Here is a 144,179-nt window from a genome sequence, read left to right as displayed (position 1 = left end):
CAGTATTTGATTACATACTGTAAACGAATTACTTACTCTATAACAAGTAATACAAGTGACTGTTCTGTGCTCTCTTTATTTTATGTTAGTAGCCTTTATTCAGAGTTAGAGTGACTGGAATAGCTAACTCGTATTACTTTAACTGTTATGTCATTTGCAAGTAGAAACGGTAGTTACAAGTTAATGTACCACAGTCCTGGTTCAGAGTACCTACATTATTTTCAATTCTACCACAGAATTAAGTACTAAAGTATAGAGTAGACAGGGGCTTACTACTTTTGAAGCTAATAATTAGCTCTCGCTTAATAGTGGGAATATTAAAACTGTGTTAAAACTGTTATATTAATTTACAAAAAAAAAAGTTTAGGATAAGTTCTGCTCTTCAAAAATCATCAGCACTATGTAAGCTGAAAATGGCTTTTCAGACATTTTGTGACCATTCGCTTTGTCTATCTCGTAAGAGATTAAAAAGTAAGTACCCATTTTGTAAAAAAAAATTTTATTCGTCAGTCACATTTATGGGAGTTCCTTATTAATATATATTTTTTTATATAGCTGAAGAGTTTGTTTGTTTGTTTGAACGCGCTAATCTCAGGAACTACTGGTTCGAATTGATAATGATGGAATTGAAATTCTAATAGCGACAGGTTGCTAGCCCATAGCCTACAAGAAGAATCCCAAGTTTATTAGCCATTTCCTTAGTCGCCTTATACGACATCATATCAAACAAGTTAATTTAAATTGACGGTTCTCGAGGAAACTTATCTAGAAATTTTAAATCTTTTCTTAATTCTTGTAGTTACCGCGTTTTTCCGCCGTTCGCCTAATTAGCACGACCAAAGGAAATAAATCTTTCTTTATTTTACCAGGTTCATTATTTGTGAAGACCGCGCAAGATTTTAATAGTGTACCGGGGAATTTTCTTGCTTTTAGCTTTGATATAAAAAGAGGGGTGATATAATATTTGATATAAAAATAATGCTAGAAATATTCAACCGTTTGTTGATCAAAACTAAATATATAAACCGATTTGATTATTTAAATATATTATTGATCAATGATTAATAATAACTATAGTTAATAATTGGTACCCTAATTAATTGTTTTTAAGTTTGCAATATCAATATAAAAAGGAACTACTACCGCATGCTGCATATTTTTACATTCATAATAATTAAAATTAATTTTTCGCTAAAAGTTTTTATTTTATGTTTTTGATTTGATTAACTTAAAAAAAATATTAAATAATATATATGTTTATACGTGACACATTACACAGTATGAGTTAGCCTTGAAGTAAGTTTGAGACTTGTATTACAAGATTCTCACCCAACGACATTATATTTTATAATAAATACTTCTATAGATAATCACCCAAGATCCAGGCTAATCAGAGAAAGTTCGTTCGTTTCTCAAAGATTCATACATACCTACATACAAAAACATCTATATCCCTTGCAGGGTAGACATAGCCAAAAGTCTCGAAAAGATCGAAAGGCCATGTTCAGTTGTGATAGAATTGAGATTCAAACAGTGACAGGTTGCTAGCCCATCGCATATATCTTTTTTTTTTACTTTAAACATAATACTGACCGGATTATACTTTTTGATTCAAATACTTAATTTTCGTTAACAATAGGATTTTTTGAATGAAGTAAAACAAGTGAAATGAACTGCACAGAAAAGTTTACCATTCGTAAAAATAGGTGTTAATTACTATGTGACCCCACTGTATTGTAAATGTTTTTTTAAATGTCAACATACCGACACCAACTTAAAACATCCCAGTGGATTGACTAAAAATCCGAATCGTTGGAACATGGAAGCAATATAAATTCAGTTCGAATCCTCGGAGCCGGAGTCTGCAGAGTAAACAACAGGTCATACATAGTAAATTGTCAGAGATATTGGTATCGAACGAGTTGTGTCTCGTATCTTGAGACCTGGCTTTCTTGGTTCATTGATTTTATTTTGGAACTGTAGTATATAGTTCATTCATTCATATGATCACGTCTATGTCCCTTGTCGTGTAGTCAGGGCCAGCAGTCTTGAAAGATAGGCCACGTTAGTTTTACGTATGGCTAAATGATGGAATTGAGATCAGATCAAATAGTGCTATCCCATCATGTTAAAGAGGAATCACAAGTATATAAGTCTTTCCCTTAGTCGCCTTTTACGCGCACATGGGAAAGAGATGGAGTGGTCCTATTCTTTTTTCTATTTGTACTGGGAACTACACGGCAAAATGTACCTATTTTCTACATCAAATAACACAAAATGTCAAACAGATATACTCGTATCTTCTTTATAATACAAACACACATATTGAACGAGACATGTAAGTACATAAACTGAAATTTTTAGTAAAACACCCGACATCTTGTAAATTGGGTGTTTTGTAAACTATCTTCGCATCGCCAGCCATGTCGCATTCAATAAAACGTCTTCGTGTTTTCGCAAAATGTCTACTTTCGAAACATATTGCTGTTTTACGTTCACCAACTTTCTAAAATATGTTTAAAGTATCTCGGAGACAGAATTTTTTGAATTTTTGTTTTATCATCTACACTTTTTTTTATTGGTGCCGTGTGGTTCCCGGCACCAATAAAAAAAAGAATAGGACCACTCCATCTCTTTCCCATGGATGTCGTAAAAGGCGACTAAGGGATAGGCTTACAAACTTGGGATTCTTTTTTAGGCGACAGGCTAGCAACCTGTCTCTATTTGAATCTCAATTCTATCATTAAGCCAAATAGCTGAACGTGGCCTTTCAGACTTTCTAAGACTGTTGGCTCTGTCTACCCCGTAAGGGATATAGACGTGATGATATGTATGTATGTATGTCATCTACACTTAGCTAGCAAAACATATTCAAAACACTAAGATTTAAAGAATAAATGTAAGTGTGCATTGATCTAGAAGTTACCATTTATTAAGTTACAAATGATAATTAGCTTCTACATATATTTAACCAACTTTAAAAAAGTAGGAGGTTCTCAATTCGACCGTATTTTTGTATGTTATTTACCGCAATTCTCCGACATACATGCACTATTTGAGCCTATGTCCACTACCTTAGGCCTCAACTTGCTTACCACCAGGCAGGTCAAATCCACTCATCAACCGCGCTCAAATCTATTATTGAAAAAAAAGTAACACGAAAAGAAAAAAATAGCGGACCAAAGCATACTTTGAACGAAACATGTAGGTACAGAAACTTAAATTTTGTTTTTGTTTTTTTATACACCATGTCGCCTTCAATAAAACGTCATTGTGTTTTCGCAAAATGTCTAGTTTCGAAACAAAGTATATAGAGTAAATATTTTATTAACTGCCACTTCTTCATTAAGATTTTACCGCATAAAATGTTTTACAATCGCTGGATAAGATAATATTTTATAGCATTTTCAAGCGAGCTTTTGTTTAGTGAAGCTGATGAGCTTTCTATGTGAAAATTAAAATTATATTGGACTTTTACTGAAAGAAATATCGTGAGGAAACCTGTACATGCACATTTGGTGAAGGTGAACATAGAGTTAAGTACATTTAGTTCGACTACTAATCATTTACGGCAGAAAAAAACCTCAAAAAATCTGTACTGAAACCATTATCCAATATGTGTTGGATGTCCCTACAAACATTGAGGTCAGACGAGAGTCGCTTTGTGAAAAAACCTGACTTACCTGCTTCAGGATTAGGTACCTACATGTAGGCAGACGTCGTTAGATTGTGCTGTTAGGCAGTATACTTCGAAATTTAGAAGGGTTACATGTACATTTTGTTTTGTTTCTTTGAGAATACATACATATTGATTATATATTTTTAAGTTTCGGAGAAGACGGGGTCTTTACGTCTCAAAAATACTCGGAAGCCACGATCCGCTGCCTTATTGGTGATTGAGACAAGTCTCAGATTTATAGTTTAACGTCAAAGGTTTACCTGCTTCAGGATTGTGGTTTTTCTTATAAAAAGGACAATACTCACCTCACTTGATGCCTCATGGTTCTTGGCACTGAAGTAGAAGAGGAACACTCAATCTTTTACCCAAGAATATGTAAAGGCGAGTAAGGGAATGGCTTATAAACTTGGGATTCTTCTTGTAGGCGATGAGCTAGCAACCTATCACTATTCGAATCTCAATGCATCACTAAGCAGCTAAACGTGGCCTTTTACTGGCTCTGTCTACCCTACAAGGGATACAGACGTTTGAATGTATGTATTAAATATCAAATGCTTTAGTCATTTATTATGTAACAAACGTCTGACTAGGTGAGTTAGCAACGCTGTTCCTATATTAGTAATGTCAAATATCGTTGAAATTTATTTTGGTGAATTGAGTAAATTCAATAACCTTAACTTTCGTATTTCCAATAACACGCAAACGGAGTTGCGGGCAACAGCTAATAATACCTACCTATAACGTAAACCATCTTGGCAACGTAAACAAGCATGTAAATTTATTAATGCAGCATGATGCGCCTTCACTATCGACTTAATGGCAATACACCATCTCTGTATGCATCTAGCAAACATAAATGGCATGTGTCAGACATTAAGGCCAAGCTTGAACATGTCCCCTGGGAACACGTGTCGCTAAGCATAAGGCCTGATCATAGACCGTTAAAATGTCTAGATCACGAATCATTATACTCGCATAGTGTATGGACATTTTCAACTGTAGACTTAATTATATAGACCATTTAAAAGATATGTTTTGCGGTTGGTTTACTCAGTTATTCATTTATATAATCACCTCTATATTCGTTGCGGGGTAGACAGAGTTTACAGTCTTGAAAAGACTGATTGGCCACGTTCAGCTGTTTGGCTTAATGATAGAATTGAGATTCAAATAGTGACTGGTTGCTAGCCCATCGCCTGAAAGAAGAATTCCAAGTATCACAAGTCTATCCCTTAGTCGTCTTTTATGACATGCATGGGAAAGACATGGAGTCTCATTCTTTGTTATATTGGTGCGGGAAACCACACGACACAATTTTTGTTTTGATATTCAAGAGGATTTATTCATGAACGTTTATAGAACATAATGTCTTATTTCGTCTCCCTCTATCTTTAAGGTAATCCAAAGTGTTAAAAAAAGAGAGAGAAGATGGTTGCCTTTTTGCTAGTCTTGTAGTAATAAAATCAAATATGTGGTGTTCATTCTGTTTTTTTTCTTCGCATTGAATGTGAATTAAGGGAGTAGATTCTAGATTGGGCAGATCCAACTCCATCCCACATTTAAATATTTATTTATATGTATACTTTTATATTTCAATTAGAAATCTTTCCAAAATTTAATTCGAAAATAGAACTTCTTCCAAAAATAAAACTAATATTTTGTGTATGCATCATCTATATCAATTTTATATCTATGAACCCGATACCATTTTGATGAATACACGAATTGCGTTGTTTTGCTACAGAGCTGAATGCAGCAGCCAGTCTATTGAGGGGACATGGAAGCAGACTTCATTAGTTTGTGATGTTAGGGAGTATACTTCGAAATTTAGAAGGGTTACATGTACATTTACATGTACGGTTACATTTTGTTTCTTTGAGAATACATCCATATTGATTATATATTTTTAAGTTTCGGAGAAGATGGGGTCTTTACGTCTCAAAAATACTCGGAAGCTCCGATCTGCCTTATTGGTGATTGAGACGAATCTCAGATTTATAGTTTAACGTTAAAGGTTTACATGATTCATCATTACTGCGTAGATTTAATTTTCATAAACAGGTAATCTTTTTGAATTATTCTCTAAGATTAATAAATTTTTAACTATTTTATTAAACAACAGCAGAGCATGGCCTATCAATATTTCCAAGAATGTTGGCTCTGTCTACCTCGCAAGGGATAAAGTCATGATGATATACGTAGAAGTAGATATAGGTTTATTAAATCGTTAAATTTTATCATATATACCTATCAAATTCATTACTGTTGGAATGGTTGGTAAGCTATCATCCAACATCATTTTAGAGTGTGAATTTTTTAATTAACCACTCCATATCTTCCCATGGATGTCGTAAAAGGCGACTCAGGGAAGGCTTATTCATTTGGAATTCTTCTCGTTGGCAATGGGCTATCAACCTGTCATTATTTGAATCTCAATTTCAATCACTAAATAAAATAGCTGAACGTGACCTATCAGTCTTTTCAAAAATGTTGGCTCTGTCTACCCCGCAAGAGATAAAGAAGTGATAATCATGCGTGTTTCCATTTAAAAAATAAGCAAGAGTGAATATAAAAGACACGTAACTCTTCCCATTACAGACACCCGCTACCTTTCAGAGTTAACAAAATAATTAAATCTTGAACCGCCCTAACGGCGTCCTACATAGCTTTCCGATACTCGCGTTGATTAAAGTATAAACCAGGTACCGACATCAATCGCTGAACCCTTTCAGGCTAAATTGAGTGTGACAAATGTAAGGGCTGACTGGTTAATGACTAAAGTTAATTTTGGTGAGCTCGCGATTCCCCTATTGACGCTTCCGGCATATGGCCGGATGGTATCATTATTTTCGGGTTGAAATTTTAATCTTTATTGCACAAATTTTGCCGTGTGGTTCCCGGCATCAATACAAAAAAAAAGAATAAGACCACTCCATCTCTTTCCCATGGATGTCGTAAAATGCGACTAAGGGATAGGCTCACAAACTTGGGATTCCTTTTTAGGCGATGGGTTAGCAACCTGGCACTATTTGAATCTCAATTATATCATTTAGCCAAATAGCTGAGCGTGGCCATTCAGTCTTTTCAAGACTGTTGGCTTTGTCTACCCCGCAAGGGATAGAGTTGTGACCATATGTTATGTATGTATGTATAAATAATAAACTACATGTTCAATGAAAACGAGCCGAACATGAATCAGCATAGCCACAAACCCCAAAACTCATAACGACTATGCAAAGCACTATTAATAAACCCTCGACAGCTGTATAAGATATTCTTTATTAAACGAGAGACGAGCACCTAATTTCCATAGTGTCAACATTGTGAAATGAGGAATCTACAATGTAGGAGAATGTTGCCCTAGGGTGTGTGAAAGGTGCGTTTCCACTATTCCACTGATGCGGAATGATGCAGAGCAAACCAAAAAGCTAAAAAGAATCCACTACAAAATTTTCTCCATAATCGTGTTGTTACAGACTGGAACAAGCTTCCTGCGAGTGTCATAACTGCTCCTTCAGTCAATTGTTTTAAGAATAGGCTAGACAAACTTTAAAAATCTCCAAGCATCAAATTTCACACGCATCAGCTTAATGAGCTGCTAGTGTGTTTAAATTATATAATAATAATAATAAAAAACCAAGTCCAAAGCGGTGGATAACAGTTACAGTTAATTTCTAACTCCGCACCTTATAGTACCGCTAGGCCCTGCTTGCATGCGCCGTGTGGTTCCCGGCACCAATAGAAAAAAGAATAGGACCACTCCATCTCTCTCCCATGGATGTCGTAAAAGGCGACTAAGGGGTAGGCTTATAAACTTGGGATTCTTCTTTTAGGCGATGGACTAGCAACCTGTTACTATTTGAATCTCAATTCTATCTTGAAGCCAAATAGCTGAACGCGGTCTATCAGTCTTTTCAAGACTGTTGGCTCTGTCTACCCCGCAAGGGATATAGACGTGATTATATGTGTGTATGTATGTAAGCCCTGCTTCGGTGTGGTTAAAAGCAGGCCGTCATTCATGCGCTCAAAAACCTCTTTAATTTTATTTGTAAAGTCGCTTGTCACCGCTGCTTTCTTTGAAATGGTAATTAGTTATTGATATTGATCAAATCATACGTCACTAAGCTCCTCTCCGCTCCAGTGGAAACGCAGCCTAAGTAAGTGACATACGGGTGAATATTACGGAGGTCTCCGCTGCGATGGCATTCGGCACGCGAATGGGAGTTGGTGGTGACACAAATTGCATTTTAGATGTTTCAATGTTACATTGAATTTTGTTAGCGCACGGTAAATATTTGACTTGTAAGAACAATGTACGTTACCGAAGTGACAGGGAAATATACGAATGAAAGTGAAATGAATTTGCATAATGGATGGAGCAAATAATTTATGGTTGGCAATAATCTGGATTGGATTTTTGTCCTTGTAACTCAATAGTTACAAGGAGCAACCTGTCTAGTCATTAAGAACGTGGCCACTCATTTGTCAAGATCGTTGGTTCTATCTATCCCGTTAGGAATAAAGACGTGAATATATGTATAAATGCAACGTATAAGAGAACCTCGCACATACATCTGATTTAATTAGGGTCGCGGCACACGGAGCGGGTCGGCGCGATAAAAGCGACCAGCGTCCGTCGAACCGCTGTCATCCCATTGATTTCCTGCAGTGGATAGCAAGGGTTGGCAGGGGTGATGGTTTTACGATACATTATCTATGGTACCCTGAGCTGTTATCCAAAATTTTATACATTTTTAGCAAAAAAATAATAATCGTAATCTATATGTATAACATACATACATAAAATCACGCCTCTTTCCCGGAGGGGTAGGCAGAGACCACCTCTTTCCACTTGCCACGATCTCTGCATACTTCCCTCGCTTCATCCACACTCATAACTCTCTTCATGCAAGCTCGGCGGTTTCGGGTACTTTTGACCTGACCCTTTACCAGGACGTCCTTAATTTGATCAAGATCTATATGTATAAAACTCGGTTATTTTTAGATTTGAATGAAAGAGAATGCACATTCTAAAATTTTAGGTCTAGAAACTTAAAATTTGCCTTATAGGTTCCTTATGTAGTCTAGGAGTGCACTAAGAAGGTTTAGAAAGGGAAAGTTGTGAAATGGTTGTTAAAATAAGTCGAAATTTTCTTTTTTAAACATTTGTTTTATCTTTTAGCTTTTTTATATTGGAGCATTTGTTACTCTTGCTTTTAAGAGATTGTTTCAGACAAAAACTTTCAATACCTTTCTTTACATTCAGGTGATTGAGAATGTATTTACAACGTTAAAGTCCAAAAAAAAAAGTTATCGAACAAAATAAACACAATAATCAGTATTTCATATTACTCTCTACAGTAGCTGGACAAAATAAATTTTGGATTAGAACAAAAATGAATCCACGTGATCCCTGACTTAATACATAAGCTGAAAAGCTGAAGGCTCCAGACAAAATGGCCGCTCGATATCACTAGCGAGCCCTAAACGGGATTTATGTGGCCGAATTAATGGAATTTAACATTAAGCCCTTTGTAAAAAGACGCGGAATTAAACACAGCAATGAAAGAGAATCTGGGCCACAAGGCTGTGAGTACGATTGGTGATGATCAGTGAACTGATGTAACTGTTATATATGTTTTTGATAAAAAATTAAGATGCATTGAAAATTATATAAAACTTTCGACCCCTGATATCGCCGGCGCACATAATCGTTGCGGCAGAACATTTTTCGTGTTGTAATATACTATTTTTGTACCGTGTGGTTCCAGGCACCAATTAAAAAAGGAATAGGACTAGTCCATCTCTTTCCCACGGATGTCGTTAAAGGCGACTAAGGGATTTTAGCTTATAAACTTGGATTTCTTCCCATTATTTTTATATTCATTAGGCGAGGTACGACTTCTAAACTTGCTTTCATAGTCGTTAGTACATGCAAAAAAAAAAAAATTATTATAGTCCCGCAAAGATAGTAAAGGACCAATTAAGCGACAGGATGATAAAGGCTTATAAATGTCGGATTTATCTTTCATTAGCGACCCTAGATACGAGATACTAGGCTTCGCACGGGTGCAAAATTCGGAAAAAATTATACACAAAAACCTTCCTCTTGAATCACTCTACCTGTTACAAAAAACCGCATCAAAATCCGTTGCGTAATTTTAAAGATTTAAGCATACAGACAAACAGACTAAAATAGCGAATTTTTTTTTTTACTATGTAATGATGCGATGGGCGCTAGTAATATGTCACAATTCCATCATTAAGCTTTCCAGCCGAACGTGGCTGACCTGACTAGCCATATGTTAGGTCACGTTTACTTGTCAAAATTAAGGACAACTTTTTAGCTTTTACACGCTTCATCCGCGCGAATTTAGCGCCATCTTAAAAGGATACAGATTTTCCGCAAATCCCACGGGAATTAAAGATTTTACCGGGATAAAAGGACGCTATATCCTTCTCTAGACTCTTATTTATATATACGCAAAAATACAAGCAGATTGGTTCAGTAAATAACGCGTAAAGAGATTACAAATAAACTAACTTTCGCATAGGATTAGTATGGACTATCTTTGATCAGTAAAGAACAAAATCACATTCAGTCAGCTGCATTTGGCAATAGATACACTTCCATCTCATACATTATGAAAGCAACAGCGAACTACACTCAAAGCCAGAATTCAATAATACTTTGCGACTCGACATGTATCAAACATACATACATATAGTAGCGTCTATATCCCTTGCGGTGTAGACAGAGCCAGCAGTCTCTAAAATACTGAAAGGCCGCGTTCAGCTGAAGCAGAAATTCAAATAGCGGCGAGGAAGTTGCTAACTTGGAAACATCTTATAGACGATGGTCTATAAGATGTTTCCAAGTTTATTAGCCTTTCCCTTAGTCGCCTCTTACGACATTCATGAGTAAGATTTGGAGAAGTCCTATTCTTACCGCAAGTTAATAAGCCTTTCGATTGAATGAAACGACTCGACCCTTTTTAGATTTCAGAATTATTTAATACAACAAATATCATGGCAAGGCAAGTGTAGTCTCTGCCTATCACTAAGGGAAATAGGCGTGGTTTTAAATATGTAATAGAAATGCCAAAAACAAAAAGAGTATTGTTGATACTAAAAATCAGAGGAATGAATAATGTCCGTACATAGCACGCAATTTTATGCGTAATTATAATTATGTTACTCGTAATTAAACTTCAAAGGTTACTTTTAAAGTACTTACATTGTTGTTAAACGTTTTTTAGTACATTAAATACGATTGCCGTGTGGTTCCCGGCACCAATACAAAAAAGAATAGAACAACTCCATCTCTTTCCCATGGATATCGTAAAGGCGACTAAGGGATAGGCTTAAAAACTTAGCATTCTTATTTAGGCGATGGGCTAGCAACCGGTCACTATTTGAATCTCAATTCTATCATTAAGCCAAATAGCTGAACGTGGCCATTCGTTCTTTTCAAGACTGTTGGCTCTGTCTACCCTGCAAGTATGTAAATACGATTAATTCATCAATAATAAAAAAAGGAAAAGCTTTTAGCGTAAAGCTTTAATCGTACTGGACAAGCGTGTAATCACAACATAATACGATCGCACATTATCGAAAGAAAATTTCCTTATTTTCTGTGCAAATATTATACAACTGTAAGGGTGAATGTGCGCTCAGACGTGGCCGATTTCCTTTGTTGTTTTACCAAATAAGCGACAATACGCGCAAACAAACCGTGTTTTGATTGCGTGATCGTATTCTCCAAGTATGTTTTTTTGTGATTTTCGGCATCAGTAAGTAACAGAACGTCTAAACTATGACCATTTATGTGCCGTGTGGTTCCCGGCACCAATAGAAAAAAGAATAGGATCACTCCATCTTTCTCCCATGGATGTCCTAAAAGGCGACTGAGGGGTAGGCTCGAAACTTGGGATTCTTTTAGGCAATGGGCGAGCAACCTGCCACTATTTGAATCTCAATTCTATCTTAAAACCAAATAGTTGGCTCCTTCTACCCCGCAAGGGATATAAACGTGATTATATGTAAGTATGTATAATGCCATTTCATTCCACGTCACCAATTTTGTCCACACAAGATAGTCCAATAATTCTGCAACTTTCAATGCCCTGTAGTTTAAATTCATCGGGCCAAAATTTAACTTCCATTTTTGAATTTGCATCGGCCAACGTTGCCAATGTTCCTATGACAAACTGGCCTGGACCAGCGCCAGCGCAATTTTGAACACAATAAAAAAAAAATCTAATTGCACTCCCGTACTGTGATGGCGATTCAGTTACGCAATTTTATGTTGTTGGTCGTAATATAAATGTTGCTGGTTGTAATATTAATGTTGTTGGTTGTAATATTAATGTTGTTGCTAGAATTTTGCTCTGTGTGGTTCCCGGCACCAATACAAAAAAAGAATAGGACCACTCCATCTCTTTCCTATGAATGTCGTAAAAGGCGACTAAGGGATAGGCTTACAAACTTGGGGTATTTTTTTGAGTGTCACTATTTCAATCTCAATTCTATCATTAAGCCAAATAGCTGAACGTGGCCATTCAGTCTTTTCAAGACTATTGGCTCTGTCTTACCCGCAAGGGATATAGATGTGACCATATGTATGTCTATCGTTTCGGGGTATTTATGTTATGTTTTTCAAATTTGTAATGACTATAGTTGTAAGTTTAAATGTTTCGATGATTTGAAGAATCTTTTTATCTTTGTGTAGTCTATTAAAATTATTCACATAACTCACAAAAGAGTCATTGGTGTAGTGGTTTTTTATTAATTAATCCTAGCGATTACTATCCATAACTCCATGTAGGTACTCAGTCCAAAAATCACTTATTCACGTCCTTTACATGTCATAACTCAAAAACAGAGCACAAAAGCGGCAAGTGTTGACTCGTTTCGCAAAAAAGCTGACTATGAGGCGGACTTTTGTTACGGACATCAATCTATCCATTTATCATTGACCCCTCCACGACCTGCCAATAACCCTTCAAGGTCCCATACAGACATATCTCGAGAGGGGTGCGAGGGGTCTACGTAAAATGGTGTAAGTAGACTATGGTCGGCACGTATGCGACAAAAGGAATTGTGATGTAGGTCTAGCCGTTATTAAAGTGAAGATCTCTTGAGCCCTTTTTATTTATGCTCTTTCAAGGTCGAGGCACTATTGAACAAATATTTTTTTACTCGGAATTTAAGTTGAACCAAAATGACGGCACATGTGTAGGTAAGATAGCTGACTTCTTATTATATTACATAACTATGGTATAGCTCATGAATGTTCTGTAATATAATAAGAAGTGCATCACTACATAGTATAAAACAAAGTCGCTATTTTAGTCTGTTTGTCTGTATGCTTAAATCTTTAAAATTACGCAACGGATTTTGATGCGGTAGAGTGATTCAAGAGGAAGGTTTTTATGTATAATTTTTTCCGAATTTTGCACCCGTGCGAAGCCGGGGCGGATCGCTAGTATGTTTATAATTACCAGATATTTATTGATTGATGATGATTGATTGTCTTCCTCCTGGCTTTCTCCTGGTTGCATCCTCAACTCTCTATAGAGGAGCCTGAAGTATGCCTTTGACCATGGACCGTAGATAAAGTGAGTCAGGTTTTTACACGAAGCTACACCTATCTGACCTCCGCAACCTTTGCAGGCAAACCCTTACCCGTATTGGATCCATGGTGACACATCCAGTTGCCTGAATGTGCAGGTTTCCTCACGATGTTTTCACTCACCGTAAGAGCGTCAGTTAGTATTCAAACTAATATACATAACTTCGAAAATAGTCATTGGTACATGGCCGTGGTGGGATTCGAACCGGCGGCGCCTTTATACGCAACCGCGTTTTAACCAGCCCATGCTAGCCCATCATCTACAAGAAAAGTCCTTAGGTTTTCCCTTAGTCTATGACATTCATAAGAAAATTCCTATTCCAAAGTGGCAGGCATCAACCATCATCACATTTCAATCAGGCACACAACAAAAAACGTAATACTGAAAATCAATAAAGAATTTCATACGAAATACTTTTGCCATCATTCAAAATTGCTGTTGAATTCATATATTTGTTTTTTTTTTCATGAGAAACTTATTGCATTTTACCGGGCTGTGAAACGGTTAAAACAAATAGGTTATTACATACTTTTTCTATATGATGGTACAAAAAAAAATAAATATTGTATTTTAATCTGTGGAATTGTTTGTTTATTGATGTTTGTGCTCGGCTGTGAAAGATATAACTGTTGTTATTAAAACTTTTGTGAAATTTATGCCATATGGTTTCAGACACCAATACAAAATAGAATAAGACCACTCCATCTCCTTTCCATGGATGTCGTAAAAAGCAACTAAGGGTTAGGCTAATACACTTGCGATTCTGTTTTTAGGATATGCTAACTACCTCAAGGTAATTAATTGGAGAAAACACCTTTTCAAAGAGAATCCTAGGTTGAGAATGTTAAGAATGACATGTTGTATATACTTGAAAATCAAGGCAGAAGAACGGTAACAAATTGCACTGCAGCATTTTATTCAATAAAAATAGGCATACAGACTCACAGAAAGGGTGGATTATGAAATCAGTTGGCTTGTAACCCAGCAACTAAAATCTCATCTAATTAATTTTCATTCTACCGTCATACAATGTCAATTAAATATTGTTTGATATACAATCAAAAAGAAAGCAGGTTGACTAAGCAAATACAAAGGAAGTTTGAATGGGACTGTCGGTGTGGGAAGGCCTAGACTAGACGAACGTACCTTGATCAAATCGGAGACGTTCTAGAAAAAGGTCTGGTCAAGAGTACCCGAAACCGACGAGCTTGCATGAAGAGAGTTATGAATGCGGATGAAGCGAAAGAGGTATGCAGGGATCGTGGCAGGTGGAAAGATGTGGTCTCTGCCAACCCCTCCGGGAAAGAGGCGTGATTTATGTATGCATGTGTATATCGATACAATGACCTTTATGAAATAGATTACACATAGCTGCATGCTACGTTTGTCATAGACTAACACAATATAGACTAGCCCTCGTCGCCATAGATAGCGAAATAGGTTCTATTAAGTTCCATTGTTGTTCAGATAATGGGAAGATTACGTACCTAAATGCCTGGATTGAGGGCAAGTCTCCGATATATGTTACATACATACATATGATCACGTCTATATCCCTAGCGGGGTAGACAGAGCCGCCAATCTTGAAAAGAGTGATAGGTTACGTTCGGCTGTTTGGCTTAGTGATAGAATTGAGATTCAAATAGTGACAGGTTGCTAGCCCATCGTCTAAAAGAAGAATCCCAAGTTTATAAGCGTATCCCTTAGTCGCCTTTTACGACATCCGTAGGAAAGAGATGTAGTGATCCTATTCTAAAATTTCCGGGAACCACACGGCATAACAAAACAAAACATTGTATAAACAAATTAAATAGTCCTGACTCGACCAATTCCAGTGTTATTTACCACAAAGGCTTTAATAAGCTCTTGGTTGGCATTACATAACAAGATTCCATTATGACCTCACAATAGAAGGTCATAAATCAACAGCCATAGTCAAAGTTGACATCTTTTTTAATAACAATAGCGTGTGATGTCCCCTTTTGTTCGGCTTATCTCGAATGTCATAAAGAGACTGCTTTCTTCACAAGATTCAGGTGGATTACTTATACTTTTAACCGCTTTGCTCATTTGGAGGGTTTTGTGTTTGACTTTGGATGGTGATAAAAAAAGAGATTTTATAAAATTAACAAGGCATGATAAACTGTTAGGCGGCTTACCTATATAACTGTAAGTTCCTAATATTTAACGGCTTCTAAGCTTGAGGATGGCAGATTACAAAATCGTCTGTTGGTCTGACCGTTAATGAGTCCAAATGAAAAGTGTGATACGCTGGGATCTTTTCAGGGGATGTCGTATAAGGCGACTAAAGGATAGGCTAAAATAGAAGTTTCTTCTTGTAGGCGACGGGCTAGCAATCTGTCACTATCCTAATACAACTATTTGAATCCAAATCCCATCATTAAGCCATGCAGTTGCAAGGCTACTAACGTGGCCTATCAGCCTTTTCAAGACTGTTGACTCTGTCTACCCCACAAGTGATATAGACGTAGACAATATGTAGGTTTGTATGTACGTTTTGAAATGAAAGAAGCATTCTTTCATTTACCATTCCAAAAATCTACTTGAGTTCGAATAGAAATAATATTTTTGGGGTTCTATAGGTAAATGGAAAACAAGCACGGAATTCGCATAGCTTAATCCGTATGTATACAAGTTTCAATTAAATACTATGCATAGGTACTAATTCAATTGAAAATTTTAAGGTAATAGTGAAAAAAAAAGAACAATCAAAATTACTATAATTTCCGCAGGCAAAACCGCGAGTTCCAGCTAGTGTTAGCATGAAAGTAAGCACCCGCGAATCTGCCAATTACAAACTTATATTACGTATCATGGTACAAAGAATGTTCGCTCAGTCCGCAGCGGCAAAATGACTTCCATTTTGCGAAAGTTGCCAGTGACCTCCCAGATCCAATTATAAAGTTTAATTACTCATCAGGGCGGTAGTTCGCGCAACAGATGTCGCTAGTCACGTTGAATAGTTGGCTGATGAATGAGGTTTTGCTAAGATTCAATTTGCTGCAAGAGTTTTAAATAATATTTAGTGTATATTTTCTCCGCAGCTGTTCTGGAAGCAAAACGCTTATTTTTAAACTGTAGCCAGTATTGGTTTGAAATCTTTTGTCATTGGCGGGTTTTATTTGTTTTTTAAAAAACCTTGGCGATGGAACCTTACCCGTTGTATGAATTTGCAAGCGATTTTGTGCTAACGATGATCTTGTCTAGCAACCTAACTATTAGTATTTCAAATCTTTTATCACTTACAATGAAGCCTTTGACTTTTAAAAGATACCTTTCAAAACATAAAAACATTGCAATGACCTCATGATCAATACTCCTAAAACTACTCTCGCTGCGTTGACATAAGAGATTTCGTGAATCTCATATATTTCCTTTACAAATCCTACTTGATCTTAACACAAAAACTGAGTAGGGTTTATGTGACAGTTTCGATTACGAACGGGTCTATAGTCAACACTTTCATGTGATAGGAATTCATAATGCTTATCAAAGTCAACATGAGTTTTATAATGAAGTTAATACATGACAATAAAGCTCTTATTTGGTTAAAATGTTGTTAACAAATCTGTTATTATCAAAACAAATTTTGATACAGATTTAAATTAACTTCAAATAAATTAATATATTATTTCGATATGAAACCGTTCAGCTGTTTGGCTAACTGATAGAATTAGGATTCAAATAGTGTCACGTTGCCAGCCCATTGCCTAACAACTTTCACGACTTTAAAACTATTACGACATCCATGGGAAAGAGATGGATTGGTCCTATTCTTTATTTATTTGTTTGTGCCGGGAACCACGCGGCTATCCAAAGATTTCCTTGTTTCTGACTAGCTTTTAAATGTAATTAGACCAAGCACTAGATCTAAGTCCGTCTCAATTCTCGGAAGATTGACACTATTATTAATTACTTGCTCCGCTGGAGCCGACATGCAATATTCTGGATGAAATATTACACTATGTCCAGTTAAGCGAAAGGCCTGTCTTATGCCACGTTTACACGAGATAAGTTTCATCGCTTAGTTTCTGAGTACAGTAAACAGTTTAGAATCAAAATTTTCTAAGTATTATTTTTATTCTACATACATACATACCTACATATACGTCTATATCCCTTGTGGGGTAGACGGAGCAAACAGTCTTGAAAAGACTGATCGGCCACGTTCAGTTATTTGGCTTTGTGATAGAATTGAGATTCAAATAGTGAATAGTGAGTAATTACTATCATTAAAATGTGTATTAAAACACTAACTGCAGTTGGTATAAAAATATATCCCAATTCAAAAAAAAAATCACAAAGATACCAACTAAACCGCAGGAACTAAGTTCATTTAAACTTCCTTAGTAAACCAATTGAGAATTGTAGTTGGAATAAACACTTGTACCTTCACAATGGGATCTGCAAAGTGCATTTTTACAAGGACAGTTCAAGACTGTTACAAATGACTGAAGAATGGAAAACAAGATTGATCGACATTGCAGTTAATGATACTATGCTTGTAAGTTTAAATTGAATACGGTTATCTTTATAGCTTGGAGAATTTATCTTGGGTTCAACTCTTTTTATGGAAGACTATTAACAATTGTTCTTAAGCTTTTTACACCGTGTTTGATAGTTTAGGAAAGCTTTTAACTCATTTCCTATAGATACCTTTAAGAGGCGACTAAAGGAATAGGCTCATTCATCTGATACAGAGGTCCATGTTGCAACACAGGCTTTGTCTACCTCGTTAGGGCTGATGATCGACATATTAAGTGTATTTAAGTATTATTTATTTACTAGTTGTTCGTCGCGAACTAAGAAGACCTCACGAACACTTTAAATTTTTACTAAATTGTGAAAAGAGTCAAAAGCTACTGAACCGATTTTGTTTTTACACGTAACGACTCCCGTCTGACCTCCGCAATCTTTTGCAGGGAAACCTAACTCATATTGGAACATGTTTAAACATTCAGTTACCACAATGTGCAGGTTACCTCACCATGTTCTCCCTCATCCTTAAAGCGTTGGTTATCACTCATACTAATGTACATCCAAAACAGTCATAGGTCCATCGCCGAGATGAGATTCGAACCTACCCCTTATACTTGCGCATACCAGACACCTTAACAATTCGACCGCCGACGCTGTTTGCATATACAAGAGTTTTCGGTATTAACTCACGATCTTAAATCATATGATCCAGCCACCAAAATGATTTGGGTACAGTTAGTGGATCGTTAATACTGAATAAACAACCCTTATGCAGCGCTGCCAGCCAATTACAAAGTTTAATCACACAACCCTTCTCTAAATTCATGCGCATACGTCACGTTTGTGTTGCGATTTAACCTTAATATCGCAGAGAGAGAGTAATTTAGAAAATTTTAATAAAACAGATGAAGTTATGTTAAGTGACTCTTACTTACACTTTATCTATATATATCATTTTCTTCATGACTGACGTGACCCTTATAATACGTACACACATACATATTTAATTAGGTCTATATCCCTTGCGGGATAGACAGTGCCGATAGTCTTCAAAACACTGATAGGCTACGTTCAGCTATTTGGCTCAATGATAGAATTGAGATTTAAATAGTGACAAGTTAGCCCTTAGCCTAAAAGAAGAATCCCAAGTTTATAAGCGTTTCTATTAGTTGCCTTTTAGGAGATCCAAGGGAAAGAGATGGAGTGGTCTTATTCTTTTTTGTATTGGTGCCGGGAACCACACGGTAAGAAAATGGATGTATGTATGAAGAAATATTTTATTGCTTAAAAACAGAAATGTAACATTTTATTGCACACCTAACAATCGCTATAGCCTTTAGGTTTGAGGATTTGCCAACGATTATTGTAGGGCTTTCTAACGACATCATAAATGCTAAACGGCACATAAAAAATATTATCCCGTTTTGTTGTGTCGAATCGATGTGGTTCCCGATTTGAAAAAAAGGTTTGATACGCATATGTATTCTTCTACACATGTGCTTTGGAGCGGTTGTAGTTATAATTAGATTTAAGTTATGTGACGTCAATAAGTAATACCTTGTAACCAATTTTGAAAATAAATCTATTTCATTCTATTCTATTCTATGAAGGGACAGGTTCAAATTCAACCTCGGCCGTGTCTTAATGACTCTTTCTTTTAGTGCCGTGTGGCTCCCGGCACCAATACAAAAAAGAATAGGACCACTCCATCTCTTTCCATGGATGTCGTAAAAGGCGACTAAGGGATAGGCTTAAAAACTTGGGATTCTTTTTTAGGCGATGGGCTAGCAACCTGTCACTAGTTGAATCTCTCTCTTTTTTGTATTGGTGCCGGGAACCACACGGTTATAATATACGCCTTATCAAATTTCGTTTATTGCTCCAGAAAGGGCAATTTTTATCACTAAGCATAGATAAAATTGAACATAGATTCTATTACTTAAATGATTCTTTATTAACCACTCGACCGTCAAGAATGTCTTCAAGGATTTAAAATTAATGGGTTAACACAGTCGGTCCATTTTTTTGGTAATTAAATATTTAATTGCTTTCGGAAACGATTCCAGAAAAGAGAATTCCTTATTTAATATTAATTACTGTAGACAATAGAAAGAAGATGAGATGTTAATACATCTTAATTGAATTAGATTCCCTTTCAGTCTGTTCGTGGGCTTTAATTAAAATTATTGCATTACGTTTCATTTAATTACTTTAGCGTTACTGTTCTAAATATAATTATTTGGTTTGTATAAATCGTACTATATTACGCTAATGTTGTTTTAATGTAACTTATTAAAAGTTAATAGAATGAGTTATTGGTACCTATTACCAGCTGTAATCCTAGAAAATTGTGTTTTTTTTAATCATAACCCTGAAATATACCATTCGTCGTAAGAGGCGACTAAAGGATTGACTTAATTATTGACGTAAATAAATAATTATGCGGAACAATTTGAAGATTTTTTTTTTGTAAACAATTCATACCTAGTACCACTTTACAAGTATCGAAACTACTCCTTTAATATCTAATGACCATAAATATCATCTACTCTTCTTCCACTCCGCTTAAAATTTTAAAAAAAATCTTGCGATGCTTAAATTTCGAAAGTCTTGAAGACTTGGAATGCAATTTCATCCGTACCCGGGTAATTAAGGAGTCAAAACTTAGTTCACAATGGCGATCTCCAAAACTGCTTTGTTGGACGTGGGACGTTTTATGTAAACTTTGGAAAATTTTCTCTGTTGTTTCATTCTGTCATTGTTTACAGGAGGCTAAATACTCTAAAGCAATTTAAATTGAACCAGATTATGCCCGTAACTACGCTCGCGTTGAACAAAAAATAAACGAGAGAAACACATTCTGTTTTTACATACATACATGCATACATATATACACACATACATACACACATACATACCCATATATGCACATATATACACATCTATACATATCCCTTATATACACATATCTATATCCTTTACGGGGTAGACAGACCCAACAGTCTTGAATACAGAAAGGCCAAGTTCAGCTGGAATGGAATTAAGATTCAAAGAGACAGGTAACTAGCCCGTTGCTTGCAGAAGAGTCCCAAGTTTATATACCTAAGTCGCCTTATACGACATCCACGGAAAACATATACAGTGGTTCTATTCTAAAGCGCCGAAAACCACACGGTTGTTTTTGTTTTCAATTTACAATAACAAAATACCGCATTAGTTTCCAACAAAGTTTCCTTACCTCCCATCGCGAATAGAGTTTGTAAACAAACAGAGGTGGCACAAGTAAACACACGAAAATCAGAATGAACTCAGCGGCTTTGTTTAATGTAATTTCTTGAGAACAATCAAACCAATTACAGTTTGCGTTATATGTGTTTGAAGATAAACGAAAAGTGTTGTGCATGCCTTAATCTGTGTATAAAATAAGAGTAAGGTTATCTAGTAATATATATATAAATCATAGTATGATAACAGTGTGTGGCCGTGTGGTTCCCGGTACGAATAGAAAAAAGAATAAGACCCCTCCATCTCTTTCCCGTAAATGTGGTAAAAGTCGACTAAGGGATAGGCTTATAACTTGGGAGAAGACAGAGTTAACAGTCTTGGAAAGACTGGTACGCTTCGTTCAGCTGTTTGGCTTAATTAAAGAATTGAGATTCAAATAGTGACAGGTTGCTAGCCTATCGTCTAAAAAATAATTGCAAGTTTATAAGCCTATCCCTTAGTCGCCTTTTACGACATGTCTGGAAAAGAGGTCCTTTTCTTTTTGTATTGGTACCGGGAACCACACGGCACACGTGTACGATAGTTTGGGCTCCTCCCCTATGTTACTGGTATTAACCCCAGGAAGAAAAAGATGGCACATAGTGTTGTGACTTTCGTGTTTAAAAATAATAGAGACCAAAAACTTAAATAATCACTATTTTGTTTTTAACAAATAGCTGAAGATTCGTTTGATTAACAAAAACTTTATGTTTGTGTATCAGGATTTTTATTCGTTCTAACCAATTTTTTTCTTTATTTTCAGAATCTTAAGAATCAAATCATGACAACGAACGTATGGGTAGAACAGGTGAGTGTCATTTCTATAGTTTTTTGGAGCTATGTTCAGATTAAAAGTGCTTATCAGAATCATTGTTCTACAAATCAACTTGGGTCGAAAATACATTTTTTTTATGTATGTATGTTTGTAACGCGATAACTTTCGAATCGCTGGTCTGATTTTGATGATATTTAATACTTATGTAACTGTCGATGGAATTTTTAAGTTCGTAGGGAATCAAAGCCGGTCAAGTAGTTTTTGAGAAATCCACAATTTCGTAAAAAATAAGAGTATTTACGAGGCTCGTTGCAAACGACTAGATTATTTTTTTTTTGCCACTATACCTAATATTGAGTAGGTACCACTTTGATCTCTAATAGGTCATTATTGACGCTACACTACAGATTTCTGAAATGTATAAGTTTCTTGATAAAGTTTTATAATTATATTATACATACATACAAATCACGCCTTTTTCCCAAAGAGGCAGAGACTACATCTTTCCACTTGCAAAAATCTCTGCATACTTCTATCCCTTCATCCGCATTCATAACTCTCTTCATGCAAACTCGACTCTTGACCTGACCTTTCGCCAGGACATCTTTATCAACGTCCTTGATCAAGGTACGGTCGTCTAAGCCTTCACACTTAATGTTTTCCTTCACTTTATTATGTTACACATTTCCAATTAATTCTCTAGTAGTTTCACCGCGCTAAGCCATGAATCGGTATCAGTAATGGCTACTTCATCAATGATTGATGGGACAATAAGGCTTCTCCAACACGGGGCAATCACTGACATTCTATTAGTCATGGCAGTTACAGGGCCGAAAGAAAGGCCCAGTCTACACGTCAGAGTCCCTTCCGGACACGGCTATTTGTCACAGGTATGGGCTAGTGATGCGGCAATGAGACTATCGATAGTATTTCAAATTGTGGCCCTGAAAAATAGTCTTAATTTCGATAGGTCTTATTGGAAGATTCGATAGCTCTTCCTATTAATACTAATAATTGAAGTATTTATTCAATTCTACCAGTCTTGACTTACGCTTCTGAGACTTACTATGCTTTATTCTTGCGAGCTTGCTTAGACTCGAGGCTGCTCACCCTAATCTTGACACTATTTTGATGATTTTGACACATTTTTCAATTTATTTGTATAATCAATGCTTCCAGTGACGTCTTTATGTATATTTGCTTACTTTAAGCGTAATTTTTTTAGCCTTAAGCTAGGATGATGACTACGGAAACGCTGGCATAATACAGAAAAAAAACCCAGCTTATCCAACGACCATATTTAATTAATAGAATTATCAATGATTATTTATAATTCTATCGATATTGCAATTATTTTCATTAAAATCTATCGATAAACATACTATCGATAGCCCTGCAACACTAATCGGGTATATGGGACGGACCCTGTGCGTCCCAATTCCGCTGTACCGATGTAAGAATAGCCCATGAGAAAACTTTTAATGTTGACGAAAAAAATAGGATGGCGTTTTGCCATTCCTGTCTTGTTATCCTTTGAAAAAGATTTATATATATTACTGAGACAGATATGATAAAAGTACGTAAAAGATACGTTAATACTTCATATATTATTATTTGCACCACGGTTTTTCACAAACCCCGTTAGATATGTATAATATGTTTCAAATATGATTACTTGTTACATTTTTTAACCTCTTGACTAAAAGCGGTAGGTGTTATATGATTTCTCTAAAATGAACCTTTTGTATCATTACCAAACGATTCGACAATTCTCTCGAAATACAGCCGTCCAACATTTTTTTTACACCAAATTAAATCAAAACACGCAAAGCAAACTAAATGGAAAGTTCTTGCTGTCATTAATTTACGAGTAGGAGAGGGCCAAAGAGGAAAATAATAAAATTAATATTAAGCGTGGGCGGAATACTAAGAGCGTGCGAACTCAAAATAGCCAGTTAACAGGAACATAGGAAACTTACGGAAACTCACAATACACACACACACACATTTATTCCTTAACTTCGAGGTAGATAGAGCCAACAGTCTCGCAAAGACTGATAGGCCATGATAAAATTGAGATTAATAGATGGCCTAAAAGGAGAATTCCAATTTTATTTGCTTTCCCCTTTTACAATAGCTGGTACATATTATATTTTTTTTGCTCTATTACCAGGCCAGCGTGGAAGCTGTCGTAATCAAAATTAAATATCTAAGAAATCAGGTGTCATGTAAAAAATGTATGTAAAACAATTACTTACAAAATAAAACATACATAAAAAGATATATTCCCTCCCCTAACAACGAAGGTCGACAAAAACCAGATAAAACTCAACTTTGTCATAGTGAAAGATGAATAAACACTATTTTATTACATATACTTGACTCGAAGAATAATCCGCGAATAAATAAATCTCTTGTCTTCTTCGCGATCATAACATTTTTATTATCAGAAGTTCCTTGAAAGGGAAACTTGGTTCGATAGTGCGAGAAGGACACATATAGCAATTTTGGGAGCGATAAAAAGAGATGACTAAAGATAGTTCGTGAAATGAATATGTTGTTATTGAGTGTTGTATGGTTTGTCGGCAATCATTTTGTTGGTCAGTTGTCAGATGACTTGTTTGCGGATATATTGTTGTTAACTTGAGTAAAACCAATTTCTAACACGAAATATCAAAGTTGACAATTGGAAATTTGCTTAAGTAAATGAGTATTTTTACTTATTGAACCTACAATTATGCCGTGTAATATCTAACTAGGATCTATCTATTTCCCATGGATGTCGTAAAAGGCGACTCAGGGATATATATAAATGTGGGATACTTCTTCTAGGGGATGGTCTAGCACTAGTTGAATTTCAATTCTATCATTAAACGTCTCAAGTTCATGGGCCCATACCTTAGTCGCTTATACGACATCCATGGAAAAGATATAGAATGGTTTAATTCTAAGCGCAGAAAACCACACGGTTGTGTTTGTTTTTAATTTTCGTTTTCAACAGATACTTTGTATATTTGTTTGCCTCCAATTTTACAATGAATTAATTCACTAACAAATTATCATAAATGCCAACGTAAACCTATCACTAATTAACATACATATGGTCACGTCTATATCCCTTGCGGGGTAGATAGAGCCAACAGTCTTGAAAAAACTGAATGGCCACGTTCAGCTATTTGGCTTAATGATAGAACTGAGATTCATATGGTGACAGGTTGCTAGCCCATCGTCTAAAAAAGAATCCCAAGGTTGTAAGCCTATCCCTTAGTCGCCTTTTACGACATCCATGGGAAAGAGATGGAGTGGTCCTATTCTTTTTTGTATTGGTGTCGGGAACCACACGGCACTAATTAACACATCGCTTCAATACTACAACAAGCCGAAAAACAATCGACACCAAATTTTCTGACACGTTCGAAAGAACCGCGTGAAACTTTTAATCCACCTTAATCGACTTTCAATGTTCGAGGCTGAAATATAAAACATGCTCATATAAAGGGATGTTGAAAAACGTGTTAACTCGTGACTTGCGATGATTTATGACCTCTGGCCGGGACAGGCAAAAAGCTTGGGTGTTATGATACAGCCGGAGTAAAGTTTGAGTCACTGATGTTGTAATAAAATATCAGTTTTGGGTCAGTTAATGTCAGGACGTGTACGCTTGTCTTTATCGTAACTTTTGTCTTGGTTTCATGTTATTTATTTCTGATTGGCCTGGGTCTTGGATGTTTATCAATATAAGTATTTATTATAAAATGTAGTATCGTTGAGTTAGTATCTCGTAACACAAGTCTCGAACTTACTTCATGGCTAACTCGATCTGTGTAATATGTTCTGTATGTATTTATTTATATTTCTTGACTGGATAAGAGTTACGAAACAATGATATTTCTATAGTAACAACATATCAATCACTTACATAAGTGAATAATATTTATGTATGTTTATCTAAAAATAAAACATTTGTATAATTCTATACCTATATTTTATTTTTTTCTTATATTGACATCGAATAATTTATATGTTTGCCATTTTCTTAAGGTTGACTGGTAGAGAGTGCTATTAGCATTTCAGTACACCTATTTTACCTTAATGGCTCAATAAAGATTTAAATAAATAAATATACATACATATAATCACGTCTATATCCCTTGCGGAGTAGACAGAGCAAACAGTCTTGAAAAGACTGATAGGACATGTTCAGCTGTTTAAGAAGCGGCTTAATGACAGAATTGCGATTGAAATAATATATATTCATATAATTCTGCCTATCTTCGAGTCGTCCTTAATAATGAAAAACATACAACAAATGTGTGATCAAAATTGAAAAATTAATAACACAGTTATGTTGTTATGCTGTTTACAAAAATGAGTAACGAAATAACTTCGAGACTTAACAACGCACAAATATCAGTAACAAAGAGAAAAACAAACAAACGGTACACGAGACTGTTGCGAACAAAAGTTTAGAAAGAATTTAAACCGAGTTAATGCATTTGTTGCCGTTTTTATGAGACACTAGCTGTGCCCGCGACTTCGTCCGCGTGGAGTACTTATTTTGGACATCATTAAAATTAATAAATAAATATACACGGGACAAATTACACTGATTGAAAACTATTCATCATTGAAGCCCTCAATGATGAATAATTTCCCCGTTTTTTTTTTCACATATTCCATTATTTCTTTGCTTCTTGTAGTTGCAGCGTGATGTTTTATATAGCCTAAAGCCTTCCTCGATAAATGGTCTAGAACGAACCAGTAGTTTTTGAGATTAGTGCGTTCAAACAAACAAACAACACAGCCCTACAGTTAAACTGTCGAGGCTTTGGCTACCCCGTAAATGATAAAGATGTAATTATATGATGATGATGATCGAATTATTTTTATCATTCTCATCAAAATCAGACCTGAATCATAATATATATATCCTAAAAAGCCATTGTATGTGACATTGCATGCTTAAAACTTCACACGGGCACAAAACAAACAATTAATTATTCGCATTCGAAAATCGAATGAAAAAAAAGTAAAAAAAGGGCAATGGCGCGCGCATCGAACCGTTCGAAATTCGAATCACACACTTTTCACGATTGCCGCATAATCGAGAACACTTTGGATAAAACGCTTTGTAATTTTCCAACGAAAAACTGAGCAGTCTACTTACATACATACATACATACAAACAAATACCACGACTTTATCCCTTCATTTGGAGAAAATAGACCCGAAAAGGAAGAAAGGCCACGTTCAGCTAACGGAGTGATGAAATTGAGAGTGCCGTGTGGTTCCCGGCACCAATAGAAAAAAGAATACGACCACTTCATCTCTTTCCCGTGGATTTCGTAAAAGGCGACTAAGGGATAGGCATATAAACTTGTAATTTTTCTTTTCGGCGATGGGCTAGCAACCTGCCAAATAACTGAACGTGGCCTATCAGTCTTTTCAAGACTGTTGGCTCTATCTACCCCGCAAGGGATAAATACGTGATTATATTTGGAATCGTTTGTATGTATGGAATTGAAATTCAAATAATACAGACTGCTAGCCCACTGGTATGTGGTGTAATTGCCAAGTTAAATAAACTCTCTTTTGATTGCTTTTGACAGTTAGCTAGATATTTTTCACTAACTGACCAGCATAGTAGTTTAATGTGCCGATTCTCTTCGTCTCCTTTTAATCCGTGGGAAGAGATGGGTTACTGTTGCAACGTGCCGGGAACCACACTGCAAACAGGAACATACATACATACATACATAAAAGTAGGGTAGGCAGAGACTACCTCTTTCCACTTGCCACGATCTCTGCATTCTTCCTTCGCTTCATCCACATTCATAACTCTCTTCATGCAAACTCGGCGGTTTCGGGAAGTTTTACAAACAGGAACGTTGTGAACAAAATGATTTGTAATTTTCCAACAAAAACACCGCTCAGTTTGATATTAAAATTCAGTGCTACAGAGCGAAGGGTGGGTAGAATCGTCAAGCGCTTCAATTGACCGCGCTCGCTCCCTCGTCTTCGTTTCGTGACAGCCGTCTTTCTTTTTTACTTTTTAACTAAGTAGCTTTTGCGCGGGAGTTCGCTCCCATGGGAATTTCCAGTAAGTGTACATCTTAAAGCCTATGTAACTACTTATGGTCCAGTAGTTTTTTGGGTTTATGCGTTACAAACAAAAATACAAATCTTTTCACAATATTCGTACTCATAGTATAGATCCTAGGGCTATTTAGAACCGTTGTAACCTTAAATTATATTAATGATTTTTTGGATCATACTTACTTGTTTATTATTCATACACATAGATCACGTCTTCATCCATTATGGTGTAGACAGAGCCAGCAGTATTTTTGCTCGTGATTCAACAAAGTTTTGGACAGAGGAGTTACGTGTCTCTTTATCAATACTTACCCTAGGAAAGCGTCATAACTGCGGTAGAATTTGGACAACTTAGAACAGGCGTTTTTTTAGTCATGACATTAACCACTCGACCGCCGGCCATTATCAATGTAATAAACAGTATGTTATTACAAATAAACTGACACAGTGTTAATTCCTACGTATATCCACTATAAAAGTACATCATTCTACGTTAATTACTAACGTAATGATTCATAAAACCAAACCTAATTTCTGAGGCCGTTCTTGTCTTTCCTTCTCGACAGACTTTTGTGTAAGCTAAAATAAGCACTATGCATAGGTAGGTAAGTCTAAATTTTGTCAACTTGGCGGAAAAATATTGTATTGTATGTATGTATGTAACGTAATAACTTTCGAACCGTTAGTCTGATTTTGATGAAAAGGTATAATATTAAAATTGTCAAGTTTTCGTAGGTCGTCGTCATCAAAATCGGTTAAGTTGTTTTTGAGATATTCAAACTTCTTTCAACGTTCCGCATTCACATTCTTCCATAGAAATTGGATTAATATTTGCCGGTGCTAATATTAACAGGTATGACCTTTTATCTTCCTTGATATGTCAAGACAAGTAAGGAACTAATTACATTTCACATCGCATTAATACTTTAAGTAAAATTAATTACTACGTAATGATTCATAAAACCAAACCTAATTTCTCAGGCCGTTCTTGTCTTTCCTTCTTTGCGACAGACTTTTGTGTAAGCTAAAATAAGCACTATGCATAGGTAGATAAGTCTACTAATATGTATGTATGTATTCAGGCGTATATATCGCTACACAGGGTACCACAACTCAATTATTATTTGAGGGGAGGTCCAAAATTACTGCTGCTAAAACTCAATTTAAATTTTCTGTTCCCGGGATAACTTGAAGCTTCTTGCTGATGCCTTTATTGCTGACTTTAATTGAATTGCGTAAATGGAATGTGATCTTAAACAAACATAGGAAGTGTGAGTGTATCTGTATATATACTAAGTGAAGAATCAGTTACTATATATATATTTACTGAAGAACAAGCCGACAAGGCTACGTCACACTTTAGTAAAGAACACATAAGCAGAAGAAAAAGTAGGAATGGTTATGGTTATTCTTCTTTTATTTTACGTGTCAAATTATCTATCATCGTGATTTTTCATTATTGATTTAAGTTTTTTTGAAAAATCATCGGCCGTTTGTTATAAATATATATAACGATACGTATGTTGAGCTGTTAAGAAATATGTATCATTTTCAATAAAAAAAACGTTGCTAAATCAGTTTTTAAAGGTTAGTGTATTGCTGCAGCATATTTGCCAACATGTATTTTTTTTGGTTATTAATGTGTGTGTGATTGGAGCTAAAAATGTAAAAAAAATATATATCTACCTATCTATCAAGTGAATCGGCAAAAATATTGTCGCAGCATAGCAAAATTTAACTTGAACCTTAAATTGAACTTTTACTTTAAATTGAACCTTGAAAATGAAATCTTTAGAACTGATTTTTAAATGACAATAAACCCACAGTACTGACCTCCAAACATAGACTCAGTTTTAGATTTCCAATCGTTGGCCGGAACCCAATAAGGCTCGCAATTTCCCCGGTCCGAGTCAACAGACTCTTCAGTGCCCAAGACACGAGGGTCGGATGCACAGAGCCGGAACGAGGTCTTATGAGCTCTGTGGTCGGATATGAAACGGTTTTATGAAGTAACTGTAAACTATGAACTCCAAATCAAAGGAACTTATTTTTTTTTGTTTAAGTGACATGAAATGAAAGTGAAATGTCATAATATAAACAAAATACACTTCATTAGCAGCCAGTTTTGCTTTTTATTGTAAATAGATAGGATTAAATAGATAGGAAGCCTGTAGAAAATGTAGTTAAAATTTGTGATGTTTTCATTATTAGATTAGAGAGTTATGAATGTGGATGAAGCAAAGGAAATATGCAGAGATCGTGGCAAGTGGAAAGAGGTAGTCTCTGCCTACCCCTCCGGGATAGAGGCGTGATTTAATGTATGTATGTATGTTTTCATTACCACACGATCTTATCTTTGACATTATACTTGTACTTTTTTATGGTACATGCCCATGGATCAAAAGACCTAGGATTACCAAGTTTAATCTCACTAAATAGGGATAAAAAAAATTATACCCATTGCTACAATCAAAGAATAAAATTACAAAACCAACCTATGCCGTGTGGTTCCCGGCACCAATATAAAAAAGAATTCCAACTCATTACCTATGGATAACTTAGAAGCGACTAAGGGATAGGCTTATAAACTTGGGATTCTTATTCTGGTTGATAGACTAGCTACATATCACTATTTGAATATCAATTGTACCATAAAGCCAAACAGCTGAACGTGGCCTATCAGTCTCTTCAAGGCTCTGTCTCCCCCGGAAGGGATATAGACGTGACTATATAAATGAATGAATGAACCAACCTACGCCTTCTTGTTCATCACGCTTTTTATCCGTGCAACATAACATACGGCCTCTGTGGCGCAGCGGCAGTACGCTTGTCTGTGAGACCGGAGGTCCCGGGTTCGAATCCCGGCCAGGGCATGATGAGAAAAGAACTTTTTCTGATTGGCCTGGGTCTTGGATGTTTATCTATATAAGTATTTATTATAAAATATAGTATCGTTGAGTTAGTATCTCGTAACACAAGTTTCGAACTTACTTCGAGGCTAACTCAATCAGTGTAATTTGTCCCGTATATATTTTTATTTATATATTTATACATATAATATAGAGATATTATATATAAATTGATATTGTCCACAGGAATGGAACGACTACAAACTGAAATGGAATCCTGACGACTACGGAGGTGTGGACACCCTGCACGTGCCTTCTGAACACATATGGCTGCCCGACATTGTGCTTTATAATAAGTAAGTCAATTCAACTGTGCCGTGTGGTTCCCGGCACGTAATTACTTTAGTCAACATACATACATATATATATATATATATACTCGTATATATATATAGTGCCGTGTGGTTCCCGGCATCGATACAAAAAGAATAGGACCACTCCATCTCTTTGCCATAGATGTCGTAAAAGGCGACTAAGGGATAGGCTTACAAACTTAGGATTCTTTTTCAGGCGATGGGCTAGCAACCTGTCACTATTTGAATCTCAATTCTATCATTAAGCCAAATAGCTGAACGTGGCCATTCAGTCATTTCAAGACTGTTGTCTCTGTCTACCCCGCAAGGGATATACACGTGACCATATATATGTATGTATAGCCCCGGTAACATTCCAACCTCTGGAGAGAAGTGTGGCTTCGAAGCGGCTTCATCTGATCTCCGCAACCTTTGCCAGGAAACCTAATCTATTCAAAAGTGAATTCCTGAAGAGACCAAACCTTAACCTAAGGCTTGTATTTTTTTTTATATATGTGAGGCAATGTGCAAATAAAACATGTTGATTCACATTGAAAAAGAGTTTTAAAAAGTCCGTCTTTATCCACAAAAACCATTGTTTAATTTACATTTAATAACGATAAAAAAGGTACTTAATATTTCAACAAACCTTGTGATCTGACTCTCTTAATGATAACCACTAAATAGCCACCCGCTTCGTTTTCAAACTAATATTAGGTGGAACTTCTAGACACAAAAAAGAGAAGAAAAACTATATATTTTAGGACAAGTCAGTGGAAGTTAGGCAGTTTGCGTCCGCGGTTCAACTCCGGATAAACTTGTCGACTCGCGATAATGTAGAATAATGGTATTAGTCCGAAATCTTAGGAAATAAGAAGATACCGTCCTGTAAGATGGGAGTTTATAGGTGTTAGTGAAGTTAACTTTTATGGGAAGGAACGGGCGTGAAAGTTTTCTAAATTGATTTGAGAATAAAGTTTAAGGCATTGGGATGAATGAGGTTAAAAATGCTATGGTGTTCATGAAATTTATACTTTAAGTGCTTCAAAGTGTATTGTTGTATTATTGGTTGTGTGTCCTAAGTTTGATCCTATTTTTAGAAACGCAATTATCTCGCTTTCTATTTTTTTTTTCTTTTCTTGCTACGAGGGATACCTCTTGTAGGCGCTGGGCTATCGACCCGGATCTATTTGAATGATATATAATATGACACTAATTTCCATCATGAAGCCATACACCTGAACGTGGACTTTCAGTCTTTTTGAGACTGTCTGTCTATCATACAAGGAATATAGACGTGACTAAATGTATGTTGCTAATTTTTCCAGCTTGGCTAAGAGTAAAGTTTAATGTTGCCTGCGCACCGTTCTCTATGGTACAAAATCAAACTTCTACGCTTTGCTTGCTCTGCATATAATAAAAGTATTTCTAAAGTAGTTTTCAATCCTTGTATAGAAGAAGTCCTTTTTGAGAAGGCTCATTATAGGATCGATAATTAGCTGACTGATAAAAAAAATTAGCTTGAGCTTGGCACAGGAACCTCGTACAGATTTGTAGTTTGATTTTAACATTAATCAAAACTTTTTATATGTTTTATTATTTAAAATTAAAATTTGACTTGGTTGCTGAAAATGAACACAATGACGGAAAATTAAAGTATATTCGTTCATTACAACAAATAACTAACTTCAATACATTATTTTATTTCCTTCGCACCCACGACAAAAACTCATTGTCTACTAAAGAAAGTATGTAGCGTGTGTCGGAAGGAACCATCGATTTATGGTCTTGAACTATTGCCAGAGAAGTAATGGCGGCGTCTAATATAGCCTGCGATTGAATTTGGTTGGAGGAAAGTCACAACTCCATTTTCGACCTTACCACAATAACTTTAGAACGCTTTATGGAAGAAAGTCGGAACTTTAGCGGTTGACTGTACGTCTCGATTCCTGCAACTGCTATTCGCAATAAATCAGAAAGTCTAGAATTTTTATATTTTATATTCCGCATGTTGGTTTGTTTCATATAACTGTGAGTATTTCGCATATAGAAGAGAGAACACATATCTGTGTTGTTTACAATTTATTTATTTACGTACAATCATCCTTGCTCACACACACACACACACACATAATCACGAATCCCTTGCGGGCTACATAAAGCCAGCAGTCTGGAAAGAATGACATGCCACGTTCAGCTGTTAGGCTTATTAATAGATTTGAGATACAAATAGTGACAGGCTGCTAGCCCGTCGCCTAAAAGAAGAATCCCTAGCTTAGTCGCCTTTTTCGACATCCATGGGAAAAAGTGGCCCTTTTCTTTTTTATATCGGTACCGGGAACCACACGGCATCATCCTCCCTATTTAATAATTTCTCGGGAATATGTATAAAAGCCTATTTAATACTTAAACTTTCTAAATTTTTACCTCTATACTCAACTTCTAATTCTCTATATGCAAAATTAGAGAATTAGAATAACGTAATAACAAATTAGGCTACTCTACCATCGAAATGAACTTAGTACCTTGCGAACAAATCTTAGTACCTTGCAAAAAAAATTACTCAACTGATGTTGTTGCCCTACTGAACTAAAAAAAAATTACATTAACAAATCCACTTTAAGGTATATTTAATCACATCAAAATCAAACTAGCGGTTCGAAAGTTATCATGTTACAAACATACACACAAAAAAAATATTTTCGTTACAAGTTGATTTGTTGAGCCACAAGTCACCTTACTTTATAATGTATTATTTAAATTACAGTTAAATGAAAGATACTAAAAACGTAAAAAGAAGATGTCTCAATTCGTTAGCGATTCATAACTCCACCACGAATACTGAAATCAAATGTAAGTAAGTATTCCCAGAAGCAACTACAATACGCGAAAGCTCATTCAGTATTTACTATAGACGCGAGCATAACACGATTATTTTTAAATGTCGCGTGTTCCCAGCGCAACCCATTACAGGTAGCAGTTCACCAAATTTATATGCATTAACACCGAGTGCTGGAGTTTTGTGGAATTTAAATCTTATGTCGTGGGAAGTAAGGTTTGTATTTGAATAGGTGTTATTATCTAGGCGAGATGCAAGCGCCGAGTAGCTCAAGTGGAAGAGGAGATAACTGCTGTCTTTAATCTTAAAGAGCTCACCGCTGTATATACACTTCCGATAAGATTAAAGCTTTTCAAAGTCTTAGAATTTGATACTAATAGGTAAGGATAATCTAACACCGAATGGAAGTTATTAATCCTTCACCAACATTTGATATTTCAATCGGATTTAATGTTAGGTCTTTTGTCAGTAACAAGTCAATAGTTTGGGCTTGAGAATCGATTTAATCATTGTTAGTTGTAAGTACCTTTCTCGTTATAATCTCATTATTCAATCGTGGGCGTAATAAGTAACTCTATTATACTATATAAGAAATTGGTTAACTCTATTTTATATGAATAAACATTTATGATTTTCAGCTATTTGCTTTAATTATAGGGTTTTACATTTTCAGTTCAGATTTGAATCTCAATTCTATCATCGAGCCAAAAAGCTGAACGTGGCCTGTCAGTCTTTGCAATACTGTTGGCTATGTCTTTCCCGCAAGGGATATAGACTGTAGAGGTCTGAGGGTATGCCGGAATAAAAACGTCTATATCCACGCAAATACACTTTAATGGACACACGTACAGTTTATAGAAATAAAGAAGGAGCACAGAGAAAAGAAAGATAGTCCAAGCGAAACACGAGAAGCAGGGATAGAAAGTTCCAAAACACAAAACAAGCGAGTAAGCGATTCACGTAAGACGCGATACAATGGCAAGCGACGTGAGGTCTGCGGTGCATAGGTGAATCATAACTAGTGGAGTCTCGGCCGGCCGGCCGTGTCCGGCGCATCGTAGGTACTCGTAGCTATACAGCTATGATGCGTTATCCTTGCATTAGTTTGCCGCCCGGCTTTGCGTGTCGATTATATTTTGTAAATGTGTAAATATAAATTAATATATAAGTTGTAAATAATATGTAATTAGAAAATATTATTAAATACTATAAATTATATTAATATATAGGTAATTATTATATAAATAATGATAAATAGAAATAGGTTCCCTACATCACTCCCCTCCAGAGACCGTGTCTACGGGCGATAATAATCTGGGAAGTGTACTTTCCTCCCCGAACGCGTTGTTCGTGAGACAGGGGTGGCGGGAATAACGGGAATGTCGGGAATTTCCCGGACTTCAGGATCTGAAGGAGCGGGGGATGGTAAATCTTGGGTTGAGTCGTCGGACAGTATGTAGGCTGGTTTCAGGCGGTCTACGCTTACTGTCGTCTCTTTCCCTTTTAACCTAATCCTAAAAAATTTGGCACTTCTCTTCAGAACTTCGTGTGGCCCTGTATAAGCAGGCTGAAGTGAGCCACGCAACATGTCTTCCCGAAGAAATACATGGCTGCAAGTGGCGAGGTCTTTGAAAACGAAAGTTCTGTGAGATGAGTGGTGCTGAGGGGGAACGGGACGTACATTCTCGGCGAAAGATTTCATGCGAGCTGAGAAGTCGGTGATGTCGGTTGTGTAACCGGGGACGTTGTGACCGAAAAATTCACCAGGGAGGCGAAGTGGTTCGCCATACACCAACTCAGCTGATGAGCTTTGGAGGTCTTCCTTAAAGGCGCTCCTGATGCCAAGGAGAACAAATGGTAGGGTCTCCGTCCAGTTGAGACTTGCGTGACATGTGATGGCTGCCTTCAGCTGCCGGTGGAAGCGTTCAACCAAGCCGTTGCATTGTGGGTGGTATGCCGTGGTCTTCCGATGATCGAAACCAATGGATTTCGACAGCTGCTGGAATAGCGCTGACAGGAACTGTCGTCCGCGGTCGGTAACGATCTCGGTGGGACAGCCGTATCGGGATACCCAACAAGCTACAAAAGCTTTGGCCACTGTTTCGGCGGTGATATCGGTAAGCGGCACAGCTTCAGGCCATCGCGTAAAGCGATCGACGAGTGTGAGACAATACCGATATTCACCGTCAGGGGGTAGTGGGCCGACGAGGTCCAAATGGACATGTTTGAATCGCGCTGAAGGTAAATCATGCGTACCTATAGGTGACGCGACGTGCCTGTTTACCTTCGAGCGCTGGCATGCCAAACATGCCTTTGTCCACTCTCGGCAGTTTTTCCGCATCAGTGGCCAGACAAATCGTTGTGCAACGAGCTTGGCTGTGGCATTAGCACCGGGGTGAGAAAGCGAATGAAGGCAGTCGAAAACTTGTCGACGCAGTGCCTTGGGAACAAAGGGCCTGGGGGCCGGTGTACTGACGTCGCAGTACAGTTCAGTACGACTCCCAGGTACGTTCATTTTCTGGAGGCGTAAAGACGTTATGCCTTGAAGGTGTTCTGATAGCTCGGGGTCTGTGGCTTGGAGTTTGGCCATGACTTCGAGATCTACGGGTATATGCAGTTCACAAATGCGGGAAAGCGTGTCGGCAACGACGTTGTCCTTGCCAGAGATGTGACGCACATCCGTTGTGAACTGCGAAATGAAATCGAGATGTCTATACTGACGTGGCGAACAGTTACTTTTCCGCTCGTGGAAAGCGTAACATAATGGCTTATGATCAGTATAGACTGTGAAGTCAGTGGCCTCCAGCATATGTCGAAAGTATTTGATACTCTCGTATATTGCAAGGAGCTCACGATCATATGGAGAGTATTTGACTTGTGACGGGCTCAACTTGCGTGAGAAAAACGCCAGTGGCTGCCAGTCACCATCCTTTAGCTGCTGCAGGACTCCACCTATCGCGGTATCAGAGGCGTCAGTGACGAGTCCTAGTCTAGCTTGGGTATCAGGATGGGCCAAAAGAGCAGCGTCACAAAGGCTCCTTTTGCACGCTTCAAAGGCATCCAAAGCGGTACCTGTTATGGCAACAGGGTGAGAAGCTTTGATCGACCCAGTGAGTAAGGCATTCAGAGGAGCTTGAATCTGGGCAGCGTTGGGCAAAAATCGCCTGTAAAAATTTATCATGCCCAGGAATCGCCTGAGCTCTCTGGCTGTCCTAGGCACTGGGAAATCAGCTAGGGCCTTCACTTTGCTGTCAAGTGGTTTAGTGCCGCTTTCAGATATGGTGTATCCGAGGAATGTTACTTCAGGTGCACCGAAAATGCACTTATTAGTGTTGATAAGTACACCATAGTCCTTCATTCGGGTGAAGAGTTGGCGTAGGTGACCTTCGTGTTCGGCCTGGGTTTTGCTGAATATGAGGAAATCGTCCAAATAAGGGTAGCAAAAGTCCAGGCCGCGGGTCATTTCATCTACAAACCGTTGAAAAGTTTGCCCGGCATTACGCAACCCGAAGGTCATATAGGGAAACTCGAAGAGTCCGAACGGTGTGGAAATCGCGGTTTTAGAAATATCGGCTTGAGCGACTGGGATAAAATGATAGGCTTTTACTAGGTCGACAACAGAAAAGAACTTACATCCGGCGAGGGAGTGGGAAAAATCATGTATATGACGGATAGGGTATTTGTCCGGTATGGTTCTGGCGTTCAGTAGCCTATAATCGCCACAGGGGCGCCACCCGTTATCCTTTTTAGGAACGAGGTGTAGGGGTGATGCCCATTGGCTATCGGACGGGCGCGCGATACCGTTAGCAACCATAGCATCGAACTCAGTCTTTGCTATTTTCAGTTTGTCTGGTGCTAATCGGCGGGGTGAGCATGAGACTGGGGGTCCAGGAGTGGTTCTTATATGGTGTGTAGTGTTATGCTTGACGATATCCGGAATACCAGCGGGTCGTGTTATTTCCGGAAATTCGGATAAAATGGCATGATACCTACTGTTACCACCAGTTGAGATTTTTACGCTGGACACCAGGGTGCTACGGGTGGCTACTCTAGTAACAGTGCTGACATTGGTTAGGCTATCGATTAACTTTTGGTTCCTGATATCAACGATAAGTTGGTAAAATGATAAAAAATCTACGCCAATGATAGGTTTTGTAACGTCAGCAACCACGAAGCGCCATGGGAAATTCCGGCGTAAACCTAAATTTAAGTTTAGCTGTATATAGCCATAAGTGTCGATAGCCGAACCATTGGCAGCACTCAATTGATAGTCGGACTTAGCACGGGTGCGGTGCTCTCTAAGTGCAAAAATAGGGTACACACATATATCACTACCAGTGTCTATTAAATAGTCTATGTTGCTCGAGCGATCCTTGACGAAAAGGCGACCGGTGTGAATCTGGCAGTCGTCCGTCGCCATCACTGACTGCCGGGCAGGTTTCCCGATTCGAAACGAAAGTCGCACGGTTTCACACAGTATTTCGCGTTAGATCCGTGTTTATGATGATACCAACAGACTGGAAAGCGCCGATAGTTGGATTGGGACCTCTGAGTACGCGATGACGATCCGCTGCGTGACCTGGGTCGATGGCCTCGCTCCCGTTGACGCGGCTGCCGGCTGATTTGCATCTGGAGCGCGCTGACCTGCTTTGACAACTGCGCCACCTGCTGTGTTAGGAGATCGATCGATGATGAAGGTGCTGACGACGACGTGGCGGCTACTTGCTGTGTCGGAGTCGCTATGTCGTGCACACGATCGGCTAGTTCCGCGAGAGCGTCCAGAGAGAGCGAGGGTTGCGAAGCGATGATCGGCTGCAATCCCGTGGGTAACCTGCTAGTCCAGATCGTCTTCAAAAAATCGTCAGGTATGGCTGGTCCAGCGAGATGTTGCAGGTGCCGGAGAAACTGCGACGGCTTGCGTGTGCCAAGCTGCTCGTGCATCAGTAGCTGCTTCACCTTATTTTCGCGCGACACAGACAAACGCTTAATCAGCTCGGACTTCAGGCGCGCGTAGTCAGCTGGACCGGTGAGAATATCCTCTACTTCGGCTGCATACTGTCTATCAAGCGTTGCAAGGACGTGGTAGAATTTGGTTCGGTCGTCAGTTATCCTCATAATGGCAAACTGTCCTTCCACTTGAGCGAACCATATGGCAGGTTTCTCGGGCCAAAACGAAGGAATTTTCATATGGCCAGGCGCTGAGGGTAGAAATACAGGCGCCGCTGTGCTTGCTGCGTCCTCAAATTTCGACGCCGCCGTCTTATCTTGCTTCTTGGCATTGGTACGTACAGTTACGTTGTCGCTGTCCGAATCCGACATTTTCTCCAAATTCCGTGTCCTTAGGGGTCACCAGTTGTAGCGGGAGCGATGATTCGGCTCGACCGCCACCAAAGGGAAGATCTTCCGCCAGGCTAGGTGTTATGCCTGGGGAACCGCGGCTCCGACGATGTTGTGTCGGAGGTTGTATATATAGCTCCAATCCATGAAATCTCTGAAATCGCGATTTGGGTTCTTCGCTGCTATTGGCTAAGCGCGTCGATTTCTTCGAGATGATTGACAGTTGTTGTGTGATTTGATGTTGTGGCGAGTGGCGTAGAGATGTCGCCACAGTACTCCCCCCCAAGACCGGAGGTCTGAAGTCTTGATCTTGCTGTGCAATCTGTGCTTCAGTTGTAGCTTGCAAGTGCCAGTTATCTTTCAGTGAGTCGGAAGTTGCTCGAAGTCCTAGTGAGTCAGGAGTGAGCCGTTGCGTTGCTCGTAGTCTGCGGTAAGTCGAGACAGTAGAGAGCGAAGTCGAATTGTTGGCGCCGGGAGAAATCGTGCAGAGCTGCCACGCTGGAGAGAAGAGCGGCCGTCGAAGAGATCCAGGCATGGGCTGCGATAGATGCGTCGGTCGCTGAAGTCGATGAGAGTGAGTGCGGGTGGAGACAGGACCAGGAAGCTCGGTGAGTCGGCTGCGATGGACCTGCTGCGATACCCAGTTGCTGGCTTGCTGTGAGACTGCTTGCAGAGTGAGGAGTGATGCTGAGAATTGGAGTTGATGATGATGGAGAAGGTTGCTTCCAATCACGTCGGGGTCACCAGTTGTAGAGGTCTGAGGGTATGCCGGAATAAAAACGTCTATATCCACGCAAATACACTTTAATGGACACACGTACAGTTTATAGAAATAAAGAAGGAGCACAGAGAAAAGAAAGATAGTCCAAGCGAAACACGAGAAGCAGGGATAGAAAGTTCCAAAACACAAAACAAGCGAGTAAGCGATTCACGTAAGACGCGATACAATGGCAAGCGACGTGAGGTCTGCGGTGCATAGGTGAATCATAACTAGTGGAGTCTCGGCCGGCCGGCCGTGTCCGGCGCATCGTAGGTACTCGTAGCTATACAGCTATGATGCGTTATCCTTGCATTAGTTTGCCGCCCGGCTTTGCGTGTCGATTATATTTTGTAAATGTGTAAATATAAATTAATATATAAGTTGTAAATAATATGTAATTAGAAAATATTATTAAATACTATAAATTATATTAATATATAGGTAATTATTATATAAATAATGATAAATAGAAATAGGTTCCCTACATAGACGTGACTATATGTATGTATGTATGTACATCTGAAAATGTATAGATTATTATATAAATAAATAAATAGATAATTTAAATAGATTAAAGGTACCATCAGGTATTAGCAACCGCATTACTGATTTACTAAGGAAAATTGAAATAGTTAATGTCGAATAAATAGAGCCTTAACTTAAGATCAATCATTACCAACGGGATTATTTTTTGAACCATCGCTATTTACATTGAATCAATATAGTAATCTATCGTGAAAATTAAATTCAATACTCTGAAAATTATAAAGACAGGACTGAATTCCTCTTAAGAATTGAACCATTCCTCTTAAGCAATAAATGAAATGTTTCAGGCGGCGTATATTTTCATTATGTCAGATCTAATCTAATGTTTAGAAAGTACACAATGATTCAGCTAACTCGGCACACGCCACGCAAATAGGGTAATTCTTTGGTGGCAATATTTTTATATATAAACATAGATGTAACACTTTAATGCACCTGGTACCTAAAAGCTCTCCGCGGTATATTCCGTGTTAACTTTATTTTTAATGGCAGAGCGTTAGCCTAATGGAAGTGAGCGTGACCTATTTTATGAGACAATTTTCAGAATACTCCGAAGTTGGTTATGACAACGCTTTTAGAGGTCTTGTCACAATTTCGGAAGACGTCACCGTCTCGCCTTTAAATGGTTACGCAGAATTTGTTTTGTATGATGTGGCTTGATTTATCTAATCTATTAGGCATTATTTCATTCAGGTTTTTTTAAATAGAAAAATGCTTATTAGAATACTGTCTCAATGCCTATTGATATTATATATGCGAATGTAACCCAAGTTTTCAAAACTAAGTTGCATTGTGGATCGACATTCTAGTGAGGATGATCGATTGGTAAAGAAGTTTGCTAGGCCAAAGTATAAAAAAGAATCCCAAATTTATAAGCCTTTTCATTGATTTATTTTGATAATCTGCGAAGGTGACATATACATTTTTTTTTTACTATCGGACCAGCATATTCTGATTCAATCAAATCAAGACAGAGACAATAGTCTTAAAAATTACTGAAAGGGCACGTTCAGCTATATGGCTTAATGATGGTTTTGAAATTCAAATAGTTACAGATTGCTAGCCAATCGCCTATACGAGGAATCACATGCCATTCCCTCAGTCGTTTTTTTACGAAATTTTGATTTAAATTGTCACCAAATCCAGCAGCGACTCCTGATGGCACTTCATCACGCTAATCCGGACGAGGCGGACTGAACATGTGATTTACGATTATGTCCAGATAATTGTTCAACTGTTCGTGCAGTTTACACACAACTAAACTTTAAATTGCATTTGGTATTACTCGCGAATTCGTCTGCTGGAAATGGAGTCCTTGTTTTACTTTCTCCATTCGTCGCATAAAAATTGAATCTGCAGTTTAGACGTGACCACATAATGAAGAGATTAGAATGGATTATAATTTGTGATAAGCTTGGTTTACGACAAATTCTGGTATTCATAATTACAATGAAAATTCAAATACATAAAATAATAAAATTCAGTGACTTTTGTACGTCGTTTTCTAAATTTACTTCCAAAAACGTCCTATCGAATCTCTAAGATCGAACCAACTGATGAAAATATGCTAAGTTGAAAGGAAAAAATTAACTATTTTGATTAGAAAAAATAGTTTTTGAAATAATAAATTACTTAGACAATTTCAGTATAAAATATTGTAAAAATTGATTGTATTATATTATAAAAATTCCTAACTCTTTAATATTCTTTATAGACAAAAGTTAAATTTACTTACATAACTTTAGTTACGAAGAAGATTACAACTGTAATTCATTTACATTTGTGTCCAAAGTCTGTTTAGGTAATTGTCTTTCCAGTAGCGCAATAATTTGGTGCAACCGAACGTTCTAATGATGCATTGTCTTTGGAATAGTTTAATTCTAAATTCATGGCCTTTGGAGCCGCATTGCGGTAACCAATTTTCATTACGTTAGTTTACAAACTAGCTCTTCCACTTTTGAAACTACTTTTTGTCAAATGGATCTTTTGTGTCCAAAATTTACTAGCGTAATGTAAAGTTAATGTTCGTTATACTATGGACACTCGTCTTTTTAGAATAATTTACGTGTCGGATAAAAAGAAACAAAATCTTTACGAAATCTATATTTTCCTGTTTCTATAAGATTCCGCCTAATTTTCTTACTTTTTGTAAGAGTTCGCTTCTATGACAACTCTTTTTCATCTTTGTCTACCAAAATTTTACTAGCAAAGCGCAAATTGGAGAAGATTAGTAGGTTTTAATTTTAGGACAAATGTGATTATTGTAAATTTATGATAAAGAAATAAATAATATATAAACGGGATAAATTACAGATTGAGTTAGCGTCAGAGTAAGTTCGAAACTTGTTTTACGAGTGTTACTGAAAAATACTATAATTAACGATAAATACATACATGTAATCATCCAAGTCAATCCAATGAAAAAGTTCATTTCTCATCAGGCCCTGGCCGAGATTCGCACCCGGGGCAATCAAAACGTAGAAATAAAGAATGATACTTTTTGCCACCAGTGCTGACGGCAACTACGAGGTGACAATCATGACGAAGGCGATCCTCCACCACGACGGGAAGGTGGTGTGGAAGCCACCAGCGATCTACAAGTCGTTCTGCGAGATCGATGTCGAGTACTTCCCCTTCGATGAGCAGACCTGCTTCATGAAGTTCGGCTCTTGGAGTTACGATGGCTACACGGTTTGTTAATTTTTTACGATGAATTATTATAATATCGTCTGTTTGTTTGTCTGTTTGTGTGTTGTGTGTATCAATAAATATACTTATTGCATAGTTACAATAAATGGAATATAGATATAAAATGTATAAATCATTTGCAATGGCAGACTTATCCCATGAAGGGAAATCTTCCAGTCAACCGTCATTGTTATTATTTGCAGTTTGTTCTGCCGCGTCTTCAGTACTTCAAATGATGTTAGACGTCAGTAAGTGATAATTGTCATCTAGGTATTCAATATTGATAAATCTACGATAATTTTTCGAAATATCTTAAGCGTAGAGTACGTCACGTGGAGATTTTCAAGTTGAAACAAATATTGTAACGAATGTATCTTACGTAAAGAATACACTAGAAAGCTTAAAAAGAATGCAATCGAAATTCCACTATACAAAAGCCCCTTCCAATATCTATCGCTTGAAATATGTTGGGATCCTATAAATAATATGGACAATAAGATATTCAATGAAAGACGGGGTGATAAAAACTTCGAAAGTCGAGAAATTTTAGCGGAAGGCCGTACAAGACGCGGCCGTATGTAAGATAGGAAACTCATAAATCAATGCTTTTCTGTTTCCTTCAGTATAAATAAAGCCATGTTCACTAGGGCTTCCTATATCGCTCGGGTTAAGGTTCAAAGGGGTTCTATGTTTATCTATACTATTCACACGTAAGATGTGCGTATGAGATAGCGATAAACATTTGCTTTGATTCTGTAAATGGCTGCGAGCAGGATTTTGTGTTGCTTTTTCCCTAAACTACTTTTATGAGTGGTTGCTTTGGATATCTTTATCCAATAGACGATAATTTCTAAGTTGTTTTTGCCTTAAACTTTTGGTAACCTCATGGTTGTTAATATTTTTAGGGCCATTTCAAAGATTATTTATAGCTAGCGGAAAATATTAAACTTATTCATTTATTTTCTTTCACAGGTGGATTTGAGACACTTGAAGCAAACGCCAGACTCAGACAAAATAGGAATGGGGATCGATCTCTCGGAATACTACATCTCTGTAGAGTGGGATATCATGCGCGTGCCAGCGACTCGGAACGAGAAGTTCTACTCTTGCTGCGAGGAACCATACCCTGACATAATTTTCAATCTTACTCTTAGGAGAAAGACTCTTTTCTACACAGTCAACCTTATCATCCCTTGTGTTGGGATCTCCTTTCTATCGGTCCTCGTATTTTACCTACCATCAGATTCTGGAGAGAAAATCTCACTATGTATTTCAATTCTTCTGTCGTTGACTGTGTTTTTCTTACTGTTAGCTGAAATCATCCCACCTACATCACTGACGGTGCCGCTGTTAGGAAAATATTTGTTATTCACAATGATGCTAGTCACATTATCAGTAGTTGTCACAATCGTGGTGCTTAACGTAAATTTTAGGTCGCCAGTCACCCACCACATGGCCCCGTGGGTGCGAAAGGTCTTTATAGATTTTTTACCCAAAATATTGTGTATACAAAGGCCAGAAAAGCCACCCGACGATGAGGATAATGATAAGCCAACTGAGGTAAGATATTTGTTTAAATTGAGAAGTAATATTATGAACTATCCTTATGTCAATTAATCACAGAATTAATTATACTTTTACTCTCCAAATAAATCTCAATAGTTCACTTAATTAAATTTGTAAAATAGGGACACTCACAAATGAAGTTCTTAGTCGCAATCCCTTTTAAACGAAAAAAAAAAACAAGCGCCTTTTCTCATCGCACTTTCATTCAAACGTTTCCAAGGGAGCGGATTCAATACACAGAATTACGGTGGAACCCCTCAACAATAACCATTTTAATTGTCCAAGAGACTCTTCTGGGAAGCGTTCCTTTCAGCGTTATTCTAAATCCATTGTTGTCTGTGTGTATCGCGAAAATATCGCTTCCGGCCCAATTTCATTCCATTTCGATTTTCCTTTATTACTGAACGTCGACGGGCTTAACGAGCGCGAGTGGCTCCGTTATTTATGTTCCCCTGGTGGCTGCGGACGGATCCGCGATATACGAGCCAGTAGACGCGCCCGAAACCGAAACCTTTATGGCAAACGCGGAGAGTATAGAAATTAGGCTTCTTAAAAAGTTATGTAAAAATTTGATGTTTTTTATTAAATTCTTAGAACAATCGATTGTTATACTATATAAGCCATTAAAAAAGCGCAATTTTGATCTCTGTCTACATTATTCGCGAAGTGAACTAATAGTAAAATTTTTAACTTTGTTTTTTTTTATATTTATAAAGAAGGTAAATTATAAAATTAAAAGAAATCTATAGACCCTTCGTCCACTGAAATCTTTTCACCAAGCATCTTTCAGACATCAAATTTATGGTGCCGTCTTATGAAATTTGGCGGTCATTCAGGCCACCTGCACTGCAGCCTTAATTACCGCCCATGATCCTCAGCTACATTCAAAAGTTAATCATTCTCAAACATTAAAACTGGCTTTACCTCTCTCTCCTCAATGTTCCATACATCTACTCCGGCCTAATTGTGTGCCGGCTTAAGCCGCATCGATACACTGCCCCCGCGGAACGCCAACTGACGTTTTAATCTCTCGCCATTTCCCGAACCATTCACTGACTATTATTGCACTCGACTGTATCTAGTTCTCGAATTTCGTATTCGATTCTCCACACGATGATACCATTCACATCCTCGTATTTAGCACCCACGCCGATTATTGGTTCAGTGTATCCGATTGCGGCTGCTTTATCTGAGAAAAGTTTTTGGTTGTCTCGTTAACTACAGTATGTTTTTAATCTAATATTAGGTACCTAATCTATGTAGAACGTTTCTGGAGTATGTGAAGTCTAAAACTCTAGGTTTCTGACCTAAGATTCCAATTATACAAGTATTCACTAATAAGTTTAAAGCACAAAAAGCTCCATCGAAATGCCTTTATCAGTATCGTCCTTCGTCCAAAATTTAAGTAACACTCATTTGACAACGAATTAGCTATAAAAATTACTCCTTTTAAATCACGGGTTCTAATCAACATAAGAGTAGGAAAAATCTTTGAAATTTCAAAACTTACATCCGTTTCAGGTTATTACCGACGTGTTCGGAGAGAATGACATGGATGGAAAGTTCAAGGAGTGGGGAAGCGAGGAGTACGAGCTACCAGGCATGCCGCCCTCCCCTCCACCCCCTCCTGGTGGCGACGATGAACTATTCTCCCCACCCCCTGGGTCGCCATGCCGTTTGGACTTAGACGACGGCAGCGCATCTCTGGAGAAACCTTATGTGAGAGAGATGGAAAAGACTATAGAAGGCTCCAGGTTTATTGCGCAACACGTGAAGAATAAGGATAAGTTTGAAAGCGTAAGTACTTCTTTGCTTTAAATTAAACCATTTCTAAACTCATTATTAAAAATCAAAACATGATAAAAATTTTATTTGTTTAAAATAGTAATAATGAAAACATACATACGTTTAATCACGTCTGTATCCCTTGCGAGGTAGACAGAGCCAACAGTCTTAAGAAGACTGAAAGGCCACGTTCAAGAAATGCAAAATAACGTTTATTTTAATTTTAATAACGGCTGAACGTTCACAGATTTTTTATGATGATGTGTGATTAACAATACAAACCCTTGTTATCGTAAACATTGGCACTTACATATGTCGTGACCCATATCACCGAAAATATTAATGAGCATTATTGATTAGAAATCAATTTTAATGTTCTTAGATCTTACAGCAAAACATTGAATAGAAATAAAGACAAAAATAATGTTTTAATGTTCATTGATAACGTACTAATAAAATAAACAAATTACTCAAATGCTATTCCTTAAAATACTTACGTCGTAAGATGATGTTACAACTGTCATAATTGGAAATCTCATTTTCGATACCTGCTTCACATTTTTATCTTGGCTTTTATTTCAGAGTATCTTCATCGTTATCAAGAGCCCAATAAAGAACTCTTAAATTCACAAGTACGTCATTAATTTTGCATTTATTTTCAGGTGGAGGATGATTGGAAATACGTCGCTATGGTATTGGACAGAATCTTCCTGTTCGCCTTCACGATAGCCTGCGTGTTGGGGACGGCCCTCATCATATTCAGAGCGCCAACCTTCTATGACAACAGCAAGCCCATCGACATTCTCTACTCGAAGATTGCGAAAAAGAAATTAGAGTTGCTCAAAATGGGCTCCTTGGGAGACCCGAGTCTCTGAAATTCGTCCTACGTCTTCGGCCACTCGCCGCCGAAGACGTTCTGGGAGCTAATCGTCATGTGGTGGCACGGATGATCTATATAAAGCTCCCAGTGGGAATTGTTAGGCGAGGACAATCAGTTGTGATCAGTGAGGTGCCAAGCGCCTGGTGCGCGAAGGGACGTGTGATTGTTGCATGCGCCCAAAACCGTCTTTTTGTAATAGAAACATTGTCATTAACTCGAGACTTATCCGTCAATAGTGGAATCGAGAACGGAACAACCTCAACGTAGCTGTTTTGTGTTGACGCCGGATCTACTGCAACTATTTTTATAATTAGAATCGCTGTAAACATTTATACTTTAAGCGGTCGCAGTTTTGTATGTTTCCGTCAATTTCTTTTTCAGGAATTATTTGACACGAGCGCACAAACATTGTACAGAATATATATAGGGGTATTTATTTCTTGCGATAGAAATATTTATTTTACAGAATGTTACGTAGCATAATAACGTAACATTTTACACTTAAGGTTTACTTCGAATAAAGTCGAGCTCAATTTCGTAATTTTTAAGTATTGTTAAGTGGTACTACTCAATCCAAACGTCGATTAACATCAACATAATTATAATAGTTTTGTGCAAACGTCCTCAATGAGAGCCGGACACATGTCGATGTATTTATTAACGGTGATGTAATAATTGAATTATACTTAAGTATTTGATAAACTACGTACTCGCGTAAAAACCATAAGGACAATATCGATAATTTGACGAATGGTAATGATTTCCCTGTAGATGTAATGAAGTTATAAGGGATTGTAGATATTAATAGGTTGATAAGTCTAGTCATCAGGAATATGAAAAACAAAACACTTATCATAATGCCAATATAGATATAGTCACGTTGCGACGGTGATATTATTTGACTAGATATATTTGTGAAACACAATTGACTGCCAATTGTAAATTACATTTTTTATAAAGTCGATATTCTTAGATAGTTCGATGACTTGTTTTATTAAATTTTTTAAATGGTGTGCCAAATCTGCCAGCGCGTTATGACACAGTTCCGATAGCTACAAACTGATATTACTTTAGTGCTATTCATAAATGTTTGCTGTCTAGTTTCGAATTTTGCTTCAAAACATATTAATTCTGATAATTGTAAGAAACAAACGATTGCTTGCCCAAAAATAACGACTGAATGACACACTGACGCTTAATTTGTACGTGCCTGTTGACAGGCACCAAGATGGCCTGCTTTTTCCGTACGCGTAACTTATTACTGTAATTCAACTAATAATCCTAGAGAACAGGGTAAATTTAGTACACAATTTCTCCTCTTTGTTTGTATTCTCACAATTTTTCACTGATTGTAAGTCTTTTACTCACTTATTGGCACTATACCACAAACACTTTTAGGTAATAATAAATCATTGTTGATGATTGTGACCTAGTCTGTAACGATGTAGGTAATCTTACATTTATTTCTCTAGATTAGATTCAAAATTAGATATTTCATTTTGATTACTCTTAAGTGTTACCTCTCATTACTCGTTCTTATTATACTTTTGTTTTTTGTAGTACGTATGAAGATTGTTTCAAACATCTTCGCGCAACATAGCGTTTTACCTCACTTCGACCCATTTAGTAGGGTATTGTAGCAATTTAACGTAATAAAAAAAAAAATATTTCGAGCCGCGTAATTGATATGTCAAAGTAACTCATGATAATGTTTATTAGATAAAAATTACTTAGATAACAGTAATATTATGAATCCACAGCGAGCAGATAGGAAAACAGGGATGGTTATAGTGAAATAATTCAAATTGTTTTGTGTGAGTCGTCTCCATATTATATAAGTGTTATTGAGTGTGTATAGCTGTTTGTGTCAAATGCATACACTGGCTAGCGTAGATTAGTTGATACGTAATAATTTTAGAGTAACATACAAGGATTGCGGTCTAATTTGTTAGGAAAAAGGAAGCTCGCTGAAGGTTGCAAAATGTTAGCTCCGTCTCTAAATGGAAATCTATATGAGGTTACATTTAGTAAGGCTCTAATTATGCCATGTATCTTTGATGGAATTTTTGGATGGAATTGTTCGTGTATCAGACTACTAAAATTAATTTTCTTATAAGTAACACATTCACGTCTATTAATCGGAAGTAGGAAAGTGCTATTGCACGCACCGAAACACACCAATTTAATATTAATAATGATATCATTAAAGGCTAGTTAAGTAACACTGGCTTTTCACAGATTCGTGGTCATCCGAACTTTTATTGTAGATATTTGCTAGAAAATAAACGGTCTGTTGTTATTTTTATATGACTGCAAATAATAATAGATTTTCTAAAACACCATAGGGTAATTGTTTAAGATTGAATGGTACGTTTGAAATAATATTGAGAGCATGAATGGAAAGCTAGATTAAGGTGGAAACAATATATTTATTGTAAATATTCTCCTAAGAGTGTCGACCCTGAAAGCTGGAGCTATGTAAGTAGGTTGTTAGGAGGGGATGTGATTTGTCGGTTTTAGCAAGGGAGCGTCGTGCATGACTTAGAAAGAAAAAAGTTTGTGAATACAATTTTATGAATAACACGTTTTTTTTTAATGAATGTTAACACAGTTTGGATATAAAATAAAGCCTGTACAACGATTCAAATCCTTATTTAACTAATGACAATACCGCTCAAGTTAAGAAAGGAAAAAAATCCGTAAAGCATTTTTCCCTGTGGTCGCTTTTGTTATTGTTCAGGTTTAACCAAACGTCGATAAATCTTTTTGTTATTTAAATCTCTATTGTTCCGTTGTTATCTGTGTCTCAAAGACATTGTTTGCCTTTTCCTAAAAAATATTGCGTTTGAGTCAAACAAAACGTCGCAAGTGAAACCAGACGGGTCAACAGTTACGTGAATTTGCGTTGGTAGCGAAAGATATACTACAGTAACTTAAAGTTGTTACAACTTGGTAAGTGTCATGTTATCAATGCATTGGTTACCAAAAATGTTACTATTATGTTGGTAACACAAATGGTAAGTACCAACATAATAATAATTTAAAATACAATTTCTTTGGAAGTGAAGATAAATTTATCGGTATTTAGCATTTTTTGATTCACGTCGTCGATAGAAATCTGTGGACACTAAACATTTTTTATTCCCTTTATTTGTAGGATGTTACGGATTCACATTATTTCATATTGTTAGTCAGATGTGTTGTTTGGAAATGTAACGTTTCGGGTGAAGACGGGTAAGCAAAAGTAGTGAATTTGTCGTATATCTGGCAGTAGATAGGTAATAAATTTAACAATAATCTCAAAAAGCTAGATTCAACACTTGTCAATAAGTAAGTTAAAATGGGTACGTGTATTATTATAAGTGGTATTTAGCTTCTCAGTGTTTTTAGAGTTAGTCGACGAATGAGTCAGCTCACAAACGCGGTGCCAGATAAATTTGTTACCATACGATTAAATTTAAAATTTATCTAGTCAAATCAAAAATCTAGTGATTTGTAATTCCCGAACACTAAAATGTGCCAAAGTGAATAAATCAATTTAAGATAAGAAAAACGAATTATATTTACTTTATTCCTTATTTGATTTAACTTTTGAGCTCGATAATGATTGTAATTAGGTTTACTAATATTTATTTATTAATATTTATTCTATAATTAATTTATAAGTTAAAAATAACTCAACTTTCAATGATTCTGGGGCCACTGTTTAGTAAACTAACAAGCCATATGAATGTACTGAAAGTACTAACAATGTAAGATGTTATATTTAATATGACAATATTTCCAACGATAACTCATATGTGGCAAACATACAAGTTTTTTAAGAATTACAAGTTGCTCCTAAAGATATATGTAACGACATTCTTTTCATTATGGATGCAGTTTTAAAAATATTTAAAGTTTAAAAACGATATGCTTTTGACCTAATATAAAATTCAGGTATCACAATAAAATTATAAAATCGAAATGGAAGTATCAAAAGTTTTTTATTAAAACCTTTTACATCTGTGTCATTCATTTAAGTTGTGGTATACATCTAAAAAAGCACAACGATTAACGAAATTATATTCAAACTTCAGAACTTAAACGAAATGTCATTATTTTTGAAAATATCAAATATGAAAAATGAAAAAATACCAGCATTTAATTGGTATGTGCTAGCAAGTTTGTCTGCATCGAGTGGCGGGGTTGCAAACTCATAGTCAGCTATCACATGGCTGTCAATAATTTTAAGAAATCAACTTAAACAAATGTTGACATGTAAATATAGAAGATCAACATAGAAATTTAAATAATTATAATTGACAAGTTATTTTTCTACGTTCCTTTCACCGTGTCTTTAGTGCTAACGTAGGTTTGTAGTGAATGGACGTTGTAGACAATCAGGTCATGATTTGGGAATAACGGAGCATGCGTGACGTGATGATGTTCAATTGTTAATTTGAAAAGTCATCCAATAGAATAGCTCTACATTTATATTGGTTTCTTGGGCGTTTTTCAGTAAGTCACATTTATCAATTTAATAATATACATGCAAGTTGGTATTAGTAATATTTTTATTTCGACAGCTAATTCTACTGAAACTTATCTTTTTAATATCATGGATATGAATACTCAAATGTACTCGTATATATCGACGACAGAACGCATGCTCCGCTGTTTAAATGTTAAGGCCTTATTTGTTCTTTTAAGATCTCATTGTTTTCATAACATCATCAGTAATAAAAATTCTATTCGGGTTTCTTGTCAGTCAGTTTCTAATATTTATTTCGGTAAATATAATTATTATACTTGTAAATTTAATATTTACTTTTGAAAGGAAGTCAGTATTAACAGAAAAATCCACAACGCTTTATAATTAGGTTGTTCGAAATCTAGAATTTCGTCATAGTGATTTCTTCAATACACCTTATACTTGCTTTTCAGCACGGTTTCGTTTATTTTATTAAAATTATTATTCTATCATCCATATTCACATATATAAATACTCTTTAACATATAAATATCTACGTAAGTTAGGCGTACTTGCATGTTTAATCAAACGTCTTCCAAAGTGACGTAAGTAATTTTTCCATTCTCTTTTTTGTTTTTACTATTTTTGCAACTCTTACCTGTTAGTAGTACTATCACTATGATTTCTATTGATATTTTTGTTAAATTATGTAAATATTCCTTTGAAATTAATTTCAATTATAATGTTTAATTTATGCTCAGATCTCTTTTTATTTATTTTTTGTATTTTAATATTTACTCATTAATATATAAAAAAAAAATAGAATAAATGTGTACTTAGGTAGTCGAAACCACACGAAATTTGCGTTGAGCTTCCAACACGATTAGATGTACATATATACTGAATAATAAACCCACTTTTGCACTATACTTAATACTATTTTTATGACAATTAATTGTCAATGCATGTTATGTATTTTAAATTATAAGGCGTGTATGTATGAAGTAAACCCATTCCTCAAATAAGGCAGTTAAAAATGCGCACATGTTAATTTTGCCGAAATCTGTTTAAAAAAAATTATAAAGTCCAAATCATTTCCGTTGTGATATTAAAATTCAACAATTAAACTAACATCGCTTCCGAAGCACGGATTTTCGATCAAACTATTCGAGATTAAGTTAATTTTTTTTTATAATAATTGTAAATCATTTCAGGCTTGAATCACCTGATATTTCGATTAGTCTGATGATTATAAATGTATAATATATATACATGTATATTATAAATGTATAATCATCAGACTAATCGAATGGTATCTGGTATTGACCAGGCACGTAGATCTTGAGCTGTTCACCATCACGAGGTGCCACATCAGGAGGTGCGTACGACGTGTCGTTCCTTGATGTGGCAGTATCTTTGAGGATAACTTGAGTGAGAAACAAAATGACAATTAAAAAAAAACACAGTAATAAGGAAGGTAAAACGAACACGTGGATCTAATAACATCTTAATAGTAGGAGGTGTTAAGTTATAATATCATTTATAAGGAAATACTCTGATCATAGGTACCTCTTAATGACTACTAATCTGTTTTACTATCACGGCATAATTTCCGAGTTATATGCGAAATTTTGATCCAAATAGCTGTATAAAAGCTTTTATTGGCCGTTAATTTCCCGCTTTTCAGCAAGCAACCTATTGGCAAATCGTCCCAGTAATTCCAACTAAATTCGAAATAGAAACGGGAACCTAAAACACGTTTATGTTCATTGGTTTCACGATATGTACACGCCTTAATCGCTCTGTAAAATCTTTTGAGGGATTTAGTCAAATCATTTTGTACAAATCATTTCTCAAAATTCTTATTTGTTGAATGCGTGGAACTCGCATAACTATGTTTCTTTTATCAATATTTGTTTTCCTCTTACTGATAATTTGTTCTAGACTTTCTGTGTGCCTTATTTTATTAGTATTTAAATCTAAGTTGTCATTGAAATCACTGTTTGGATTGTATGAATTTGAATGAGTTGTGTTAGTTTTTGAGTGATTTAATCATTCATTTGGTTGGATAATTGGATAAAAAGCAATTGTTGTATTAATATGTAAGTTCCAATTTTATGATTATGAAGTTAATTGTTATTAAATAATTTTGATTACTGTCGCTGCGGCATAGGTTAGGGATGTATGTTTGAAATTTTGGTCTCTTAATGTTAATGAATGTCCTCTACTAGTTATATGGATTTTCAGTTATTTATGATGTTGTTTTTCACCTTTCTAGTCACGAGTAACGGTGTTTGATGTGTAACAATTGAAGATTCAAATAATTATTTTAATGGTATTACGATCATGCCATGAAGAAAATTTTCGAGCCGTAAAAAAAAGAATACAAATATAATAAGTGATATAATATTTGATGTAAGAAATGATAGTTGGTAGGAGTTCAATTTTCAAATTTCTCATAAGGCTTTTTATAAATTTTGTATTTTTTTAATTTGTTATTCTTTTTTTTTTTGGGTAACCTACAAGAATTTACAATTTTTACACGTACAAACTAACTGGTGAAAATGACATTTGCAAACGAACACCACACTAAGGATACAAAATATAGTTTAGATAGTAAAGAGAGTGAATTCCTAATTTATTTTAACGTAAGGTACCTTATATTACATAAATACAATAATAGACTTCTATGAAACATGTTCAATAGTCATAAAAATATTATAGGGGCAACAACCAACAATAATTCGTTTGACATAATTTATATCGTACATTTGACAAAGTAAGGTCATTGCCACTGAGTATAATAAGGTTCAATGCACTATGCTATAAACATATATATAAATAATTTACGTACGATAAGTTCTAAGATAGCTCAATAATATAATGAAATATGAAATTGTATAATAAATACGTAGGCGTAAGCAATTATTATTTATAAATAGATAAATGGTTAGTGTAAGGAACGCAAAATAATACTTATACCTAATGGATAATATAGTGAATATGTTATGTATTAAGTCCCATTTTGTAATGTTAAATTAATTAAAATCAAGACATCAGCACTACCACGTACTATGAATACACTCATGACTTCTTACTGCTAATATTGAAATGTATTATAAATATGAACTATAAATATTAAATGTTATGCGTTAATAATAAAAACGAGTTTCATTTATCAACACTTTTACCCATTATAAGAAATATAAATATTTTAAGCAGAATTTAAAGACCTGATATGTGGATGAAAATCTGCATATGTTGCCATTATCAAATCAATATAAGTTGCCCTAAAAATTTTTAATAAATAATGCTCCTTATAATAATTATATAATAACAATAAACAAATACAAAATACCACAGTTCACCCGTAGCTCAGGAAAACAATATCAATCAACTAGAAATCTATTTATATGTGTACCATAACTGAATATATAAACTCAAAAAAAGTTACTGCTAAACATTGACAACGGGTGTCGCCCAGGGTACGACATTGGGGCCTGCGCGTTATAGTATCCTTGAGCCCAGTCAACCAATGAAAGCGGACATTTGAAAGCGTCGCAGCTCTCCAACAGGACGCCTAAGCGATGAGCAGCATCGTATATTGAGTGTTCTACAGGCTCTTCTGTTAGTATTTTACTCATGGGTAACCTGAAATGATTAAATAATAGTGATATTATTATTAGTAAATGTTGTTTTTTTTTTTCATTTCACGATTGCGTCAAGCCTAGATGGTAAATAATAAAAATATAGAGTCACTGTTGACTCAAACAAAAACCTCAGACCTTCACAGAAACTCAGAAACTTGGTTCGCGAAAATTTTTAAATTTCAGTAAAATTCTGCGCAGTAAAGATACTACATACAAACAAATATACAGAATTAAATAATTTTAGCGTAACTTTATTCTGAGGATTTATTCTACGAGAACCTCTCTGTCCAAATTCATCAAAATATGTCCTGAATTTAAGTTTCTTGATAAACCTCGTCCTTTATTTCATTAGTTAATAATATAGTATTATGTTAAGGTCGAAGAACTCACGTGAATAAAGTCCTGAACATTTCCTCCATCATATTATCCCCATGAGGAACAATGCGTTGAGTGGTTTCACAGAGTGTCTTCAAAATACATTCCCTGCCATTGTAGCCCATGCTGAAAATATTAAAATATGACTATTATACGTATTCAAGCGCTTAAGGCTCATATGTGCCATTAAAAATTTAAAGATTGTTTATTTACTTTAGAACTTGTGTTGTGAAAACATTCTCTCCTCCTCAAAATCCTCGTTAGTGTTCGTTGCAGTCATCTATGGCCAAGACTCGGAAATGAGTCAGTACTTACAAGAAGCGGTTTTTGAATACGGCAAACCCAACTTGAATTATGGAATTACTGCTACATAAGATGAAAGTGCTTATTTCCCTAAGCGTTTTTGACGACATCCACATGAATAAGATAGAGGGACTGGTCAGGTCAAGGGTACACGAAGAGAGTTATAAATGTGGATGAAGCGAAAGAAATATGTAGTGTGGCAAGTGGAAAGATGTAGTCTCTGCCTACCCCTCCGGGAAAAAGGTGTGATTTCATGTATGTATGTATGTACAAACTAGAGTCATACTTATCCAATATAGTTTCAATTTTACGATACAATTCTCTGCGATTTCTCCTTTTGGCTACCGGTTTCTTCAGTCTATATTTATTATGGTAATACATGATAGTATCTGTCGCATTTGGAAGGTCATACGCCACTCCCCAGTTCAGGGCAAAAACGAAGGTTCCCGGAAAGTTTCGAGGAGCTGGTTGACCAATGAGACCCACAGTCATACATATAGCAGTCTGAAAAAAGGGTCAATTAAAAAAAAATATTATTATCTGTCGTGAGAGATGAGGTCTCCGGAGAAGAGTTCATGGTCCGCCGATTTCCACGATCCAGAATTGTGTGAGTCAAGTTTAAGCAATCAAAATCATAATTTATAAATGCTTCTTACTGGTTTTGAAAACTGAAATACGTATAAAACAAAATAATGAAAGTTGCAAACCAAGTATTAAACTAAAAACTAAAACTAAAATTAAAAGTAATTAATTAAACATCACTTACAGAGAAACTTGAACCCTCAGGGAATGTCACATATCGCTTTTTTCTAGACAAAGTCTTTGTTCTACTTTCTGTGGCCAAAGATAACACTACACACCAAAGTATAATAAATGTTAGCCATGTAATACACAACTTCAATAAAGACATTTTAATTTAAATCCGAGTATTTTAAACTTATTATCACCAAACTTCTTTTGTTATTTATATTCAGGTCTTATTTTTATAAGATCTAGCTGAATACTGAGGTGACAATATTAAAATAGCAGAAAAGAATGTTAGCAAAAAAGAATTTTCCTATTTGCACTTATTTAAACCATTTGATGTGTGTACGCTAAAAGGTACAAATTAGTACGTCTTCCGTAGAATAATAGAGCTGAAACTGTAATCTTCAGTGATTTAAGACTAAACTTTTTGTACAAAGTTGTCTTAGAGTTAAATAAATACGTCAATTTACAAAATAAAAAGGTATTTTTCTTTGTTGACCTAGTTAACTCCCATAATGATCCAAACAATGGTGAGGAATAAACACAGCACGCACCAGCTGTTTCTCTTCCCGCGAAAATAGTAAAAGTCAATCAAGAGTTCTTTTTTTGGCGATGAGTTGCCAAGAAAACTGTTTAGAAAGCCAAACAACAATAACCTTTAATACATTTATTAATCTATCTAATACGGCAAAATCAATTAAAACTACTACTGAATAAAGCCCAAGGGTGTGTTAAAGTGTCCAACTTTGGGGCCGGTGCATTGTAATATCCTTGGGCCCAGTCAACCAAAGACAGGGGACATTTGTAGACATCGCAGCTTTCCATCAGAACGCCTAAACGATGAGCAGCATCGTATATCGCATGCTCCAAAGGCTCCTCTGGTAAAACTTTGCTCATGGGTAACCTGTAAGCAGTACATACATATTTTATGATTCATAGGTGGGGTGACATAGTTTTTTTTTTTACAAAACTATGCTTCAGATAGAGGCTTATGGAGGCAGAAAGGGGAGTAATGGGACACAAAATAGGCTACGAAAGGTGGGTTTTTTATAAAAAAAAAAGAATAAAAAAAATAAAGTTACTCTCTATTTTAGGGTACTAGAAACAAGTGTCAAAAAAACTCTTTTACCAAATTAAAAGAGTAACCTACATGTCAGTTTATCCGTCCTTGTCTTTTTGTTATAGCCATTTATTAGGAGCCTATGCTCATTATTGACGATTTGAAAAGACGTGACTATATTTTAAATTTAAAACATTATATAAGAATCAGTAAGGAACCATTTGACCAAAAGTTAAACAAATTTTTAAGTTACAATTTTACCATCCAAATTATTTCAGTTACAAAGTTAGTCACACATTTTAGTATAACCGAATACGTTTTGTGACAAAAAAAAACAGCGTAACAGTTTTAACGATCTCGTTAGACTCTTAGTTTTTCTACTTCAGCACTTTTAATTAGCAGCAAATGCGAAGCTGTAGTTTAGTTTTTTTAAACATCTATCGAGTTAGATATGTGTTTAAAATCATTTACTGTCTCTCTCGGCTCCATGCTTAGCCAATGGCTGAAACATCAGAGGTTCGTTTTTTAAAATAATTTATGCCTAAGGCCGCTACACACTATGGGATTGTAACTTTTTTCAAAGCAAAACGACCACGCAGCAAACACTGAACTACATACAGAACTGTTGTTTACCCTTGCCTCAATTTTGTTTATGATCCTCTTATACTGCCGTGTGGTTCCCGGCACCAATACAATAAAGAATAGGACCACTCCATCTCTTTCCCATGGATGTCGTAAAATGCGACTAAGGGATAAGCTTACAAACTTGGGATTCTTTTTTTGGCGATGGGCTAACAACCTGTCACTATTTGAATCTCAATTCTATCATTAAGCCAAATAGCTGAACGTGGCCATTCAGTCTTTTCGACTGTTGGCTCTGTCTACCCCGCAAGGGATATAGACGTGACCATATGTATGTATGTATGTATGATCCTCTTATTGTCAGGTTGGCTGAAAAAGATCCCACTTAGGAATAAGCCCGCCTTTGTACTGTACTGTTTTTATTTGTAACTAGAGGCCGCCCGTGACTTCGTCCGCATGGAAACCCTATCAATCCCGCGGGAACTCTGGGATAAAAAGTAGCCTATGTGTTATTCTGGGTCTTCAGCTACCTACATACTAAATTTCATGGTAATCGGTTCAGTAGTTTTTGCGTGAAAGAGTAACAAACATCCATACAAACTTTCGCCTTTATAATAGTAGTAGGATGTATTCCTTTAGTGAACAATTAAGCATTTACTTACTTACTTACATACAGACAAAACTACAAGTCAATTGGATCACAAAAATACATACATATAGGCACGTCTATATCCCTTGCGGGGTAGACAGAACCAGCAGTATTGAAAAGACTGATAGGCCACGTTCAGCTTTTTGACTTAATGATAGAATTGAGATTCAAATAGTGACAAGTCCATCGCCTAAAAGAAGAATCCCAAGTTTAAAAGCCTAATCCCTTAGTCGACTTTTACGACATCCATGGGAAAGAGATTGAGTGGTCTTATTTTATTTTTTTTCTATTGGCGCCGGTAACCACACGGCACTTGAAAGAAATAACACTAATTAAATGAATCTCACGTGAATAAAGTCCTGAACATTTCCTCCATCATGTTATCCCCATGCGGGACGAGACGCTGCGTCGTTTCACACAATGTCTTCAATATGCATTCTCGGCCATTGTACCCCATGCTGAAATTTGTATTATAATTTAGGTATATACATATAATCATGTCTATAAGGGTTGCGGGGTAAACAAAGCCAAAAGTCTTGAAAAGACTGACAGGCCAAGTTCATCTGTTTGGCTTAATGATAGAATTGAGATTCAAATAGTGATAGGTTGCTAGCCCATTACCTTAAAAAATTCACCAGGTTATAAGCCTATCCCTAAGTCGCCTTTTACGACATCTATGACATTTATTATAAATATTGTAATTAGATTAAGCTCTTGTGGGAAATTTCAAAAACAAACATATGATGGTAACAAATTTCTGTGCAATATCGATTTTGTGAGGTAGACAGAGCAAATCGTCTTGAAAAAACTGAATGGCCACGTTCAGATTCAAATAGCGACAGGTTGCTAGCCCATCGCCTAAAAAAGAATCCCAAGTTTGTAAGCTTATCCCTTTGTGGCCTATTACGACATCCATGGGAAAGAGACGGAGTGGTTCTATTCTTTTTTTGTATTGGTGCCGGGAACCACACGCAATGTTTCATTCACCACAAATTAAAGTCTAAAAATTTGACAAACCTATCTAAAACAACTTCAACTTTCTGGTACAAATCCCTCCTGTTCCTCCTCTGAGTAGCTGGCTTCTTCAGCCGGTACTTCTTGTGGTAGAACATCAAGGTCTCGGTTGCATTGGGGAGCTCATATGCTATACCCCAGTTGAGGCCGAAGGTGAAAGTGCCGGGGGCTGTGGAAGGCGCAGGCTGACCAATCACACCCACTGTCATGCAACCAGCTGCCTGGAAATTTTAATACATACATATGGTCACGTCTATATCCTTTGCGGGGTAGACAGACAGACTTGAAAAGACTGAATGGCCGCGTTCAGCTATGTATTTGGCTTAATGATATAATTGAGATTCAAATTGTGACAGGTTGCTAACCCATCGCCTAAAGACTCCCAAGTTTGTAAGACTATCCCTTAGTCGCCTTTAACGACATACATGGGAAAGAGATGGAGTGGTTCTATTCTTTTTTTCATTGGTGCCGGGAACCACACGGCACACAATGTGTATGAAAGAGTATGAGATTAATATGAATTCATTATTTCGAATTTCACAGTTATACATACATACATACATACATAAAATCACGCCTCTTTCCCGGAGGGGTAAGCAGAGACGACATCTTTCCACATGCCACGATCTCCGCATACTTCCTTCGCTTCATCCACATTCATAACTGCAACTCTTCATGCAAGCTCGGCGGTTGTATGTCATATTATTATGTTATCCAGACAATAAATAGAAACATCGAAATGCACTTTTAGTAAGTAATTGGCGTGCTGGCTTAATATTCTATCATCAATGAGTTGATTGAATATTAGTTCTACATTCATTCATGTTTTTTAATGTAGACAATGTGCATTCGTCCACGATTTAGATTTAAGAGATCTATATTTGTAAATTGACGTCCGATGAAAATGCTGCAGTGTAGTTTGTTCCGCCGCTTCTTGTACACATGCGCTTTGGAAGCGGTAGTACCTAATTATTATTAGATTTAAGTTATGTGACGTCAATAAGTGATACCTTGTATCCAATTATGAAAATAAATCTATTCTATTCTATTCTAATAGGAAGCTAAAATTCACAAAACAAGCATTAAATTTTGGGAGCTAAAGTCAACAATTGTCGGAAAAATGTAAAGCTATTATCGACTTGGAAACTTTTTGAATGGTTTTAATGATCCTTCAAAATTTTAACACCGATAAACTTATACAAATACTTATTTGGTTTCATTCTCAAATTGTCAAATTTGCCAGAAACAAATACATTTAGCATTTAATTCCTAAATAAATTGTGATTCCCTAAACATTGATTTCAATCAAAATATACAATATTATAATTAAAACATTTCTTGACAACTAGTCAATGCTAGTCTTTGAAGATTTAGTTAAATGTAATTCAAAAGTACTCACCGAGAAACTTGAACCTTCAGGAAATGTGACATAACGCCTTTTTCTCGATAAAATTTTGGTTTCATCATCACTGGCTAAATATGAACCTACATAGCTAAATATAAAAAATAACGTCCATAATTTATGAAAATCTAGAACAAACATATTACATACATTTATAAATACTATCCGAAGATTTGAAGATTATCGTTTTTCGTCGAACAATGTTAATGAATTTTAAAATTCAATCGCGTTTTCTTTCAAAGAACGGATACTTACTGACTGAGACATTACTATAGAGAAATTTCTTGCGCTTTCCACACTAGCATCAACCAGTTCAGGCGTGTGTGCTAAATGACACAAATTGGTAAGTCATTCGAAGAAAACGTGGACAGTCTGGTCTTAAATGTAGGCTGACGGAATTAACACTATAAATTGCATGATCACGCCTGACCAAAGTATTTAAAAAAGTATAGATCAGACAGTCATACAATTTCGCCGAATTTTCAAATGGTTTTAGATAGAAGAACAATTTGGTCTCTTAAAACGTATGAGAAACATACAGTTCTGCATTTAAGCTGACAAAAAATTGTGAGATGTAAACGTTTAAAATTATCAACCTGTCACTTTTACTAATCGAAATTCTATCATTAAGCCAAACAGGTAAACGTGGCTTAGCAGTCTTTTCAAGAATGTTGGCTCTGTCTGCCCCGCAAGGGTCCACATGGACGAGATTATATGTATGTATGTATAAAATTATCAATTAATACCTGTTAGAGAACAAGCGTGCCAAATGTAAGCAACATTTTAAAGAAAATTTCACATCACATCGTGTAACTTAACTACTTGTTGTTCCGCCGCTTCTTTTACACATGCGATTTAGAAGGTAGTAGTTATAATTAGATTTAAGTGATGTGACGTCAATAAGTGATACCTTGTATCCAATTTTGAAAACAAATCTATTCTATCACTCTTTGGTCTATTCGTTTTTAAACTTTTGGGTGATGTGCTAGCAACCTGCCACTGAATTTGTATTCTCAAAATGTCAACCATCATTTAGCTGAACAACTGAAAGTGACCAGCGAGTCTTGAGACCATGGGCTCTGTCTACTCCGTAAGGTTTATAAATGTCTGGATATTTTCTAAGCAAAAGTTAATTTCCATGAAGGATGCAAGTCAGGCATGTGCCGTTTGGTTTCCGGAACTTTATAATAGATTCACTCCATATATTTCCCACGGATGTCGTAAAAGGCGACTAAGGTATAGGGTTATAAACTTGGGATTCCTCTTGTAGGCGATGGGCTAGCAACCTGTCACTTTTTGAATCTCAATTCCATCATGAAGCCATACAACTGAACATGGCCTTTCAGTCTTTTTAAGACTGTTAGCTCTGTCTACCCCGCAAGGGTTAGACGTGACTATAGGTATGTATGCAATGGCACTAGTTAAGTTATAAAGTGTCACTTAATAACTTGTCACACTCAGATCAATAAAAATAAACAAGAACAAAACTAATCCTAGCAATCAGTCAGAAACGTCTGAAAATCTAGATCATAGTAATTTCCAGGATTTGTCACCGGTGTTAACTTAAATGGCGACTGTTCTTTTCTCAAAAGGATTGTCTGGCGAATGCACTTAACTCAAACATACATACATACATATGGTCACGTCTATATCCCTTGCGGGGTAGACAGAGCCAATAGATAGAATTGAGATTCAACTAGTGACAGGGTGCTAGCCCATTGCCTAAAAAACAATCCCAAGCTTGTAAGCCTATCCCTTAGTCGCCTTTTACGACATCCATGGGAAACAGATGGAGTGGTCCTATTCTTTTTTTGTATTGGTGCCGGGAATCACACGGCACTAAAATCAGTTGTAAAAATGAAGGATTTTTCTGACATAAACCAATTATTAGTATAACATACATACATACATACATACCGTCACGTCTATATCCCTTGCGGGGTAGACAGAGCCAACAGTCTTGAAAAGACTGAATGGCCACGTTCAGCTATTTGGCTTAACGATAGAATTGAGATTCAACTAGTGACAGGTTGCTAGCCCATCGCCTAAAAAAGAATCCCAAGTTTGTAAGCCTATCCCTTAGTCGCCTTTTACGACATCCATGGGAAAGAGATGGAGTGGTCCTATTCTTTTTTGTATTGGTGCCGGGAACCACACGGCACTATATTAGTATAAATTATAACAAAACCTCCAGAAGAAATTTTTAACGAAAACAATAATGTATCATTTGGGTTATTACCTATGTATATAAAATTTAATAAAGACATGAAGAATCAAAGTAGCTGGTGAAGGACAAACAACACAATGACACCAAATTTAATTTAACGATGAAACAGACATTTATTTTATAACTATTCAATAACTACGTGACTTTTTATAAATATGTACTATTTCTTTTAACTGTGTTAAATAAAAATATTAAAAACAAACAAAAACAATCATTACATTTACATTATCATGGTGCTGTTCTTATTCCAGAGATCATGCAGAATTCTTTGACTCGTGATAAGATTTTTCGTTTAATTCACAGAAGGATATTGGGACGGATAGTTCCCGGTACCAATATAATAAAAAATAGGAGCACTACATCTCATTTCCCATGGATGTCATAAGAGGCGACTAAGAGATTGAAGAAGAATTGAATTGAGAGGAACTTGGGATTCTTATTTTAGGCGATGGGCTAGCAACCAGTCACTATTTGAATCTCGATTCTATCATAAAGGCAAATAGCTGAACGTGGCTTATCAGTCTCTTCAAGACTGTTGGCTCTGTCTACCCCGCAACGTGACTATATGAATGAATGAATGAATATAATTATGGTCAATAGTAAATCTGAGGCATCATCAAAAAAAGTGAATTACCATTAAGAGCTTATAATAGTTATTTTTAATAATTGAGAAAGACGACTACGCAAATGAATAAACCCATAAAAAAAAATTGACTAAAATTTTAATTAAACTATCTATTAATTATCAAAAATAATTAAAACTATGTTCTCTAGACACAATATTAGGAGATTTACTTGGATGATTGAATGCTAACATCATCTGTACGAATGATATGGGGCATTCGTAGAAGGCATCACAGAAATTCGGATCGAGTAACTCCGAATAGGAATCTTTCACTTCTTCTCTGAATTCTTCTTCAAACGATGGTGAACTGAAACAAGTATATTAAGTAAGAGGTACAAGAAGGCATACATACATATAATCATGTCTATATCCCTTGCAGGGTAGACAGAGCCAACAGTTTACAAGCCTATCCCTTAGTCGCCTCTTACGACATCCTGTCACTTTAATCTCAATTCTATCAGTAAGCCAAACAGCTAGGTATACGAGGCCTATTAGTCTTATCAAGACTGACAACTCTGTCTAACCCGTTAGGGATACAGACGTGACTATATATGTTGACTAACGTAATGCAGTTTTTAAAGCTAACTTTGTAAATGTAGCCAGCAACTTACGTAAATACAGCTCGCAGCATGTCATGGACCAAAGATTTGCCAGGCGGTGCTAAATGTTGCTTCGCCTCACATATACTTTTTAAGATGCAAGCGCGTCCATTGTAATTATGACTGAAATTAAATAATTTATCATTATTTTATTGCCAAACACACAGACAATTATTTTCAAAGAACAGAATGGAATAGAATAGAATAGATTTATTTTCAAAATTGGATACAAGGTATCACTTATTGACGTCACATCACTTAAATCTAATTATAACTACTACCGCTTCCAAAGCGCATGTGTAGAAGAAGCGGCGGAACAAACTACACTGCAGCATTTTCATCGGACGTCAATGTACAAATATAGATCTCTTAAATCTAAATCATGGACGAATACACATTGTCTACAACACAGTTTGCATTTTCAAGGCACAAGTCATTTGTGCTTTTGTCCTTACGAGTTACGAGTATATGAAGTTTATAATCAATGGGCTAGCAACCTGTCACTATTTGAATCTCAATTCTATCATTAAACCAAATAGCTGAGAGTGGCCTTTCAGTCTTTTCAAGACTGTTGGCTCTGTCTACCCCACAAGGGATATAGATCATATGTATGTTATAATCAATATTGTCTTCTTCTATGTAATCGAATTTTATTTCTTTAATCATATGGTAATCTACACAGACGCTCAAATAAAATATTTTTAATTTAATAACTATGAATGAATGTCTAGATTCTTCACCCATTGGGCTGCGTTCGAACCAGATCATATTCTCTGTTACAAAAAGTCATGCCTAACTGGATAAACCTTGGAAGACAAAACAAATTTTTTCTTCAATATTATCCGAAAATAATATAAGAATTGCCATATCTTGTTATTTATGGGAGATTACCATAGATTTCTTAAAAGGCGACTAAGGAATAGGCTTATAAACTTGGCTTTTAGGCGACTCAGTAGTCACCTGTCACTAAATTCAATTCTATCATAAAACCAATCAGCTGAACGTGGCCTATCAGCCACTTCAAGACTATTGGCTCTGTCTACCCCGCAAGGGATATATAGACGTGATTATATGTATGTATCTCTAAACATCTACCAAGCATTCAACTGGGACAAACGACAACAAGAAACTCCTCAAGTCTATGAATTATCTAAATTTCTTACAAATCTAATGCAGTCTGCAAAGTCTTCCAGAGATGTCTTTTCTGACGGTGATGCAGCTTCCTCCTGGAGTGAGCCACAACAAACTTCTGGTCCGGAAGTGGATACAGAACATCCAGATCTGTGGTCATCATCCACCCGGATGGAGCGTGAGTTAGAAACGACTTTGCCCCTGATATAGTTATCTGAAATGATAGTCAAGTTTGCAATGTTTAGCAGTATTCAAGAATTATTGCAAGTGATGAGAATAAAACTTTTTCAGATTGGCCTGGGTCTTGGATGTTTATCTATATAAGTATTTATTATAATATAGTATCGTTGAGTTTGTATCTCGTTACACAAGTCTCGCACTTAATTCAAGGCTAACTCAATATGTGTAATTTGTCCCGTTTACATTTATTTATTTATCGTGCTATAAGTAAAATAATCTAACATACATATCATCACGTCTATAACCCTTACAAGGTAAACAGAGCCAACAGTCTTGAAAAGACTAAAAGGCTACGTTCGTTCAGCTGTTTGGCTTATTGATAGAATTGAGATTCAAATAGTGACAGGTTACTACTGGCCCATCGCCTAAAAGAAGAAATCAAAGTTTATAAACCAATCCCTTAGTCGCCTTTTACGACATCCGTGGGAAAGAGATGGAGTAGTCCTTTTCTTTTTTCTATTGGTGCCGGGAACCACACAGCACGTATATAACTGAAAATATCTCACGTATGATAAGTTTCACCATAAAAACCATGTTGCAAATCCATGAGATTATTTTTACCTCATGCTTTCCGCAAAAGATCATACAATTATATAAATTTACTTGTTACATAACAACCTAAAAAACTCACCGCTGCGTTACTTCCATCTGGAAACGCCAGGTGTCTCCTTTTCCTTATAAAATTTATCGGCGTTTTAGTATTAGGACAAAAATTCTTCGAACTGACAACATTACCTTCCAACAACAAACACAAGAAAAAATACACCATACACAACATGACAGCATATAGCACTTATACGAATGATTACAACGTACGCTTCTTAACGTCATTTGCTTATATTACGGTGTTAAACTGATCTAAATAGTGTTGTACTAATATATATCAGTTGTATAATAAAGTGTTTGACGTTATTGGATAGACACGAAGTCGGATGCAGCGACAGGATGCAACTATTTCTGAATAAAATTGCATTGTCAGTTGATGCGTTCAACACTGGTTCGTTAGCATAGTAGTATCTGTTGGTGCAACGAAGTGGTCACGCACTATCGGTAAATTCCTCGCATTTTCTTTTACTGAATTCAAATTGGATTGATAAATTATTCACTTCAACAATCACATACTGAAAAATAAAATTAAAAATTCAAATTTGAAAAATGGAAAATTTACAGTTAAATTATGAAAGGGTACATAAACTATTGTATTAAATATAAAAATTTTAAATTTTATAAGTCGATTTTAAATGTCATAGTATATGGACAGAAACACAATTCATCGAGTAATAAACAAAATAATAATTTCCTGTTACGGTTCATAGAAACAAAATTCTAAAATTAAACTGAATTTTCGATTTTTGAACAAGAACAAAAACCGTGTCGTTATTTTGGTATTGGTGAAAATTTGAATTATGAATTAAGTCTCTATAAAAAAAAAAAATTAATAAGTATGAAGGAAGCGTAAGGACTGTAAGGATCTAAGCAACTGGAAATCCATAATCTCTGCCTACCCCAATGGGAGACAGGCGTGATGGTATATATGTATTAATATAATATTTATAAATTACTAGAGGCCGCCCGCGACTTCGTCCGCATGGAAACCCTATCAATCCCGCGGAAACTCTGGGGTAAAAAGTAGCCTATGTGTTATTCTGGGTCTTCAGCTACCTACATACCAAATTTCATGGTAATCGGTTCAGTAGTTTTTGCGTGAAAGAGTAACAAACATCCATACAAACTTTCGCCTTTATAATAGTAGTAGGATGATTTTATGGGTCTTTGTTACTTTTAAATCTTTTTTTTTATTTATTTTGCCCATGCCTATCACGCTGCTTTACACGCAAATTTAATAACACCATGTATAGATAATATAGCTATCATTCTTATTTGAAATAAAATTAGACTCATGACTGGCATATTTTCTATCGGGCAAAGCCATGTTCATTCATTGCCATAGCGCGTGCTTCTTTCATGATATTCATTTGTGCTATTACTATGCTTTAAAAAGGATTGATGTTGTAAAAAGCCAGCGACATTTTGATACAAAAAAAAATTTTAAAAAAAAACATTTATTTTTTTAATTGTAGTACTGAAAGTTATGTAGTTGCTTAAATGATGTATTATGAAAGTTTCAACTAAAATTGAGATCTTACGCTTCTGGATATGTAGGTAAGTTACTTAGCAACGTAATTTTTTTATGTTACATCGCCCTTAAACTCTCTCACAAAAAAGGCTTTAGTTATACAGTTATTTTTAGTAATAATCTAAATATGTAAAAAAAACTATTGACTGGCAGAAAAACCGGCTTTATTTCCACCGTTATTTTTTGTACCTAAATACATAAAAACTGACTGACCGACTGAGGTATCAACGCACATCCCAAACCGCTGAGTCGACAGATTTGAAATAAGCAAGTCAGGTAGCAAAAAGATTTACTGTATTTTTTAATCCAAAATTAATGGTCACTTTTTAAGTAGATAGAGAACGACTGTATTTAAATAAAATAAACAATAAAAAATAAACAACAGTAAATATATTAAATATAATTTTTATTGTTCATCAAAATGAAGTTGAGAAGTGACAACGGACATTCTGCAAATTCTTCACAATATTTCGGAACCAGTAGCTCGTCATAGGAGCCACGAATTTCTTCTCTGAAAGATTCTTCAAAAACTGGCGCTCTGTAGTTAAAATAAAATAAAAATATAATCAAACACATTTAATTAAAATACGTACACTTAATAATTTAAAAAAAATCAAGGCACACGAATACAAGGTTCTACACGAAGCTATTCCTCTGACCTACGCAACCTATTTGGGGAACCATGAAAATAATCATTGGTACCATAGCCGAGGGATTTGAACCTGTTCCTTTTTGCGCCGCACGCATTTTAACCGGGCACCTTACCGATTCGCCCAATTTAATACATACAAACATTTTATCATTAAACCAGAGTTTCTGATCCGCGGTGTTCGATCATGATAAGATGCCATTGTATCGACCGACAGTAACCCAAGCGGTTTATCTTCTGTGCAGTGGGTCCCTTCTGCACTTAATGGCCGGCCGCCGGTTTTTGCTTGCTTTATGTCTAGATATCGTGTGAGTATTTATTGATAGCTTAGAAGATAATAGTCCACGTGTTTGTCCTTTTCGGAACAAATAAATATAATATGTTTTTTAAACGCCGTGTGGTTCCCGGGATTTTAGAATAGAACCACTCCATATCTTTCCTATGGATGTCGTGAAATGCGACTAAGGGATAGGCTTATAAGCTTGGGATTCTTCTTGTGGCGACGGTTACTTATTGAATCCCATTTCCACCAATTTGCCAAACAGCTGAATTCGGCCTGTTTGTTTTTCGTAATAATTCGTGACACTTTGAAAAACACTTAATTTTGCGTGGTAACCACTACGTAAACACACGAATCCCTTAACCTTCGCTGTTTCGCTTTTTAATATGACATAAAACAGGACAGTTATAGTTTTTTTTTTTTCCTTTTATTTGCCATCCCACGGACGCAATGCAAATCTAAGAATGGCCGAAGCCACAAAAGCTAGTCGCGAATGTATTCACAAACTGAATAGCCGTTTTGTACGCAAAACGATCCCTGTGGTTTTGCAAAAACCGTTATTCCCAGCTATAAAGTGCAATGAGACTTCCTTGCGTGAACCCCTAGCGGGCAATGCATCACAACGCCACCTAGAGGCGAATCAAGTGATTTATTTTAAGATATTTCGCGAAGATGTTTGTGTGGTTTTGTGGTTATAAGAATTGTACAAGTTTATTTTTGGTTTAGAGCAACACGGGTGTACATATTTTGGAAAGCCCGCAAGTAAGAATTTTTGCAATCCTAATTTTTTATGAAACGATGTTCACATAACTTTTATATACCTACATATGTATTTTTTTAAGTGATTTATGAGAATTCATAAGTTATCAATTCTTAATCTTCTAAGTAGTTATTAGAGCAAATATTACCAGCAAGCGATTTTCATAATAAAAAGAAAATAAATATATGAACACATTACGTTACATAACGGCAATGCCGGCTCCAATAGAAAAACGAATAGAACTACTCTACCTCTTTGCCATAGATGTCATAAATGGGGTATAGAGATTCTTCTTTGAGGCGATGGGCTAGGCTCTTGCCACTATTTGAATCTCAATTATATTATTAAGACAAACGGCTGAACGTGGCTTTTCAGACTTTACAAGACCGTTGGCTCTGTCTATCCCGCATGGGATATAGACGTGAATTTTAATATGTATGAACACATAACCCTCCTTCTCGCACAGTCAGGTAAAACAACGTAATCACTCAAATGAAGCAATGGTAGGTATGGTCAATCTCCCGGTGCCAAATGCAAATATTTCAGTCACGTTCAGGATTATAAGCTAATTAGTATTGGTCTATTTGGATATAATGCTCAATCGCATTAGAAATTAAGGAAAGTGCAGAAGTTCAGTATATACCACCATACATAAATATAATCAAGTTGATTGACAGCGAATCACGGTGAGGGAAAACATCGTGAGGAAACCTGAACCTCCTGAACTGAATGATGAATAGGACCACTCCATCTCTTTCCCAAGGATGTCGTAAAAGGCGACTAAGGGATAGGCTTACAAACTTGGGATTCTTTTTTAAGGCGATGGGCTAGCAACCTGTCACTATTTGAATCTCAATTCTATCATTAAGCCAAAAAAGCTGAATGTGGCCATTCAGTCTTTTCAAGACTGTTGGCTCTGTCTACCCCGCAATAGATGTAGACGTGAGAAAACGTTGTGATGACTGGATAGTGATAGGATCGATCATGGTTACTCCAAGGAAGGCAACTGGATGAGTAACCATAATCGATCCTATACGGGTCAGGTTCACATGCAAAAGTTGCGGAGGTCAGATGAGAGTCGCTTCGTGTAAAAACCTGACTCACCAAATCCATGGTCAAAGGCATACCCCGGGCTCCACTCCAGAGTAATGAGGATACAACCGGAACTAAAGCCAGGAGAAAGAAGATACATAAAAGTATGCAATAAGATTACATATAGTCACGTCTATATTCATTACGGGGTAGCCAGAACCAACCTTAGTCGCCTTTGACATCCATGGGAAAGAGATGGAGTGGTCCTATTCTTATTTTCTACTGGTTTCGAGAACCAGATTTCCCAACTAAAACTATCTGCGAAAGTAAGTTTATTTTTTTGTTGTGTGTTTACGCTTTATTTACAGAACCAATCTTCTTTAAATTTTCATTCCTGTAAAAATGATAATTCGTGTGTGTTTTTTTAGAAAAACCTGTATTCTTTTGAAGATGGCCTTAAATTTATCGCTTTTTGTAGGTACAGCTTAATTCATTGATTTTTATTGGTGACGCTAAATTCGTTGCAATTTGCAGGTGGCACTACATTCATTTTAGTTAAAATATAAAATCCAGAACTTTCATATATCTCGCTAAACATACTGGTAAATTAATCAGAACTTATACGAATCATCAGTCATCACAACGTTTTCTCACGTCTACATCTATTGCGGGGTAGACAGAGCCAACAGTCTTGAAAAGACTGAATGGCCCCATTCAGCTTTTTTGGCTTAATGATAGAATTGAGATTCAAATAGTGAAAGGTTGCTAGCCCATCGCCTTAAAAAAGAATCCCAAGTTTGTAAGCCTATCCCTTAGTCGCCTTTTTCGACATCCTTGGGAAAGAGATGGAGTGGTCCTATTCATTTTTGTATTGGTGCCGGGAACCACACGGCACTTACCTATAGTAAGTATTACATTTTAATTATTAAAACTTAAGTTGACTTTACGAATGCAAGGACTGTTAGACGCTGACACGCTATTCCACACAGTTTTAAATACAATACGGCATTAGTATTGTTGTAAATTTAACCAATTTCTAATATTATTCTAAGGCTACAACTAACATAGTACTGCAGTATAGTTAGTTCCGCCGCTTCTTCTACACATACTCTTTGGAAGCGGTAGTAGTTATAATTACTTGATGTGACGTCAATAAGGTGATACCTTGTATCCAATTTTGAAAATAAATCTATTCTATTCATATGTTCGCATCGCAGTAGCCTCTAAAAAAACATACAAAACGCGCTCAAAAAAATCCTGGGATACTTACGTAAATATAGCTCTTAATACGTCATGAAGTAATGATTTCCCTTGGGGCGCTAGGTAGAATTTGGCCTCGCATATACTCTTTAGAATACACGCCTGCCCGTTCAGGTTGAGGCTAAAATATAAAGAATACATTATTACCTGTAAGTATGCCCTTTTAGGTGATTTCTTTACGGTAAGTATTAAAGATATAACATACACATACATACATATGGTCACGTCTATATCCCTTGCGGGATAGACAGAGCCAATAGACCCGAAAAGACTGAATGGCCACGTTCAGCTTCTTTGGCTTAATGATAGAATTGAGATTCAAATAGTGACAGGCTGCTAGCTCATCGCCTAAAAAAGAATCCCAAGTTTGTAAGCTTATCCCTTAGTCGCCTTTTACGACATCCATGGTAAAGAGATGGAGTGGTCCTATTCTTTTTTGTATTGGTGCCGGGAACCACACGGCACATCTATAGATAATACAATACAACATACAAATGGTCACGTCTATATCCCTTGCGGGGTAGACAGAGCCAACAGTCTTGAAAAGACTGAACGGCCACGGCCAGCTGTTTGGCTTAATGATAGAATTGAGATTCAACTAGTGACAGGTTGCTAGCCCATCGCCTAAAAAAGAATCCCAACTTGGTCAGCCTATCCCTTAGTCGCCTTTTACGACATCCATGGGAAAGAGATGGAGTGGTCCTATTCTTTTTTGTATTGGTGCCGGGAACCACACGGCACACCTATAGATAAGTATGCCGATATATGTATCTAACAAAATTGCTCAATTATAATTCAAGCGTACATCGTTATGCCAAGTCAATTATCTAATTTGCGATAATTTTCAGTGTGACTCGGGGAATGCGGGACTGTGTGAACCGTTCCGGAAACATATCTGAAGACCGACTTTGAACTGGGAAAGTCACTTCGTAATGCGTACGAATTCAAGTTTATCGTGAGGTATTTATTAGAGGAATTGGAAAGGGTTTCCTTTGTGTATTCATTAAATCTCTTTGTTATATCTTATAATATTGACATTTTCTTACAACATACAAATAATCACGTCTTATATCCCTTGCGGGGTAGACAGAGCCAACAATATTGAAAAAAACATATCATTTTGCCATTTTCTCAAAAATTGTACAAGAATTTTGTAAGCCCAGATACAATAAAAGGATTCCTATGAAAATTCAAATTTAACTTACAAATTCATAGAGTTCTGAAGTCTGTCCCATAATTCCCTTTTCTGTCTATGGTGCAGTTTCCTCCTGCCGTGTGCCAGGGTGAAATTCGCGTTGGGAAGCGGGAAAAGAACGTCAATCTCTAATGCTATGTTCCACCCGGACGGAGCGTGTGTCATAAAAGCTTTCACTAGTGACGCAGTAAGCTGCAATGTAAGTTGTGATTGAAATACATACCTACGTACACACATATGGTCACGTCTGTATCCCTTGCGGGGTAGACAGAGCCGACAGTCTTGAAAAGACTGAATGGCCACGTTCAGCTATTTGGCTTAAAAGTATTGAGATTCAAATAGTGACAGGTTGCTAGCCCATCGCCTAAAAAAGAATCCCAAGTTTGTAAGCCTATCCCTTAGTCGCCTTTTACGACATCCATGGGAAAGAGATGGAGTGGTCTTATTATTTTTTGTATTGGTGCCGAGAACCACACGGCATTGAATTACATTATACTCATAATAATCTATACTATTATTATAAAGGTGAAGACTTTGTTTGTTTAAACGCGCTAATCTCAGGAACTACTGGTTCGAACTGGTTCGAAAACTGGTTCGAAAAATTCTTTTTGCGTTGAATATACCATTTATCTAGAAAGGCTTTGGACTATATAACATCACGCTGCAACTTTTAGGAGCGAAGAAATAATGGAAAATGTGAAAAATACGGGGGAAAATATTCATTGAGGGCTTGTCCAAAATAACTACTCCACGCGGACGAAGTCGCGGGAACAGCTAGTTTGAAATAAAGTTTTATGTCTGTATAAATTAAATTGCATGTTTTACAGATGAACTTAGTTGAAATTATCATTTTGAAGATATCGAACACAACATTGACATGTAATTGAAATATAAAATACCTATTTAATTATAAAAGTTAAAAGTGATAAGTCATAAATTCACCCAATTAACAAAACTATTAAATTAGGCCTAAATATGTCAAAGATACTTACAACAGCATTACTTCCATCTGGGAATACCAAATGTCTTCTTTTCCTCATCAAACTCAGTGGGTTTCTCACATTGGGACAGTCGGAGTGCGCAAGCGACTGACACTCGACAATTACAATAATTACAAGAAAAATCTTTAGCGTCATATTTGTATTAATCTTACGACCTGAATAGAAACATTTGGAATAATTCTTTTGTGCTCTAAGATGCGCATTCACGTTCCGGGTGTCTATTTACGAACGATGATAAGGTAATGTGCCCTATCTTCCCTCTCTTTACATTTTGTTGGGTTAAAGAGAGAAAGAGAATGAAGATGGGAAATATGCTTTGTCAACTATGAGGTCTACCAATCAACTTGGGGCGAAAATAATCTTTTGTTTATATGTACATATGTTTGTATCGCGATAATTTTGATGACATTCAAAATTTATATGGGATTTGTCAATAGAATTTTTAAGTTCATGGGGCATCAATATCCGAAAAGTATTCACAATTTTGTTAAAAATGGCGTCGCGATATCTAAATTCGCGGCTAACTACTAGTTGAATAAAGATTTATTCTTTATTGAAATATAATCCACCGAATTCCATGATTTTACATTAATTCAGCTTTATTTTCCTAACTGTTAGTATTTTCGAAAGAGTTGATAGATATCAATAAAAATGTGCAGTTAACATTTATTAGTAAACAATTTGTGAACGAGCGTCCCCATTTGAAAATTCTAATCCCACTTATTAAATACACATAAAACGCTTACCCCTTATGGGGTAGACAGAACTAATAATCACAAGACACAAAAGCTCATTTAGCTGAACGTGACAACAGTATTCAGATTACAAAACACATACTATATAAGACACATTTAAAAAAAATATTCAACTTTGTATTTATTACACCTCACTCTAATCACATATACACCCTTAAACTTTCAAGATACTTCGTTCCCAACTTTATACACTCGATTTTAAGAAATACATGTAGCAGTAAGTCGTTTACTAACTCTTAAAGGACCGTTGTATGACAACCTTAGCGTTTGTTTTGCGGTAAACCACGTGTTGTAACGTGAGGTGCAACGGCTATGTTTGATATTGTTTAGAGTGTCAGTCTTAATGCGGTGCCGGCATATTGTAAATAGTTGCTATGCTCTTCATTTGTTTGCTGGGAACGTGTCGGAAGCGCATTTATTAAATAAATACAAGTAAAATGTATGTATGCAGCATTACTATTTAACATGGCAATGCTGCCAGCCATCTGGGCACACTCCCGCAAGTTGATGCTATGCAGGGATGCTATTGCTAACCCAACGCCTAAAAAAGAATCCCAAGTTTATCTACCTATAAAACTCCTAAAAAACTCTTCTCAAATTCTATAGAAGTATGTAGCTTAAATGAGACTGACCGCAGTCAAACTGTGAAAACAGTTTTGCGGAATATTGTTTTTAAGTTTCATTATGATTATTGTGTAATAAATAAATAAATAAATAAATAAATAAATAAATAAATAATATCCCTTAGTCGCCTTTTACGACATCCATGGGAAAGAGACGGAATGGTCCTATTCTTTTTTGTATTAGAACCACACGGCACAAATTCATGCATGACTTAAAGACATCAAGGAATCATCAGAATCCCAGTCCAGTTCATTGACCCGGTATGTTTGATCAAAGAATTAGACCGACTGCCGCCTCCACTCATTAGCTTACTCACGTTTTACACCTCCAAGGTATTTCTGTACAAAACAACGCAATTCTAACTTTACTACACAAGCAATAAGAACTATATCCACTTAACTTAAGCCTCGCTTAAACTGCGATTTGTTTATAGAAAAAATATTTGCCGTTTCCTTATTTTTTTCTTCGTATGGTTCGTTTGCGCTAAGGAATGAATTTTGCATGCAATATTTTCCTTAAAGAATCGACATTGGCAAGGGCCTGTTATCGTAACTCTTATTTTGGGGGGAAAATAAAAATAATTTCGAACTGACAACATATATACATATCATCACGACTATATCCCTTGCGGGGACAAGATGATGAAACGATGGAGTGGTCCTGTTTTTTTTTTCTATTGGTACCGGGAACCACAAACCATGCAGCTGAACGTAGACTCTCAGCCGTTTCGAGATTGATTGCTGTGTCTGCCTCGCAAGGGGAAAAGATGTGATATAGACGAATATGTAAGTATTATTTATTTAAGATGTAGTTACAGGGATAGAAAAGGGTATGTTAAAATGGTTTGGACAAGTGGAGAGCATGAATGAAAGCTGGTTGACTTAGCAAATATACAAGGAGAGTGTGGAAGGAAAGGTCGGAGTGGGAAGACCTAGACGAACGTATCTTGATCAAATTAAGGACGTCGTGGTAAAGGGTCAGGTCAAGAGTACCCGAACCCGCCGAGTTTGCATGAAGAGAGTTATGAATGTGGATGAAGCGAAGGAAGTGCAGAGATCGTGGCAAGTGGAAAGAGGTTGTCTCTGTCTACCCCGCAAGGGATATAGACGTGACCATATGTATGTATGTAATGTAAGTATTATCCCGGTCAACCGTGAAAGAAATTAAATAAAAATCAAACATAGTTATCACATTTTATTGGTCAAACAGTTGTGACTCTCTGTATTCACAGTTGGGATAAGATATTCCGCAGTCGGCGTCGCTCCCGTGCGCCGAATCATACCGCTTGTGTTTCCCAAGCTGAAACTCCGGACCGCGAGGCAATCTGAAAATATTGATATTTTTATAGTACGCTTAGTAGATATAACGTAGGTGGTTGGTTAGTATATCACGTCTATATCCCTTAGGTGTAGACAGAGCCAACAGTATTGAAAAGACTGAATGGCCACGTTCGGCTTAATGATGATGGTTGGTACGTCGATGGTAATTGGAAAGCGTGATGCGCATAGAAGCACAGGTACAAATCCCGACTATTTTCAAAGTGCCATGTGGTTCCCGGTACCAATAAAAAAAATAGGACCACCCTATTTCGTTCTCATGGATATCGAAAAAGGCGAATAAGGGATAGGCTTATAAACTTGGAATTCTTCTTTTAGTTTCAGGCGATGGGCTAGCAACCTGCCATTATTTGAATCTCAATTCTATCATTAAGCCGAACAGCTGAACGTGGCCTATCAGTCTTTTCAAGACTGTAGGCTCTGTTTTCCCCTCAAGGGATATCGACGTGATTATATTTAATATAAACTATATTCAAAGTTATTTACGTACATAACTTTGAAAACTTTTAAACGCGGAGGGAGAACATCATGAGGAAACCTGCACTTTCAGGCAACTGGATGTGCAACCATATAATCCAATACGGTTACCCTGCAAAGGTGCAGAGGGCAGATAGGAGTCGCTTCGTGTATAAACCCGACTCACCCAGTCCAAGATCCATGGTCAAGGGCATCCACCGGAGCTCTGCAGAGTGGTGAGGATGCAGCCAGGACTATATAGCCAGGAGGAAGAAATAAACACTCGACCGTTGGATCACTTAGAGAAGAGAGAATACATATATTTTCACACATTTTCCAATACAGCCAGCCACAAACTAATTATATCCTTGAAGTTAACTGTTTGCAAGCGTTTCAAATTTCAACAACTCATTAATTATTCATAACGAAAATCCCATTTTGCGTAAAGGATCATCCCACGATTCCAATAATTCCACGTTTAGCGAATATCGGCTACAGTTTGTGCTTGTTTGAATATATTATGTTGTGTAATCCTAAATGGAGTAGTATAGATGAACGTTGGGAATTGTTTTGGAATTATCAGGTTTCTGTCTTACGTATCTATACTAATATTATAAAGCTGAAGAGTTTGTTTGTTTGTTTGAACGCGCTAATCTCAAGAATTACTGGTTCGAATTGAAAAATTCTTTCTTATTTTTGCGTTGAATAGACCATTTATCGAGGAAGGCTTTAGGCTATATAACATCACGCTGCAACTATAAAGAGTAAAGAAATAATGAAAAATTTAAAAAAACGGAGCAAAATATTCAATCTTTGAGGGCTTCAATGATGCCCCAAATAACTATTCAACGCGGACGAAGTTTCACAGCTAGTATTACATAAACTTAGTTATTAAGTTGAGTAAGCTTTTGTCCTTTCTTACCACGCAGACTGTAAATGTCGTAGGGTCGTGGTCTCTTGGCTTGTTTTGGGATTCTTCTCTTCTGCATACATACATAAAATCACGCCTCTTTCCCGGAGGGGTAGGCAGAGACTACCTCTTTCCACTTGCCACGATCTCTGCATATTTCCTTCGCTTCATCCACATTCATAACTCTCTTCATGCAGGCTCGGCGGTTTCGGGTACTTTTGACCTGACCCTTTACCAGGACGTCCTTAATTTGATCTGACCTTCTGCAGTTGAAGAAAATGCTGCAGTGCAGTTTGTTACCGCTTCTTCTGCACTGACGCCTTGGAAGCGGCAGTAAACTTAGTTTTAAGTAATTTATTTGACGTCAACCAATGTTGTTAAACCATAAGTTTTGACAATTATTAAGCGATATGAAGGATCCTATAGTAATGAATAAACATTTTTAAATTGAATTTGAGCCGATTAGCAACTTGTCACAGATAGTGACTGAAGATAGTGGACTGAATGTTCGTGAGATTTTTCTTATAAATGCAAAAAAGACAAGCTTTGCCATTCAACGTGGTGATGCAGCCAGCCTTTTAGGCTTTTTACCCCGGGACTTGGATCTGCCGAAATTATTCGTAATTCTTTTTTCAGTTATCCACTTCACGTTTAGAAACTATTACCACCAAGGTGTGCAATATCGGTTGACTTATCACAACTGGAGTAGACATAACTTCAGTATGACTCTTAATACCCAGAGGTATCGTAATCTGTTTGATACACACACACACACACACACACACACACATAATCACGTCTATATCCCTTGTGGGGTAGACAGAGCCAACAGTCTGTCTGTTCGAGATTTTTACTAAATGAAAGAAAATTTGCTTACGAAAAAGTAGCTTTGAAGATCTCTTCCAGAAATGTTCCTTGATAGGGTTTCTCCTTGTTAGCCTCACAGAGGAACCGCAGCACGCACTCTTCACCATTCCATCCCATCCTGTTACAATTGATATAGGTAACATAATTTGCCGTGTGGTTCCCGGCACAAATAGAAAAAAAAATAGGACAACTCCATCTTTTTTCCCAAGGATGTCTTAAAAGGCGGCTAAGGGATAGGCTTTTAAACTTGTGATTCTTCTTAGGCGATGGGCTAGCAACCTGTCACTATTTGAATCTCAATTCTATCATTAAGTTTAACAGCCGAACGTGGCCTATCAAGATAGGTAGGTATAGACTACATACATTATATATTATATATTACATATATATATATGTATGTACTAACTGTCCCGGGAAACGTTGTTTTGCCATAAAAATATTTTTATGTAGGTAATTTTTAGTTAAAAAAATGTTAAGGGTGGACAACCCTTATCACTAAGGGGTATGAAAAATAGATGTTGGCCGTTTTTCAGGCCTACTCAATCTGCTCACTAAATTTCATGAGAATCGAATCGTCAACCCGTTTCGGATGAGTACGGGAACGAACATTGTGACACGAGAATTTTATATAAGTACATATAAGATTAACAATTTATAATAATGAAATCTAAATTAACTTATCTCCTTACCCATTCAGGAACGTCTCAATTTTCTCATACAAATCTTTCCTTCCTTCCCTATGAAATTCGATGGACTCCAACGGAACATTCTTAAGAAAATTGTTTTTCGTATGCATTTCGTGTAACTCTTTGGCTGTTATCCGGTTTTCTGTGTCAACACTTCGCTTCGCAAATACCGGACTTACAAATGGTTTTCTGAAATAATAATACATATATATAAATACATTTAATCACGACTATGTCCCTTGCGAGGTAGACAGAACCAACAGTCTTGAAATCACTTAAAAGCCACGTTCAGCTGTATGACTTATTGATAAAATTGAGATTCATATAATGACAGGTTGCCAACCCATCGCCTGAAAGAAGAATCTCAAGTTTATGAGCCTATCCCTTAGTCGCTTTTAACGTCCATAGGAATGAGAGGGATTGGTCCTATTCTTTTTTTTTTCATTTATGCCGGGAACCACACGGCACGTAAGAGACATAGATAACAGTAAAACAATAAGCTACGACTGAAGCAGTGACCTTAACAAAATTTTGTGACAAAATCGCATCGCGTCGTGTCACAAGTGCGTTCAAAGCTACACAGCCTTTTATGCTTCAATGTACCGGCTTTGTTTTAAGTTCGTGAGTTAGAAGTAATGAGATTTTAGAGTAGCGAGGTAGAATAGTCCAAATTCCACAGCTCATTTGCGAAACAGCTTGTTCTGCTGTTTGTAGCTTAATGTCCTACATTTTGTAAGAATTGCTACCATGTTATTTTGTTTTTGATTGCTTAGAATAATTTACACATACACATATGCTTCCTGAAGTGTGGAGCCTAATCTTAATCAGCGCTATCTTTGATAATTATCTTAACTAATATTATAAATGTGAAATTAAGTTTGTTTGTAATCTCTTCACGCGTTATCTACTGAAGCAAACTTCTTGAAATTTGGCGTATTTATAATTTGAGTATAGAGAAAGATATAGGATATCAACATGAATGGCGGTAAAAACTATAGTTTTAGTTATAAGGGATAGGCTTACAAACTTAGGATTCTTTTTTTAGGCGATGGGCTAGCAACCTGTCACTATTTGAATCTCAATTCTATCATTTAAACAAATAGCTAAGCGTGGTCTATCAGTCTTTTCAAGATTGTTGGCTATGTCTACCCCACAAGGGATATAGACCATATGTATGTATGTATGTATGTTCTATAGTTTCCGTAGGATTTACGAAAAATCCTTTTGTAAGTACTATTCGCGCGGGCAGAACTACTTTTGCGTTGGTTATGTACATAAAGAAACAAAACAATTCCTGCTTTTACACATAATGTATCGATCATCGAAAATTGTATTCTTATTTTATTTCTTATAGTGAGGCAATTTGAAACGGGCCCGTCTAAACAATCTATCTTCAATACTATTGGACTTACCTTTTGTAAGGCCTTTTCCCTATAACTTTTCCGTCTTCGTCTAAGTAATAAATAACTTTAGACGCATCTGATCTCCTGTTTCCCGTTGTTTCGAATATTTTCTTGTGTTCCTTGAATATTGATAGGTATTTAGGGTCGGTAGGCAGTTCCCAAGCTAACGCTGCCGTTGTAGCGAACCATACAATGTCTCCGAGTTGTATGTAACCATGGTTTTGAGCGCAAAATACTGGAAAAAAATATGTTTTAGTAGTTGAGTATAGATTAAGTATAGTAGTAATTTGTTTTTCGATTGATTAGTCATTCATACTGGGATTTGAAATTATTACTTCTTACTTATAAATAGCGGATATTTTAACCACTTATAGTAGAGCATATCAAACTTTTCCGCTATATATTATATTTTTTGATTCTAAACTTCTTTCTCCTGACTTTAGTCCCTGAGGTATGCCTTTGACCATGGATCCTAGATTGGGTGAATCAGGTTTTTATCCGAAGCGACTCCCATCTGACCTCCGCAATCTTTTCAGGACAACCTAACCCGTATTTGATCGTATCGTTACACATCCAGTTGCCTGAATGTGCAGGTTTCCTCACGATGTAATCCTAGTAACATGATTCGAAACACCCGGAACATAATAAATGTACGTTACGTGCGCGTTCATTTATAAATAGTAATATATATATATATATATATTGTTAGTAAATAATTAAAAGAAACTTACCTAATTGAAACGAACTTCCATCGGGAAAAGTAAGATACCTTTTTCTTCTTGACAAAACCTTTGAGGAATTTTGACAATCCCCATGAGTATTATTTCTACATTTTTGCAAAGTTTCAGCAGATATATTTATAATACAAATTGCGAGTGCTATCAAATAAAAATAGATTTGCATTGTAGTATTCTGAAAATAAAATAAATTTTTAATTTAGTAATCTTTTTTCATAATGGATATATCTTTTTTATCAAAATTTTTTATCACATTACATCAAATAACTTTTTTGCTGAGAACTCCGAAAATTATCTGTGTTTCTTTTTCATGAACCATTTGAAAAGGTTTATTTTTTAAATTAATATATTTTTAAATGGTTTACTTACCGTTTAAAGGTTCGTCTTAAAAAATGTACTGAAGTTATCCAATATTTCACGAATAACACTAATATTACAAATATTATTTACATCACCACGCCTTTCCAGTCAATGGACGACTATTGTCTGAGAATTTAGCTCATGACAGCAAATTGACCAGGCCTGTTTACATACAATTAAGGCCTTATTACCAAGCGTTTGTCTCCAATACCGCTAACCGTGTGATAATTTAGGTATCTTGTTCAACGTAACTTTTTAAAGTGTCTAGTAGGTACCTAGTAACTGACATTTTTGAAGAAAATTAACGAGTCTGTGGTAAAAGTTTTAAAATTCATCTAGTAATTTTGATACTTGTGTCGAGGGTAAATTTATATTAGGTTAATGATTTGGATATTCAACGAACGTAGGAATGCATGAAAAAATTTTGACTTGCTTCATGGAATATTTTCTGTCCTCATCCTACACCCCGGAAGCTTCGAGAACTCTTTAAACACTAGCACTATCCCGTTTCACGTCATTATAAAAAGCGAAACAGCGATAGTTTTTCTTGCTTCAAACGGGGCTTGCGTTTGTCCTGCTTGCGTCTTCACCTCTCTGAAGGATAGCTCGGGGTGCGCCTACGACCACGATTCCGGATTAAGTTAGTTAGGTTTTTACACGAATTTACGCTAAGTATCAAAAAAAAAGATTTTTTCACGAAACCACTTAACCTGCCGCAACTTTTGGTAACATTATTAGTGGATCACGGATTCATATTCACTACCTTATGCAATATGTTATCAGGGTTCTAATTAAATATATAATTGAAACTGAGACATTGTTAACAGATATTGTATTCAAAGAGCAATTTCGAAATCTGCACAGCCTGGGTATTTTGCAGAGCAGTCGTCACTCGGGTTGTGGGCCTTATCATACTCTCTATGGTCTTCTATGTCAAACTCGCTGCCTTTGGGTAGGCTGGAAAAGAAATTATTTTTATTAAGACGTCATCCGTCTCTTTTGACTATTGCTTTCTTTCTGAGAGGGTTGAGAGTCCACCACAGACTCATCACCAACATGTGGTAACTATTATACATACATATAATCACATCTATAGCCCTTGCGTGGTAGACAAAGCCAACAGTCTCGAAAAGACCAATAGGCCACGTTCAGCTGTTTGGCTTTGTGATAGAATTGACATTCAAGTAGTGACTAACTAATTGGTAACGATTATAAGCGATTTTTTTATTACTGGTATAGTATCCCCCTATAAAATACGAAATCACACGGCATCTAGATAGATTTAGAATTAAAGTGAAACGCACATTGCCGTGTGGTTCCCGAAAAAGAATTGGCCCACTCCATCTTTCCCGTGGATGTCGTAAAAGGCAACAAAAGGCGGTATAGGCTAACAAACTTAGAATTCTTTTTTTAGGCGATGAACTAGTAACCTGTCACTGTTTAAATGTCAATTTTATCATTAAGCCAAATAGCTGAACGTAGCCTATCAGTCTTTTCAAGACTGTTGGCTCTGTCTAGCCCGCAAGGGATATAGACGTGACCGACATATGTATGTATATATGTATGTGAAACGCACACTTATCAACAAGGCAATCGGTTCCCAGAGCAAGTCACATAATTGGGCTACATTGCAACTTGCTGGAGATACGGTCAACAGCGCAATGAATTTGGCACTGTGATTAACTTTAAAACTTGGCAATGTTTTGCGAATTTAGATTGGTAAAGTCATTTTTTAGTTGGCCGAATATTCACAAAATTAATATTAGTATTCTTAAAATTCAATTTTATTACGGTTAGAAGCCGACGGCCATACGTCCGCCATTTATATCATTATTTTTCAAATTAAAAAAAAAAATAAGTCTTAGTTTTATATTTAGGTGATATTTATACATATTTAAATTTAGAACAGTATTTTTTTATTCGTTTAAATTTAAACATGCGTAAGTAAGACTTAAAAATCCTATCTGTACTTACTACAAGAGTAAAGCGATGTAAATAAATATTACGCAAATAAGATTCAAGTATGCGGTAAATAAAAAAAAATGGTTTTTTTTTTTTCGAAAATTAGAATGAATTGGCATTATATCTGTATAAACTTTAAACTTCAGAATGGCTCGCAGTCGCCATTTCGAACAATTTGTAGCGTATCTTAAAATCTGTAGTTTTGTGCCAAGTGCAACAAAAGTTCGTCGATTACACATTCCCTGGCAGTATTTATTCCTCGTGGGACCATTACTGTGGGAATATACATACATACATATAGTACGTCTATACCCCTGGCGAGGTAGACAGAGCCAACAGTCTTGAAAGACTAAAAGGCCACGGTATACACTAATAATGACAGATTGCTAACCAATTGCCTAAAAAAAAGCATCTCAAGTTTATAAGCCTACCCCTTAGTCGCTTTTCACGCCATTTATGGAAAAGAAACGGAGTGGTCGTATTCTTTTTTAAATTGGTGCCGGGAACCACACGGCACATTGTAGGAACTCGGTTATATACATATGTATATGTTTAGGAATACGAAGCTAAACCAATGTTAATTGTTGCCACTATTCCGGCATAAAAATGCTGAAATTTAAGGATTCAAAAGTTCTGTTGCGCACGAGTTTAGTGCTGGTCAAGGGAAAATTATAATAACTGCTTATACCTGTTGAAAATAGGCGTGATTCCACCACACCTACACAATAATATGATAACGACCACCGCTGCAGTATTTTCTTTTGGTCTTAGAAACAGTCTTAGATTTATGGCGGAAAGCTTGTATTAAATAAAATAAAATACATTTATTTATTGCCCTGGCCGGGGCTCGAATCCGGATTCGGGCCTGGTGTCACAGGTAAGCGCGCTTTCACTACAGACGTTTCTAATTAATGAATGTATAAATACGAGTATAATTAATCAGCTGCCAATTAAATTTTGTGGTTTTAAAATTCGAGAGGCTTGTTCCAATTCACGCCGAAACAGGAACCTGTTATTACCAAGTCTGTTTTATTGTAATTGTAAATATATATATTTTTTAATAGTTTATTGTACAAAATTCTAATGCATAGCAGTAAAGGCGGATTTAATGCTAGTACAATATCTACAAGTACCAAGTACCGTCAGGCCTGACAGAGAACATTAGGTGGGGTTAAACTAACTAATTATATAAATACTTACACAAATACAAAATAATATATTTATAACAAACTATAATAAAATATTATAATAAATAAATAATTTAAATAGGTAACTAAATAGGTGCGGCGATTACCGAAAATAGTGAAATGCCTTTATAAAAGACCCTCGCGACTTTTACATACCTACATCCCGCCCGCCTTCTGCAGGGATAGACAGAGACTAGACTTCCTCTTGCTTCCTTCACATATATTTTCGACAAATATATGGTATGAATCCTACCATTCCATTTTTTTAAGATATCCGCCATTTGGTCGCATAACTTTATAATTTTTAGTAAGTACAAACTTAATTTTTTTATATGTATAAGCAATAAAAAGAGCTCAAAAGCACAAGATCCACTCGAAATTTCAGGTCTCAGACTGCAAATAAATATAATTTATTCCCTACTCTCAGGTACTTACGTGAAGACGACCCGAAGGAATTCCTGTAGGAATGTTCCTTGCTCGGGAGCGGTTTGCGCCGCCTCGCACAACTTGTAGAGCACGCATTGGCGGCCATCTTGCCCCAGACTGCACAGATTAAAAATATTTTGAATTTTGAACAGTGTTTGAAATAGAATGTAATTTTATGTGGCCAGTGTCTAACTTTTTACTGAGATGAGTTTGTTTGTTGTTATTTCAAAGGATGAACAAAATTTTAATTAAATTATAGACGCAGTAGCTGTTGCCCGCGAATTTGTCCGCCTTAAAACTTAACTTATTAGGTATGATATTCTAATGACTTAACGATATAACGACATAAGTAGTTATATTAAAATCTTTTCTGAAGTTTTTGCGTGAAAGAGTAACAAAACACACCTTTAATAACTTTCGCATTTCTAATATTAATTTTAACCGCAATACAAAAGTCTAGACTTTAGACATCTACGTCGTATATCAGTTCAGTATTAAAAACAACATTTTTGATCGGTTAACAGTTCGTATTTAATTTATTCTATCATATTTAACATATTCATGTATAAGCTAGCGAACACGAAACAGAATTTAAATTGCGATAAAAACAATGGAACAATTTACGGCACTCCAATTTTGTTACGCGCCAATAAAAAAAAAACAAGAAAAATCTAATTGAAATAACGCTGACAGCAACCAGTATGAAAAACGAAATAGCTGGCAACATGTAAATCCGTGAAAGAGAAAAAATATATATATCGGAATCCTTACGTCGTAAATAGCTTTTCTAATTTCTCGAACAATCCCACTCGGCTGCTCCTATGGAACTCGACACTGCTCGGTTCCATGTGTTCCTTTTTCAAATAATCCCTGTTCAGTTGCTTTTCGTGCATTCGCGTTCTATCTATTTTGAATTTCAATTTTTCTTTGTATGTAATTGGCTCGTCCACGCTGCGCTTCGCGAATGCCGGGTTTATTATTGGTTTTCTGGAAAAATAAAGTATGCAATCCAATTTATTAATCTTTTCTGTAGCTTTTATTTCGCAGTCCCTTTTTTAACCAGCTTCATTAAGTAACCTCTGATTCAATGACGCAGATATTTCAATAGTTATTGTTTTCGTAATTTAGTTTAATTTCACTCAATGTCTACAAATAAACGGCATCAAAATTTTATAAGTATTATTAGAATTTAATTGTAACATCCATGACATAAACAAACAAATCTAGTCTAATCCATCTGGCTTTAGTCCTGGTTGTAACATCACCACTCTGGAGAGAAGCCCGGGGTATGCCTTCGACCATGGATCCTAGATTGGGTGAGTAAGTTTTTAACACAAAGCGAATCCCGTCTGACCTCCGCAACATTTGCAGGGAAACCTAACCCGTATCAGATCGATCATGATTACACATCCAAGTGACTGAATGTGCATCCCTCACCGTAAGAGCAACTAATGTACACTTCGAAAATAGTCATTAGTACAATTCCGAGGTGAGATTCGAACCAGAACCTTTTTGCGCCACACATATTATATCCAGGCACCTTACCGCTTCGCCGACACTCTTCACTTAATCTAGTCTACTATTTATTATGTTGATATGGTAGGTAAAAAAAATAGCGTGTCAGGCTTGTATTAAAATTAGAACAGTTGATTTTTGATGGCGATGGGCTGGCAACCCGTCACTATTTGAATAGCATTCAGCCATAGAGAAGAACGTGGCCTTTAAAAAAAAACAATCGATCTATTTCTTGTTTCCTTTTTAGTTTGTTTTTTTTTTATTAAAATCTACGAATGAGGCAAACATCCCTGTGTATTCAAACGCGACAAGGGTTGACATATTGGAATGCGTCTGTCTAAGCTCTTTTGGCAAGTATGAAGACTCGCGAGGTTGTGTTTGGTGACGTGAATGTACTGTTACAATTGACAGTTGATCAGATTTTTCATTAGAATATGCAATATAAATAGAGAAGAATGAGAAGTGGTAAGTACTTCCTTTTTTATATTTATATATACTTATGCGTTTATTTCTCGTAGAGGTGCGCAAATACTATATCTTTTCATTTGCCACTAATGAATCTAGTCCGATGTAGAAATTATATGCGCAATTACGTCTATATCCGATACGGGGTAGACAAAGCTAATAGTCATGAAAATACTGACAGGCCACGTGCAGCTGTTTGGCTTACTCATAAAATTGAGATTCATATAAAGTGACAGTCACCCAAAAATAAAGAAACCCAAAATTATAAGTCTATCCCTTAGTCGCCTTTTACGACATCCATGGGAAAGAGATGGAGTGGCACACGGCACAAAAGATTTTTTGTATCTGTATTTTTCAACCCACCTTTTATAAGGCACTCTGCCAATAACCTTTCCTCGTTCATCAACATAATTAATTGTGTTGGCAACATCAGCTCTCCTCATGGCCTCCTTGTCGAACATAAAGAAAAGCTTCGGATCAGTCGGCAGGTTCCACGCCAAAGCCGCAGTGTTGCCGTATAAGAAAATGTCACCGATGGGTATCAGAGCTGCTGTTTGCACGCAGAATACTGAAAAAAAAAATGTATATGTACATACATACATATGGTCACGTCTATATCCCTTGCGGGGTAGACAGAGCCAATAGTCTTGAAAAGACTGAATGGCCACGTTCAGCTATTTGGCTCAATGATAGAATTGAGATTCAAATAGTGACAGGTTGCTAGCCCATCGCCTAAAAATAATCCCAAGTTTGTTAGCCTATCCCTTAGTCGCCTTTTACGACATCCATGGGAAAGAGATGGAGTGGTCCAATTCTTTTTTTGTATTGGTACTGGGATCCACACGGCAATGTATATGTATATGTACACGTAGCTAAATTTGTTGCTTTTTTTAGTGGCGGCTAAATAAGTCACTTTTTGTAGATGGCGCTAAATTCCGACTGTCTGTATGTATGTTGTTGAAAAACGCCAAAATTATGATTCCAGTTTGAATGCGGATATTCAGATGTATAAGGCTTGTTTCAACACAAAAACTAGTTTAAAAAATACCTTACTTCAACTACACAATTACGTCAATTACAGGGGGGTAAGCTTTTACAGTGAACTTTTACGGCGAACAATGTCGCGGGCAATAGCTGGTATTAACTAAACTACAGAGAATTGTCATACATTGATGTACAGCAAAACGTACAGTCAGAGGCATATTAACCTGACTTGTATCAGTTTATTGGGACACACTGTCAGTTTTATCTGCTCCCGACTGTACCAGTGGATCCGTCGATTAGATTACACGCTTGTTGACAAAGTAAATCTTACTAACGAAGGCGTTCAAAGTTACGATTTGATTATAAACATAAGTCGCCACTTTACCAAACTTTGGCCTCACACGCTTATCGGGAACATCGTGGTATGGTAAGGTATCACGTATCGTGTAATAGTAAATCCTTGGAGTGGAAATCACGTCACAGTTTTTCTTCTGTAGAGAGTTATTAACTTTAGAATAGGACCGCTCCATATCTTTTCTATGGATTTCATGCAAAAGGTGACTAAGTGGTAGGCTTATATACTTGGGATTCTTGCAGGCGATGGGTTAGCAACCTGTCGCTATTTGAATCTCAATATCATCATAAAGCCACACAACTGAACGCGGCATTTCAATATTTAAAAAAACCGTTGGCTCTGTCTACCCCGCAGGGGATATAGACGTGGCTATATGTATGTACGTATGAAAAAACACTCGACATACTTAATCTAGGATCATGGCCTTTTTAAATACAACTTTATTTTCTAATAAGGTTGAAAGAGAGGAGCTTTATATCAATATGCCTTATATTTTTAACTTAAATAAAGCAGTTTTTTGTATCTGTTACGCCATCTTGCGGTTGCTCATTTTTCTTACTGTTCACTTACTTCTTATAAACTTCTTCCACAGTAGATCCTACTAATATTATAAATGCGAATGTCAGGATCAGGATGTATGTCAGCAAAAACTACTGAACTGATTACGATGCAATTTGGTATGTAGGTAGCTGAAGACCCAGAATAACATATAGGCTACTTTTTATCCCGGAGTTCCCGCGGGATTGATTCCTTGCGGACGAAGTCGCGGGCGGCCTCTAGTATATAATAGTTTAACGTTGTACCGTAAACTATGTATGTACAAATCTATGGCAAACTGGTACAGTTAAATTAGGGGCATAATACTGTAAATATGTTTACCTAACTGTAACGAGCTGCCTTCTGGGAATATCAGGTATCTCTTTCTTCTTGACAGCACGTTTGACGCCACTCCTTCTTCATATATGCTTGTGTAGTTGTCATTTGCACCATATATTTCAATTAATAAAGTTTGGTAAATCAGTAATAAACTTAATTTATTAATTATCATCATTAAAAAAAAAAATTTCAAACTATCACTGGCCACTTAATTAAAAAAGATTATATTTTCAAATTATCACCGGCCACTTAATTTTTTTTTTTTTAATTATTATGAAACTGGCAACCGCAATATTTTAAAATCAGAATTCTGAAACGCATGGTTGTCAACCAGATAACATGGAGAAGACTGTATGGCTTCCCATTCCATCTACGTGAACTTGTATAAATGAAGCATCAATTAACATGGTCAGTGTCAACGCTTATACAGTTATTTCGTGTTTGAAATATTAAGTGGTCCCAAAACAAAAAAGGAAAACTCGTGATTTCGTGAATCATTTTGATCAAATTATGACTGTTTGCAGTAAATACAAGATGGAGTGGACGCGTCAGTTATCATTCTGATGTGTCGTGATTTTTGGTTGGGTGTAAATGAGACAAGTACAATTATTAGGAACTTTTAATTGATTGCAACATCATGTTTAGACAAAAACAGGTGATTCATAAAAAAATCTCATTTATACATATGGGCACGTCTATATCCTTTGCGGAGTAGACAGAGCCAACAGTCTTGGAAAGACTGAATGGCCACGTTCAGCTATTTGGCCTAATGAAAGAATTAAGACTCAAATAGTGACAGGTTAATAACCCATCGCCTAAAAGAGAATCCCAAGTTTGTTTATCCCTTAGTCGCCTTTTACAACATCCATGGGAAAAAGATAGAGTGGTCCTATTCTTTTTTGTATTGGTGCCGGGAACCACACCGGGATTTTTATAATTAATGTGAAGGTTTAGTTTTATTACGTATTTTCTTTAGATTGTTTATGCTTCCCGCATAAAAAGGTAAGAACAAAAAAAGGTAAAAAATAACTTATAGTTAACACATGGAATAACATTTAAAAGTAACTACGTTGAAACATTAACAAGAATATTTTAAGTGTTTAACGTTATCCCAATGTCTAAACATTACTAAAAATCAGTTAAAATATATTAATGAAAGTTTCATGAAAATCTTTTACGTGACCATTCATACATAACAAACACATATTCACATATTCTTAAAAACATTTCCATACATTATGTAAGTAGGACTTATTTACCACAGATATAAATGCATAATGAGGTTCAAAATGGTTTACCTTCTATAATATTTTTATAAGTAATACTAAAATCTATATATTTTTATATACAATGAAAAGCGAAAGAAAAAATAACGATATCAATAACTCTGCGTTAAAAATCCAGGTTCAGATAATGGCTGGTCACATTCCGGGTACAGTATGTCACATGACTCTGTTGCCGACAAAGCTTTATCATAATCGGTGAAGTATTCGTCTTTATCGTCCGACTTCGGCAGCCTGAAAAATAAATACCCTTTATGTATTTAGGCTGAACAACTGAGCGTGGCCGAAGGGCCACGGCCACGAAGGTCCGACGAGACGGATAGGACGAGAGCTCTATCTACCCCGTAAGGGATAGAGAAGTGATTATATTACGTGACATGACGTGATTATGTATGTATTAAGGGACACCAAAAGACTTAATTCTTCACCTTAAATCTTATTTTTAACTTCTACAATTACTTAAATGTACTCAGATTATCTTAGATTTTTTTTAATTGCACCGTTAGAGATATGTACAATAATTTGATAGCTAACCAATTTAGCTATCAAATTATTGTACATAGCTCAGAATATAATGATTGTAACTTTTTAAAGTAAGTAACTTGAGCTGGAATAACCAGGACTTAAAATTTAAACTACATTTTCTTCATTGCAAATGATTTTGACAAAATCTCAAGTCAGTTCAAAAAGAGAACTTAGCTTTTTAAAAAAAAAATAACATGAATAAAATGAAAAACGTGTTTATATTTCCTCTTTATGCGCTCGTCTTCAAGTGTAACAAAATTGTTAGTTCTTACGTGAAAACAGCTCTTAATATCTCCTGCAATAGAGTTCCCTGGGGATCCGAGTGGGACTGTCCGACCAGGCAAAGGGTTTTCAGAAGGCACTGCCGCCCGTTCACTCCAAGCCTGGGAATAAAAATTAAAAAGATAAGCCGCGTTAGCCATTTCACACGATTTAAAAGCATCATTTTGTGTAGTTCACAGCTTTTTGAAAATACTTTTCTTAGCGGTTTTAAGAATAAATTTGATGTCTTGCTTATTTACTCTTATGGTGCAATAAAGCGCTTTATCTATCTCTCTTTCTATCTATCTTATTTACTCTTATAGTGTTTTATCTATGTATCCCTTTCTATCTATCTATATCACACAATATTTTTGTTAGTTATATATGTATTAATTTTTATATTTTTTACATGAATAACAATAAAACTTTTTGAATTTTGCATGTTCCGTTTTTGGACAAAATAGCTTTAAGCGATTTTGAACATGGCTAAGTTAACTTGTAGAGATTTTCAACAATTTTCAACAAAAAAACCAACAACAACAAGAGATTTTAGTTAGCTGTTTACTTTCCTAAATATCATGAAAATAACTATATTTTCCATTGCTCTTGTATTTTAATTCTCACACCAATCACTTACACGATGATAGCGAACTCGAACTTAAATTGCATTACTACATGCAACACTTAAGAACCATAATCTCACAACAGAAACAGTGAAACAATTTATAAAATTTAAACGGAATGCTCTGCATGAATTCCCGCCAAAACTTCATGCCGCCAGTTTACACAAGGAATCTTTATTCCGTAAACGAAACGCGCACTTAAAGCCAGAAATCCAGTGATACGCTTCTGTATGATTCGCGAAGCTACGCTACGGTATGCTGTAATAACTGTTAATTTGTAAAACAAATATGTTTAAAAAAAGTTTGTATGTAATTTCGACGTTAAGATCTTAAGTTCTTACTTTTATCGTTATCTACTTACATTCCAGGCATTTTTTAAGATATACATTTTTTCCGTAATTATGTTACTACAGGAAGTATTTATTTTGGTGCTTTTAAGCAAATGAGTTATTTTAAATTAATTAACCTTTTGCCAAAATTACTTCTGCACTAAAATTTTATAAAACGTAATTCTCTTTTAAAATTTTCTTAATAATTAGTTTAGATGCGTTAGTGGTGAACAATTATTATTATGTGTATTATTAAAAAAGGCATTTTAAAATTTACTTAGAAAATAAACTGTCGGGATATGGGGGCACAAATTCAGACCGACAGACAGATTTTTATTTAAGTGAAATCAAGCACGTGAAATTATGCGTGTAGATCGTAGCAATGGAATCGTGCCTTAATACGTATTACATACCCTTGCAGCATTGTCTCTATTTTCTGGTAGAAAACGCCGCGACTACTCCTGTGAAATTCCACGCTGCGCTCGTCCATGTGTTCGCTTTTCAAAAACTTGCGTTTGTTTTTCGAAGCGTGCATCTGTTTTCTGTCTATTTCAAATTTCCCTCGAATTCGCGTTTCGGATTGGTCCACTGTCGTATAGTCAAGGCTCCGCTTTGCAAATGCTGGATTTACGACGAATTTTCTGAATGTATAAATGGCCAGTATTAATTCGAAACATTTTTTTTAACAACAAAATGTCATACATGTAAAATTTACTGATCGATCAATTGTTACTTTGTTTTCTTTATTAATAGTGCCGTAAATTTTGTTCAATTAAAATAACCGCAAGGTTGGAAATTTTCAAAAGTGTCAAATTTTATTCGAGCTTCATATTTCAATAAACACTATCAGTAGTTACTCGAATTTTACACAAATTATTTTTTTCTTATTACAAAATTAATGACAAAACAACACACATTACTTTACCTTATAACATAATCTTGTTTTGTCATAAAAAACCGATTATTTCTCAACAGCAAAACTATAAGCAAACCTTCTTTTCAATAAAGAAAAAAAAAATAGTAAAAAGGCGCTTTCATTTAAAAATCTAAATTAATTATCTACCTTTTGTATGGTCTTTTGAAGAGGACTTTTCCATCTTCGTCTGTGTAGTAGATAGCCTTGGTTGGTTCTGTTTTGGAATCGATCCTGCGGTGGAGGGGGTCGGCGTGATGCATAAAGGGGGAGTAAGGGTCTTGGGGTAACTCGTAGGCGAGGGCAGCAGTGTTACCCCAAAGGAAGATGTCACCTATTGGTGATATTAGGGGGTAGGTGGTGCAAAATACTGTAAAAAAAGGAGTGAACTTTTTATATCTCAGATATTGTACATGCATACATAAAATCACGCGTCTTTTCCAGAGGGGTAGACAGAGACTACATCTTTCCACTTGACTCGATTCCTGTATATTTTTTTGCCTCATCTAAATTCATATTTCTCCATGTTAACTCGTCGGTTTTGGGTAATCTTGAGCTGATCTTTTGCTATAAAGATATTGTTTATGAATTTTCTTTTTTTTTGCTCCCCTTTATGGTCGTTTGAGCAAATCCTTTTACTTTATTATATGAAACTTACAACAAGATACAAAATCGAAGAACTTAGTATTTTAGCTTTAGGTACTTCGCAACATATAAGTAAAGATAAATTGTGACCATTATATTTATTGATCATGAAGGGGTCAGACAACTAATCATAAAATGGTCGCCAAATCTTTTGTCATTATTTATCGTATCACTATATCTATCAGTATCAGTTTTACCAAAATAATTAAATTATAATCTACACACAACGTGTGCCAATCTTTATGCAAACTGTACATTGATTCAATAAGTGTATAAACACTCGTGTTCATTATAACTTTTGTTTGACACTCACTCCGAACTGCGAACAAACAGTGAAGTGTCAACCTGATAACAATTGATTTGTACAGGCTGTTCTCAATACACGAACATAAACACGCGAGTAAATTATGTGGCCTCCAAATATTTGATTCAAAAATCGAATGTATTTGTTTTAATTTAAATGTTGCGTTTGAAATCGTGCTGGCAGTTTTGTACATTTTTTAAACTCAAACTATCAGATGTTAAGCACTATGTGGGCTGATGTTTTAATATTTATAGTACTTATATAATTTTGAGATGGTTTAATTAATACTCATGTGAAAATGATATTATATTACTGACTATATAAAGAATATTATTTTTTTATGGCCAATAAACATAACTAGTTTCGAGGAAAATACCATTTCAGAAAAATGTAATGGGAATTTAAAAATTGATGTAATAAAACTTGTTGTATTTTTTTTATAAAAATGAAAATATCACTTAAAAATAAAAAGGTTTATTATTTTCAATATTTGAACTTACCGAGTTGCAATGAACTCCCTTCTGGAAACACAAGGAATCTTTTCCTTCTTGATAAAACAATATTGCTTGAGTCATCTAATTTAGTGTCATTTAAGTCTAAATTTTGCGACTTTACCAAAAAAAACAAACATGTTAAAATTATAAAGATATCCATCATATAAATAAATATCCGATTAAATTTTCAATTGTAGAACATATTTTTACTGCTTAATTGGCTGGCTAATAAGAAAGATTTTAAACACTGTTTTTTTTCTTGTTCTTTTTTCTAAAGTGGCTTGAAGTTACGGTTAAGAATTTCTGCGTATTGGTGTGTTTGACTTATCCCCACGAGTTAGAACCCGTTAATCACGATTTACAAATAAACTCGAGGGAACCGTTATGGGATTTGTAGGTACAGGTGGATCTATTTGATTGTTACTTTTATGTTTTTCTAGATTTTTTTATTTCATTTTCATAATGGATCGTACAATATTAAAATTTATCTACTTAAGAATGGTCACAGAACGCAAAATTAAATCATCCATACAATTAAATGTTTCATGTAATTAATTAAATTAGCTCTGACAGTTAATATGAAATTCACACTGCAATGGTTTTAATTTCATACAGGATTTTCCACAAATTTGAATTGAATGATGTTTCCTTTACACCTTATCCTTAATACCCCAATAATATATGAGTAATAAATATATTTTTGTAACTCTAAACTAGATTATTCCATCACCGTACATTCTCAAGCCACGTTTCTTTAATATAATTATCTCGTCATAATTGCCTTATTCATAGTATATTGCCGCGTCATGCTGCTCAAAAGAAGACGTATGTTCTTAAAGGCTCAAGCCTCAAAATGTTTAAATTACAGAACTGTCCACTGTCTGAACCATCTTAACTAATATTATAAATGTAAATGTGTGTTTATTCGTTGTTTGTTACCTCAATACGGGTTATCTACTTAAATCTTCTTTAAACTTCGTGCCGTGTGGTTCCCGGCACCATTACAAAAGAATAGGACCACTCCATCTCTTTCCCACGGATGTCGTAAGAGCCGACTAAGGGATAGACTTGGGATTCCTCTTTAATGTAAATCCCTGCCAATCTAAGGTCTGCCGCGCCGATGGATGCATGGCTAGGGGCGAGCCTAGTCTCGAGCGTGCCACTTCCGCCATGGGGTTGGGCGACCCCCAGGTAATGGCTAGCCTTACCCTGGCATGCGGGGCTCTGCTGGGGCGGACAAAATTTTTCCCTAGCGTCTCGTGGGAATCGCATTATGAACCTTAAAAAGCATATAAATGGCGGCGATGGTGTCCGCACCCCATCACGTCTCGTTCCCGGCGGGAGCGGTATGCGGTCTGCTGAAAGCCGCTTTGCGACGATGAATGTAAGAGGAGGAATGAAGGATAAGATTGAGGAAGTATGCCAGATGATGGATGAAAGACGTTTTCATGTGTTGTGCGTGAATGAAACGAAGCGGAAAGGATGCGACGCGACGCAGCACGGCCCTTACACGGCGTATTGGTCTGGAATTTCCAGTACCAGCCGAGGCTGTCAAGGGGTCGGTCTAATTCCTTCTGCACGAATGGCTGAGTGCGTGAATGAGTATGAGTGTGTCAGCCCTCGTCTTCTATGGATTAGGCTGAAAGTTGGAATCACTCGGATCTTCGTTCTAGGTGTTTATGCACCTTGGGATGTGGGTTCGAGGGGTACAACATCAGCAAAAAGCGAAAACGAGGAGTTCTGGAATAGTGTAAGAGAAGTATTGAAAGTTACCAAGCCAAATGAGAAGATTATTATGTTAGGTGATTTTAATGGATGGGTGGGTGTAAAGCGTGATGGATATGAAAAGGTGCTTGGTGCGTTTGGTGACGAAAAGGTGAATGATAATGGAAGAAGTGTATTAGAAATTTGTCTAGAGTGGGATCTTTTTGTGTCGAACTCAATGTTTCAACATAAAGAGATCCACACCTACACAAGAGTGGAAGGTATTTTAAAAAGTATGATAGACTTTGTGATTGTAGATGAAAGATTGAAGAACAAAGTGCTGGATACCCGTGCATATCGCGGTGCTGGCATTGACTCGGACCATTTACTGGTGATATCCCGGATAAGGGGTATCTTCAATCGCTGGCGGCACAGGGTAAGGGAGCAAACCAGCGCTTTGGAAAGAGTAAAAGTAGAAAATTTGCAAGATATGGATGTAGGTAAGAAGTATATTAATAGACTGAAGGATGAATTTGAAGATTTAGAGGAAATGAGCGATATTGAAGATGGATGGAAGGAATTTAAAGAAAGAATTGTGAAAGTAGCTGTTGAAGTGTGTGGTGTAAGTAGAAGAAGGAAAGGAAAAAATCACAAAAATGCGTGGATGAGTAAAGATGTGCAAGAACTTGTGCGATTAAAGAAGAAAGCATGGCTGGATTTGTTAGCAGCAAAAGCTAACTTAAGAATGCAAGAGGTTATAGATGAAGATGTGAATGAAGCACGTAAGGAATATAAGAAAATGAAAGATTTGGTTAAGAAAGCTGTGATTAGAAAGAAAGAAGAGTATAAAGAGGATTTTGATAAAAGGCTATCAGAAGACTTTCAGTCAAATCTGAAAGTATTCTGGAAATCCGTAAGGTCAGCCCGAGGAAATACTATAACCAGAGAGCTGACTAGGATCAGATGCCAGGATGGTAGCGTTGTGAAAGGAGAAGAATGTGTACTAAAGATATGGAAGGACTATTTTGAAAGTTTATTTGAAAAAAAGGAAGGAAATAAGAAAGATTTCTGCTATAGCGAAGAAAAAGAGAATGAGATGGAAGGCGAAATTGAAATGTTCGAAATTGTGGAAGCACTTAAGAGTATGAAAGCGGGAAAGGCTGCTGGGTGTGATAGAGTGTCGGTCGAGATGCTTAAAGCAGGAAAAGGCGTAGTAGCTAGTCAGTTGTACTGCCTTTTCAATTTGTGTTGGAGAAGCGGCCGAGTACCAAAAGATTGGTGTAAGGCTGTTATCGTGCCACTTTACAAAGGAAAAGGGTCACAGCTGGACTGCAAAAATTATCGTGGTATAAGCCTGCTTAGCGTCGTCGGCAAATTGTATGCTAAGGTATTGATTAATAGAGTCAGGAATGAAACTGATGACAAAATATGGGATGCTCAAGCAGGATTTCGAAAGGGAATGGGATGTACTGATCAGGTCTTTTCCTTGCGGTGCATAGCCGAAAAGTTTTTGGCCAAGAGTCAAAAAGTCTATTGCACATTCGTAGATCTGGAAAAGGCCTATGACAGAGTTGAGAGGAATGAATTGTGGTCAGCACTTTCTATGCATGGGGTGAGCAGTCTCTTAATACGAGCACTGAAATCCTTATATGAGGATTCGAGTGCTTGTGTCAGGATAAACGGAGCGCACACTGAGTGGTTTAAGATTGAGAAAGGCGTTAGGCAAGGATGTGTTGCGTCACCGTGGCTGTTCAACCTATTTATGGATAGCTGTTTGACAGATTTGAAAGAGTCTAAAAGTGGATTAAGGATGAATGAGTTACTCGTCAAATGTCTGCTCTATGCCGACGATCAGGTTATACTGGCGTCATCAGCGGAGGAGTTACAGGAGATGGTAAACTGTATGCATGAAGCTTTAAAAGAGAAAGGAATGAAAGTGAACGTAAGTAAAACTAAAACACTGGTTTTTGAAATGGAGAAAGAAATGACAGCATGTAATATTTTGATTGGAGGAGAAAAAGTGGAGCAAGTGAAAGAGTTTGTATATCTAGGATCAAAGTTTACATCAGATGGCAAGTATGATAGTGATATTGAAAGGAGAGTGAACGCGGGGAACATGGTGAATGGAGCTTTGCATGCCTTTATGAGCAGTCAGAAACTATCCAAAAAGGCTCGACTGGCTGTGCACAGGGGCGTGTTGGTCCCGACATTAATGTATGGGAGTGAAAGTTGGGTATGGCAAAAGAAGCATGAAAGCAGAATAAATGCAGTGGAAATGAGAGCGTTAAGGAGTATGATGGGTGTGAAATTGAGTGACAGGATAAGGAACAGCGTGATAAGGGAATGTTGTGATGTGAAAGAAGATGTAGTTACAGGAATAGAAAAGGGTATGTTAAGATGGTTCGGTCATGTGGAGAGGATGAATGAAAGCAGGTTGACTAAGCAGATATACAAGGAGAGTGTGGAGGGAAAGGTCGGAGTGGGAAGACCTAGACGAACGTATCTTGATCAAATTAAGGACGTCCTGGTAAAGGGTCAGGTCAAAAGTACCCGAAACCGCCGAGCTTGTATGAAGAGAGTTATGAATGTGGACGAAGCGAAAGAAGTATGCAGAGATCGTGGCAAGTGGAAAGAGGTAGTCTCTGCCTACCCCTCCGGGAAAGAGGCGTGATTTTATGTATGTATGTATGTATGTATCTTCTTTAAATATAATTAAGAGTCTGGAGGGTGGTCATAGGTACCCACCTACCTTGCATCTCGGTTAAAACTATTGTTGTTCCCATGGAATTTGCTAAAATCTTGAGTAAAATGTGATAGTGTTTACTATTTTTGTTGAAACACTAAAAGGAAATGATGTAGGTACATATAATAAAAAAAAATACTGTCGCATTTATAATCAGAATCATGATTTATAAAAAAACAGGCTTCAATTGCTTATAAAACATATACGAGATATAAAGAACAGATACATATGTATATACAAAGAAGCATACAAACATATTTTCTATATTCCTAGCGGGGTAGACAGAGCCAGCAGTCTTGAAAAGACTGATAGGCCACGTTCAGCTGTTTGTCTTTATGATAGAATTAAGTTTCAAATAGTGACAGGTTGCTAGCCCATAGCCCAAAAGTAGAATTCCAAGTTTGTGAGCCAAAAGAGGCATATCTGTTCTATTTTTAATTTATCTCCCTCTAGATAATAATTAACTCTGCGCAGATGCTCTTTCCCGTTGCTCTTAGGGATAATTCCTTGGGACCATAAATACATTTCATTTTTTCTTCATGACACGGACCCTATGATAAAGCAGATTAATAATAAACAAAGACTGCCGTGTCTACCCTTTTATTTATTTCAACTATAAGTACTGGTTATAAGTTTCCCAATGTAGGCCTCTGTGGTGCAGCGGTAGTGCGTTTGTCTGTGACCCCGGTGGTCCCGGGTTCGTATCCGGCCAGGGCATGCTGAGACGAAACTTTCCCTGATTAGCCTGGGTCTTGGATGTTTATCTATAGAAGTATTTATTTAAAATGCTACCAGGGCAATTCTGTTTATCATACAGGTAAAAAATATTTGTAAAAACTTACACATTGATGCAAAATATTCTTGTTATTATCATAAATATTTAATTTTACAGTGACATAAATTTTTAAATACATGTGTACAGGCAGTACATACATACAAAAAATCACGCCTCTTTCCGGCAATACTTGAAAATAAATTTGTTACACTCTTATAAGATGTATTTGTAAATGTCTTTTTTAACAACACATTTCAAAATAAAATATAATAATTTTATAAATATATACGGCATCAACCTGTATATTGTTACAGATATTAATGTAAAACACAGCATGCTTACCAACCAAATCTGATCCAGGTCAGGTAAGCAAAAAAGGCGGGAAATCGTTAATTGTTACGACAAACAAACCCACATTTGACAATACCGTTCAAAACGCAGACTTTTTCTAAAACATATTGTGTTCATCCACCACAGTTGTGAAGTGCCTATTATTTTTTTTTTTTCGTTTATACAGATTAACGTTAACCGTTATTGAATTGATCTGAAATTTGGAAGAAAAACCGCAGATTTATATATAGAAAAATAGTTTTCCCAAAATAGTTGATTTCTTTTTTTTAAAACCTAATCAAGTTTAAATTTAGAAGCATGTGTGAAATAAAAATAATGAAAGTTCATCGTAATTCAAAATGTATTTGAAAATGGAAGGATGACTTTAAAAAAGTTTCAGCTTACGGACTAATTATTAGCCAAATAAATAATTAATAATGTACAAATTTATGAAATTAGGTGTTCTGTGTTGTATTTTATTCATATTTTTCTTTATGTTACACTTCGCAAGTGCCAACGATAGTCAACAATATCACCAAAGGCAAAGAAGATATCTTGCTTTTAGAAATAATACATCATTTTTCGTAAGTAATTATTTTATAATTAAAAACTTTAAAGATATCGTTAAGTTGGTCATAACGAAAGTCTCGAACTTACTTTTTGAACTCTATCTGTGTAATTTGTCGCGTATATATTTATTTATTCTCATACATACATACATATTGTCACGCCTATTTTCCTTCAGCTATTTGGCTTAATGATAGAATTGAGATTCAAATAGTGACAGGTTGCTAGCCCATCGCCTAAAAAGTATCCCAAGTTTATAAGCCTATCCCTTAGCCGCCTTTTACGACATCCGTGGGAAAGAGATGGAGTGGTCCTATTCTTTTTTTATATTGGTGTCGGGAACCACATGGCACATGTTTTATTTTATGTAAAAATAAAACAAGTGCTAAATTTTCTCATTCAAACTTAGTTTCTCATTGAAATGATACATCGGTTGGTAGGATGATATTCTGTTTGCATTTTTACGTGTTTCAATTTCAGATCCGCCTCAATTTCAAAGCGAACATGGTCTGGTGGAACCAGATCTTCGCACAAGCACTGGGTTTCCGCATCAACTGGATGGAGCCGCCTGACACCTTTCATCCGTACCATCATCTCTATAGGCGATCAGTGTTTAACAATCTAGAGATTTTATTGGATAAGTGAGTTTAATATTCTTTTTATTAAAATAAAATGTTCATTATTTCTACACGTCTATATCCCTTTCGGGGAACACAGAGTACATTGTTATTGGTAGGTATATGGCCGAGGTGGGATTCGAACCTGTGTCGTTCTACGCGTTACGAATTTTAACCACGACACCTTACTGACTCGACAACCGAAGCATATATAAAAGCAGCTAGCGGAAAAATATGAGTGTGTGTGTGTTTTTTTTTCTTCCTACCACACTTATTACACAATAAAGTCCTAAATTATAAACAAAGAGAAAAAGAGCCACATATATACATTAAGACATTGAGAGACATAATGAAGATTAAATCATCATAATCATCACAAAAAAGTTCGTAATCTATCACATAGTAATTTATTCCGCCAATTACCTGCCTTATTGTCAATCATAAGTATTTATTTCCAGCCATAGTCAAAGTTTACAATACTATTTACCGCTGAGGTGATTTCTAGTACGGAGCCGATCCTCGCAGCAGCATCAGGTCACGTTTATGATTAACATGCATTGTCATCGGTTCTGGACCAGCATGCAAAATTTCAGCTCAATCGGATACCGGGAAGTGGGTCAAATTAAACTTGAAAGATTTGTAAACATACAAGTCAAACTAAATAAAAAGCTTTTAAAAAGTTCGTAATCCATCACATGGTAATTTATTCCGCCAATCACCTGCCGTATTGTCAATCATGAATATTCATTTCCAGCCATAGTCAAAGTTTAAAATATCTATAAAAATGCTCAATTGCTTTCAGGAACGGTCTGAATGGGTACCACTGCGTGCGGCGAGCCATTTGCGAGATAGGACGCATCGACGGACCGACAAGCGTGTATTACAGAATTTTAAAAATGGTTTTCCGGTAAGCTTTTCGTGTAATGGAAGTTACGAATATTAGTTTTGGGTCGAGCTTCACTTCGCTTGGAGATAAAAGTTATTTGAATTCAATTGGTATTCTTTTTTTAATTCAAATCTATTGTACAGTCGACAGCACTTAAACCTGCCAAATCCACTGGTAATTCACCGTCATAGAGTTCCATGTAGTATATAACTTTTTATGCGGTTGACTGTTAGAGGTCATTAAAATTTAGGCAATCATTCATTTCAAAACTAATCTCTTGTGGGTGGTGGGCTAATAAATTGTTACTACTTGAATCTCAATTCCATCATTAAGCCATACAGCTGAACGTGGCCTTTCAGTTTTTTATTATAATATAGGTATTATATTTTACTTTTACGACATCCATGGGGAAGACATGGAGTGGTCCTATTCATTATTTCAATGGTGCCGGGAACCACACGGCTAATTAACAATTTTTATTTTTAATTCCAATCCATGCAATCAGTAAATAAACAAGTCTAATGAATCTTTTAATTAAAATCTCTGCAGTGCATACGATTTGATTACGTTTCAATTAATATATAATTCCAAACAAACAGCACGAGTCAACGATTAAATTATTGCAGTTAATTACAATTTCATACCAATTCTTGGGGTTTGCTCCCGTTAAAGTTCCATTTTCATTCACTACCCGAGAAATTTAGCGTTATTACATCTCTATATATTTCTTATATAGATTTTATATACATATGTATGCTTTGACATTTCTATATATTTGTATCTATTTTTAACGATGTCTTCTCTTTTCCTTAAGAGAATGCATTATTGGTTATGACGGTTATCACACTCTTCAGTGAGCTGAGGACAAATTAGTTTTTGTTTCTAAGAAATAGTATACATACATACATAAAATCACGCCGTTTTCCTGAAGGGGTAGGCAGAGACTACAACTTTCTATTTACCACTAATTAAAATTTGATATTATATATATATAGTGCCATTAATTTCTCTTTAGTTAAAGTTCTTTTCTTTTTTTTTTTTTGATGTACATAAATAAATAAATATATTTTATTTTTTCAGGCAACAGTCTTCAGCGACCGACAGATGGCATAATGTGGCGGATGAAGAATGTCCTACGTCAATCGATTCTTGCCCATTCTCATTATTGGATGTATCTCCGTATACAGATATGTGAATAAAATAAAATAACAAGTTTTTATTTTTATTTAACCAGTCCCATTTTTCCTTTGATAAATGTTACTCCTCTTAAATTTCTTTCAGCTGAAAATTACATTATTACATTAAAATGCTTAATAGTCGCTCATTTATCAATTGTTTTGTATTTTTTTTAATGAAAGTACTTTTAAAAGAAACGTCTTGCGTTTGAACTAAGCCGCATCGCAACTAAGACTCCTAATGAAGAAGAAAGGCAGTGACTCTAATAAGCTGCCCGCTAAGAAATGTAGTGAACACTAATACCATTATATACCATTATAATAAATAAAAGAACATTTTAAATTTTTCCCTTAAATCAAGCGATGGCTTACCCTTAAAAACATTTATAAGATGAAACTACGTGATTTCCAGCACTTTAGAATGGAACCCCTCCGTATCTTTTCCATGGATGTCGTATAAGGCGACTAAGGAATAGGTTTATAAATCCTCTTCCAAGCGATGGGCTAGCAACCTGTCACTATTTGAATCTCAATTCCATCATGATGCCATAGAGCTAAACGTGGTCTACCAATCTATTAGCAAGGATATAGACGTAACTATATGTATGTATGTAAATACACACACACACATATCATGTAAAAATGTCATGAAAATATTGCTTCAGATTTTAAGGTAGCCTTATTGCCTGACACAGCCTGTCTTATGATACAATTAGATTTTGTTATGGATTTCTAATTTAGGTATAGTGACAAATATAGTCAATATACCTATATTTCTATCGATAAAGAAACATTAATAAACAATAATTTTTAACTGAAACTAATTTGTTATAAATTTGGCACGACGATAAAATCGAAATAATATAGGACTAACATATAATAACGATTTCAATGTATAAGATAGATTTTTTTAAATATCATAAACTGAATTATTTTTGGAGTCTATTTCTGAAATCCGAGCAAAAATCAACAAATTTGCATCTGTCTTTAATTTCTTTCTTTCCTTAACAAGTGACAGATCAAAGAATGGATACTTAAAATCAGAAGAATTTATTAATACCTCATCGTCTCTAACGTAGTCAAAATTAAGTCCATTTAAACGCTTCCTAAGAATATAGAATAAAAATCACTCAGGCATCTATAATATTAATAAGAATCGTAACAAATACTTTCCTGATTAACTTATCTCTTTCTATCTCGATCGTAATTATATTTCCGTCCCGTTCTCATTGCAAGCTCAGCGCGGGCACAAAATAAATCCAGTTAGTTGGCAGTTTAGAGTGAGGAAACAGTAGAGCGTAAAATGCGTTGGTTGCCATTAATTACATACATACATATAATCACGTCTATATCTCTTGCGGGGTAGACAGAGCCAACAATAAAAAAAAAACAATAGGCTACGTTCAGTTATTCCACTTAATGATACAATTGAGATTCAAATAGTGACAGGTTGCTAGCCCATCGCCATAAAGAAGAATCCCAATTTATGAGCCATTAAAACTTCATATATTCAAACGTCCATACTTACTTAATACTCGTGTTATAAATGCAAAAAGTCTGCCCATTCATCTGTTTATTTGTTATGATTTCATGGCCATACAACTGTCCTGATATTGATGAAATTGTGCATGGTAAATCCACTTAGCTTTTGAGGAAGGCATTGTAGCTTTTGGGGAGGGCAGTGTAGCTTTTGAGGAGGGCAGTGTAGCTTTTGAGAAGGGCAGTAGGTATAGCTTTTGAGGAGGACCATGTACCTTTTGAGAAGGGCAGTATAGCTTTTGAGGAGGACCATGTACCTTTCGAGAAGGGCATTATAGCTTTTGTGGAGGACAGTATAGCTTTTAAGGAGGACAGTATAGATTTTTGACGAAACTTGAGCACATTAGCAATCACGGAGTTGTAGCGCGCTCTACAAACTAGTAACCCTAAACTTGCTAGCATTCGATAAATTCCCTGAGCATCTAAATCGGCGACTACTGAACTGATTGCCCATTGGGCCCTGTAGCAGCTACCATCGATTCTCGATTACCAAGATCGATGCAAGCAAGATTAAGGCGATTCGAGCCAATGGTGATTTGTTCATATTTATTGTGTTTCCTTTGTAAGATGGACGAGGAATTCTCTTAAGATACAGTTCCACGTTCAATAAACGGAAGCTAATATATAAAGTATAAAATAAATGCCGTGCGGTTCCCGGCACCAATTCAAAAAAGAATAGAACCACTCCATCTCTTTCCCATGGATGGCGTAAAAGACGACTAAGGGATAAGCTTACAAACTTGGGATTCTTTTTTAGGCGATGGATTAGCAACCTGTATCCATTTGAATCTCAATTCCATCATTAAGCCAAATAGCTGACAGTGTCTTTTTAAGACTGTTGGCTCTGTCTTCCCCGCAAAGGATATAGACGTGATTATATGTATGTATGTATAAAATAAATAAGCGTATTCGATTGACAATTCTTAGCTGACGACATCAAAACTTGAGATAGGTATAGGTAGCTTGGCGTAATACATGCATACTCATAATAAAAATAAATAAACAAATATATATGGGACAAATAACACAGATTGAGTTAGCCTCGTTTTTACGTTACACTCATTTTAGTCGGATACCTTAGCCATCAGATCACTGACGCTCAAGACTATTATTAATACCTATGTATTCAAAACAAAGTTTAATGATTTGTTAACATCTTCAGTTCCATCATAAAGCCAAACAGGTGAACGTGGCCTATAAGTCTTTTCAAGACTGTTGGCTCTGTCTTCCCCGCAAGGGATATAGACGTGATTATATGTATGTATGTATGTATGTAAACATCTTCCTACTGGCTTAAGCCCTGGTTGCGTCCTCGCCACTCTGCAGAGAAGCCGGAGATATACCTTTGAACATGCATTCTGGGGGTGAGTCAGGTTTTTACACGAAGCGACTCCCGTCTGACCATCTCAACCTTTGCAGGGGTATCTGATCTGCATCATGTACACATCTAGTTACCTGAATGTGCAGGTTTCCTCACGATATTTTCCCTCACCGTAAGATCATCGGTTAGTATTCAAACTAATGTACATAACTTCGAAAATAGTCCTTGGTACATGGCCGGGGTGGTAACTTGTGCCTTTTCGCGCTACACACAATGATTTTTAAACGTACATACATACATACATAAAATCACGTCTCTTTCCCGGAGGGGTAGGCAGAGACTACCTCTTTCCACTTGCCACGATCTCTGCATACTTCCTTCGCTTCATCCACATTCATAACTCTCTTCGTGCAAGCTCATTTCTAAACGTACATACATACATACATAAAATCACGCCTCTTTCCCGGAGGGGTAGGTAGATACTACCTCTTTCCACTTGCCACGATCTCTGCATACTTCCTTCGCTTCATTCACATTCATAACTCTCTTCATGCAAGCTCGGCGGTTTCGGGTACTTTTGACCTGACCCTTTACCAGGACGTCCTTAATTTGATCAAGATATGTTCGTCTAGGTCTTCCCACCCCGACCTTTCCCTCCACACTCTCCATGTATATCTGCTTAGTCAACCTGTTTTCATTCATCCTCTCCACATGACCGAACCATCATAACCATTTTTAAACGTCCTTACCAAAAAATGCAATCGAGAACTAATAGTGAAAGCATATTAACTCAATGTAAATATCTAACCGAAAGATCGTTGGTTCGTGCCTCGCACCCCGTATGAGACCCGCTTAATTTGTAGGAACGTGCCGTCGCCGTACAAACCCAGACTTTTGATATTGCCCACTAAACTCCGATTTCATTTTAAATCTCTCAATTGATTGAAAAAGTTTAGTCAATACGTAGTGGGGTAAGTGGGTCATAGTATATATTATTAGCTTGGAAAGTACGCGTGAAAAGTATCGTATGATCTTCTTAGTACACTACAAGTATAAATGCAAAATATTGTTTGATTGGTTTTGACGTGAAATGTGGACATTTGAAATTATATAAGAATTTGAATCGAAGTGTATTTATATAGATGTATAAATTAATATTCATATTAAAGTTAAAATCAATATCTATATAAATGATTAAATTAAAATCTTAAAATATTTATGAAGTAAATGCTGAAAGAATTCATTTTCTACACAACATAGTTTACAATGAACAAAACAAGATGCGTACAATTTTATAAAAAGAACATAGACTTCGATATATTTTTCCCCCCAAACGTCATCTACTCATCTCTCAGCACAGATATCAGTTCCATGACCCCCTGACCCTCAGGGCAACCGCTGTAGATGTATGAACAGCTGAACATCTGCCTGCCCGCGGTAGCCGCGTCGTTATACACTGACATGGCCTCTACCCAAGCTGGATCATCGTTATCAAACGGGGTATGTCCATAATCTGGCCTGAAAAAGAAAGTGACACAGTTCTTAAGATAAATGAATGCGGCCAATCGTTGAGTTCCAATTACATATATAGTCACGTCTTTATCCCTTACGGGGTAGACGGAGCCAACAGTCTTGAAAATACTGAAAGGCCACGTTCAGCTGTATGGTTTCTGGAATTGAGATTCAGGGACAGGTTGCTAGCGCATAGACTACAGGAGAAATCCGAAGTTTATAAGCCTATTCCTTAGTCGCCTTTTATGATGTCTATATGAGATATGGAGTGGATCTCAACACACGGCAATTATTACATATGATTTATTTTTTTAAATTTAATATTGAATTAGATATTTGTCTTCCATCTCACCTAATCGTAAGTGACGATGAAGATGAAGATGTTAGATGCTGATCCAAGATATACTAATTTATTGCATACATGATGCAATATCGTACAATTATCCACGCCAAAGTCTCCACAAAACAAAACAGAACAGAACAAAGCAGATCACTTGACTCGCGAAGCGCGGCGCGACCAACTCTGTTTTTTGGTCAGTGATTCTGACATGACTTTTTTTCGTAATGTTACCATTTCTTCAATTTTTCAGATGCTACAATTAGCCTACAAAAATAACTGAAAAGATATTGTTGTCCCCAAATTGTAAACTGTTTTACTAAACACTTGCAATATAACTTACCGCACCTAACCTTAAATAAAAAATTACCCAATAAAGGAAAATATCTTTTCCTTTATTTACTATCTACAATAAAAACCCCAACAAAAGGCAGCATTTTGTATCCCTCACTGGCCATTTAAACACCTCTATACAGGTATTAGTGAAATATAATCTTCTTACGTGAGCAAAATGTGTATGAGCTCCCCGACTAAGCCCTCTTCTTCGACCGGGTACTGCGCCGCCTCGCATATAGCGCGTAACACGCATTCTTGTCCATTGAAGCCTTTGCTAAAGGATTTTGTAAAAAATATTATGTTTATCAATACGAATTCTTTCAAATGTTTGTGATATGAAATCATGCCTCTTTCGCAGCAAGGACTACAATTGTAATTGTAAAGTTGACGTAATTGAAGAAAACGCTGCAGTGCAATTTGTTAACGCTTCTTCTGCGCTGACGCTTTGGAAGCGACACAGTAAACTTAGTTTAAAATAATACAAAAAACGTCATATAGACGTCAACCAGTGTTTTGAAATCAAAAGATATGACAATCATAAAGTGATGTTTGAAATGTGTGGAATACATACTTACATACATACATATAGTCACGCCTATATCCCTTGCGGGGTGGACAGGGCCAACAGTCCTGAAGAGACTGACAATCCACGTTCAGTTGTTTGGCTTTATAATAGAATTGAGATTCAAATAGTGACAGGTTGCTAACCCATCGCCTAAAATAACAATCCCAAGTTTAAAAGCCTATCCCTTAGTCGCCTCTTATGACCTCTACGAGAAATGAGATGGAGTGGTCCTATTCTTTTTTATACGGTGCCGGGAACCACACGGCAACTAAAAATGTGGAATTAGAATTTGAATACATATTTCTCACTTACCACGGTCCCTGCATACATCTTTCTCTTCATCCACATTTATAACTACTTTCATGCAAGCTCATATTGTCAGTTTTGTGTTCTCTTGACATTATAGTTTATTAATTTACATATATAGATAAATTGTTGTGCCGTGTGGTTCCCGGCACCAAAACAAAAAAGAATAGGACCACTCCATCTCTTTCCCATGGATGCCGTAAAAGGCGACTAAGGGATAGGCTTACAAACTTGGGATTCTTTTTTAGGCGATGGGCTAGCAACCTGTCACTAGTTGAATCTCAATTCTATCGTTAAGTCAAACAGCTGAACGTGGCCATTCAGTCTTTTCAAGACTTCTGGCTCTGTCTACCCCGCAAGGGATATAGACGTGACCATATGTATGTATGTATATAGATAAATTATACATACGTATTCAGCAAGTCTGCAACGGCCGTGTAAAATGTCAATCTCTCATCTCTCCTGGCGGCCCAGTCTGCTTCTCGCTGTTCTCTTGAAATCTTTAAACAAGTCAAAATATCAGAAATTGCAAGATACCAGACGTGTAATAGTCTTAGTTTCCCTGTAAAAGTTGAGGCAGGCTCACACGAGTCACTTCGTAACGTAAGCTAACTTACATAATCCAGGGTCATGGTTCAAGGTGTAACCCGGAGAAGTAAGATAGTAAGTAAGTTACTAGCTACCCAGAACTATCGCCTTGAAGAATGAAAGGAGACGCAAAAATGTTTATTAAAATGAGAATCGTCATAATAGACTAATGCAAACTACACTTTTCACAGACGTCGTAGCCCTCTCGTAGCACCGTCGTAGCACTTTTCGTAGCATTTAGTAGCAACGGTGTAAGTCACTCGGTATACATAACTTAATCGATTACTATTTTAATTTCACTTTCTGTACACGTTTGTAAAAAAAATATTATTAAGTTTTGTTCTCTTTTTTTTTAAATATGTTGCACAATCGACAAATCTTTATAAAGAACCAGCTTTTACCCGCAGCTCCGTCTGAGTTTATCTGAAATTCCCATTTTTCTCACGATCCCGTAAAAAATTGCACTAAGATTGTCTATGTTTGACCTCGGATAATTAACAACATTCATACAAAACTCATTACTTTGGTTGCAACTAGCAACACAAAAGTATAGAACTTACTTTATCTACTATAGTTTTTTTGGTTAATAACATTGTCACATGGCAATTGCTCTTTCTTCTCTCTGTACGGCTGCCCGAATAAACACATCGACTTGAAGCCCTGTATTTCAATAAACCACCCTAGCAACGAACCTTGATCCTGACCAGCAAAAAAATAGCCCACTTTCAGCTCCAACAGCTTTACAGACAAAATTAAAGCTTCAAAATTACCCATAAGTATACATACATATGGTCACGTCTATATCCCTTGCGGGACAGACAGAGCCAACAGTCTTGAAAAGACTGAATGGCCACGTTCAGCTATTTGGCTTAATGACAGAATTGAGATTCAAAACTTTTTAAAATTGGCAATCCATAATATATATATTTAATATTAAAATCTCATATAAATATATTTATCTGAACAATGTATTCTCTCGTCCACATTCTATTCTAAATTAAATTGATATTGTGAAATTGACGTTGTTGAAGAAAATGCTGCAGTGCAGTTTGTTATCGCTTCTTCTGCACTGACGCCTTTTTTTTTATTTGACGTCAACCAATGTTGTTAAACCATACGTTTTGACAATTATTACGCGATATAAAGTATCTTATAATAATGAATAAAAATTTTGAATTTTGAGTTGATAGCCCATCGTCTACAAAATAATCCCAAGTTTGTAAGCCTGTCCCTTAGTCACTTTTAACGCCATCCATGGGAAAGAGATAAAGTGGTCCTATTCTTTTTTGTATTGACTCCGGGAACCACACGACAAAATAACCCACCTGATTAAAAACGTAGTACTGTGACAACTGCGTTATATTTGTGAACTGTGAGTATTGGTACTGGAAATTGGCAGCGAACGACAGGCCGAGCTTCTCCTTCGTCGGCACTGGGCAGCCAAAACCGACGATAAACTGAAATAAAAAGAAAATAGCATTCGAAAATCTATACCTAGCAATTTCCCGCAGCAAATGTAAAATCTATAATCAGTCAGTCATGTAAAATCTATAATCTGTCAGTTAATGATGGGTATTGAATACATGTCTAAAAATCTATATCTATCAATCAGACAGTCATCTATATCTGTCAATCAGTCAGTCAATAAAACTTAGGTAGTCGCAAGCGCATGGTACATACTAATGACTCCTTTCTGAATTATTACATTATAGTTAGTTTTGTTTCTTGCCGTGTGGTTCCCGGCAGCAATTAAAAAAAATATAATAAGACCATTCCTTCTCCTTCCCATGGGTGTCGTGAAAAGCGACTAAGGGGTGGGTTTATAAACTTGGGATTCTTCTTTAAGGCGACGGTCTAGCAACCTGTCACTATTTGAATCTAAATTCTATCATTAAGCCAAACAGCTGAACGTGGCCTATCAGTTTTTTCAAGACTGTTAGCTCTGTCTACCCCGCAAGGGATATAGACGTGACCATATGTATGTATGTATGTATAACTTTTATTAATTTTTTTAACTCCTACTAAATAATATATGAACTAATATTAATTATTTATAAATTTAGTTAGAACTAAAGCGATATTTACCTTTGCCCAGTAATGACATCAAGTGAATTAAAAAAATATATCACTACCTTTCGGTTAATTGCCTTATCATTACCATTACGTTAATTGCAACCGCGCCCAGGGTCCGAATAATTCGCTTTGGCCAGCTGCCCGCCGCTCAATGTTGGCTCGCATTGGAACTCTTAAAGCTTATCATTTTAATTGGAATCCAAACGTAGGCGGAATTAACAATGTTTTTTGGATAAATTAATGTCGCGTCTGATTATAAAATAATAACTAGTTAATTATGATAAAAAAATTATGGTCAAAAGTACCCGAAACCGCCGAGCTTGCATGAAGAGAGTTATGAATGTGGATGAAGCGAAGGAAATATGCAGAGATCGTGGACAGTGGAAAGAGGTAGACTCTGCCTACCCCTCCGGGAAAGAGGCGTGATTTTATGTATGTATGTATGTATGTAATTATGATAAAGGAAAAGATTTACCGTGACAGAAGAGATCAGTTGTAGATTAATAAAAACAAATATAAGGTACTCGTATTAAATAACTTGTTTTACCTATACCTAGGAAATGGAAATTTGCTAGGAATTTAAAGGAAAAAATGCTACTCCTGAGTTTTTGAAGGTAATGTTTTTTTTTTGCATCACAACAGAAAATCAATATAATAATTATAAAAATACTTTTTACAGAAAAAAATACAAAGTTTTCACTTTATTATAATCGCAACTAATATTATATATGCGATAATAAGTTTATGTGTTTGTTTGTTTTCTCTTTACGCGTAACATACTGAATCAATCTTGTACATATATATCATTAAGAGTCTGGAGAAGAAGCACACAAGTAAACTTCATCCGTGTAAAAACTAAAGATCCCGTGGAATTTGGCGAAAAAAAAATGCCCGAAGAGTATTTGAACGTTGTTAAATTTACGTAAAACCCGTTATCTTTTAAAGACAGCGCTAAATTCGCACGGACGAAGCTACAGGCAAAAGCTTGTTGATAATATAGATGGATCTTTACAAATTAGCATCATTATCATCATATTTATTGAGATCATTTAGAATGTGACCGTTCGTGGGCCGATGAATAATTACAATAATTATAATATTAATTTAATAAATATTAATTTTTCCGTGTGGTTCCCGGCACCAGTACAAAAAGAAGAGGACCACTCCATCTCTTTCCCATGGATGTCACAAAAGGCGACTAAGGGATAGGCTTACAAACTTGGGATTCATTTTTAGGCGATGGGCTAGCAACCTGTCACTATTTGAATCTCAATTCTATCATTAAGGCAAATAGCTGAGTTTGGCCTATCAGTCTTTTCAAGACTGTTGGCTCTGTCTACCCCAAAAAGGATATAGACGTGACCATATATATGTATGTATGTATGTATTATAATATTTGATGTGCATGTCCGTCCACTTACGATTTAGTTAACGCGATGACATGCCAAAATGGAAACTTGTTTATAGTAACAGTTACTAGACTCTTGCACTTGGCTTTCGTCGCTTTGGCAACCTATTTTTATTGGTTAACAAAAATGTTTATCTACTGTTATAGTTGAACTTGGCTTTTCAGTCTTTACGAGACGAAGTGGACAAGGATAAAGATGAAATTATATGTATAAAAAATGTGTGATAAAATATTAAGAAGTCATTTTGCACCTTATAAGTAGCTCCGTATGGATATACAAGCGGCAAACTGTTGATCTGCCTTTTTGTTCTCATCTCGTCTTCTAAAGTACTAGAATCTTCTAGAACGGCCAATTGATACAGATGGCTTATTGTAAACAGTACGAAATATATTCTGAAATAATAAAAAGAAAATATTAAATAAATAAATTACATAACAAGTATAGTATCATAGGAGAATAGAAGAAATTAAATCAAAAATGTTTAAAAGTTACGTGGTAGGTTTTGAGGGGTTTTCAATTCATGCTTAATACTCGTAAAATACAATTATTGAACGTTAAGTTTCGACATTAATTCAATCATTTTATTCCTATTAAGTGTTGTAAATGTAATTGGTATTGATTCACTTCTCAGTAATTTCTAATATAGCGAAGAATTTTACGCTGACCTTAGGATTTCCTTTGATATTGACAGACACACATACACATATATCTGATAGCGTAAAAATTATAATTAAATATGATGTAGATTATAAACCTACCGCATCTTCCAAAATACACTTATGTCGAAGTACTGGCACAAAATATTTATTTAAAAATCACATACATTCTACAATGAAGCGTTTTGAAATATCTTCTCACTTTTGAAATCACAATTGAGAGGAATTCTTATTTTAAATTTTGAATACAACCAGCCAGTAAGAAATGCGTTCTATATTACTTTTCTTAAGTAGTTTATCAACAACTAAGGTACAATCCACTGCCTATTTACAAAGTCACTAAGGCTGTATACACTAACGGGCACTGCGCAAGACAATGATCTATCAATATGTTGTAATGTGTAAACAACACATGTAAACTCATCAGTTTTGTACACTATGCATTTTCTGTAAACTGGTATCTTAAAGTCACCTTATAATACTAGTTTACGTAAAATCCCATTAAAACGGAATAAAGATATTTTTATTGATCTACGTGTTTAAGTATTAGAAAACATAGATTTTTTATTTCTTTCTTTATTATTTTATGTCGTCTGGAACCGCGTAAAAGTAAAAAAAACACTATTTATACTTAATACAGTAATCTTGTTCACTGACTAAACATAAATTGACTTAGTTCTACAATAGAAATAATCACTATATTAATTTTATTAAATATAATCAAATGTACGCAAGAATATGCCACCGTGAACAAGCCCTTATTTCGTAACCCGCAGTCACATGACATCGGTTAGTGACGCACAAATTTCTTATGGCAATAACACAGTACAAAACTAAAAGGTAATAAGCGATCGACTTTACACGGCCCTATTACGTGTCATTTCCATCATGGAAATCAGGGGATATAATATAGATATTTATTTTTATTTAACATTTACTCATTCATTTATATAATCACGTCTATATACCTTGCGGGGTAGACAGAGCCAGCATTCTTGAAAGACTGCCAGACCACGTTGTCAACGTTTTTCGAAACGACATCCATGAAATGGAGTGCTCCTATTCTTTTTCTGTCGGTGTCGGGAACCAAACTTTCTTTAACTCCTGAAAAAAAATCCCTTTAGATTGCTCACTAGGATATACTTACTCGTAGTACATAATATTTAGATAATTTTACCACAACCTAAAATACAAAATAATTAATAACAATATACTAATGCAAGTTTCATTATGAAAATGTTTATTTAATGTTTTTTATTGATCAGTAAATGATATTTCATTAGTTTTGCGTTTTTCAGACAAAAATTTTTTTTTTAATTTTTTTAAATAATAAACGTCTAATTAATATACCTACAAGTTTTCTTACTAACATGTAATGTTTATTATATTATAAACTTTTCATCCGGGAAAATATGAGAATTTCCAAAACATTTTCATTAGCTTTCTTAATTTTTTTTTTTTAATTCTTAGTTACCAGTGCATACAGTTAAAAAAAAACATTTCTAACATTAAACATTTCAAAAATCGAATTCTCGCGTTCGAATTAACATGTCAGTGAGATTATTCAAATCCGGGAGTGGGCATTGGCTTCTACACACGTAATACGAACGGTTTCAGTACAATATCCGCCGTCTCATTCGCGGTTTAAACTTTGCTAAAGAACCATGTCTATAAATTACCTATTAATTCTGACGTGTCCTCTCTTTCTGTTGACTGTATGTGCGAGCGTGACGGAGATTTTAGAAGGGGAGACGCTTCACAGGAGTCGAAGACAACTCCTGTTTCCGAACTCTACGTTACTGCAGGTAATTTGCTTAACTTTTGTTCGAAAAGTTGGCTTCGTTTATGCTATCTATACAATGCAAGGTATCGTCTCAGTCCTTGTTTAATTTCCATTTGTAGTGTTCAAACACATTTTATATACTTTGTTAGATGCATTATATGGTCACGTCCATATCCCTTGCGGGATAGACAGAGCCAGTCTTGAAAAGACTGAATGGCCACGTTCAGCTATTTAGCTTAATGATAAAATTGAGATTCAAATAATGACAGGTGTCTATAATAATTGCAAGTTTATCTCTTAAGTACCGTGTGGTTCCTGGAACTTTAAAATAGAACCACTCCATATGGATGTCCAAAGGCGACTAAGGAAATGATAATAAAATGGGATTCTTCTTTTAAACTATGGGTAACAAAATGTTACTATAACTCCATGTCATACAGCTAAACGTGGCCTTCAGTATTTCAACACGGCTCTGTTTATCCCGCAAGGAAATAGATGTGACTAAGTATTTGTATGTATTTGTCTGTAACTTCATCTGCTGTCCATTTCCGTTAGTAAACATATAATAAATAAATATATACGGGACAAATTACACAGATTGAGTTAGCCTCGGAGTAAGTTCGAGACTTGTGTTACGAGATACTAACTCAACGATACTATATTTTATATTAAATACTTATATATATAATATAAACACCAAGACCCGGGCCAATCAGAAAAAGTTCTTTTCTCATTATGCCCTGGCATCATGAGAAAAGAATTCCACATCATTCAAATCCAGGACCTCCTGTGTCACAGACAAGCGTACCACCGCTGCGCCACAGAGGCCGTTGTTAAGATATATTAAAACTAAGAAGCGAGGTTCACAAAACAGACAGTCGAATACAATAATCTCCTATTTCTTGTTTAATGGCGGAAAATTGTCTTAATTGCGATCGTTTTTCAATTCTAGACGGTTATTTACACTGATTCCCGTTTAATTTTACCCGTCTGTAGTTTGTTTCATTTGAGAGCAAACATTTTAAGATGAAGTTCATTAAGTGAAGCGGCGCTCCCTTCTAAATTATTTCCGGTTAAATTATTGATTGTTATATCTCTAATTTACAAGAAACAGAGGGTTAATGCGGGTTTTACTCGATCAAACGCGTCGAGCAAGTAAACGCGAATTTGTATGCGATACAAATGGTAAAGGGTCAGGTCAAAAGTACCCGAAACCGCAGCTTGCATCAAGAGAGTTATGAATGTGGATGAAGCAAAGGAAGTATGCAGGGATCGTGGCAAGTGGAAAGAGGTAGTCTCTGCCTACCCCTCCGGAAAAGAGGCGTGATTTTATGTATGTATGTATGTTGATAAGCGCCACCTAGTGGTAACGCGATGGCACTAATGCAACTCGCGTTTGACCGAGTTAAACTCGCACTAACCCTTCAGAATATAAATTTGCACGGAAAAAATCTTATTCTATTAGAAAGATGTAGTTACAGGAATAGAAAAGGGTATGTTGAGATGGTTCGGTCATATGGAGAGGATGAATGAAAACAGGTTGACTAAGCAGATATACGAGGAGAGTGTGGAGGGAAAGGTCGGAGTGGGAAGGCCTAGACGAACATATCTTGATCAAATTAAGGACGTCCTGGTAAAGGGTCAGGTCAAAAGTACCCGAAACCGCCGAGCTTGCATGAAGAGAGTTATGAATGTGGATGAAGCAAAGGAAGTATGCAGGGATCGTGGCAAGTGGAAAGAGGTAGTCTCTGCCTACCCCTCCGGGAAAGAGGCGTGATTTTATGTATGTATTAGAAAGACTCCAGAATAACTCAGGTTTTCACCACCGTTATCAACGTAGGCAGCTCTCTTGGCTACATCCTTACCTCTTTAAAGAGGAGCTTGAGGTATGCCTGTTGAATTGCGACTCCTGACCTCCGCAACTTTTGGGGGGAACCAAACAGTGACAGGTTGCTAGCCTATCCCATGGTCCCTTTTTACGACATCCATGAGAAAAATTTCTTATTTTTCTCATGGATGTTGAGTTGACCCTATTCTTTTTTGTATTTATATTTTCAGTCACATACGTAGAACCACACGGCGCCTTTTAATTAAACATTAAATTTACTATATATTAAGTATTAATAATAATAAGTATTAATATTTCCAGTTCAACATTGGCATCGGAACACCCACTCCAGCGAAAATGGTCAACCTGAACTACGCTTTCCAAGCTAACTTCCAGCTACCGTGGAACAGATCACAAATACCTTTTGACGTGTTAGAATCGTACAATGGATATACTGGCATGTCTAGGAGGAAAAGAGATGAATATGAGATGAATAAGTTAGAAGGAGATGGGTATTATGACAACGATGGAAGATTGTATCATTTTTACAAGTTCGTTGAGAGTTTCTTGACAGGGTAAGTGTCTTGTTTTCTACTGTAGGACCAAACTACACAAAAGACTAGGTTCCCACTGAAAAAAATCTACTAATGCTTCCCTCTCCACCCGCGAGCTATACATGCGCACGAGACACGCTCACAGCAATTGAAAGTTATATAAAAACAGTTTTCAATTATAAACTATTTGATTTATAAATATAACCTGCTTTAAAAACTAATATAGTAGAAATATACCAAAAAGTAAAAAAAGAAACTCTCGATTAAAAGTCCTCGAATCGTGTATATGTTTTACCCTTAGTCGCCTTTTACGACATCCATGGGAATGAGGCGGAGTGCTCCTATTCTTTTTTTATTGGTACCAGGAACCACACGGCACTAAACTAACTAATTATAGACGTACATAAATAAATAAACATACATAAATATGTGTGTGTGCTATTGTGTAAAAGATATATGTACATACATATATGTATCCAAACACGCTTTCGTCTTTAAAAAAGTTACATAACTTATTTTAGCAAAGAAAATAAGTGGTAATCAGATCGTTAAAAAACGCGCGGTGATTTATCACGTCTCGACAATTTATACTTGGGAAGCAATTTAATATAAATTGCTTTTGTCAATTCCCATTTTCCGAATGTCATAATGTAATTTATTGCTGTTTACCCGCAGAATAATTGCGATTGTTTACAATACTGTCGGCCGGTATTCGCGGATGTTCATATTTTCGCGGTCCAATATTAAAAATCAATAAATATATATAAAATCGCTTCTCGTTTCCGGGACGGTAGGCAGAAACTACATCTTTCCACTTGCCACGATCCCTGCATACTTATTTCGCTTCATTCACATTCATACCTCTCCTCATCTACATATATTCATGCAGTTAAAATTTACGTCACAGGTCCTACTAGAATCCATATCTCAGTAATGAGAAGTCCGAGGTGCGCCAATGACCACAATCCTTGATTACCTAGGTCAGAATCATACACAAAACGACTTTTGTTGCCTATGTAATAAGTCTGGACCGTCTAATAATAAGAATCTGGACCGCTTTTGGATCGTCGATGGATATCACACATGTATAGAAATATATATATAACACGTCTTTTGACCATTATTACGTTCTTTATTTTAAAATATCAAATATGGTAGATCAAAGATGCTGTTTATTACCTGTCAGTCACTATAACAATCCTATTAAAAAATTGAATATTCAGAATTATTATTCATTATTATGGGACACTTCAATATTACTAAATAATTGTCATATCTTTTGGTTTCACAACATTGGTTAGCATCAAACAAAATACTTAAAACTAAGCTTACTACCGCTTCCAAAGCGTCAGTGCAGAAGAAGCGGTAACAAACTGCACTGCAGCATTTTCTTCATCAACGTCGACGTCACTATTATCCAAACTTAGAATAGAAATGTGGACGAGAGAATACATTGTGTTGCAGTTTTACCGCTTCTTCTGCACTGACGCCTTGGAAGCGGCAGTAAACTTAGTTTTTAAGTAATTTATTTGACGTCAACCAATGTTGTTAAACCATACGTTTTGACAATTATTAAGCGATATATAGTATCCTATAGTAATGAATAAAAAATTTGAATTTTGTGATCAATTATATCTTTCAGTCTGGGTCTCAATGGTACTGCTTGCGTGCTGCGGACGCTGTGTCAAGTTGGTGCCGAGCCCCTGCACTCAGAGGACAAGGAGGATCTACTCCACGAATTAGTCAGTTACGTCTTGAAGTAAGTTTCATTCACAAACATAATTAAGGATGCTATTAAACGAAAAGAACCAAGGGGTTTTTTTGCAAAGTGTGTACTGTTTGCTCAGTTGTGGCATTAGACAATTTGCTTCACAAAGAGAATTATTCGTCAAAATACGAATAATTACTGTTATAAATTTAATAAATATTTTACCCTTTAATTAGGAGTAGGTTAGTAGGGTTAGGAATATACAAAAATTTATCAATCCTTTCCAATTTCATAAGAATCTAGCAGTTTTTCAGTACTTATGAATAAAAAACGAAATTAACATATATACATATAATCATCTCTATATCTCTTGCGGGGTAGACAGAGCCAAAAGTCTCGAAAAGACCAAAGACCAGGCCTCATTCAGCTGTTTGGCTTAATGATAGAATTGAGATTCAAATAGTGACAGCTTGCTTTACCATCGCCTAAAAAAAGAATCCCAAGTTTATGAGACTTATTCATCTTATACGAAAATGGGAAAGAGATGGAGTGGTCCTATATTCGTGAACCACATGCCACAATATACATAGCTTTGTTTATTTGTTTCTTGTTTACTTACCAAAAAAAACATACGGAAACATTAGCACAAAAACTGCAAATGAAATCTTCCAATAGACGTTCGCCTAATAATTTTAGTATAGAATTAGAAAAAAATATATTTACTTATAATTACATCGCATTTCCAGCCCAAGAAATGACATCTATCACACCGACTATCTGCACGAGGTACAGCCGTACATTGAAGCATACGAACACGGAGAAGGCAATAAGGAATGCATCAAAACATATCAAGATTGCCCAATGTCGCTTATTGATTTGTTTTCAAAACTGTACTGACTTATCTAATGTAGTGATTTAAAAATTTGATATTCCAGTCTGCGTCCCTAAACACAAAAATTGTTAACGCGCGTCCCGGAAGGTTCAACATATATATATATATATTATAAGGGATAGGCTCACAAACTTGGGATTCTTTTTTAGGCGATGGGTTAGCAACCTGTCACTATTTGAATCTCAATTCTATCATTAAGCCAAATAGCGAACGAAGCCATTCTGTCTTTTCAAGACTGTTGGCTCTGTCTACCCCGCAAGGGATATAGACGTGACCATATGTATGAATGTATGCGTATATATATTATTGGTGTACTGTACCTATTTTCATTGCTAGCTCTTATTTCAACTTCACCCTTATGGGAATATCCCAAACGACATCATCCTTACCTTAACAGCCCATAAAATTCGACTGCTGGACTTCCCCATAAATAGAGGGATTTTACCCATCACTAGGGTGGGGAAGCGAGTTGGTTATCGCAGTTTCTATTGATTCTAGACCACGTTGTCTTATCAGCGTAGGAGGCGCTACTGCCGTCCTCCCTTCATCGCCTTTTACGGTACTCATGGTAAGATATGGGGTGGTGCTATCTGTAGTTGCTTAATCACAAAGTAATATTAAAATAACTGAATTTAGTTTAGATTAGTTATTTAATTGAAAATCTCTATCACCTTTGCCTTTTTTGAAGAAAGATTGAACTGCAGCTTTTGGTTCACTATGAATCTGATGTATCAGTTCACTGTATTTCTTTATTTTTCATTGGTAACTGATAAAATTTATGCAATCTTTTGTAATAAATTTAAATACATTTTTATTCTTCTTTGAATTTAATTAACTTCTCACTGTATTTTTCTTTGCCTTAATTGCACCGGTATACATAAAATCACGTGTTTATCCCTTGCGGGCTGGACAGAGCCAACAGTCTTGTGAATACTGATAGGCCACAATCAGCTGATTGGCTCATACTGATAAAATTGAGATTCATATAAAATGACAGGTTGCAAGCCCGTCACCTAAAAGAAGAATCCTAAGTTTATAATCCTATCCCTTAGTCCCCCTTTACAACATGCACGGGAAAGATATGGTATGATGATATATAATTATATTCTTTTTTCTATTGGCGCCACACGGCACGGCACTGAAAATAATAAAGAAAAAAAGCAGATTAATGTAATATTTTTCTGCCCGGGGTTAATATATTTTCTGCGTGTCTAGACTAGTTTTACCGAATTATTATTCATTATGACGAGAGCTTATTATGATAAGCTCCTGAACAGTTCATTTCTTAATGGAATGGAAAGCAGCTGTTATACTTTTTGGAATAATTCAGGCGTTGTTAGGCGTTTTGTCCTGGATGCAAACGCTAATGAGATTCCGGAATCTATCTACGCGAGTATGACTTCAACCCTGAAGTGGAAATTGCAGTAACACGGAGCTTACTTCTAACCTAGGGGTCGAGTCACAAATGTTAACAAGTTAATGCGTTCCTCTTTCTTTTATATGTCTAACTCTGCGATGTACCTCAAAGATAGAGTCAGAGGTTAATAAAGACATATACCTGGTCAAGTCAAACGATAAATGTACCAGTTGAAATGCGCTAGTAATGCGTCTGGGCAGCGGTTCAAATCCCGCCTCGGCCGTGTACCAATAACTATTTTCTGAGTTATGTATACATCTGTTAACATACATACATACATACATATGGTCACGTCTATATCCCTTGCGGGGTAGACAGAGCCAACAGTCTTGAAAAGACTGAATGATCACGTTCAGCTATTTGGCTTAGTGATAGAATTGAGATTCAAATAGTGACAGGTTGCTAGCCCATCGCCTAAAAAGAATCCCAAGTACAAGCTTACAAAAGTCTATCCCTTAGTCGCCTTTTACGACATCCATGGGAAAGAGATGGGAGTGGTCCTATTCTTTTTTGTATTGGTGCCGGGAACCACACGGCACCCATCTGTTTACGTAGTAACCAATACTCTTGCGGTAAGGGAAATATCGTGAGGAAACCCTCACATTCAGGCCACTGATTGTGTAACCATGATGCAATATGAGTTCGATTCCCCTGCAAAGCTTGCGAAGTCGCTCCATGTAAAAACCTAACCCAATGCAGGATCCATGGTCAAGGGCGAACCCAAGGGTCCTTTTTAGAGTGGTGAGGATGTAACCATAACTAACGCCAAGAGGAAGAAGAAGAACGTTCGTGAATAAGGGGATTGGTAACAGGATTCGACGGCCTCTGTGGCGCAGCTGTAGTACGCTTGTCTGTGTCACCGGAGGTCCCGGGTTCGAATCCCGGCCAGGGCATGATGAGAAACGAACTTTCTCTGATTGGCCCGGGTCTTGGATGTTAATCTATGTATATCCACTTTGCCGTGAAAATTTAACCAGAAGCCAAAAAAACTTCATATAGGCAAATTACGTATAAGTACGTAATAAAAAAAATCCATGGATTAAAAACAAAAGAACAAAACAAGTCTAAGGTTTTATTAAAACAGTCCAAATTTATGCAACGTGTCGACTCCTATCTCAGTGAAGGTCTCTAGGATGGAACCCTCGCACTCAGGGAATAGAGTCTCGCAGTTTCCCCCGGCTTCTCTTCCCAGGCGCTCGGCTGCGTGGTACTCGTTGTCGGTGTGGTGGGACAGCGCGTCTTTAGTTGTTGATGGACTGGATATATGAATAAAAGAAATAAATAAGGCTATTTTTGCTTTTTGTCCATTACAAATGGATTCCGGCAGTAAGGTCCTACGCTACGCTCTAAAACTGTGTCATAAGCATTTTCGAGTGAATCAGTCATCGAAAAGGTGCTTTAGAAGTGACCAAAAAATATTTTTATCTGTGATCAACCAAGGATATAAACATTGTCAAAACTTTTCTGGTGATTTTTGCGAGAATGAAAAGAACACAATACCTACATATTTAAACGATTTTTAGCAAGATAGATAGCTATCTTGTAAATAGTCTAATGGCAATGGCGACGCATAGGTGTCTTTTAACCTGACCTCATATTTCTGAAGAGCACACAGCCAGGAGTAACACCCGGCGGATAACATACACATGGTCACGTCTATATCCCTTGCGGGGTAGTCAGAGCCAACAGTTTTGAAAAGACTGAATGGCCAAGTTCAGCTTTTTGGCTTAATGATAGAATTGATATTCAAATAGTAACAGGTTGCTAGCCCATCGCCTAGAAAAATGCCAAGTTTGCAAGCCTATCCCTTAGTCGCCTTTTACGACATCCATGGGAAAGAGATGGAATGGTCCTATTCTTTTTTGTATCGGTGCCGGGAACCACACAGCCCTGCCGGGAACCACACGGATAACGATACCAACGCATACTAAAACCTCATTTTAAAAGATAAAGCAATAACATCGCTTCAAAACCTCATTATCCTTACACACATATTTACCGCGTATGAATAAGCTCTAGATTTACTTACGTGAATAATATATGTCCAATTTCAGCGAGCAAGCCGTTCTCGTGAGTGAAAGGCACCTCGGCCGCTTCGCAAATTGTTCGCAGCAAGCACGGTCGTCCAGAATAACCGTACCTGCAAATATTTTTAGGATTCAGTATCTATTATATGATCAGAAAATTTTTTGTTACCGGATGCAATTTGTTTAATACTGTCTCTATCTTTGATTTTGCGTGTTTGATTTGGTGCGTTGTTTATTTTACTACTAATGTGAAAAGACTTGGCTTGCCTGCAAACTTTTTTAAATAATTTTGAATAATTTTTGACATATTCTACAAAACTGGGGTCATTAAAAATATGAAAGTGAAGTAATTTAAATTAAAGTAGTGACAGGTTGCTAGCTGTAAGAAAATTCCCAAGTTTAAAATTAAGTTTGGGCCTTTAGTCCGTATTCACTCATATTATAATGCATAAATTTTATTAATACTGACCTTTCTGCCATATGCTCAAGGATTTTATAAAAATCCCATCTATTCATCCTTTGCGGCTCTTGCTCCTCTAAGTTGTTCTGATCAATAATTTCCTGTCTTCTTATTGCTTCTTCAAGGCTTAATTCTGTGCTTTCTACCCCATTATCATTGAATATTCCACCTTCAGTATATACAAGAGATCTTTTTCTTCTATCCTCAAACTTAATATCAACTAAAGTATTATTTACATTATCAAAATCATCTTCTAAAACGTTATTTGAATCAATGTCTTTAGCTTCACCAATTTCAGTATTATTTTCGTCAATATCCATACTCTCGTCCATGTCTCTTGAAACGGTATTGGCAAAACCATAAATTCTGCTTGTATATTCTGAACTGTTTGTTGGTAAATCGTATTGAAACTTTATTACCGTGCCCACGGTGACTGAAGCTTCTTTCAGATCCACTGGTACACCCAAACCAATGATAAACTAAAAATACAGGTTAGATTAGGTATGTGTCTAAAGTGCTTTTACAACTGATAAAATTTGTATCGCTTAAAAGGTCTAAAAAACATTTATCTGTCATCACTTACATAATTTTAATGAGAAAGAAAGGCAACCAATGTCTTTGTTTGTCTTTTCTTTCGAATTAACAATATTTGTATGGTCTGTTCAAGACGTTTCCACACACAAGGATTTATTATAAACAAGATTTCTATACAAAGCTGCTCATTATCCATTCTCCAACTTCTCAATTTGAAATACTCTATTAAATGTTTATACTTGTTGCGTCTCAAGGTATTTTATGTCCAAAGTTTACCTTAAGAGGTAGTAAATTGTAAAACTCCTCACTTTAATTTGTACTCCAAAAAAGGAATCCTTTAATTGGACTGTAAATCTACTTCAGCATTCTGGAAACTCTGAACAAAGAACAAGTATTCGACACAAACGAAATTCTAACGAGTTTAGACAATAAGACAGTGGAATTAAAACCTTATTGGATTTTGATGAAGATGTTAAGAATACTTTGTTATTTGACCTAAGTTTTGAGTAAGGATAATAATAAATATGTAGATATAGTCAATTTTATGAGACATACATAGAGCGACGCTTTATCATTTAATATCTAATCAAACAGCTTTGGTGATTGACATTAATTAATTATGATGATGTCATTAATACCCTGGCCTTTGACACGGTTGCGTGGCTGGCAAAGAGATCAGGATCGTATCCAAAAAATATTCCTTCTCAAACTTCTTGGCACTGTTAACAAAGCCGATAGTCCAATCTGGCTCATATACCTCTTTCCAACTACAGATTTTGTAAGGTGCATTATATTTGCTCTTTGAACTACCGATTTCATATCGTGACTCACTCTCATTCTCATTCCAGCGTTTTCTAATAAATACTTCACTCGAAAAGACTTTGAAAAAGTTTTCTTATTCTCAGCAGTCTGACACCCTTTTGTTAGAGAATTAATTTACTTAACCGGTCTAATATCATGTCCTTTGTCCCAAATAACCATTGCGACGCGAATAGAATAATAAGTTGTGTACAAACCGGAATTCAATTAAACCTCTTCAAAATAAACAATTCAATAACTCGACACAAAAAGCTACAGCAAAATCTTTAACTCCGAACGAACACAAAGTGCCTAATTGCATTTGGATTGTAACAAAAAAAAAATACCGGGCTTCGTTAAGCGCCGGAGTGCAAAGGAAACATCATTTACTTAAGTTAAATCAGCTAGGTTGAGCAAATTTACATGGGATTTGTGTTAAAATGTACCTGAGTTCTGGCGGGCCCTCCGTCTGGGTAGACGAGGTACCTCTTCTGACGGTGCGCTCCAATCGTCGTGAAAAAACTCAACCAAATTAGTTGTAACAACATGACGAGAGTTTTTGTGTCGCGTGTAACTCTCATTGATGTAGAAGTTGGAATGTATGTTTGTTCAGAGCCTTAGGCGTTTGTTTAATGAACCGTTATGTTTTCCCGCGATTTCGGATCCACACGGCCCAGTTAGCGGTGTTCGCTCACGTAGCGACTGTGTACGGAGATATTTCAATGTAATTTATGCGAAAAGATTTCGGATATGAATTATTTGAAGGGCTTTTTTTGTTATCTGTCTTTATTGAGGAGTCTTATTAAAGTCTCTGCTATACAGGAATACTACGTTTCTTCCAAAGAAATACGTAACATTTATTATGATTACGAAAAAAGTTTTACATATTTTATTCTTGTTGAGGTATTGCTTATTAACTTACATACATTATATAAAATCACGCCTTTTTCCCGGAGAGGTAAGCAGAGACTACATCTTTCCACTTGCTACGATATCTGCATACTTCTTTCGCTTCATCCACATTCATAACTCTTTTCATGCAAGCTCGACAGTTTGGGTACTCTATTTAACTTTTTTATATTATATCAATAGGCAACTGATTTACAACGTCTATAATTTCTTTTGCATCCAATATCTTTCTAATATATCTAACAACTTTCGGTAATATACTCACATGTTCCATTTACGATCGAAGAACGTGACAACACATACAACACACGTTTCTTTCACCATAAAATTAATGAATATAAAAGCGAAACAGAGCTATTAAACAAAATATATTACCTCAAAAATAATGTGCAAAACGAGAACTCTTGCTGGCGCGTTTCAGAAACCACTTTAGGTGTTTAAATATTCTAGTAGTGTAGCAAATTTAAATGCTGGCGATAGTCAACAGTACGTAGCTTCAGATCAAAGAAGCATTAATAGCGGTATTAAACTGCGAAACGTGCAGCAAACATGTCTAAACGAACCGCAGAATCCCATTTGAACCCTTCATTTCAATAAATTGGACGGTCGGTTCTTGTTGTGCCCGATGACTTCGTCCCTACTAACAGATTTCTTTTATAAGCAGAGGCTGTCATCAATATTACGTATATTATAAAGTGTACATAAGCTTACTCCTTTACTTATGTATAGGAGTACATTCTGTTAGTGTAGGCGTAGGCTGAAGTAGACATAAATAAATAAAATACTTCATAAAGAATACAAGACCGTCACCACATACTACTTGACGATCCTGCCTTAATAAATGTACTACAAAAAATCAAAACACACAAACCCTTGCAGCTAATGTAGCTAATTTAAGCCAGCAATTACTTGGAAACTAAAAGGGAGCAAGCAGAGGCCGTCAAACAAATCAATTTAGGTCGTACTAAATACAAATATTTTCCTTTAACGTTGCGAGTGAAGATATATTTTGAATTGATCATTTATATAATATAAAAGTTACTTTTATGGCACCAGTCATTATAATTCTCATTTCCCAAGATAGCTTATACGTAGGTTTTGTCTTTACCAATTTTTGTCATCGAATTTAGTAGTTAGTTATAATCCAAATATAGTTAAAAAAAAATAGTTCAGCCAAAATCTTATTATATTTTATAAGTTTCAGTATTTTGACATAAAATTACATATATAAGACAAACCTGAATGCAATTCCACAAAATTTTCCACCTGTGCTATTTTTATTTCGAAACCAAAATGGAGCGAGCTGGAGCGGTCAAACGGAAACAAATCAATTGGAGTCGTATAAAATACAGAGATTTTCCTTTGACGTGGCGAGTGCGATGCAGGAATGGATGTGGCATTTATTGACTCCACTACGTCTGAATAGAGTTCTGAGTGGTTATCGTTCAAGAACTATTCTATGGCTGTTTCTTTGAGGAATGTATTGGGAGAGTAAACGATTTGTTCACAGGTGTACCTATGTGTTCACATATTGTAGTTACGGTGCTATACAATATAAGCAGAATATTGTTTTTTTTTTTTAAATAACGTTTATATCCCTTACTGGGTAGATAGAGCCAACAGTCTTCAAAAGAATGAAAGGCCACGTTCAGCTGTTGGGCTTAATGATAGAATTGCGATTCAAATAGTGACAGGTTGCTATCCCATCGCCTACAAGGATAATCCAAGCTAACGATATTAATACCACCTTAATTATACCACAAAATAAAATTTTCACAATTTACATTCGCCGCCAACTTTAAATCCAAATAAGTACTTCTTATCCCGAAATTCCCTCGAGAGCAAAGCCCAGAGGCGCAGCAAATATTATAAATGTGAAAGTTTGTAAGGGTGTGTGTTTGTCACTCTTTCCAGCAGGAATGAATTTTATAATCCTTCCAAAACGGGTAAAATATAACCTGGAATAACATATAGGGTACTTTTATTCTGAAATTCTTACGGGAGCGAAGCCCCACAGCGCAGCTGGTTATTTACCTATATCTCAGAAATAGATAAAATTTTGTCGTGCCGTGTGGTTCCCGGCACCAATAGAAAAAAGAATAAGACCACTCAAACTCTTTCCCATGGATGTCGTAAAAGGCGACTAAGGCTTATAAACTTGATATTCTACTTTTAGGCGACGGGCTAGCAACCTGTCACTTTATATGAATCTCAATTCTATCAGTAAGCCAAACAAAAGGTAGGCTCTATCTACCCCGCAAGGGATATAGACGTGATTATATCTAGATAAAATTTTCGACAGACATTCAAATAACATATACATACTTACAATCACTTGTCTTACCAGTCCACGTAATTCGGCACGCGCGACGCCGTTTTCATCGTACGAAAAACTATAGCTGTTTCGCTTTTTATTATGCCGTGAAACGGGACAACGATGGTTTTTCGCGCGATAAAAACGGCGGCAGATACTACAACTTTCCAATTACCGCATTGCCTACAAAACTAACTGACATACCTAATTCCAACAAGCAAAACCGCGTTGAAACGCTCGCTCGGAAATAATCCACACACTCCCAAGCACTCATACAACATTAATTTCACCTTAATTGCACCCCAAAACACAATTTGGAGGAACATTTACATCCGCGCAACTTTGAATCTGAATAAGAACAGAATTGACTTTCATAAGCTCCCGTTGTTATAATTAACTTCGCATTTTATTTTTCTTGTTCGCAAAGAAAAATTTGAAATTCGAGATTCGGGATCATCGTTTGTAGGCAGTCCATTATAATTACTTTTATTTATTATTAATGATGCTTCTGTAGGTATTAAATATGTAATATCTTCAGTTAAGCTATAAGGTTTATAAAAAAAGCTTTTGTAATAAAGTTGTTACGTTTTTGGAGAACATAAACTTTTGCAAAAAGAGAACCGCCTCCAATCGATATCCTCCTTTTTGAAGTCAATAAAATTTCTAAAATCTTCTCCTAAGTGTAATTAACACTTTTCTGAAAACCGCATCAAAATCGGTTCAGCGAAACGCGAGATAACGGGGTCAAACTTAGGCACAAACGTACATATGTATATACAAACATTCTTCTTACCTTACAACCAAACATACATACATAAACATGAAACTGAGAACCACCTTTTTTAAGGCGGTAAATTAAAGGCCGCGCTCCAAATGCCACATACATATAACCACGTCTATATCCCTTGTGGGGTAGACAGAGCCAACAGTCTTAAAAAGACTAGAGACTAGAGATAGGCCACGTTCAGCTGTTTGGCTTATGAAAGAATTGAGATGCTGTTAATGATTCAATTAAACTTTTATTCAAAACTTGTTTATTTTTCTCTCCAACCTTATCTGTTACAATGTATTTATTTATGTATGGAAAATTTAACAATTTGTAATACAGTAGTGTAAACTTTTACATAATTAGAGACGGGTATCTGAACTAAGTAGAACCTGCGTCTCAGTACCAACCCTCGCCTCTTGAACAGAATTTAATTTGACTTAGATTATAATTAAATCCGAGATTAAGCGTTCTGTTTTTTTAAAAACCAATTAACGCAAACCTATTCAGTAATCATAACGAGATAGTTACGATGTAGTTACCAAATCTGTAAGTTTAATTAATAGACACGACTCGGCGAGCCCAAGTTGAACGCCCTAACTCGTCCAGCAATTAGCAAGTCGGTGTATCGTGACATGTTACTCATATGTATGTTCTGCCGAACTACTGGGAGTTTACGAGTTGAGACACGAAATCCGCAATAATTACAGTGTAACATACATACATACATATGGTCACGTCTATATCCCTTGCGGGGTAGACAGAGCCAACAGTCTTGATAAAACTGAATGGCCACGTTAAGCTATTTGGCGTAATGATAGAATTGAGATTCAAATAGTGACAGGTTGCTAACCCATCGCCTAAAAAAGAATCCCAAGTTTGTAAGCCTATCCCTTATTCGCCTTTTACGACATATATGGGAAAGAGATGGAGTGGTCCTATTCTTTTTTGTATTGGTGCCGGAAAACACACATTACAGTGTAAATTGCAGTCAATATCAACATAACAGGATGCTTAAGGCAGGACAAAATGGTGAAGGAATGTCTGTCGATCAAATCGGTGTCTTCATATTTTTGTACGCGTGCCATGCCTTTACGAAAGAATTTTTTTTATTTTTGGCTGTTTAGAGTCCTGAATACTTGCTGAATTATTAAAACTGGTATGCTATACCAATAATAAGGTTGTATTTCAATGGGTACACATACAGAAGTAATCTATGAAAATGTTACTTATAATTTATAAGTATTAAGTTATTTTAATCTCAGACTCAGAGAAATTTATGAAATGTTGGCTAAACTATAAATCGCTTTATCCCGCCCGGCATTCGACGAGAATTCCGTCGTGTTAACAAATTTCTTAGGCAAATACCTGCTCACGTGTTATTTACTCAAAAATGTCTGAGACTACATTCTTGACTTTATCCAGCACTGTGTTGTGTTACAGGCATGAGGGCGAAATTTTGTGTTTTGGTGTACGTATTATATTTATTGTTACAACGTGTGAATAATGTGAGTGAATTTTCAAAAGAAGAAGATATTTTGGGTTAAGTTCCTTGCGAAAGTTGCGGTGATCGGATGTTCGTGTAAAAACCTGACTTACCTAATTCATGGTCAAGGGTGCGCCCTTGACCATGGGCTCCTTTCTTCTTCTTCTTCGTCATTACCTTTTCCCACTTTCTACGTGGGGACGGCACAGTATGTTAGTTTTTTCCAATTACTTCTGTCAATTGCCATCTCACTAGTCACTCTCTTTCTCCTCATACTATCCTTTACGCCGTCCATTCATCTCTTTTTCGGTCTTCCCCTATTTCTTGAACCTTTCACTTCCATATATAAGGCTCTTTTAGTAACATGAACATTTTTTTATGGGCTCCTTTCTAGAGGTGAGAATGTAGCCGGGACTAAGGAATGAGCTGAATGAGTGAATTATTGCCTCGTTTTGCGCTTTGATATTGTAAGCCGAGAGTAAGCGATTTCTCGTATTAATTTTTGTAGTGTAGGTCTCTGAAGGCAAAACTTCAGTCCTAGTGCATTTATTTTCCAATTCTTTTAGCACGATTATGATGCAACTTGAAACGAATCGAACAATTATTTTTAACAGTGTGTTTACAATTGGCATGCAATTTCAATGACGATAAATGAATTAATCAAAACAAAAGAAAACGGTCAAATTGAATACCTCCTTTTTGAAGCCGGTTAAAGAAGGCAGCTCAATTTCAGTTAAAATTACTTGCTAGTTGTCAGCGTGCCGTAAAATAAAAATCTAACTGCACTTAAACTGCATTGTAATATGAGACGTCATTACAATCATTTCACATATTATAAACATTTCACTGAAATTAAACAGGATATATTACATTTGAATTACGAGTCATTTAAACGATACAATGTATCATTGCATTTCATGAATCCCGTGTGAAATTCTATTATTACAGTAGCTGTAATTGGAATGATACGAGCGTCATTGTATTTTAAGAATCCTATGTGTAATTCTATTATTATACATACATATATTCACGTCTATATCCCTTGTGGTGTAGACAGGGCACACATAAAATTCTGAAACGCAATGCGTATGCGCATTACAGGAATATTATATGTCATTCTATTACGTTTGCTTCAGGTTGGCCACGTTCATTGTCACAACGTTTACAGAAAAACATGAACGGAAAAGAAGATACCTCCTTTTCACTCCGAGTACGCAATGGGGAGTAAGTATATAGATAGTACATACATACATACATACGTATGGTCACGTCTATATCCCTTGCGTTTCGTTCAGCTATTTGGCCTAATGATAGAATTGAGATTCAAATAGTGACGGGTTGCTAGCCCATTGCCTAAAAAAGGATCCCAAGTTGGTAAGCCTATCCCTTGGTCGCCTTTTACGACATCCATGGGAAAGAGATGGAGTGGTCCTATTCTTTTTTGTATTGGTGCCGGGAACCACACGGCACTACATAGATAGTATTGTAAAGATAGTATGTGTGTACCCAGGTAAAATGCGTGATGCGCAGAAAGGCACAGGTTCAAATCCCACCTCGATCATGTAACAAAGACTATTTTCAAAGTTATGAACATTTGTTTGAATACCAACCGATGCTTTTACGGTGAGGGAAAACATCGTAAGGAAACCTGCACATTCAGGCAACTGGATTTGTAACCAGTATCGATCTTATACGGGTAAGTTCCCCTGCAAAGGTTGCGGAGGTCAGACGGGAGTTGCTTCGTGTAAAAACCTACCTCAACCAATCCAGGTCAAGGGCTCACCCTGGACTCCTCTTCAGAGTGGTGAGGATGGCGCTCACAAAGTAACTCGACATCTTCTGGCGGCTACTTGCTGACTCGTGACTATAGCTAAACCCACGCCCTCTTTAAAATCGCAAAACTAGTCCTAATATATACATACATAAAATCACGCCTCTTTCCCGGAGGGGTAGGCAGAGATACCTCTTTCCACTTGCCACGATCTCTGCATACTTCCTTCGCTTCATCCACATTCATAACTCTCTTCATGCAAGCTCGGCGGTTTCGGGTACTTTTGACCTGACCCTTTACCAGGACGTCCTTAATTTGATCAAGATACGTTCGTCTAGGTCTTCCCACTCCGACCTTTCCCTCCACACTCTCCTTGTATATCTGCTTAGTCAACCTGTTTTCATTCATCCTCTCCACATGACCGAACCATCTCAACATACCCTTTTCTAATCCTGTAACTACATCTTCTTTCCCATCACAACATTCCCTTATCACGCTGTTCCTCATCCGGATAAGGAATCACTCAATTTCACACCCATCATACTCCTTAACGCTCTCATTTCCACTGCATTTATTCTGCTTTCGTGCTTCTTTTCTTCTTTCTTCTTTCTTCTAGTCCTAATAAAGGTTGTAATTATTCTATGTATTTTAAAATTATCTCTCATCTCTTACCCGCGACTTTTTACCTTAATGTCACATTGGCGCCCAACGTAGGGTCAGGTCAAGAGTACCCGAAACCGCTGAGCTTGCATGAAGAGAGTTATGAATGTGGATGAAGCGAAGGAAGTGTAAAGATGTAGTCTCTGCCTACCCCTCCGGGAAAGAGGTGTGATTTTATTTTATGTATGGCGCCCAACGTGGGGCTTATAATGTTTGTTCTTATGCAAGTCTTGTACTAAAAAATAAATGGTTGTCTCTATAAAATATCATCTTTCAGGTATTCATCACTGTGTCCATGCCTTTACATCCAGAAACCACAGTGAGTGTGGCTTGGTTCCTCGAAGCCAACTACTACAACGTTGATAATGCTACTTACTTCGAGCCCCTGCTAGGGGATATAGCAACAGTAAGTCACAAAAAATACTAAAGGATGATTCTCATTTGAGCGGGTCATATAATTAATGAGTTATATTAATTATAATTATTATAGTGCCGTATGGTTTCCGGCACCAATAGAAAATAAAGAATAGGACCACTCCATCTCTTTTTCATTGATGTCGTAAAAGGTGATTAAGGGATAGACTTATAAATAGGAGATTCTTCTTTTAGACGACAGACTAGCAACCTGTCACTATTTAAATCTCAATTCTATCATGAAGCCAAACAGCTAAACGTGGACTATCACTCTTTTTAAGACTGTTGGCTCCGTCTGCCCCGCAAGGGATATGGACGTGATTATATGTATGTATGTATAATTATTCAAATAATTAATAAATAAGTGAGTAATCAAATTATTATCATTAGTGCCGTGTGGTTCTCGGCATCAATAAAAAAAGAATAGGACCCCTCAATACATTATTAAAATCGATCCTATTTGATTTCTATAAGAAATGACCATATCGACATGATAAAAACTGGACCATTTCGGAAGTAAAACGTAATAATTATGCAACATAATCTTTTTCAAACAAAATTTACTATTAACCAAAAATCAAAGTCCGCGTCGCAAATATCCAAAAAAAAAACTAGCAATTAATTCGCGAATTCGCTTCTTCAAAATCTGTTGACAAGTTAAATTACCTATATAAGCGGCCGTACATTAGTGTTAGCGCAGTCTGACAGTGTCCAATACCGGTGCGATAAACCGCTTAGCGATCGCATTGTGGCGTAATTGCCAATTATCTGTATTAAGGAATATGGGAGTTTGAATTAGTTGTTTTAGTATACCCTAGGTCCAATTAGAACTTTGTCTTAATATTTAAAACCATATTAAAGAAGATGGTGCCGTGTGGTTCCCGGCACAAATATGAAAAGAACAGGATCAGTCAATCTCTTTCCCATGGATGTTGTAAAAGGCGACTAAGGGATAGGCTTAGTCGCCTTTTACAACAAGTGGAAATATAGAATCTCTATCTCTACCACATAACCGACCGATTAGAGATGTACGTACATACATTTAATCACACCTTTGTCTTTTACGCGGTAGACAGAGCAAACCAATTCAAAAAGACCATAGTATTTATTAGTGCATGACCGAAGTATGATTTGAACCTTTGCCTTTACGCGCATCACGCATAAACCGGCACCTTACCTAATCGACCACTGACGCTCTCGAGAAATTATTATACCTTATATTTTCAGCTATCAAGAAATAAACGAAGTGTTAGCACACAGATAAACGGATTCACAAGGAGCTTTATGTACACTGCGCTGGAGAAATTGTTACAAAAGTAAGTTATTTCTTTACAGAAATTAATTAGATATACATAAATGTACAAATTTGAAGGACCTCAGAAATCTGGCAAAGCGGCCTTGTAGTCTTAATCACTCACGGGGTAGAGAGACCCCAATTATTACAAGACTTAAGGCTAATTTATACGGCTTGTTGTACCAACTGTCAATCAAAGCAAAAAAAATTATGATGCGCTACAATAAATTTATAAAGATTTATTACTATATTCATAAATTAAATATAGAATTTATATAAAAACATAAAAAATAATTAAAATGATAATGACACGTCACTAGGCGTACAAGAAAAATCGATAGTTAAATCGAAGGCGATGCAGAAATATAGTTTTAAATCACAGAAGCTATAGATTTTCTAATCTCCACGACGTAACAGATACATGTTTTTGCGCTAACACTAAATAATCAGGCAGTAATAACTATGCAAAGTTAATTACATTCACGGCAAACATTTGAAGCTGGCGTTGAAGAACTATCGATAGTTTTAATATCGATAGTTGACCTCGGATATCATATATATATCGGTATGTATATATTGATATATGTACATATATATATATATTGTGTCCATTGCTCAGTCGAATAGTATAAAAAATTTTAATACTATCGATAATATTGATGTTTCATTAATTTTATTTATTCAGAAAACTTACATCTCTATGTAACAATTTGATTTAATAGTAACTTTTTTATTGCAATAGTATCGATACTAGTGCATTCGATATTGAGCTTCATTATTATATCGATAGTAATATTAGATGTCAATTGTAGTACTCACTATCTTAGGTTATCGATACTATTGCTTTCAGTCAAATATCGATAGACTTTCGATAGTTGATGGGCAACACTAGAAGCCACACTAGGCGGCTGCGTTATGCAAATACCAGGGCTGGGTCGATTTATGAAATTAAATCAACGTGCGCTGAATGGTGGTTGATTTCGAATGTGATTTGATTGCACGCCTCATTTCCGAGTAGGTTTTAAATTATAACGCTGCGGCTCGTATGGATTTCGATGTTCAAACAAAGTCAAGTATATAAGAATAATTAGTTCGACGGCCTCTGTGGCGCAGCGCTAGTGCGCTTGTCTGTGACACCGGAGGTTCGAATTCGAATCCCGGTCAGGGCATGATGAGAAAAGAACTTTCTCTGATTGGCCTGGGTCTTGCATGTTTATCTATATAAGTATTTATTATAAAATATAGTAGGTATGGTTGAGTATCTCGTAACACAAGTCTCCAACTTACTTCGAGGCTAACTCAATCTGTGTAATTTGTCCCGTATATATTTATATTTATTTATTAGGTTTTTTTTTAAATATAGGCGATTGGTTAGCAACGTAATAATACTCAATGAAGCGTAACGTTTTCTCAGAGAGGTATTCCTCAGTAATGTGTAAGTTAGAAATAATAACATTATACAGACAGCATTCTGTTATATTTTCAACTTTTTGGCATTTCAATAAAAGAATAGAAGAACTCTCATCCATATAGTTTGTATAACGCAACACTACTCTTGACATGAACCTTTACCAATACAAATATATTCCCTCCATACAAAAAAGGCACAAAAATTAATTAACAATATCAATTACCATTCGTTTCAATTAAATTTTGATGTTCATTTCTACAAGACTAATCACAGCGACTTACCTCAGTAATTATGTTAATAAATTGGCTGTTACTCTTGCTATGTTATAGGGTATTAGGGGAAACGAATGTTTTCGTCTCTCCTATAAATTATTACCTATAAATATGCACGTGTAGAAATAATGTGGCCTTTCAAGCAAAAAGTTACTACTTTTTAACCGACTCTAAAAAAGAAGGAGGTTTTAAATTGGACCGTATTTAATCCTAGCTGCTATTTAGTATTACATATTCTACTTACAGAGATATTAATGTTTTTATAAAAAAAGAATGGAGAAAATAGCCATTTTGCAATTTCATCTGATCAATAATTGAACTGAAATGTCCCAATTGTCATATCTTTTTATACATACATATAATCACGTCTATATCCCTTGGGGAAGACAGAGGAGCCAACAGTCTTGAAAAGACAGATAGGCCACATTCAGCTGCCTGGTTTAATGATAGAATTGAGATTCAAATAGTGACAGGTTGCTAGACCAGCCATATCTTCTTATATCTATTGATTTTATAAATAATGAAATAAAAATAAGTAATGAAATGTTAAATATAATGTCAAATTAAAATAAAATTGATGTACAAGAGTGTACCGAATTTGATTAAAATTTTTGGTCAGGCATATCGAACACTGACTCCGGCAAGCTACTCGTATTATAAAATCGTTTGCAACCTTACCTTTATTATGATTTATTGCGCAAAATAAAATAAAAACATAACTGAATAAATTTATTCGTCACCTAGAAATTCTCTGAAAGCAATAATTTTGCCACTGCGCAAATTAAAAATTTAACTTCGAAAGTAACATCTTTTCTTTTATCTATTGGTTTTGACCAACCCGTACGCTGTAAAGACGTGATATGTATGTATGTATACACTTATAAACTTGACATTCTTTTTATAGGCGACTGGCTTGCAACTTGTCACTTCATATGAATCACTATTCTATCAGTATAAGCCAAACAGCTGATCGTGGCCTATCATTACTATCAAGACTGTAGGCCCTGTCTACCCCGCAAGGGATATAGACGTGATAATATGTATGTATGTGAAATAAGAACAGAACTACCATTTAGTCAGGTTTTAATCAAGATAATAAATAAACTTGGTCCCCAGTCACGGAGCGAAAGGTCGGCCATGCTTACTAAGGGCAATCTGCGAGAACGCCACATCACATCTCCTACACGACGGCTTAGTTGGCGATTTGCTCCACCTATTGCTAACGTGAGTTATAATTTGTATGATTTTCGCTTGAGGGTTGTAGTTTTATGTGTATTTGAACGGTAATTTAGATTGTCGTGGTTGTTCTGACGGCCTCACTGCCGCGGCGTGTGTGACATAGTAGGTCCCGGGTTTGAGTCCCGGCTAAGGCCGCCTAAAGAACTTTTTATCTATATATGTATGTACATAATTATTATAAAGTATGGTATTGTTCAATCAGTATCTCGTAACAAGCCTTGAAACCAACTCAACGATAGTATTTTATAACAAATAAATAGATAAACATCCAAGATCCAATTCAATCAGAAAAATATCTTTTTCCATCATGACATGACCAGTGATTGAACCCGGGATCTTTTAGTTCAGAGGCGAGAATTCGACCACTACGCCACAGGCGGCCATCAGTCCTTCAAAAAAAAAGACAAAACAAAACGAGCTTGCATGAAGAGAGTTACGAATGCTAATGAGGCGAAAGAAATTTTCAGGAGATCGTGGCAAGAAGTAAGAAGTAGTCTCTGCCTACCCCTCCGGGAAAGGCGTGATTTTATGTATGTATATAAAAAAATACACGAAAGCAAGGAGATAAAACTCATGTCTTAATTGATTGTCAATAAAATACCTACTTATATGGGAAATGGAATCATCGGCGCACCGCTCCATTAACTATATCAACAGCGTCTGTGTGTCTTTCATTCCATACAATGAGAGGTCCTTAATAATGAGGAGACTAAGAATAATAAATTTTCTGCCAGTGACCTTTATAATTATAATAGAAAAAGAAATAGGAAGAAATTCCTAACTGATTGATGTAAAAGTTATTTTTAAAAAAGACGTAAGTAGTTAGGTGCTGTGTATAATTTCAAGATGATATATTTAATTATTATAGTGAGTATATATAACTTATAAACATCAAATTTTCTTTAACATTTATAATATTACATAGAGTAACATTATATTCATACTATAAAGTCATTCTTTCTTCATCAGTCTTTCTCGGATAGGTAGGCAGATACTGTTATTTTCCACTTGCTACAATCCCTGCATACTTTAGCGTCTTCCACTTTGGGCGTCGGTTTTGGGTATTATAAAATGGGTATCTTTATATACTTACTATTATTTGAGCGGGGCTTCGCGCTCGTGGGAAATCCCAGAAAAAAATCTATGTTACTCTCGATGGTCTATTCTATATCTTTGCCAAAGTCCAGTAGTTTTTGAGTTTATTCCTAACAAATATAGAGAAAAACCAATCTATTCACTTTATTTTTAGTGTAGATAATTTAAATTATTATTAATAAGGCATATAACTTGTTCCCTTTACAGGCCATCCACATCTATGTCTGAAGATGCCCTGGACGATATTTACTATGAAGCGGAGTACCTCGGCATGGACGGCTATTGTGACCACTACGCCGATGGGTGCCCAACTAACCCCTTAGATCTGATGTCTGTCTTCATTGAAAAGCTTTGAGTTAAAGATTAAATAAAAATGTTAATGTTTTTTGTTTTGTTTCATTATTTCGATGTGATTTAAATTTTTTTTAAACCGCAACTGCGCGTCACATGAAGACAGTAGCTAGTACTTAATACCTATTTATTAAGTTCTCTAAAATATTTCCAAAATTTGTTCAAAAGTATTTGCCTGAAATGTAACTAAAACGCAGACTCTTAAATTTATCATTTATTTTATTAGTATTATCATGAACCTAGAAAGACGAAAAGCAGACCCAGGGTCCCGAAGTTCTACAATGAAAAGTTGAAACGCAAATATAAGATAAGCCTTGTGGTTTCCGGCACTTAAGAATCGAACCTTTCCCATGGATCTCGTAAAAGGCAACTTAGGGATAGGCTTATAAATTTGGGTTTTCTCTTGCATGAGAGAGAGATAATAAATCCAAGAAGAAAATATGATAAACATCTATTACAAACTAACTTTTTCATGTACAAAGGGTGCTCCCTCCGATGGAACTTTTGGGAAAAAAACTTTAAATATAAAAAAAAACCATTCTATGAGTCAGCAAAAATATTTATACGCAGAATATTTGTTCGAAAGTCATATTACAGGAGGCAATAACATTTTTCGTGAATAAAAAATAAAGCGATGACGTCACACAGTCTTGGCACAGCCGAGCGAAAATCCTAACACACGACACGGCACGGAAAATAAATTTGATTATGATAATACAAACATACCATTTTATTTCCTCTTTTTTCCGCATTGCGTTACTAGCGCACCTACACTCGTGATTTTCATTCTAATGTACTTACTTCATTAATGTGATATTATCTTTAACGAGGAACTGAATAAAAAGATAATTAGAAGATTTTTGCAAGTTATGATATGATATTCATGAGGTCCATAGTAAAAATATTTTTTTTTTTTTTTCTTATACACATCTTTGATTATAACACATTTCCACATACATATGCATTTATATGTTCAACACTGTCGGCTCTGTCTACCCCGCAAGGGATATAGACGTGGCTATATGTATGTACCAAAAATACCTTAATTGCGTATAACGACGCACCGCCCCATATTAAATCCCTTCTTATATTAAGGTAGGTGCACACCATAATAACGCCAATTGTGAAGACATACTCCCCCTATGGCTTTTGTCATGTTAATTCGTTGTAAATTCTATGATTACGTATGTCGGTGATAGCATATATTTGTTCACCTCCACTTAATACGTATTTGATATGAGTAGGGGAGTTTAACATTTATTGGAATTTAAGTATCGTGTTAATTATAAAACTGGTATTACATACATATGTATATAAAATCTATATTCTTTCTGGGGTAGATAGAGCTAACAGTCTGGAATATACTTAAAGCCTCAGTCATTGAGATTCAAATAGTGACAGTTTGCTAGGTAATTGCCTAAAAGAAGATTCCTAAGTTTATTAACCGATCCCTTAATCGCCTTTCACGATATCTATTCAAAAGAAATGGTGTGGAGGACCACACCATCTCTTTTGAATAGATATCATGAATATCTCTTTTGAATAGTATGTACTATACCGGCACTTCAGAATAGGAAATCTGAAGTGCCGGTATATGCCTACATACATATATTCACGGCTATATCCCTTGCGGGGTAGACAGAGCCAACAGTCTTAAGTACATTGATAGGCCACGTTCAGTTGTATGACCTTATGTTGGAATCGAGATTCAAATAAAGATAGGGTGCTAGCCCATCGAATATATGAGGAATCCCAAGTTTATAAGCCTGTTCCTTAGTCGTAAAAAGACTTTTCTTTCGAAAAAAATTAGTTATATAGTCATGAGAATATATGACGTTAATAAGCAAATATAGAGCAAGCAAGATAGAGTTTTTAAAAATCTTATTAAATTTGAATACACTTGGAATAATTTTTATTCAGTCATTGGTAAAACGTGCTGGGTATTAAGGTCACCTGAGTGGAGTTCAGGTCAATTATCACATGAAATGGAAGTCCAATGTTGACAAGTAGTAACGGGACCAAATCAAGTCAATGCATCAGATCTAGAAAATATGCATTACCATAATGTTACCGTGTGGTTCCCGGCACCAATACAAAAAAGAATAGGACCACTCCATCTCTTTCCAATGGATGTCGTAAAAGGCGACTAAGGGATAGGCTTACAAACTTGGGATTCTTTTTTAGGCGATGGGCTAGTAACCTGTCACTATTTGAATTCCAATTCAGTCTTTTCAAGACTGCTGGCTCTGTCTACCCTACAAAAGTGAAAATAGATACGTGACTATATGTATGTCTGTATGTTTTATAACACTAACATATTCTTGCAAATAACTTATGAAAGGGTTGACAAAAAGATTCGTTACTTCGCTAGTAATACGGACTTCAATTAGTGTTGAAAAAGCAAACATTTACTGTCAATTTAAAAAAATCAATGTTATAACAAACGTATGACTTAAGCTCATAGTTAGCAGAATACCAAAGAAAAAGTATTACTGTTTGCCGGTTGACTGGAAGAGATCCCTCTCATGGGATAAGTCCGCCATTGCAAGTGA

The 144,179-nt window shown here is 36.1% G+C and overlaps 13 protein-coding genes across 15 annotated transcripts in view; 4 read left to right on the top strand and 9 right to left on the bottom strand.

The window, feature by feature from the left end:
- The window catches only part of LOC106143280 (acetylcholine receptor subunit alpha-like 1), a 61,745-nt gene extending 14,198 nt beyond the window's left edge, over positions 1–47,547 (top strand). The window contains exons 2-7 of the mRNA XM_060948422.1: positions 21,842–21,886; positions 31,045–31,154; positions 43,144–43,324; positions 44,294–44,881; positions 46,409–46,684; positions 47,335–47,547. Coding sequence (XP_060804405.1) covers positions 21,842–21,886; positions 31,045–31,154; positions 43,144–43,324; positions 44,294–44,881; positions 46,409–46,684; positions 47,335–47,547 — 1,413 coding nt within the window. The remainder of the gene's footprint in view (positions 1–21,841; positions 21,887–31,044; positions 31,155–43,143; positions 43,325–44,293; positions 44,882–46,408; positions 46,685–47,334) is intronic.
- A 7,888-nt stretch (positions 47,548–55,435) lies between these two features.
- On the bottom strand, positions 55,436–57,243 carry LOC106143307 (uncharacterized). The gene is made up of 4 exons (XM_013345354.2): positions 57,100–57,243; positions 56,620–56,837; positions 56,046–56,156; positions 55,436–55,656 (listed from the first exon to the last, which is right to left on the bottom strand). The coding sequence occupies exons 1-4, from the start codon at positions 57,241–57,243 to the stop codon at positions 55,446–55,448; spliced, it is 684 nt and encodes a 227-aa protein (XP_013200808.2). The 3' UTR covers positions 55,436–55,445.
- Positions 57,244–57,732: 489 nt separating this feature from the next.
- LOC106143298 (uncharacterized) lies at positions 57,733–62,816 on the bottom strand. The gene is made up of 6 exons (XM_060948632.1): positions 62,781–62,816; positions 62,043–62,085; positions 61,785–61,915; positions 60,389–60,606; positions 59,719–59,829; positions 57,733–57,984 (listed from the first exon to the last, which is right to left on the bottom strand). The coding sequence occupies exons 1-6, from the start codon at positions 62,814–62,816 to the stop codon at positions 57,774–57,776; spliced, it is 750 nt and encodes a 249-aa protein (XP_060804615.1). The 3' UTR covers positions 57,733–57,773.
- A 1,901-nt stretch (positions 62,817–64,717) lies between these two features.
- Positions 64,718–67,462, bottom strand: LOC106143304 (uncharacterized). Its single transcript, XM_013345351.2, has 4 exons — positions 67,241–67,462; positions 66,402–66,583; positions 65,251–65,361; positions 64,718–64,946 (listed from the first exon to the last, which is right to left on the bottom strand). The coding sequence occupies exons 1-4, from the start codon at positions 67,385–67,387 to the stop codon at positions 64,760–64,762; spliced, it is 627 nt and encodes a 208-aa protein (XP_013200805.2). The 5' UTR covers positions 67,388–67,462; the 3' UTR covers positions 64,718–64,759.
- A 1,677-nt stretch (positions 67,463–69,139) lies between these two features.
- On the bottom strand, positions 69,140–75,969 carry LOC106143281 (uncharacterized). The gene is made up of 5 exons (XM_060948631.1): positions 75,809–75,969; positions 74,915–75,078; positions 73,933–74,114; positions 72,738–72,848; positions 69,140–69,284 (listed from the first exon to the last, which is right to left on the bottom strand). Exons 2-5 carry the CDS (start codon positions 75,056–75,058, stop codon positions 69,140–69,142), a joined length of 582 nt encoding a protein of 193 aa, XP_060804614.1. The 5' UTR covers positions 75,059–75,078; positions 75,809–75,969.
- Positions 75,970–77,496: 1,527 nt separating this feature from the next.
- LOC106143283 (uncharacterized) lies at positions 77,497–82,864 on the bottom strand. Its single transcript, XM_013345329.2, has 5 exons — positions 82,693–82,864; positions 81,971–82,196; positions 80,562–80,747; positions 79,883–79,990; positions 77,497–77,626 (listed from the first exon to the last, which is right to left on the bottom strand). Exons 1-5 carry the CDS (start codon positions 82,862–82,864, stop codon positions 77,497–77,499), a joined length of 822 nt encoding a protein of 273 aa, XP_013200783.2.
- Positions 82,865–83,894: 1,030 nt separating this feature from the next.
- On the bottom strand, positions 83,895–91,158 carry LOC106143321 (uncharacterized). The gene is made up of 5 exons (XM_013345374.2): positions 90,832–91,158; positions 88,977–89,181; positions 87,405–87,620; positions 86,643–86,750; positions 83,895–84,015 (listed from the first exon to the last, which is right to left on the bottom strand). The coding sequence occupies exons 1-5, from the start codon at positions 91,001–91,003 to the stop codon at positions 83,895–83,897; spliced, it is 822 nt and encodes a 273-aa protein (XP_013200828.2). The 5' UTR covers positions 91,004–91,158.
- A 2-nt stretch (positions 91,159–91,160) lies between these two features.
- Positions 91,161–105,022, top strand: LOC106143284 (uncharacterized). Its single transcript, XM_060948509.1, has 4 exons — positions 91,161–91,236; positions 102,805–102,965; positions 103,744–103,848; positions 104,908–105,022. The coding sequence occupies exons 1-4, from the start codon at positions 91,234–91,236 to the stop codon at positions 105,020–105,022; spliced, it is 384 nt and encodes a 127-aa protein (XP_060804492.1). The 5' UTR covers positions 91,161–91,233.
- On the bottom strand, positions 92,143–96,592 carry LOC106143322 (uncharacterized). Its single transcript, XM_013345375.2, has 5 exons — positions 96,212–96,592; positions 94,913–95,132; positions 94,263–94,490; positions 92,909–93,019; positions 92,143–92,345 (listed from the first exon to the last, which is right to left on the bottom strand). The coding sequence occupies exons 1-5, from the start codon at positions 96,366–96,368 to the stop codon at positions 92,207–92,209; spliced, it is 855 nt and encodes a 284-aa protein (XP_013200829.2). The 5' UTR covers positions 96,369–96,592; the 3' UTR covers positions 92,143–92,206.
- Positions 105,023–109,137: 4,115 nt separating the features above from the next.
- Positions 109,138–115,952, bottom strand: LOC106143301 (uncharacterized). The gene is made up of 6 exons (XM_013345348.2): positions 115,747–115,952; positions 115,239–115,380; positions 112,832–112,963; positions 111,330–111,418; positions 110,214–110,321; positions 109,138–109,380 (listed from the first exon to the last, which is right to left on the bottom strand). The coding sequence occupies exons 1-6, from the start codon at positions 115,749–115,751 to the stop codon at positions 109,203–109,205; spliced, it is 654 nt and encodes a 217-aa protein (XP_013200802.2). The 5' UTR covers positions 115,752–115,952; the 3' UTR covers positions 109,138–109,202.
- A 1,310-nt stretch (positions 115,953–117,262) lies between these two features.
- Positions 117,263–123,194, top strand: LOC106143303 (uncharacterized). The gene is made up of 4 exons (XM_013345350.2): positions 117,263–117,449; positions 119,577–119,830; positions 121,452–121,568; positions 122,264–123,194. Exons 1-4 carry the CDS (start codon positions 117,309–117,311, stop codon positions 122,412–122,414), a joined length of 663 nt encoding a protein of 220 aa, XP_013200804.2. The 5' UTR covers positions 117,263–117,308; the 3' UTR covers positions 122,415–123,194.
- A 1,707-nt stretch (positions 123,195–124,901) lies between these two features.
- On the bottom strand, positions 124,902–128,225 carry LOC106143285 (uncharacterized). Its single transcript, XM_060948589.1, has 4 exons — positions 128,092–128,225; positions 126,323–126,792; positions 125,856–125,966; positions 124,902–125,082 (listed from the first exon to the last, which is right to left on the bottom strand). Exons 1-4 carry the CDS (start codon positions 128,191–128,193, stop codon positions 124,902–124,904), a joined length of 864 nt encoding a protein of 287 aa, XP_060804572.1. The 5' UTR covers positions 128,194–128,225.
- A 4,825-nt stretch (positions 128,226–133,050) lies between these two features.
- LOC106143302 (uncharacterized) lies at positions 133,051–141,661 on the top strand. Of its 3 annotated transcripts, none has more exons than XM_060948538.1 (6): positions 133,051–133,105; positions 134,257–134,344; positions 135,829–135,957; positions 137,193–137,281; positions 140,059–140,166; positions 141,484–141,661. In XM_060948538.1, exons 1-6 carry the CDS (start codon positions 133,080–133,082, stop codon positions 141,629–141,631), a joined length of 588 nt encoding a protein of 195 aa, XP_060804521.1. In that variant the 5' UTR covers positions 133,051–133,079; the 3' UTR covers positions 141,632–141,661. The 3 variants fall into 3 exon arrangements, with proteins under 3 accessions (XP_060804521.1, XP_060804523.1, XP_060804522.1); XM_060948539.1 differs by having other exon boundaries at positions 133,062–133,142; XM_060948540.1 differs by lacking the exon at positions 140,059–140,166.
- Positions 141,662–144,179: the final 2,518 nt, after the last annotated feature.

Source organism: Amyelois transitella, chromosome 16 (genome assembly GCF_032362555.1).
Source record: "Amyelois transitella isolate CPQ chromosome 16, ilAmyTran1.1, whole genome shotgun sequence".
NCBI lineage: Eukaryota > Metazoa > Arthropoda > Insecta > Lepidoptera > Pyralidae > Amyelois > Amyelois transitella.
This window is presented reverse-complemented; position numbering and strand designations above follow the sequence as displayed.

Coding starts and splice junctions, on each gene's coding strand:
- LOC106143307 (XM_013345354.2), bottom strand. CDS start 57,243: ATGTCTTTATTGAAGTTGTGTATTACATGGCTAACATTTATTATACTT. Junction 56,838..57,099: donor CTGAGGGTTCAAGTTTCTCT/GTAAGTGATGTT, acceptor CCCTTTTTTCAG/ACTGCTATATGTATGACTGT. Junction 55,657..56,045: donor ATGTTCAGGACTTTATTCAC/GTGAGTTCTTCG, acceptor TAATCATTTCAG/GTTACCCATGAGTAAAATAC.
- LOC106143298 (XM_060948632.1), bottom strand. CDS start 62,816: ATGGTTGACATTTTGAGAATACAAATTCAGTGGCAG. Junction 62,086..62,780: donor GAATACAAATTCAGTGGCAG/GTTGCTAGCACA, acceptor GGTTGATGCTAG/TGTGGAAAGCGCAAGAAATT. Junction 61,916..62,042: donor CTATAGTAATGTCTCAGTCA/GTAAGTATCCGT, acceptor TGTTTGTTCTAG/ATTTTCATAAATTATGGACG.
- LOC106143304 (XM_013345351.2), bottom strand. CDS start 67,387: ATGTTGTGTATGGTGTATTTTTTCTTGTGTTTGTTGTTGGAAGGTAAT. Junction 65,362..66,401: donor TTGCAGACTGCATTAGATTT/GTAAGAAATTTA, acceptor ATTTAATTTCAG/TCATAATTACAATGGACGCG. Junction 64,947..65,250: donor ATGCTGCGAGCTGTATTTAC/GTAAGTTGCTGG, acceptor TACTTGTTTCAG/TTCACCATCGTTTGAAGAAG.
- LOC106143281 (XM_060948631.1), bottom strand. CDS start 75,058: ATGACGCTAAAGATTTTTCTTGTAATTATTGTAATTGTCGAGTGTCAG. Junction 74,115..74,914: donor CAGATGGAAGTAATGCTGTT/GTAAGTATCTTT, acceptor CTTACATTGCAG/CTTACTGCGTCACTAGTGAA. Junction 69,285..72,737: donor GTATTAAGAGCTATATTTAC/GTAAGTATCCCA, acceptor TTTTAACTACAG/AGCGCCAGTTTTTGAAGAAT.
- LOC106143283 (XM_013345329.2), bottom strand. CDS start 82,864: ATGCAAATCTATTTTTATTTGATAGCACTCGCAATTTGTATTATAAAT. Junction 79,991..80,561: donor ATTGAGACGTTCCTGAATGG/GTAAGGAGATAA, acceptor CAATTGTAACAG/GATGGGATGGAATGGTGAAG. Junction 77,627..79,882: donor ATCTTCAAAGCTACTTTTTC/GTAAGCAAATTT, acceptor CAATATTTTCAG/ATTGCCTCGCGGTCCGGAGT.
- LOC106143321 (XM_013345374.2), bottom strand. CDS start 91,003: ATGATGATAATTAATAAATTAAGTTTATTACTGATTTACCAAACTTTA. Junction 89,182..90,831: donor AGGCAGCTCGTTACAGTTAG/GTAAACATATTT, acceptor TTTTTTTTTCAG/TATTCTGCGTGCAAACAGCA. Junction 86,751..87,404: donor TTAGAAAAGCTATTTACGAC/GTAAGGATTCCG, acceptor TAATCTGTGCAG/TCTGGGGCAAGATGGCCGCC.
- LOC106143284 (XM_060948509.1), top strand. Junction 102,966..103,743: donor CTAGAGATTTTATTGGATAA/GTGAGTTTAATA, acceptor AATTGCTTTCAG/GAACGGTCTGAATGGGTACC. Junction 103,849..104,907: donor ATTTTAAAAATGGTTTTCCG/GTAAGCTTTTCG, acceptor TTATTTTTTCAG/GCAACAGTCTTCAGCGACCG.
- LOC106143322 (XM_013345375.2), bottom strand. CDS start 96,368: ATGATGGATATCTTTATAATTTTAACATGTTTGTTTTTTTTGGTAAAG. Junction 94,491..94,912: donor TTCAAAAGACCATACAAAAG/GTAGATAATTAA, acceptor TTATACATTCAG/AAAATTCGTCGTAAATCCAG. Junction 92,346..92,908: donor ATATTAAGAGCTGTTTTCAC/GTAAGAACTAAC, acceptor TTTATTTTTCAG/GCTGCCGAAGTCGGACGATA.
- LOC106143301 (XM_013345348.2), bottom strand. Junction 111,419..112,831: donor AGTACTACGTTTTTAATCAG/GTGGGTTATTTT, acceptor ACTTGTTTAAAG/ATTTCAAGAGAACAGCGAGA. Junction 109,381..110,213: donor CTCATACACATTTTGCTCAC/GTAAGAAGATTA, acceptor TTTCTTTTTCAG/GCCAGATTATGGACATACCC.
- LOC106143303 (XM_013345350.2), top strand. CDS start 117,309: ATGTCTATAAATTACCTATTAATTCTGACGTGTCCTCTCTTTCTGTTG. Junction 117,450..119,576: donor CGAACTCTACGTTACTGCAG/GTAATTTGCTTA, acceptor TAATATTTCCAG/TTCAACATTGGCATCGGAAC. Junction 119,831..121,451: donor GTTGAGAGTTTCTTGACAGG/GTAAGTGTCTTG, acceptor TATATCTTTCAG/TCTGGGTCTCAATGGTACTG.
- LOC106143285 (XM_060948589.1), bottom strand. CDS start 128,193: ATGTTGTTACAACTAATTTGGTTGAGTTTTTTCACGACGATTGGAGCG. Junction 125,967..126,322: donor CTTGAGCATATGGCAGAAAG/GTCAGTATTAAT, acceptor AAATATTTGCAG/GTACGGTTATTCTGGACGAC. Junction 125,083..125,855: donor ATTGGACATATATTATTCAC/GTAAGTAAATCT, acceptor TCATATATCCAG/TCCATCAACAACTAAAGACG.
- LOC106143302 (XM_060948538.1), top strand. CDS start 133,080: ATGAGGGCGAAATTTTGTGTTTTGGT. Junction 137,282..140,058: donor CTGGAGAAATTGTTACAAAA/GTAAGTTATTTC, acceptor CTTGGTCCCCAG/TCACGGAGCGAAAGGTCGGC. Junction 140,167..141,483: donor TTGCTCCACCTATTGCTAAC/GTGAGTTATAAT, acceptor TTCCCTTTACAG/GCCATCCACATCTATGTCTG.